The sequence below is a fragment of the Periophthalmus magnuspinnatus genome, chromosome 18 (genome assembly GCF_009829125.3).
Source record: "Periophthalmus magnuspinnatus isolate fPerMag1 chromosome 18, fPerMag1.2.pri, whole genome shotgun sequence".
NCBI classification, from domain to species: Eukaryota; Metazoa; Chordata; class Actinopteri; order Gobiiformes; family Gobiidae; genus Periophthalmus; species Periophthalmus magnuspinnatus.
In genome coordinates this window covers 23,258,912-23,403,090 of record NC_047143.1, presented here as the reverse complement: position 1 = coordinate 23,403,090, position 144,179 = coordinate 23,258,912, and the positions used below count along the sequence as shown (strand labels likewise).

At 39.3% G+C, this 144,179-nt stretch overlaps 2 protein-coding genes across 2 annotated transcripts; one reads left to right on the top strand and one right to left on the bottom strand.

Annotated features, from left to right (window-relative positions):
• Positions 1-48,103: 48,103 nt before the first annotated feature.
• On the bottom strand, positions 48,104-54,220 carry LOC117386093 (cytosolic beta-glucosidase). Its single transcript, XM_033983401.2, has 5 exons — positions 54,070-54,220; positions 52,847-53,071; positions 50,666-51,468; positions 49,280-49,403; positions 48,104-48,294 (listed from the first exon to the last, which is right to left on the bottom strand). The coding sequence occupies exons 1-5, from the start codon at positions 54,122-54,124 to the stop codon at positions 48,104-48,106; spliced, it is 1,398 nt and encodes a 465-aa protein (XP_033839292.2). The 5' UTR covers positions 54,125-54,220.
• A 240-nt stretch (positions 54,221-54,460) lies between these two features.
• On the top strand, positions 54,461-89,861 carry adgra3 (adhesion G protein-coupled receptor A3). The gene is made up of 19 exons (XM_033983274.2): positions 54,461-55,368; positions 65,054-65,125; positions 70,055-70,126; positions 76,373-76,444; positions 77,296-77,367; positions 77,492-77,652; positions 79,980-80,193; positions 81,172-81,336; positions 81,498-81,687; positions 81,778-81,927; positions 82,467-82,625; positions 83,256-83,423; positions 84,495-84,702; positions 85,808-86,016; positions 86,462-86,583; positions 86,697-86,820; positions 87,128-87,273; positions 87,564-87,659; positions 88,158-89,861. Exons 1-19 carry the CDS (start codon positions 55,121-55,123, stop codon positions 89,572-89,574), a joined length of 4,065 nt encoding a protein of 1,354 aa, XP_033839165.1. The 5' UTR covers positions 54,461-55,120; the 3' UTR covers positions 89,575-89,861.
• Positions 89,862-144,179: the final 54,318 nt, after the last annotated feature.

Sequence of the window (144,179 nt, the reverse complement as noted above, 5' to 3'; positions counted from 1 at the left end):
CAAGTTAACATCTACATTTTAGCTTTAGTTCAGTAGAAATTGGCAATGAACTGGCCTGAAATCATTTAAATGATTCTAGTGAAGGTGTGTGGAGTTTAAAAACACAGTGGAGCACTTCCTGTATCACCACATGATGACATCACAAGGTGGAACAGAGTGTTTTCAGTTTGAAAGAAAAACAAAACCCAACTCCAGGTCTGTTTGTGATGAGGAAACAACATTATAACATCAGAAAATAGCATAATATGAACCTTTAAAGACTGACTTATTCGTTAATTAATATCATTTTTACACAATTTTTAAAGTAAACTACACAATTTCGTATGGTTTACAAATGTCTTGCTACTTCAGAGAGTCTTTCAAATCTTTTCCAACAGTAAAAGTTTTGTGTAAATGTGCCCTTCACCTTGCGTTTGCTGTAATTCCCCTTAAACTTAAGTGTGTTTTTCAAATAAAGATGAAAATGTGTGTTTCTTCCAAAGCCGCCCTGAAGCCTGCGTCACTTTTGGGGCCGTAATGAAGCATTGTCCCGGTCGGCGCGCTTTATCATGATCTATGGATCTCTGATTCTGATGCAATAGAAAACCAATCACTGGCAGCAAGTCTCCAGGCAAAACATTAGTCATCATGTCTTTGACACCAAGCCACGAATTGGGTCATTCTTTTAAATTAAAAGCACTCATTTGTAAATATACACTGGGAGACAAAAAGACTCTACCGCTTCTTATTTTGATGTATGAAAGAATAACGTAACAGAGTAGCGCAGGTAAATGAATGCGAGCCCAAAAGTGTTTAGACAGTTCAACGGCGGAGAGGACACTGCATGCAGATGATGGAACGCCCGAGTTTGAAAATGGCATTTGCAAATGACTATCTTTCATTGGGGTTACTGTTTTATTTACCATGTCAAAGCAAACATTTAACAAGCGAACGCCGCCTTCTGCCAATACACTGCCAATATAATCTCTTTCTTCATTGTATTTCCCATTAAACTTACTCAATCACGTATGTGTCTTTGTCGCTACAGACCCTGCAGAGGAGAAACGGTGATGTGTGTGCATAGGTGCTGCTGCAGTCTGATGGGTCCTGACGGATATTGAGCACCCGGGTGTTTTCAATAAAGTTATTTTGTGTCTGCTTTAGTTCAATAAAGAAGCACTTCATGATAGTTTAGCCATGAGAGGAATAACACGCGTAACTGACACTGAAATACAACACGGAGGAGCGCTTTATGTGGCTAGGGTGACGTCGCTGTCCGTTCAGACTTGTTAAAGAACGACTATTTACTGTATAAACAAATACATTTATATATATAGTCTCACTTATAATGATTTGAACTGAGAATATTAATGTGGATTTAAGTAGTTTGACCTCATTAGATTTAAAGAGCCCATATTACGGTATTTTCTGAGCTATGTTATAATGTTATTTCCTCGTCACAAACAGACCTGGAGTTGTGTTTTGTTTCATTCACACATGTTTAACACACAAATCCTGCATATTTAGGGTTCTTCTCTCAAACAGAAAACACCCTGTTCCACCTTGTGATGTCATCATGTGCTAATACAGGAAGTGCCCCACTGTGTTTTTAAACTCCATACGCCTTCATTTCTAAAAATCATTTGGATAATTTAAGCCCTGGAATTGCCAATCTCTACTGAACAAAAGGTAAAAGGTAGCGGTTAACTTTATAACTACCACTTCATGACATCACAAGGTGGAGATGTAACAGACTAATAATAAAGGGTTGCTCAAACATGTGTGAATGAAACAAAACACAACTCCAGGTCTGTTTTTGATGATGATAACATGACTTAAAGCTCACAGGAGTCAATTTTGCGTAATATAGGACCTTTAATTGTTTAAGACAGGCACGCCCAAACTGTGGCCCGGGGGCCAAATGCGGCCCTCAGACCAATTTTTCTTGGTCCTCAAGCTTCCAGGTGAATTGGCCCATATTACTTTAAACAGTACTTTTTACTGTGCATTTCTGAAAATCTACTTTAACAAGCCCATATCAAATATTTAAAGTGTCCCATTGAGGATGTAAGTGTGAATAAAGGTCTAGTGGTTCGGTCTAACTTGTAATAATAACGCAGATTTGAAGTATTCACTGTATTCACCACCAGTCTATGGCCCTCAATCGGCCTCAGCTTTGTCTGTGTTTTTATATGTGGCCCTTAATGAGAAAAGTTTGGACACCCCTGCTTTATTAAAACTTAAAATATTTCACTGTTTTCTTGATAATTCAGCTTTAAAAATAAAAGGAATGGGGGAAAAATGGTGCTTAAACAAAGGATCTATTGAAATAAGTCATACATAGTGAAACAAGTAAATGAATCAGAGGGCCATTAAGTACATTTATCTCAATTGGTCAAAACTATACAAATTCTGTATTCAGGTAATAGTAAGTCACTATATATTCATTTTGCAGCGTTGAGACAGAATAATGAATAAAGTTAATCTACTTCCCAAGATAATAAAGCCTCATTTCTTTAAATGTCACTGGACTGCAAACCTGAATTACTGTGTCAAGCCAAAGGTTGTTTTTTTAATTTCCTTGGCACTTTTTCAGCCCTGCAGCACTCACAACTCCATCTAAAAGTCTTATAGCAGCGATTGAACTTTCAATATCTGCACCAATTCATCTCACTGGCCCATTCTGCAGCTTATCCCTAGTCCCAGACCCAATGAGGAGCTAATCTGGTTATTTCTTCCCCGATCGATGTTGCTGCGCATCCTGGCACCTGTCATTAAGGCTCTTTTTGTGGAGCGCGAGGAAAAGCAGCCAAAAAACTTCACCCAGCTGATGACCAGGGACTTGAGACCTTCGCCGGAGTCTGAACGGACTGTCCCGAAGGATAAACAAACATTCGTAGCATAGCTAAAACTCACAGTAGAGGGGCAATCGTGGAAATATTAAGACCTATTGTGCTTGAATGTGCTTTATAGTTATAATCTATGACACCTGTGGATCATTAAGTTATAATCTGGACATTTTAAATCGCAATACTCATCGAAAACAACTTAATAAAAGGAAACAAGCGCGCTGAGTTCTACGTTAGAAAACTGTGGTGCCCAGTAGGAGCTGATGTCGCCAAATCCTACGCGTATCACCGATTAAGAAAGCAAAACTAGGCAACATTCTCTACATTTGACCCATTCCCTGCCACTGGGGTAACTTGTCACTAGCAGTTGGCGCCACAATTCCACGTGAAGGTTACCAAAGTCGCCCGGGATTAGTTCCACGCATCTTATTCACAATAATCTAGTGCTCAAACGCAGCAGTTGGCGATGTTCCGAGATGGATTTTCGAGAATATCATACGATTTCATCTTGTTGCATAAGGTTTTTTCAATTTAAAACATGCTAGCTAATCCATCCTCGCTAGGTATCCCTGATAAATACCCACTATCCTCTGCAGATGATACATTTCAATCGACACTTCATACTTATACCGTTTGAGCGACTGCGTCTGGAGCTTCCACCCATACCAACCTCTTTAATATATCTCCTCCACGACTTAGAATTTCTTCATTTCTCGAGATTTCTGAGAGAGTTGAAAGGGTGAAAATACTCATTTGAACTCCAATATTTGTGCTCATTACTAACATTAGGCTGGTCTGAAATCTCTATCTGAAAAGTGAAGCTATCGAGAAATGGAAAACGCTGAATTACACGGTATATATGGCGGTTACAGTAGGAAGAGGAAGCCGGGGGAGTTAGCGACAGAATGCTAATCGACCACAGGGGCTCTGAACCACAGCAAATCAACTCCTCAGAGCAGATCACAGCCCGGCCTGACATTAAACCCCCACTACTTCCCTCAAACACACATTTTCATCTTTGCACGGGTGACGGGAGCGTACTTATGACTCCGGATGCGTGCCACATCGCCTAAAAAAAAAAAAAAAACGCCAAGAATCGACTAAAATATCCAGAGAACCAACAGAATAAAGAGACAAGAAACTTTGCAAGGACCTATTACAACGCAATTACCTAATGGCTTTCTCAGTAATTGCTTTGTTCGTTGTCTTCAATTTCTCTTCCCAAAAAGGATTGAGGGGCATTCATTCATTGGAAAACTATTTAGGGAATAGCAGTGGGAGAAACTAAAAATACTAAAGCCTGCGTGTTTCAGGTTGCATTCAAGGTTGATGGGAACAGTTAGTGGATGACTTTGTTTATAATTCAAAATGGTTGTGGATAAAGGGTCTTTTGTAAATTCCAATAAACATTAAAGTGCACGTGTTACGCTATTATCTGATCTATGTTGTGTTTTGTTTTCGTTTAACGCACAAACTTTGCATGTTTAACACTCTGTTCCACCTTGTGATGTCATCATGTGGTAATACAGGAAGTGCTCCACTCTGTTTTTAAACTCCACACACCTTCACTAGAATCATTTGGATCATTTCATTGGATCTTTTTTCCAGATTTGCCAGTCTCTCAGTTGCTGTTGACTTGAAAACTACCACTTCATGACATCACAAGGTGGAACAGAGGATTTTGAGCTTTGGAGATGTAGACAGGCTAATAAACCAGATTTACATGCGTGAATGAAACAAAACACAGCTTCTGGTATGTTTTTGATGAGGTAACCACATTATAATGTGGCTTAAAGCTTCAAATACACCAAAATGGCTCAGTCTTTTTAATCGGTGCATAATTACATTGGTTTGTGTTGATGTATTGACGCTGCTTTTATTATAACTGGTGTCTTCGTGTTGATCTGAAGCTTTTTAGACCACATTTTCTTGGTTTTGTCTTGCTGTGTTCTCGAATTAAACTCTGAACTAAACTTGGACTAGACCAGGACCATGACTAGAATCAGTCTACATCAGGCTAAACCAAAACCAAACCAGGACATGTGATTGTGTCCTCTTTGGTTTACTCCTGGTTTAGTCAAGTCTCCGAACCAGGTTTAGTCCTTTCATAGTCCTGATTTATATATTATTTTGTACAGTTTATATGTGGCCCGGTCTGCTCGGTGGAAGGTAACAAATTACAAGTAGTAAAGTAAGTAGTAAAGTAACTTAAGTCAAATTTTTAGGTATGTGTACTTTACTTAAGTACATTTTACAGTGGATACATATTACTTTTACTTCACTACATTTGAGGGCAGCATCTGTACTTTCTACTCCACTACACTTTTTCACTGGACTGTTGGATTGTAGGATTTGAGTGCTTATTTTTTCCATGTTCGTGGTAACAACCTGACAAAAGTTTTTGAGGTCAAGCTTTAGCTTTGAGCAAAATTGATAAGAAAAGTTAAGAATTTGATATGTATTGCTACTGCCGACCAAAATATGTATCATTTTGAGTCAATATAACTACATTTAACACTTTAACAGTAAAAAGTAAAAGTATTCATTTGTTTAAGTACATTTTTAAAAGGGCACTTAAATACTTTTACTTAAGTAGATTTTTTCATACGATACTTGAGTACTTTTCACCTCTGTATCTGTACTTTTAGTTAAGAAACAAAACTGAGTACTTCATCCACCGCTCCCAAGGTATAACCCTAACAATTTGTCCTTTATCTGTAATTCACTTTCTGAAAATACTGTGTAAAATGTTCCACTGATCTTGTTTAGAAAGTGGGACGTTTCTCGTGCCGTAAAAACACTTGCCAACAAAGTCAATGCCGCACAAATGCAGGAGGTGTTGGGCTCGGCTGGTTGCAGAGAGGTGCTTGCATCAGCGTGCTGAGCCCACAGCATCCCGGCTCACCTGGGACCACTGCAGACCACTCAGGTGTGTTAAGACACTACATGCTCCAGGGCTTCTGTGACCTTTGAGTTATGGCCGTCACAAACACTGCATATATACAGTACAGCGAGTGTGAGGTAAAGGCAAAGGGTCACCGAGAGCCAAGCGCCTAATCTACGCAAAACGGGCACTTTTTGCTACACATTTTTACATTTGTCTTGTTTAAAATGGTCATGTTTTATCCAGTAATGAAGAAGCTAAAAATGTGTGGGATATAATACGAAATTGAAGAAAATAAATGGTTTGAGATGGAGTTAAAGGGGTGATTTTTGTTTGAAAAGACATCCATCTTTAAACAGAAAAGGGGGGCTTAGACATCATTTATCTACTATTTATAACTCCATCCTCAGACCTCACAAATCAAAACAAGGAAAACAATAGTGATATCCAGTATGCTAATAGGTGTGAGAGCAGCCATTAAGGGCCTCAACGGTTATGCAAAATATCACTCAGACACAGTTCACACTTAGTTCAACAGACCGAGCCAACAAAACGAAACTGTAAACAAATAGATGTGTCAGTTTCAGTGTTATTAGCTCCTCCCTTCAGACGGATATAACGTAGTGTCCAGCAGTGGTCTAACCAGAGCTGAAGAAGCGACTTGGACGAGCAGCGAAACGTCTTCACTCAAAAACTTTTGTCCATCTCTGACAGAATTGAATTTTTCTTTCGCCATGGATCACACCTGGACGAAATTCCCTTCACCCCTACGCCTTCATCTCATACTCAACTTCGATTTTTACTTGCGCTGGAACCCATTCAGCTAAGTGTCTATTTACAGTGGAAAGTTTTGCAGGCTAGGCGTTACAAACAAGCGAACCATTTTTATTGCAAATGTGTGTTTTCACCCAGCCCTAATTGCTACATTAATTAGAGGGTTTCAGTGTTATTTTAAGACGCAAGATTTGTTTTTACGTAATAGAACAAATGTATTAAGTCGAACCTTAAGCTATTTTTCCTTTCTTCAATGAGCACGCACCTATTAAAGCGAAATTACCAGAGAATATGTTGTTCCGTTTGGCTAATTTTGCTCAGTATTTTGTAATCACTTTACATTACGATCTGATTAATAACGCACGGTTCATATTATGTGAAAATACATCAAAACGCATACACGAAATATATACTGCAATTGGATTTGAGATAGGCTTGTGTAGGAGAATCCTTGGCCCCACTTGAACTTGGAAGTTTATTGGTTGGTTGCAGTTCAGACACACACAGACGCACTTGTGGTCTCTGTATTTTAATACGATTTCCGTTCGGGCGCATTTTTATTTCTCTGAGCCCATGCACTGAATAGCGTCTTTGTCTAGTCACTTTGCTGGGACTATACGTAAACAAAGTAAATAAATTTTCTCGGCATGGCACCACTGTAACTTTTTGGAAACATGAACCCGTGTTTTCTTCCTTTGAATTTTTTCCTTTTGTTGTTAAGAGGTTGTGTAGTAAGGGCTCCACAGGCTGCCTGAAAATAGTTTGTTTTGTTACTCCCACGCGTGCACATACACACACTCACGCGGCCACCGGCTCCCGCAAGATGGAGAACGGGCTGATATCTGGGCACGGCGGCTTCATTTAAAATATGGTAAGGCTTTGGGAGAGAAGCGCTGTCTGTTGTGGCTGATTGTGAATGTGTGGAGGGATGATGCATAGACTGTGACACTTTGACAGATGAACAGATCTGGAGTGCTCCAAAAGCCGGTTTATTCAATATCGGGTTAGCAGCAGAGTAAGCAGGCTGGTTATTTACTGTATATAAATGAACATCGATCAGGCTTAACATTATGACCAGCCCTTCTGTACTGTTTCTAAGGAGTTTGGTTGTAGGACATACGCCATAGGTTATGTCCCGGTCTCAGCGTTTACAAGATGGATTCCCTGTCTTTTCACGCTTCACCCTCATTTCATGTTGCTCACTCTCCTGTCTACAAAAAGAAATGTAAACAAGAGTAGCTCAGTTGGTAGAACACTTGTCTACTGATCTGAAGGTTAGCAGTTTGGATCTCGATGTAAAGTGTTAGTGCGGCTAAGGAGTTTGGTTGTAGGACGTATGCCATCGTTTCTGAGCCGGTCTCAGCGTTTTTAAGATGGATTCCCTGTACTTTGCTGTCTCTCGCCTCACTCTTAACCCTCATTTCATATTGCTTACTCTTCTGTCCACAATAAGAAACGTAAACGAGAGTAGCGCAGTTGGTTTGTCCACTGATCCGAAGGTTGGCATTTCGAATCCCGCTCTCAACGTAAACATCATCGGTCGAACAGTCAGATCAACTCACTTGCAGAACATATGCCATAGTTTCTCAGCCGTTCTCAGCGTTTTTAAGATGGATTCCCTGCACTTTGCTGTCTCTCGCCTCACTCTTAACCCCCATTTCATTCATTCATGTTGCTCACTCTTCTGTCCACAAAAAGAAAAGCAAAAAATCAACATTACAAATTCTATTCCTCTTAAACTTTTGAACCGAAATTGCACTTTCTTTTGTTACAGTAGCATGTCTTTTAAGTTGAAATACTCTTTGGGAATATGATATAAGCATCAGGTTTGGTGTCTGTCAAACTATTTTTAAGCTTTCTTCTTTGTTATAGTTCAGTTCTAAAACATCCATATTTTCTTACCTCTTTTTTTCCTGTTTTTCATTTAAATTTGCGTGATAGGTCCGGCGGTAGAAGTTTGCAACCTTGAACCACAAAACGTAACCCACAAACCAAAATCAAAACATCAAAAATAGATATGAACACGCACATTTCGTGACTTTGTTGTCCCCAAGCGAACTTCATTGTCTTTCTGCTCCTGAAACTTTTTTAAGGTGAAGTGTGCCTTTTGGAATCTGCCTTACATTATAAATCTTTCTAAATGTCAGCTGGACAACTCCATCCAACTCCTCCACAGTTTGGTGCGTAGGACGTATTTAAATGCATAGCCGCACGCACCAAATCACAACTACTTAGTATTCTGCGGATTAAATTAGCTCAATATCACAAAAACTACCGCAATTTCCTTATGTCCATATTGATAAACATTATTCCCACTTTTTTAACCTGTGGGTGTTGTAAATGGCCTCGTGTCAAAAAGTGCCGAATGCAGACAAAACGCTCACTTTGTCAGCCTAAGCAAATAATTACGCCGATTAATTAGACATGCATGAGGTGGATCGCTGCAGGCAAACGTTCTATTAAAAAGAGCAAAAACAGCAGTGGAAAATAGCTTTAGCGCTTATGAACACACAGGGATGCTACAGTGACCTTCTAAGACAAGCCCGTGGAAAGGTGGAGGAAATATATTGTACAGGATGAGTACGCTAAAACACACCCAAACAAACCTAATGACGAGTAAAGCAAACTACAGAAATAGCACGGCGAACGAGGAGGTGAGGCTGAAGTGAGACTGCTTTATATTCACACTATGTATTATAATGGTCTGATATTTTGTGTTTAGCTCAGAGTTGAGACCTTATTTTTTGGTTCTTGTAACTGCTTTTGTATGTTACGGTCGTTTTCCATGCCGTGAAGGTTCTATTCGTCAGTTACTGGTCTGTTTTGGAGACCGGATCTTCTGTTGTTTGGCTCTTGTTTTGGCGTGGGTGACGACCAACGCTAGCCCTCGTGTTCAGAAAATAAATAACCACAAGGACTTTAGCGTGTTTCCTTGCACCAGAACGCTACATTAACCAAGTGTCACATGCAAAAACAGCGACATTAGTAACAACACATGAACAAGAACAGGTTAGAACAGGGGTCTCAAAATTAGATTATCTGGGGGCCGCAGGAGGAAGAGTGTGGGTGAGGCTGGGCTTATCGGGTATTCCAATCTTCTCAAACGTCATCGCTGTTTTCAACATACATGAGGAAATATGCCAATTCTCATGGATTTTATGGATATATATCGTTATTTGTTGAATCTTTTGCGACGGGAGTACACAGCACGAGTGTTTTGGGGTTCACCGATTTGGCGGAACCTTCTACACGCAACATGGTAACACCACACTAACATTAACCTTTAAATTGTCCTGCGGGCCACAAAATATCTTCTCGCTGGCCGCAATTAGGCCTCGAGCCACGAGTTTGAGACTGCTGGGTTAGAAGAACAACAAAAGGTGTCAAGTCTGAGCTACACGCAAAATATCTGATTATTGCAATTTAACCTACTGCACTAACACATAGGGGTCCTCGAGTGTCTGCAAATTTGCTCTTAGAAAGCAGTTTGGATCAATAACTTGCGGGTTTGCTCTGGTCAGTGGCTCAATATCAATTGGACCACCATTGGGTTGGTACCTCTTGATTATTCTTTGTATTAACACTCAAAAATGCTAACACAAACAAGAAAGTACCGCAAATATATCACAGAGCAATGAAAGTTGTAATCCACCGTAAAAAAAAAACATGATAATCATCTGGTTTATCAGCCCTATTTACGTTATAAAATGAATTTCAGTTTTTCCTATAGAACGTGGTGAAGTAAATTGAAATATACTTCTGATGAATGAAATATTTGCACGTAATGTTAGTCTCCAGGAGCAGCTCTAGTGCCACAGCTCCTGAAGATCTCCCTTGGGCAATAAGCCAGCGCGTGCAAATTGATTTAATAATAGGCAGCGGCTTTTCGTCCGTCCAAACAATCACAGAAACGGTTCATTCTATCTATGGACAGTACCGTGTCAGTATCTGGATTCCACTACTCCCCCTGGTGGATCCAAAGCACAAATATGTGGAAAGGCAAAAAATAGAAGCTTTGTATTAACCATATGACATGTTTGCATTTCCCCACTCTACTGTTTCTACTCCGCTGTGCATATTAGTTTTGGCCTCTTTATAATTCAATATTGCTTAAGTCTGTTGCCAGTTCAGTTCAAAAACTCCACACAAATGATATTCCGTTCTTTTTGTGTGGGCAGATTGGGAAACAGTCCCATTTGGACAAGTGACGGAGGTAATTTCATCTCTAATTTCAAATTGGTTTTTGCTTGTTTCATTTGCCTCATTCCCGAGCTCTGGCTGCTTTGTTGCTGCTTCATTTTCTTATTATTGTTCAACTAAAATGGCATCTCCCACATGTAATAATAAGTGCTATTCATTGATTTTATTTGTGGACTCGGCGCATATGGTGCAACAGAAGGGAGAGAATCTGTAAGTTTTTCAGTTTGCACGCATTAATAGTCTAATGGAGTTGTGTGTTTTGCCACTGTTGGATACACATGGCTGAAGTTATCTTTACGGGGGGTCAGATATTTGATGAGATCTCCAGTCCGGTGGGAGCTCCTGGGCCCCCCCCTCTGGGTCGACTCCATGGGTGGGTGGATAATGTAACCAAATGTATTCGCTCCAGTGAGGTGCTAAGCAAACTGGATATGGTTGTGGCGAACGTAATTTGGAGCTCTAACAGGTATGACAGAGCAAAGAGGGAGGTGAGCGTGTGGCTAAAGGTTAGATGGGCGCGTATAATGAAGCACGGGCTAACTCCTCAATGTGTATAGGTCATCTATTGCATATGATGCCAGTGTAAGTACGTATCTTTGTGCTCATCTAAAGAGACTGAACATAGACGTGGTTTTGTATAGGTTGAGGGAGACTCTATTTGAAGATATTTAGAAGTTTTTACCTGTTCATTCTCTCCACTTCTCGCAGGAAGCAACCCGATAGCATCCATCTATATATTTTTTCTTCTTATTCTTATTTTTCAATTTGGTGGCTGGGAAAGGTCAGGATTAGTTATCGACGTGGCAGAGACGAGGAAACCACGGCGGCTGCAGTGGGTCTCCTGATGCCATTTCCACATTCCCAGCAGTGAGCTAATCTTTCTGTGTCAGTGTGTGTTTCAAAATATGTAGGAGTAGACTACATGTGGCCAGGTATATCTCATTTTGCAGCTGTTTGTATAGTACAATAAAGAGGTTTGAAAGGAACTATGGTTGTGCATCAGAAATAATTAGCTAATGTATTTGGTTGGGGCCATGCAAAATTATCTAGGTTTTTTGCGTAGTCTGTATTTAAAACTATAATTTGGGTTCATGTTTTTTAAATTACTAGCATGATGTGCTAAATGTCTATTGGGAAGCATTAGCAAAAACAAAAGCAAACAAAAACAGAACAATATTTACCACCCTATAGTGTCAGATAAACACTTTTACTATCTGAAAATCTCCAATGGTTATAATCATCAAATGCTCTGAGCTGTGACTATACAATCCCAATCTACACTAATGCACTATTATAAACCGATGGTGCAGCCTTGTTTCTATCAGTCTACCCCAGGGCAGCTGTGGCACCACTGATTATGGAGTGAATAAATAGCTTTGGGTGTTTTGAAAGGTGCTCAACATTTTGTGCAGCTAAAAACATTCTTCCTGAAGATGTGACACAGGCCTCTACTTCGACAATGTTTAAATCCAGGCTCAAAATGGATCTGTTTAGTTGTGCAAATGACTGAAAGTTGTTGTTTTTTCTCTCTTTTATAATGATTATTTATGTTTTGATTTATTTATATTGTGATTTTAATGTCTTTCTTATTCTGTAAAGCACTTTGAACGACTTTTAGTACCAATTGTGCTATACAAATAAACTTGCCTTGCCATCATTATGAGATTCCCCCTGGCATCTGAGTTTCCAGTATCTAAACAAAGCTGCTTACATTCAAGCCTCGAATGTGGGTTTACTTGTAAGCGTTTCCAGCCTTCTGTACATTTTCACTAAAGTAACATTGGATTTTGTCATTGATGGATCACAATATAATGATTAACTTGAAGTTAGTCCCCACCATCAGGGCAGTTGTAAATCAATACAGTAGAATATATTGCGGAATTCCACCTGGCACCTCCTTCGGTCCATTCCCATTTACTCATTTATCCTCAAAGGCTTCTGTGTACAATTGCAATCAGTCAACACACCCTCCTCCATTAGTCAGTAGTTTCCTTAAGTGCCAGTGTCCATTGTACCAGACTGATTGGATTCTGTAGCATCCAACTTTCCCTCGTTCATTCCTGTTGCCGCGGTGATTCCCGGTGAGAGGGGCTGCTGTCTCCAACTTCCAGAGCCGGAAAATGATGATAGAGGAGCACGGGCCACTCACGCATCAGTCTTTATCTGTCTCCCTCCTTCCCCCTACCCCACCACCTCCACCTCCGCCCCACCCCTTCGCGGACGTGCTACCCTGAGCTCCAGTTGTGGTCACTCTTGACGGAGACAGATGTTGCAGTTTGGAGTAGGCACCAGACCCCTGCCCAGAGTCATTTGAGCCGGGGGGCTACGGGTCAAGGGTGGGGGAGTGATGGAAGGGGGTGGGGTGTGGTGAGGTTTAAGGACAGATGACCAAACAGAGAGGAAAATATTGCAGATTGGCTCAACAATATTGACTTTTACGTATATTTAGTTCAAGTATAACTGATACGTTGATGATATTTGAGCCATTTCTAAACAGAGATGAGAGATGGGAGGTAATTGGTTTTGACGAGCCTGGAAAAAAAAAAAAATCAAACACGAGGCTTCCAGTTTCAAAACTAAGCACTTAACATCTGATTTTATACGTTTATCATAACCGTAATTGTTAATCGAGGAACACAAAACAACATGGTGGCTAACTAGTGACGTCTTGCGATAGATTCAAGCGATAAAAATGAAAAATATGAGCTAATCTCCCATTCAATTTGCTGTTTTAAATTCACCACGATTTTAAATTCACATTATTCTTGATTATTCCTGTGATTTTATTGTTTAAGCTGACCGTTTTACATCCCCGCTGCCTTCGCTCCACGCCCGTCTCCAGCTCAGACAGCAGACTTTGCGCCGCTATAGTCTTCCGATTTGTTTCATGTCATCATTTCATTTTGAAGAGTGCGTTGCATTATTTAGACGATGCTTATCTCACGATTTAAAGCCACTATCTCTCCGCGCGTGCCGCCGAATTGCCTCCTCATATCTCTCGTGCTCATCAAGCCGTCTCATTTATTAAGCAAAAAAGGAACTGTGCGTGAGAAGATATGCGCCAACGATTAGACGCTCCGAAATTTGATGCTATCTGTCAGCAATTGGTTTTCCTTCATCTCTCCCTGTGTAGCCATGAGATCTTTAAAAGACATTAGCTACGTAGTGTAAGGAATAAATCAAACAAATGGATTAGGAGAGCTAAATAGTTGTCAGGGGCCTCACATGGCCTTATGAAGACAGATCTTCCTCTTATGGGGGCAATCAGGTATGGAACTTATCATAACAGAAATTAGACGCTAGACCCATTTTTTATCCCACGACCCAAGGCTATATTTCCATAAAAACTAATGGCCAAGTATTTTATTCAACCACACTGACTTATGTGCCGGCTCGTCCAGTATTTTAAATATACATAGATATATAATGTGAAAAAAACTGCCAAGATTAATGTAGGGCTGCATTCGGAGATAAGGTTGGGGCAGTAATTTGAAACAGTGTGTCATTATTGTGCGTTGGCCTTCGATTCCAATTCTCAGACAGGGCAATGCAATTCAAAAAAGTTGGTCTTCAAAAGTAAAAGTACATACAAAATGCTATTCAGTTCATCTTTATTTCGGAAAGCCATACCAGTGTCTCCATATCCTGGACTCATAGCGAATTGCACTGAATCTCATGCTTGTTAGTGACATTATTATTTCATTTTCTGACTTATTTAGTCTGCAAATAAAACTGTACATTAAATTTCTTAGTACAGCATGCAGTGACAAACATCTCAGTCGCACTAGTCCATCGTGGCCTCCTCAAGAGCACCCGTAAAGCGTCACTATAATCCACCTGAGGCCTTTGGAAACTGGCTTTTTTGTAATGAGTCCAGAGTTGGGCAGTGTATGATTTAAATAACATCATCTTTACATCATCAGAACACGAACCAAACGTGAACAAAAGAGTACTAGCTTGACCGTGGAACATTCTGCATTGTCTATAACAGGATGGTGGCTCTCAAAGGGCCAGATGTAACTGTAAGATAAATGTTGCTACGTTTAATCTTGTTAATTAACTGTTTCTATATTTATTGCTTATTCAAGTTACAAATATTGCATATGGATTTGCATAGATATGAAAAAATGGCTGTTTAACTGTGTATCTAATGATGAACTGACATTTTAAGACAGTCATATCTTTTAATTTACTTTCCGCAGTGAAGATACGCCCAAGATATTTAATTTTAGCTGTAACCTTCAACACATTAGACAGGCAAAAATCAGGATATTTCATGTGTTTATCCTCTTTGGTCCTACAGATCATGATCATACTTTTAGTTGCGTTATACTTAATATCATACTCCACACCGTAAGATGAACAGATGTTGAGTAGGTACTGCTCGGACTAAACACAACCAAGTCGTTTGCATACATTAAATGATTCAGGACAAAATTCCCAGCCACACAGCCAGTTTTACATGTTTTGAGCTTTGTTGACAGTTCATCTAGATACGATTTGAACAGAACTAGGGACAAGATTCCTCCCAATAATGTAAACGCGGTATTAATTAACAGCGGGATCATCTTCTGAAACGCGGGCATGGAAAAGTTTTGACGATAAAACCATGCTATTTCTTAAAACGTGCGATAGTCCCGGCTCTTAATGATGATAGATGTGCGTCAGCGTGTCACCGGGATGAATGGTCCATACGTCTAACATGGCCACACAGAGTTGAAGGATAGGGGGTTAAGTGGGGTGAAGTTTATATAGGGGACAAAACGACATACTTCATCACAAAAACATCACTATAAAATACGTATTATTTACTAAAGGACAGAAACGTGCAATGGGACAGTTGTGGGTTCAAACCTTGCTGTCCTTGAGCGAGATTTTTAATCCATAGCATCGATTCTTGTCTTTGCGAGATCGTGCGTTTAGTTGTGATTTCAGAAACCATGGACGCAGGCAGCCATGTCAGCCAGAATTGTTATTTTGAAGGATTTTTATTGGTTGAAATTTTGATTTAGAACAAAGAAAACACGGGATATCGCCTTCTAAAATGTATACGTATATTGTTCTTTTCCCATACCTTGTTGACATTACCATAACCTTAGCATTCACTACTTTATCTTGCATCTCCTGGTCACGTTATAAGAACTTCCTGGCAATTCCGTCTTGCTTTCCTGAGTAGCTAGACTGCTGGCATGTGAAAATGTCTTCAGTGCCAAACTTCTCCCACTTCTGTTAAATGGTGCCAGTAATGGTAGTAGTGAGGGATAGGTTAAGGGGAGTTGTCTGAGGAGTGGGGTGGGGGGCGCAGCAAGCCATAAGGCCATTAAAATCTGCGATCATTTATTTCCACCGGCTCGTCTAATCCATCTCTCTGGAGAATGGTTGTGTCCTTATCCACCCAAGGCTACCAATATATTCTGCTGTCTGTCTTCATGCATCAGAATGAACCAGTAAAACAGCCCTGCTCCGAGTGCCTGCCTTATTACCCCTTTCTTCTACTCAGCCTTTGGATCAACCACCTCTTGCATTATCTCCTGAACAATGGCCACTTCTGTTTGTTGTTTTTCAAAGAAGAGATAGTGGATGGCAGATTACACTTGGAAGAAGTACGTCCACAGTGTGCTGATGATGCCTGAAGGCTTCGATATAGTGCCTTAAAATGTCTATAGCGTTCATTTACATCGCATAATTACACTATTCATTCCTCAGGAGCATTTGGTGGTGATAAACTGTAGTGGACTGATGGAAATGTGGCTTTTCGTATAAGTAGCAACCGCCAGACCACAACCAATCACAGAATACGTTTTTTTTTAATCTACTTTCTATTCGAAGGCTGGTGGTTTGAATCGCGCTTTCGACATAAACACCATTGGTTGGAGCGGTCCGATCCGATGACCCACGGGTTGGCGGTGCGATCCCAGCTCTCACAGATGAATGCTGTCATTGTGTTCTCGGGCAAGACGCTTTAACTCACCTCACCTCTCGTTTCTGCGTACACTAGAGGATGAATGTGTGTGTGAATGGGTGAGTAGTTCCTTGATGTAAAGCGCTTTGTGTCTTGAAAGTGGAAAAGAGATGTATAAAAACGTGACCTTTAACCATTTACATCCAGACAATGAGGAAAAAGTGTTTTGCTCCATGGACAGCAGTTGGAAATGAGCCTTTTTGGTGAATTCTGTGTCAATTTATACTGTTTTTGTTAGTAAACCCATACGACATGGACGACTGGAATCATGGAGCGGGAATCAAACCTGCAACCTTCCAATAACAGGGCAAGCGCTGTGCTACTGGAGTCAGCGTCTCCGTGTCAAGCTATCCATGCTGTACTTGAACGAATATAACTACACAACTCCCACAAAAATGACAAAATGCTACTTTACCAACAAGATTCATTTTACAGTAGGCCAATATTTCTGTAGCTACCGACATCGTGCGTGGTTTTAAACAACTTTCTCCAAAACATAACTCAAAAAAAAAAAAAAAACAGACTGTACTTTAGAAATGTTTAACTAACCTGACTTTCTATTCTCTCTGCCTCTGATTCTGTCAAATACAGTTGGGCATCTCACCACGAGTCTCATTTGTCACAATGTAGTTAAATTTCTCTGTTTGCCGATGCCAAGCGCGCTGTTTATTTTAGCTTTGACGGATTTGTTTTGCTCACAGAATAGATAAAAGTTGAGTGTGTGGGGTCTTTTTTGCCTAACCTTGTATTTTGGGAAGATATGAATGAGCAATCTGAAGCTTCCGCCTCATCAGTCATCCCCTCAGTAAGTCGTGAAAAGCCGGAGAATAGAAGGGTGGTGCCGTGGAAAACCAAGGTCCAATCCCCCATCCCACCCACTCCCAAGGTTAGCCCTGCCATCGCGCTGCCTCGTCAAGGGAAAAACGCAGCCAACTTCCCACAATGCAAAGCGCTAATGACTGAAAAAGAACCCCACTAAAACATTGAGTGAATATTTATAGACTATTAATATCCAAGGTATTAACGCTGGCGTCAAGTGAAAGGAGTAATTTTGATATCATTCATTATCACGTAAAAGTACTCTGGTAGGTGTCTCGCTTCGACAATAGAAGAAAGTGTGTTTTACTGTTCGAATAATGAAAAGTGGTTGTCAAAATTGAGAGAAGAAACGGCTACCAACCTTGGTTACACCACTTGAGCTGCTATTTTGTGGTAGAAACATTTTCAAAAGTAGGACATCTGGTTAATGTTTCCGCTAGTCATTTTCAAATCGAAGGAGCTGAACTGAGAAACGTTTCTATCATGGACGACTCCTGGACAAATTTTGTGCTCAGTTCTGTCTTTAGTAAAATGTTTCACTGTGACATTTTTCTGGTTTAATTACTGAGCCTGGAATTTTTCTCAGTTAGGCATTAAACTTGTGTATCTTGTATTCATTTAATTGCAGGTGTTTAAAATCTTGGAAACCCATTATGCAAAATTGACTTTTCAGAGCTTTTAACCATGTTATAGCTATTTCCCCTTCTCGTTTACCCTCTTGACGTTGTATTTGGAGTAATTCGTGCATGTTTGAACAAACTTTAATCGCTTATTTTCAAGACGACATATTGCCGATCAACCCCCGTTTTCGCCATCACTGGGATACGCCCTCCGTTCTGTACATACTTCATGTAGCACCCTCAAGGATTTAGCATGAGCACGAGGTAGAGAAAACAGGGTTTGTTCTTCCTTTTTACAACCCGTGAGAACTATCACGAAAAAGAAATACAATAAATATTAAAATGAAATTCATACAATACATAAATTCAAATAAAAAGTATACAAACCTCATGAACCGACATCCACGAGGGGTAATTGGTCATCTAGGGCTCTTTCTTCTTATTCTAAACACATTTCATAAAGATGTCAAATGTTGTTTATTATTTCTATATTTGAAAACGTGACTGTGGCAGAGCGATCTAATTAGGGTCAGGCGGAACTTTACTTAAAATCGTTTGTTCTGCGTCTCTCGGCTGTCCTCGGAACGCCTTGGGGTCCCACCGGAGGAGCTGGAGGACGTGTCTGGGGTGAGGGAAGTCTGGGAGTCCCTGCTTAGACTGCTGCCCCTGCGACCCGGCCCCGGATAAGTGGAAGAAAATGGATGGATGTTCTGTGGTCTTCAAGGACAAACATTAATTTAAATACATAAATGTGAGGGACTTCATTCTTCAGTTTTATTTTCTTAATCTGAGTACACGTAGGATTTGGCAGTGTTGCGTAGTCATGTTGAAAAAAAAAATCCACAATTTGGATTTTAGGCGACGTGCAGCTATCCATCGGAGCGGCCAACAACGTCACGGCTCTTTGTTACGATGACGTTTACGGTGACGTCAACTCCTACTGGACATTGCCATTTTCTTACACAGAAGTCAGCGGACTTGCTTCTTTCATTAAGTCATTTTAGGCGAATATTGCGATTTAAAATGTGCAATTTATAACATAACGATCCACGGGTGTCGTAGATTATGACTATATAGCCGAAAATGTCATCTTTAATACATTACAGTGTAGTATTCCAGTTTAATTCTACATTTTCAAGCTATATCTGTTCATGACTAACATTTATGTACAGTATTACAATGGGAAAGACTCAAATTCTCCATCTGTAACGTCGTACCTATAATGTCAAGACCTATCCTGCTATTGGCTTCCAGCTTCCCTCATGCCCGTTTCATACGCACAGGTAATAGTCCTACTTGGATACTTCCTTTATGATGGTTCATCTGCCAAGAATCCCAGACGGAGAGGTCAGCGATCCTGTCCCGTCCAAATTCTAGCGACATAATTGGTGTAATCATGTGGTGAATTGCAGCCATTTATAATTTTTCTTCCCTATCTGCGAGCTTCAGCAGTTTTTGGAACGAAAGGTAAAGCCATAACCGGAGTTGGACAAGTCTTTTTTACATAGTAGGGTTGGGTGTGAATTGGAGCAATGTTAAATGTGTACAACTGGCTACGTAATTAGATAAATAAGGCATACGTGACCGCAAAAGGCAAAGAGTCTGTACTTAAACGTGTATCTGCAGAAAGTTGAAACAGTTTTTATGCTGTACTTTAGGTGCTCATTTGGGTAGCAGACAGGCTCCAATTCCCCTCTTGCTCATCTCTCTGTTCACCAGACTAAAAAAAGAGATGTTCAGTGCCGGTAATAATGAGACAAAACTTGTGAAGCTCTGCAAAAAAGCAAATGAAAGCAGCTCATAAAAAGACGGGCAGGATTACTTAACTCTTGTTAGGACTGCAAGTTTGGTTAAGAGTTTGGATTAATCAGACCAGAAGTTCATAATCAGTTTCAGTTAGGCCTACGTTTTATCAACTGGTATACGGTATTTTGATATTTTGGGCGTAGTTTGTTGTACAGTAGCTGAGGTTGCAATGCCTGTTCTCTATGTTTAGGTCAGGGTTTCTCAAACTGAGGTACACGGGCTGCTTTTGGTGGTATTCATGGGGCGTTTGTTGTTTGGGTATTATAGACAAAGCTATTTTTGTCTTCTTTAGATAAGGCATTATTTAGAACTATACCAAAACCATGGTTGAGTATAATTTTAGACCAGGTTCAGTCGCATTTTGGACGTTCGGGTTCATATGTGTTGATAACAGAGGCAATTTTTTTCTTAGGTGGTACTGAAAACTTTGAGAACCACTGATCTAGGTCCATGGGTTTTCCTCAGCTGCTCCTGTTGCATAAAGTGGTCAGTTAGGTACTATTTTTTGCTGCTTTTGCAAGTTGGATGTTGAGTCGACAGAGCCAAGGTTTAAGTTATTTGCATGTCAGGATTTATTCTTTAAGTATGTTAGCTCGAGATGGTTTTTAACAGTTCTATTGTTGCACGTCGAGGGCAGTTCATGGTCACAACGAGAAGGGCAAGATCGCACCAAAAAGCAAGATCGCAGGTGGCATCTCCTTGGCACTTGTAGCGAGGCATTACTGACACAAACGGCCAGCTGAGACACGTCTGCACCGCCATCCACCGCCATCTACCGCCATCCACCGCCATCCACCGCCATCCACCGCCATCCACCTGGCACTTGCAACACACGCAGGCGTATACAAGCACTGCGACTTCGATTTGAACGAACTGAACTGAAAAACGTTTCTATCATGGACCACTTTTGGACGAATTTCGTGTTCAGTTTTGTCTTTAGTAAAATGTTTTCACTGTGAAACTTTGGCTGGAGGTTGCTACCATGGAGATGCCTGGAATGTTTCACAGTATGGCATTAAACTTGTATATCTTATATTCATTTAACTGCACATGTTCATTGCTAAAAAAAACAAACAAACTTGAAAACATGTACTTTTACTATGAGTGGACTCGCTTAGTGGTAACTTCATCTGCTTGTCTCTACGGGGATAGTTAAGATTAAAGACCTATTATGCAAAATCGACTTTCCAGACCTTTTTTAAACCATGTTATAGTTGTTTCCCCTTCTCATTTACCCTCTCAAAGTTGTATTTGGAGTGATTTGCGCCTGTTTGAGCAATCTTTAATCGCTTATTTTCAAGACGCCATGTTACAGTTTTATTTTCTTCATCTAAGATACTTGTAGGATTCACCGCCATCCACCCGGCACTTGCAACACACGCAGGGACGTAGGAGCACCACGACACCCTAGAAACGATGGCGACGAGGGACAGCAACAAACGTCAAAGGTCAGAGAGCGTACGGCGTGAGTGAAGCGCTTATATTGACTGACAGCTGACATAAACCATTTCCAAAGTTCAACAAGCAGCAACAAAAGCTTTTACTACAGCTTCAGTCAAATTCTTTATTAATTTTTTATGTGTGCGTCTGGTGTAGTGGTAAAGGCTGTCTCCATGTCTCGCCTACTCTTCCAGCTCCAGGGAGGTTAGTCAAATGGAGGCACTATTTTTATACATGCTATCCTAGATTTACACCTACCCATTTTAAATCTTGATTTCTATGGATTTCAGTTATCAGCTTGGCTTGCACCACGATAAATCTTTAGCGCTTTCACATCCAGTTTTGCCTGTTTATTTTTATTGATTTTGCGACTAATCTTTGTCAGCGTAGCGTCAACCCCTTCCATTTCCCGTATTTGCAAAATTTATAGGCTATATGTGTAATTTCTGATCAGAAATATAAAATTATCTTTATATCTCATAGGCGGTCGGTGAATAATGACCCTTTTCACCCCCATTAAACCTGCAAATTGGCTGTAGGCCTTTTTCCTATTCTCCAAACATCATAACTTCTCAGCTCAAGTTTTGTAGCCGCGGAGAGCACTTTTCATAGAAGAACGCACATTTTAATTTCTCCTCTACTGATTTGATAGTGGAAGTTGAAATTGGGGTTATACTGTGGTCACATATATGGGCCCAGCATGAATTGTCTTTTGAAGATATATTTTTTCTTCCACCTCCGCACTCAGCCTGTCTGTGCCCTATAGTGGTGAACGAGCATAATGGGACAAATAGAGCCTTCAAAAACATGAAAGTGGTATATGGGGGCTGCTGCTCCTGAGGGGTTGGCCGTTTCCTTCTTAAATGCAAAACAATGTAAGTTTAAAGCGCATCTGACAGGTTTTCATGTTTTACTAATTATCGCTCGGTTTGGTGGGATAGAAGCTGCGGCAAATATTTATCATAGGTTTACATCAATTAAGCAGCAGTTTGTGGTGAAAAAAGCACAAAAATACATAGTTTAAACATTTATTTAACTGAATTTTAGTCTCCAATCATATTTATTGTGCAGTTTGAACACATTTTGACCCTTGTTAACGTTATGGTTACGTGATTTGACAAAAAAACAAACATAGAAATACAATTGGACAGGACGTAGTGAGGCTAACAGTGACGTTGCCAGGCGCTGTTGTGCACAGAATCTAGTAAAATAATACACCTTACCAAAAATAAGCAAGGTTTGAGCAAAATCTTGGATATAATGACGCTAACTAGACTTAAGTTTTAGTGAAATGAGTAGTCTAAGCTGTCAACGTGCTCAAAATGTGCATGAATAGTCAGTAAATGTGCATTAGAAGCAGTTCGTATTTTGGCACCCTTTTTCTTTTCTGACTGACCTGACATGGATTAATTACAGTAGCACACACTTTACACCCTGCTGGACTGAAGAATGGTGGAAATGCTCGGCCGATGACAGGGCGTTATAATGCTGGATAGCTCCGTGAAGCCTGCGAACCTCTATTGGCTCCGCAGACGCCGCACAAAGGCCCGTCTCAGCGCTCGACTCCCAGCGCCTTGCCAAGTGACAAAGTACCCTCACTTAGATCGAGATAGCCGTCATGTTTTACGGGCTGCATAGGATCTGCTCCATTTTTGTCTCTCGCAGGCTGCCGTACATATAGAAATGACAACATGCCTCTTTGGGTTTTCCGCCGTAGCAGTTTGAGATGTGACAGGGCACAGACATGGCGCATGTGACAGATCCAGACCACAGCGTGAAATATGTGCTTATGAAAGGGACAGCTTATTGGTTCGGCATCGGTATCAGACACTTGAGTGAGCCGGGCGCTGCCAAGGAGGTGTCAGCGGCAACTGGCACCGCGGGGCGTCCTGCCAGCGCTGTACGTTCTGTGTGTGAGTGGTCCTTTTGTCCGAGGTGGCACTGAAGACACTCGAGAGGGCTGCAATTAACACCGCCTAAAATTAGACCACATGACCTTCTGCATCTGTCGTGGAAAATATTCGTGACTATGGTTTTGTTTGCAATTAGCTAATTTAAAGGTGTGCTGCGTAACTTTTCTGGGGAAGGGCCTGATACCCGCTTGTCTCCATTTAGACTTTATTGCTTGGTTTGAAATGTTTCACTGTATGGCATTAAACTTATCCTTATGGAGAAAGAAAAGAAATCAGCTCAAGTTAGAGGTCAGATCTCTGGTTCTTCAGTAATAACATGTTTAGATGTAACTTTGACCAATAAAAATACTCATTGTTGAATAAATGTATGTTTTATAAGTCGAAAACCATACTGTAGAACATTCCATGATGAGAAAAAAAAAGTTACAGAACAGTTACATAGTACACATTTAAATATGGAAATAAAAATGATACATAGAGGGGAGAGAATTGGTAATAACAGTGTGGGGCATTCATATATTGAAGGTCAGTAAACCAAGGGCCAGGGGAGTCTCGGGGACCATTTGGGTTAACTAGGTGAGTGTGAGCAAGACAAGGGAAGCCATCTTGGCTCAAAGTGAGCAGTGGATCAATGCGCTAAAAGGCAGAGACAAAGGTCAGGCCGCTCAGTGGCAGCCCAGGGATGCACTGTGACAGCCACCATGCAGGAGGGAAGGACCACACCAGGATTGGAGTGTTTATACCAAAACATAACTATGATTTACCCAAGAGGCAGGGGGCGCTCAGGCCTGTTCAGTGTTCTGCTTCCACCCAACAGAGACCACAGCATGTTAAAGACTGTACTGGTGATTATTTTGAAGCAGCGTGTATGTTTGTCAAAGTTCTGAAACTGCTTTACAAAACTAATAATACCAGAATGTAGAACCTGAGAAATGATTAGTTGTAAGAAGTATTTATACAACAGACAATATGTTGAAAGATATCAGGCCTCTGTCCATGGATTCAGACTGACCCAGAACTAGAATGTGAAAGATTATGATGATGATGATGCTGATGATTGTATTGTATTATTATATTTGATGAAGCTTTTCCTTACTGTCACTTCACAAAGCTATTGAGGCAAAGCTGTGACTCTTTTGATCTTGGTCATTGTCACTGTGGACAATCCTGACGGTGATTCCATTGGGATTATGTGCAGTCGGTGACAGCACGGTAGAATAGAATTTTAAATATTTATTGAACAACCCTGTCACGTTTCTCCCTGGCTATTATTGAGAGAGGTGCCATTTTTGATCACTGTTTCTATATCAGAAATACTAGCTTCTAGTTTACAAAAAAAAAAAAAAACATTCAAAAGCATTACTCAGACAAAAATCTTGTAGAACAAACTCTTGCTTACCCTTCCTCCATGCATCCTGTTTTTCCTGAGATCACTGGACGCCAAGCAGGCAAGAAAAATGACCGTTACGCCGTCTCCAGTCCCCAGAGAAGAGCGAGCTACACGCAGGGATGTGGCTATTACTTATCATCATCAAAAAGTGCTTGTTTGGTGATAATAAGGGGCCGGGATAGAAATCTCAGCTAAAGGGAGGGAGGGGAACTCTGTGAACTGGCAACCGAGGAATCCTGCCGCTGCTTAGCAAAGCACTTTTGGGGGTAGCTGTAAAACTGAGGCAGGGTTAGCGCAGGAATACATGTAAGGCAAAAGTGTGGATAACTGTGTTCATGACAATGGGATAAAAATGACTGGAGGTTTTCTAGGCTCTTCTCTTTTCAGGGAATACCACCAACTCACCTGCCTCCGTTTTCTTCTGTCCTCTTACTTAATATATCTTTCGGTTCTCCTCTGTTGTCATTTTCTGGGCCTTATGCTTGACAAGGCCCTTTTTGATAATGTAATACTGCTCCTTTGAAAATTCTTTCCTACATCTTCACCATAGATGAAGCATTGACATATAACACAGATTGAACTATAGGTCACTCTATGAACAAATAAATCAGCCAATTTATCTTGTGCTGTGCGTGGTTTATAGAATTATATTGTTATTTCATGCCACTTTTTATTTTATTGAGCCTCCAGGGCCACCATACTAAACACCCTTTGCACTGTGTATACCGTACTGCGTGGTCACATTGCTAACAGCAACATTCGACCCACAGGGAAGTGGGAAGTCACAGCACATAAATTTCTCTGCAGCGTTATTTCTTTTTCTTGTGGGTGGGTCGGAGGAGCGTGCACCAGGGGGAAGTAGGACAGCTCACAATTCAACATGAAACATAACTCATGTCCTGCTGCATGGGGAGAAAGTTCACCTCATACATAAATTTGGGGTCATGTGTTACAGTTGTAGCAGGGGTCACACTTGATAATAGCCCAATTGCGATGCAGGGCCAGTGGGGCCTTATCTGTAACTTTTTTTTTTCTTGACAATTCAGCGCAGCGCTACACAGCTGCTTCTTCTGCAAACTGCGCACGTTTCATGTTTGTTTTATCTATCAGCATTCAGCTATTTGAGTTTGACGCTAAGGTTCATGACCACTTCAATTCACCTCCTGGTATCTGATGATTGGGTCGCTCATATACTTCATTAATGTATTCTGAACAGAGAGCGAGATGTGTTTGGGGAAAAGGCACACGTCCCATCTGATTGCAAGGTCTCCACTGATGAATCGGACATCTCTCTATATCAAAGGCTGCCATTAATCTGAAAGACTTATTGTTAAGCAGAAGTCATGTGATCACGGCGAGGCACAGATACAAGAGTTCATTCTCTGCTCCTGCTGATGAGATCAGACCTTAATGTAACAGGCATAAGCCTATTATCTCACCAAACCCTTTTGTTTGTCTCCTTTAGTAATATTAAGTCAATTAAAGTGAAACTGTCATTTTGATTTGTGTGTACTAAGTGCTAAATTGAAGAAAAGTTTAAAAAACTGAATGAGGTGAAAGACAAAGATCTGTGCTGACAGAAAGGCCTGCCTTGCCACAAGCATTTCTCAGCAGTAAAGCTATACCTTTAGGACAGGAAAGAGGGAGGGGAAGAAAAATTGAGAGATTGAAATAAATATCTATTTAAAAATAGCCTCTCAGCATGGTGAGGAGAGATTTGAAGATATTATCCTCAAAGGCTGCTGTGAGTGAGGCCGGGAGAAGGGAAGGCTGTCTACAGTGAAATATGAAAGGCACACAGCCCCTGACAGCCTATGGCTTTTCCTGATACTGCCAGCACCAGCCACTGGAGTGATCCATAGTCTCTTTGTGGAGACTTGTGATATAAATGCTGAGGGCTAGATGTAGAAGATCCTCTGCTCACTGCACCGCTCCCTCTCTCAGCCTTCGCCACTGCCTGGTCCGCCACATGGGGGGAATTTGTTATGTTCTCCCGCGTACGCCTGCCATAGAAATATCAGGACACAGACAGGGGCAAGTTGACTGACTTGTCCTTGTCCCCTTTCAATTTGACAAGCCAAGCAGCCTTGGGGACTTTCTAGTCTATTTTCAAATTGACCATTTATAATCAGTTTTCTAAAGGAGAAAGAGAGAGGCTGGAGGAGTGGCACTGGCCTGTGTTGTTGTAGACGCACAGGGGGTTGGGACATGATAATACAGCAGCGTGTTGTCAGATGTGTCAGCAGGTACGATGAATGACGCGCAGGGAGAGGGTGCATAAAAGAGAATGCACTGTGGGGTAGTGACCTCTAGTGAAGAGAGAAAAGCAGAGAAACAGGTAAAAGTGTCCTGGAGCTAATAAACATGTACAGGCCTTCAGTGAAGAATGCATTACCTCTGTGTGAACCTAGTATAAGCATTTGTACCTGTGATGGCCAGATAGAGAGAGGAGATGAGGCTGGTGCTGTCCATTTTTGGCATGGCCACGACTGCATACATCAGCACCTGAAGGTCAGAACGACTCGGGTGTGGCAGCTCCTGCAGGCTCGCCCGTAAGGCGTCACAGTGCTCTGTCACAGCCCGCTCCAGCGCCGCTACACCCTGACATTTCCACAAGATGGCTTCTCTGAATTATGCGGCCCAGCGGAAGGCTAAGAAGGGAGCGGGAAGAGAAAAAAAGCTCATTTTCTGGGTGTCTGCTCCTGACCTGAAAGCGCCACTTGTTTTCATCAGTGCATTTGCCGCTTATGCAAAATTGTGCGCTGAGTAATAGGGGAACAATCAAGGCGGCCTGCTGCTCCTGTTCTCTGTCCCATGTCTCTGTGAGGTGGAACGACACTGTGTCACCTCCACACTGGCCCCATCCTCCCCAAATTAATCCCAATTTGGCCATCAAGTGCGGGCCGTCGAAAGGGGCAGCCGGTAAGTAATTGACATTCTCAGGTGCGTGAGTTTTGTTTATGTCGCCACACTGAGCCAAAGCGCTGGAGTGGACGGCAGTGGAGCAGGTTTGCATACGCCGCATGGTTCTGGGGCGCTGCCTGACTGACTGCTCAGCAGCGCGTGGCCCCGTGGCATTTCGGCAGAGGACATTTCACTAAAGATTGCCTCAGGTGTCAAGCGCTTTGGAAGGTGCACGCGGCAGCTGGAGGTCGTTTGTCCCACGAATTGATTCCACCGTGACCCCATCGCTCTCTCTAACTATTGATCCCTCCCCCAAGACCCCTATGCAATGCCCATCCCACACCAGGGAATAAGAGCACAGGAGTCAATGTGTCCCAACCCTTGGACGAAACAATGGCCACATTTCAATAGGACATCACACATCGCTATATGAAAAAAGCAACGCCCACTGGCCACTTGCCTCCGAGGTCACTCCCACATTCAGTCCATTTTGGTTATTGGGATTCGATGAATAAGAGGAGTGGGGAGTTTATAAGCATAAGAGCCTTCTGGGAAAAGGAATGACCGTAAGTCATTATCGGAGGGGACTGTGTGTGTGTTGGTGCTCATACATGGAATACCCTTTCCTAAATGCTTTCCTAGGCAGATCTCCCATGCCTTTTAGCATGTCACCCAAGGCCATGAATCACCATTACAGCGCGTCCAGTTTTACCTGGGCACCTCTAAGGCTTTTTCATTAGAGTAAAAGGGACCCCAGGCAGGCATCAACATGGGTGTCACGGATGGGGGTGCCTGGCTATGTGTTTGTGAAAGGGGTGGTCGTAGATTTGGGTTGGGAGGGTTAATTACAATAACAACGGGGCCGGCCAAAAAAACAAGGCACAATGGCAGGGCTGCGCGGGTCTCATTTGTTTCAATAAGCTAAATTGATTCCTATGTCCTCTGGTGCCATTTGCATTGCTTTCATTTAGCGCGCGCCTCATCCCACCGCACTCCTACTCTCCGTCACCTCCTCCTCTCCTGTCATTCACTTCACGTGCAGAGGGCAAGACAACATCGACGAGGACGCATTGATCTTCCTGGACAGACGGGCCACAACACACACCCCCTCAGCACTGTATGTATTTATATCAATTATAACGAGGTAATTGTGAATATGCAAGCGCACGAGGTGGCTATGAAGACGTTGATGAAGGCTGTCAGATTATTATGTCAACAAAAGCCAGGCCTAGAGTGATAATGATAATCTTTGTTCAAACAGCTTGGTATAAAAGCATGTGAATTTACACTCTGAACAAATGCATATCAATGAAACTTTCACTTAAATGTGCATTATGTAACTTTTCTGGCGGGAGGGTACACCACCTGCTTGTTTCCATGGAGATGCTTTGCGTGGAATGTTTCACAGTACGACATTAAACTTAACTATCTTCTGTTTGTGAGTTATGAGCCTTCAAAAACATGCATTTGTATTGTGCACAGAGTCGATTCTAACCTAGAACTAGGACTATTAGATTAGGTTTAAGTCATACTGTGGAACATTCCAGGCAAAGCAACTCCACGGAGACAAGCAGTGTGTGTGCATAGTGTACACTGATGCAAGTGTAATGTGATATTTTGAAGTTCACATCCTATTATACTAAGCTGTTTGAGGAAAGATTATCATTATCACTTTGGGTTTGGCTTTTCTGGCATCTCCATGGAAACACGCAGGTAGTGTACCCTCAGAAAAGCTACATAGTGCACCTTTAGTCCTGCTTTGGACTTAAAAATCCATGTGTCCGATGCGTACTCAATAGCAATAACAATCAAGTTACCAAAAGCGCTTTTATTAGCATTAACCTTTGACTGAGGTACGGCTGCCAACTACCACCAGTCGCTCCCTCGCACCCCACCCCAGTGTCTTGCCAAAGGACACAATGATGATACGCACTGGTCAGCACTCTACCACCTGAGCCGTTTGGCCAAAGAGTGTGGTAACTATCTCTCTCTCCAGCCGCCACGGACCCCCCTCGCGCGGACACACAAGCTAGCGCTAACGGCCCCCTCACATTCACACACACACGCATTCACGCTTGTACTGCCATCATCAGTCACCGTCGGGGTAGATAGCCGCCGCCGTCAGACACATGAGTGAAGACTGGGCTTGCTCTGAGCGCCTGCATCACAAAAGGCCTGTAGGCTCGGATAGAGACAAGACCTGACACCTGAAGAAGTATTCCAGCAAAGGTATATAGTCGCTGACCATTACTACGTAAAAAATCCCATATTATGTGATTTTCTGATCTGTGTTATAATGTTCTTTCCTCATCACACACAGACCTGGTTCTGTTTAGCTGTATATATGACTGAAAGGTTTTTATTCTGCACTCTTCTCTTTTAATGTTCAGTTTATGATGATTACAGGGGCCTATCCTCACGCACTTATCGTAGGCATACTTCAAAATAACAATATACAAGTCTAAAACACAACGAGAAAACAATTAGGCTGCAGGATCATGATGTACTATAACGCAATTCAGTCTGTCATTTTCAAATTTAAATCGAGAGGTGAGTCACTATAACTTTTATGTTTGTGTTTATTTGTATTAAAGCCTTTGGTGCTGCGTCCTTCTCTGTTCCACACGTCTCGATCAAACGCACTGATCGGCTCATGTTTAAGCAGATCTCATTCATGAGTCACTTTGGATGGATCCTGTAGAACAAAAATTCCCATGCAATCCTTTATAAATGAGGCCCCTGATCAGATTGTTGATGGACACTGCCCTATATTTATCTGAAAGGATGAGCTAACTACACTGAAACTAACACACCTGTTTGTGTTATCCCTCAGTCGTCCAGGTATGTTTCATAGTAAAAGAAAATTCTAATCTGCTCATGATGCTCATCCATGTCACTTCTTCACTTCTGAACTATACATAAACATCCCCTGTCCTTAGACCCTCCTTCTCGGCAAGGAAAAACTCAAAAAACCACGTGGGAAAATGAGAAACCTCGAGGAGAACCACAGTGAAGGAGAGATCCACTCCCATGGACGGACAGGCTGTAGATGTGTCTAGGACTAATGTGCATCCATTTGCAGATCAAGCTCAAATCTGTAGAACCAGAGCCACTCAGGACTAGGGGCAGAGGGGGCTCCAGGAGAGGGTAGGGGTCATCCAGCTGGATATTGCTACATTAATACTGCAGCACGGCTCCGTGTGTGCGTCGTTTCCTAAAATGATCATGTTTAAAGAGCACATGAGTACATAATATCTGACATAAGTCCTACACGTGCAGCTCTACTTACTCATGACACTTTTGCAGGACGTGCAGGTTGCTCCTCAATGAAAAACATACTCCAGTTCTACTACTTCCAATTTTGCCACTATTACTTCCAATAACACTACTATTACTATTGCACCAGTATTACATCCAATGCCAAAACTGCTACTACTTCCAAACCAATACTACGACTACCCAGCTAACAATGTTTGATTCCCAGAACGTTTTGGGAAGGTTATTTTTAGGTTAGCAGAGCGTTCCCTGAAGGTTACTTTTGGGAGTTTTAAGGTTCCCTTAATTTTCTCTGAATATATTTTAACCAGTTTTTTGGTTATCTGGTTATCACCAGTATCATTGAAGGCAGTATACCTCCAATGATACTAGTACTGGAACAGTGTAGTGCAGTAATAGTAGTAGTGTAATTGAAAGTAATGGCGGTACAGTATTATTGGAAGTTCTGGAGTATGTATCTTTTTGCAGCAATAACAGCCCTGGAGCACCTCTAGTTGCAGACGACCCTCTGGTAAAAGAGCATATATGCAATGCTCTGTCTGCTCCTGCAGACCTGGCTCCCAGTGCACCTCTCCACGTGGTCGTCATTATACGACAGCCACCCATCAGGCTCATGGGGACTGTCGGACGTGTCTCGCCCATCAAAGATGTAGTGTCCTATAGGGGCACACACACGGTAATGATGTAGTTAAAGTTTCACTCAAATATTTTACTCATGTTTAGCCATAAATAGTTTTCTGACCATAGTGGGGAGAGAATCCAATGTGGGAAGTGATCCCCACCAAACTGAAACATCCTGCGTCCTGTATAAAGCACAAATGACAGGTTACTAAGAAAGTTCAAAGGTTCCTTCACTATAACTTTGGACAGTGTCCTTACGTCTCTTGATGTCACCACGATGTCTCTGTTCAGATGTACGGCATCACTCACTTTCTCCAGCTCGTATGAGGGCGAATATCTGATTCTCTTCAGGCGGAGAATGAGAACACTGCATAAGGACAAAGTGTAAACAATGGTTAATAAGGAGAAGACAGTCGTTTCATTCAAATAAACTTTTGCTCACTTACTTTGGCAGTGTTGAAAAGGATGTTTGCTGGTGTGAGATTTCAGATCCACATATGCACTTAAACTGCAGCTCTGTGGCCTGTCAAAGGTCAAACATAATGTGATTATTCATTAAAAAAACAGTATCGTATTGAGTACATCAAATACCCAAGAAAAGTTACTTGGACAGATAAATACTTTGATCATACCAAAGCAAACAATTTGAAAAGCTTACTTTTAAATTATCCTCAAGAAGCTCCTGAGTTGTAGCACCGCGGTGCAGAGTCAAAGACAGGCTGTTAAAGATCTGCGTTTGAGACGAGCCTGTTCCACACCTGCATAAACATGAATACAGTATGTGAGGTATATGAACTACATGAAGTTTCTATGAAGTACATGATAATTAAGAGCACTGTGTTTGCTGAGAGCCTGTACCTCTGGCAGGTCCTGGTCCAGTCCATGTTGAAGATCAGATTTTGCACTGGGCAGCTGTAGATCGTGCCCAGGCTGGAGGCAAAGCTCTGCATTGTTGGCCTCAAACTTTGAATTTGTTCCAACAACACGGTAAGAAACTCGTGAGCATCCTGAAACACACACATTAAGTTTAGTTTATCAGAAACAGAAAACTGCTTTCATCTTAAATGCAAATGATTTAGATCCAATATATATCAATATATAAAATATGCAATGATTGGACCAGTTGGTCTTCATGAAATCTTTACAAATATGTTATGACTTAAATTAATTAAAGTAAAGACTAATGCATGACCAAACAGTGGCATAAAACATATTTAAGATCATTATTATTTCAATTCTGAACACAATAATGTTGATTTTTGCCAGAATGGAATATCCCCAAGTCACGGTTAAAGCTACTCACTTTCTGTTGAAACCCTGTGTACTCCAGGGCCTTGGATGCAATGAGGGCCTTCAAAGAGACCACCAGCCTCATCCTCTGGTCCATGTCAGTGGAGTATCTGGCCTCTCGGAGGGCATGAAGATGTCTGTGGAAGAGACATGGGCTCATCAAATAAAGCATTTCACCCTGTATGGTTTACATGACATTTTTCTGTAATTCGCCATCAGTAAAAAAAAACACAAAGTTTTGTATCCTGATAAAAACAAAACTTCAGTGTCTGAGAGAGAAAAGTAGCATAAAAAGTTGTCCTCATATAATGGCCACTGATGGCAGCTTTAAAAGTGATAAAAATGATTAAATTGTATTTACTAAAGGTGCTTAACTCTTTCTTACCTCAACAGACCTGCCTCTGTGTTGTCCCTCCAGAGGTTCTCCTGAGAGCTCATGCTCATCATAAACGGCTCTAAGGTCATGAGACTCTGGACAGTGGCGTTCAGATAACAACTGTTTCCAATGTTGGGCAGTCTGCAAATTAAAACAATATCATCATCTGATCTCTGACCAGTTATTCGTAAAAAGCAGCATCACATTTAAATAAAAAACTTACCCAAAGCATTCCAGGTTGAACTTCATCCCAGGCTTAGAGGGATTGGTGCTATAGAAAGACAAAACAGAGATTACAAAAGTATTCTTAATACTTAAAACTAGTGTGTTTTAACATATGCATCTATAATTACAAATAAAAAAAAACTGTGTAAACAAGTGTATACCTTGTTTGTTCTTTGAATAACGGAACATTGATCTCCAATGGAGGAACTTTTTCTTCCAGACTTTGGTTAGAAACCTTTTTCTCCTGCTTTGTGGCCTGTCCTGGTGTTGGTTCTGGTCCTTGGTTTGGATCTGGAGAAACCTTGTTTCTCCTCTGTTAAAGGAAATAAATAAAATTAAAAAACAGCAAAAAATAAAGTCCTATTTCCATATTGGCTCTTGTATATTGTAATGTGTCTCGGTGCTAATCACGTGTCACATATTTAGATATGAATTGTTCATTTCTGTTGACTGTTGCACTTACTTGCCAGAACCTGAGGAGACTCCCTTTTCTTGATGGAGGTCGGTCCTTTTTCTGTGGAGGAAAACACAAGACTCAAACATCAGATATTATTTTAAACACATATTGCAGTTTAACTGTTAAAGTGAAGAGTATGTGACGTACTGAAGAAAATCCCAGGACACGCCGCAGCCACGAACACCATCTGCGGGGTTTGGAGGGCTCCACATTGTCCAAACTGAAATAAATACGTAAATAAATCAATAAATTAGGTTTCTTGCATCAATTTGTAAGATGTAATACAATATAATCACAAATTGATGTTAAAATCCTAGTGGTCAGTGTTGGTCAGACACTTGGTTTTCATCATTGAGATTCAACATTGCAGTAGCATCTTAGCTTCATATTTTTACATAAAAACATGAGCAGTGACACAGTACACTGCCACACATATTGCTCTGTGTACTGCAGTAAATCACATGTGTAGTTTCAGACTGTTGTTACAAAGATGTGTTTTCATGGCTGTACCTCTTTGGCGCACGTGGCTTGCTCTCTCCTCTCGTATCTGGACTCTGGAGTATTTGTACATCATCCTAAAACACAAAATATGTTTGTGTATATAAGTTATATAAGTGTTGGCAACTACTTCAATCTAAAATTTACTGACACAAGACAAACTACTCCTGACTCAAAACTCTCACAGACTAAACATGATTAACTTGAACCTAAATCACACTAATATTGCCATTAACTACAGATAACTAACCTGTCCACAACATATGAAGTGTCTGAACATCGTTTTTGTTGAGTTGTGAAACTACTTGGAGAGCTCAAAAAAATGTGACTGCTTTCTTCGCGGGAAATTTGGAAATGAACTTTTGTAAACAGAGCGTTACCTATGGTAACTTTCGATGACATCACGGAATAGAACCCCATCGCCATGACATCACGGAATAGAACCCCATCGCCATGACATCACAGCTCTTATGCAAATGAGAATGTCCAGAGAGTTCAACCTAAAATCACATTTAAACATAAACAGGAACAATGTTTACATTTTAAAATCATTCAAATGGATTTGTTTTAATAATCTGACTTTTTACAATGTTTAATTTACACATATTCATGATTCTGATCTGATCGGGTGTGTGTGTGTGTGTGTGTGTGTGGGTGGGGGGGGGGGGTGTGGGTGTGTGTGTGTAGTGTATTTTCATATGTTTCAGCATAATGAAATACAATGTAAGTATGTTCATTTCAGCAGGGGGAAATTTACAGTTTTTTTTCATTCGCTTTGACTCACTTCAAAATTGACATGTGCAAAGCAGCTCACCCAGACTCCTAAACAGACTTACAGTTTTCCTAAACAAAAGTTGATCACAGTAAAATGCAGTTTTACATTCAAAACAATTGGCCTCTAAAAGGACGTTTTACTATGTCTTTGTTGTTAGATTTTAGGGGCTCACAAATTGTAGTGACAGTGACAGAGAAGTTCATCCTTAACCACATGAGAACAGGCCTGCAGCACTGAACACACAGGATGACTTCACTGATCATGTGTTTCTGAATGAGAGCTGCACCAAGTGTTGTGAGAAAAAGCCTGAGAACTTTAAACGAGGCACAAGGACAATATTAATATTTGGTGTTACGATTATCATGGCCAAAATAATTGCAATCAATGATTATATTTAATAGTTTTAAAATGTATGGATGAATGTAATGGATATAAATAATTATAATTTTAATATTAAAACACGACGTGATAAAGGTCTTCACACCCTTACAACCGTGGAAGCTCTTACAGTGTGAGAGCTGCAGACCTTACACGACACGTGAGTCAATATTTACAGTGTAACGTTGGAGACAAATGTTTACGGCCCATTATAACTTTGCAGGGGGCGCTGGAGAGACATTTTTAAAGATAGAATTTTAATTCACACATCATTTTGTCCAAAATACAAAAACACTAAATTGGGTTTCTCTGAATCCAACGATGTTTGCAAAAGTTACAGGAACTTTTATGCGTTCAAAATGTCCGCTTCATTAAGTCTCGTCATGACCACACCCTGACACTTCTGAAAATTATTTGAACAACTTTTGAACCCAAATATGTCCCGATGATGCTGCCTCAGTTTTGAGTCACATTGTTCCCTATTATGTAGAGCCGCTCTGTAAATCACAAATCCACAATAAATAGATTGGCTTTAATGATTTTTTTTATTTTTTATTTTTTTATAAAATTTGAAGAGGGCACCATAGAACCATTTTAGAACCATCTTAATTTGCATGTCATTACATCCAGTTCAGAAATGTGCACGTGCGCTTCATTGGGTCCACTCAAATCCGACAATGTTTGTGAAAGATAGAATTTAAAAAAATTTCCAAAAATGTATGTTTTGTTGAAAAATCACCATGCCCACACCCAATGTTTTATTTAAAATCTTATTACTAACCTTTTATTGCACATGGGTTTTATGTATTTGGTCAAGTTTGAAGTGTTCTTGATGAAAACTGTTGGAGAAAAAGATTATGATGAGTAATTTTGTCAATCTCAGGTCTGATCCAATATGGCCGACTTCCTGTAGGACCATAATATTATTTTTTACATGTCCTGACGTGACCAAATTTTTCTGGAGGTCTTCACACAACATTAGAGCTCACTGAAGTCTATTTTTTATACCACTTACTTGTCTATACATTATTGTTGTTGCAGAATGAAAACCTTTCAAAAAACACTCTTACAGCGTCCACTACTGTTTATATTTAAATCCAAGTAAAAGCACATGATTTAAATAATTCTACAAAAATGTAAAGCGCAGAGAAAAACATACACTTTCCATCAGTGGCTAGAACATCCACTTAAACATGTTCCCATTTCACTTATGTCTGCGTCACAGTTAGCTGCCTGCATGTACATGCTAAAGACACAACATGGCCTTACATATTACTAAACACATCACTATTGGTCTAAGCCAGCGTAATTACTGCACTGCACTGTCACTATGTTTAATGAGAAGACCCGGAACAGCTAAAATGCAGAGTAGTAAAACCAGGGGACTATATATCCATATGTCACCAGCATTAAAGCTTATTAAAATAAAAGCAACCAGCTGACATGATGACTTTATTGTATATGTCTTGTGTGACAGCTCTGCGGGGTCAGCAAAACATCCCCCGCAACTTCCCCCAGTACAACAATGCACACGGGGGGGAATATATATTGTATATGAAAGAAGTGATAACACAAATGTCTACTGGCATCAGCAATGTGTTGAGTGGCACTCGCCTACAATTCATAATAGTCTTGAGTACGATGGTTTAAGCTTAAAATAACAACGTGTGTACAGATATAGATCTCCTGGCAGTTCTAACTTCAGTATCAACTATTATTTAATCATAATCATAATACATCTGACTTACATAGCGCCTTTTAGGACACTGAAAGACACTTTACAAACAATAGGCCCTTTTCACGGAGCTGCCCGGCCAGTTCCAGGTCTCTCAAAAACCGCGGCGCCGCACTTCCTGAGGGTTTTGCAGAGTCTTGCTAAAATAAATCAATATTTAAATATCAGACAACGGACAGCAAGTTACACATGGATGATCACGGACGACACGTTAAGACCTTTACGACAATGTAAGCGCTCAACCCAAGCGTGTCCAAACTGGGGCCCTCGGACCAAATGCGGCCCTCAGAGCAGTTTTTATTGGTCCTCAGACATCCTGCTGAACCGGCCCAATTGATCATAAGCAGTACTTTTAACAGCAAATTCAACTATTTCTACCACTATATCCTCAAACATCACATTGCAGTGTGATACAGACCTAAAATTAATGTGTTTCAAGCCTTGTTAATACACAGCGGCTCTGTCAAAGCTGTGTATAAAACACCGCACTGCACTGATCACCGGTCTGTGGTCCTCCGCTTTGAATATGTTTTGAGATGTGGACCTCGATAAAAAACGTTTGGGTACTTCTGACTTAACCGGAGGAAGCTTCTGTGTTTATAAAAGTAGGTATTTGTGTGTCAGAGCTAATGATAATGCTAACCTAAGCTAAATCTCAGAATAGAACATAAAACAACTTTATGAAAATTCATCTAATGTCAAGTGTGCAAAGTCATTCAGATTGTAGCACTATTTTTAACATCACTAATTCATTTTAATTTCAGTTAGCGTTAGCTTCAAGACACAAATACCTACTTTTTTAAACACAGAAGCTTCCTCCGGTGCAGTATTTACATTGTCTTGACATGCCGTCTCCGATTAGCTATCTGTAATTTGCTGTCCACTGCCTCGTATTTAAATATTGGTTTATTTTAACATGACTACGCTAATTTCCAATACACAAAGAATCGAGCGGGAAGTGCGGCTCTGCAGGTTTTGAGAGAACTGGAACTAGCCAGGTGGCGCCATGAAAAAGGTCAATAAGAAAACAGTAGAAGACGACGGTGGAAATCATGGGGGAATGCCAGATTGAACAGGTGAGTTTTTAGTAGTGATCTGAAGTGCTGCGGTGAGTTCGAAGTTCCTGATGGTTTGTGGGAGTGAGTTCCAGATGGAGGGGACAGAGGCAGCAGCGACGGCTCGGTCCCCCAAGGTTTGGATCTTTGTCCTGATGAGGGGAGCGAGGAGGCTGGTGTCGGCTGACCTGAGGTGGCGGGTGGGACGGCGCTGAAGGAGGAGGTCGGTGAGATAAGGAGGAGCCAAGTTATGGAGAGACTTGTATTGTCTACTTGCGGTATTGCACGAGGAGCCAGTGGAGTTGTTTGAGGACAGGGTGATGTGGTCTCCAATCTGAAGACTTGCTTTGAATGACTGATATCCAAAACATGTGGTACTAACTAAAAGTAGTCCCTCTTATCAATACCTAACCATAAACTTTATAAAGACGTGGACTAAGTGAGTATGACGTCACCCATAGCGTTCGGCTCCAGTCAAATGAAGCTCGTCGAGGCTAATGGTTATAGGGGCCAACTGCAAGTATCGTAGCAACCAAGGAGCCAATCAGTAGCGAGGCTGTTGAAGGTAACGCCCCTTCCCAAAAGAAAAGAAAAGATGATTTGTCTCAGATTTAGCTACAGCTACTTTCCATGTGCAGACCCTGGGCAGAGCACACATTAAAACACACATTTTATCACAATTACATTATAAGACTAACAGCTCATCATTAACATTAGCAGTAAAATACAATAAAATGTCCCCATGTCCAATACGTGATGTTTACTACAGTCCAAACCAATATAAAAAATCATTGCAGGATTTTACAGTGAAACAGAACGGAACAAATTAACCAGACTGATGTGGACACATTTGATTATCTAAAATGTACTTTTTCTAGTAATATCGTTCCATGGCTAATCACATGAGACGTAATTGCCGTATGACTGTGCAAGGGAAAAATTATGTCGTGAGATTTTTTTTTGCCATGTATTTACGGTTTGAATTGGACTAAAAACGTTTACGTGTCAGTGAGTTACATCTCTTATAGCTCCAAAACAGAAGTGCTACAATGGCAACAAAATAATGTGAAAATAATGTGAAGCCAAAATTGAAAACTTAACTGCACAATTTATATAGGAATTATGTTCAAATCTAGTTGTGTCTCGTTCTCGTAGATCCAGTCACATATCTCGTCTCGTCCCACCCCTACAGTTTATACATACATTACCTTTAAATCTACCAAACTTATTAGAACTCATATATTTAGATTAGTTAGTGGAGTCTCGCCTTAAGAATATCTGCTCTTCCTCACACTCCAACAAATTCTCTTCAAAAATCAAATTGCAGGTTATGGGCCAAGATCTTAAACCTTGCGGGTTTACACAAGCAGATGTTGCATTTGTAGCTCACGTTAGCGTAGCGCACACACAAACACACAGTCGGTATATTCGCTGTGCCACAAGATTTATAACAATAAAAGTGTCTCCCCCCAAAAGGCAGTGAAACGCACCAACTGTTCCGCGTGCAGCCTTGAACTCTGGCTGATCTGCTATTTGTTACCTCGAGCGCTTGGCAAAACAAAAACAGCCCTAAAACACTTGAAAAGGGGCTTATTCCTCATGTTGCTCGCAAGTTTAGCTCTAAAAAGAAACCATCATAGACCCGAAATGCCTTCATCCAATTAAAAGCTTAAGTATAAGCGTTTAAATTACCTGCAGGTGGATGTCAAACTACTTCAACCATGCAGACCCCTGTAGAGCAATTATCAAAAGTGAGTGAGCACAATAGAGTAACCCATTGGAGGGAGCCGGAGCTGAATAACTAGTCTAATGTATTTAGGGGAATGGGTAATGCACATCTTGTACTACACATTTGATGGAAACACTGAGGGGCACTATGCACTGCCCCTGTAATAAAAAAGTAAGTGAAAAACCTACGACTAGATAGGTTTCATATACGGTACACGTATGTCTAAGTGGAGTGAAAATTTCAATCCAACATGGCTGACCTCTTGTGCGTCATAGGACAGTGCGCCGATTCAACTATAACTGGAAAAAGAACTGAAAAAATATGTCTTTTTTTACAATCACAGTTACAATATTTGCTGTTTTGGTGTTAATAATTGAGCCGATATATATTTAGTCACCGTGTAGCTCAGTAGGTAGTGTGTTTGTCGACATAAACATGATTTCGAGCTGTCAGATTCATTGACCCACCGGTTGGCAAAGCGATTCAAGCTCCCAGAGATGAATGCTATCATCATTGTGCTCTTGGGCAAGACACTTAAATATCAACTACTAGAGCGTAGTATATTTAAAAGGTCTTAATTAGTTTCATTCCCCTTAAACGTCCTATATTACACAAAACTGACTCTTGTGCGCTTTAAGTCATGTTATAATGCTGTTATCTCCTCAAAAACATACCTGGAGTTGTGTTTTGTTTCATTCACACATCCCTGAGCAAACCTTTATTATTTGTCCAAAGCTCAAAATGCTCTGTTCCACATTGTGATGTCATGAAGTGGTATTTTTCAAGTTAACAGCTACATTTTACCTTTAGTTCAATAGAGATGTGCAATTCCAGGGCTGAAATTATCCAAATGACTCTAGGTAATGTGTATGAAGTTTAAGAACAGTACTTCCTGTTTTACCAGATGAAATCACAAGGTGGAACAAAGTGTTTTCTGTTTGAGAGAAACCTAAATATGGAAGGTTTTTGTGTGTTAAATGCGTGAGTGAAACAAAACACAACTCCAGCTATGTTTTTGATGAGGAAACAACATCATTATAGATCAGAAAACAGTGTAATTTAACTTAAATTATTCTAGATATGAAGCCGTCCTGACCTTATTAACCTTTCTAATCCGCCGCTGTGTTGTCAGGATAAGGGGCTTACGCTTACATTAAAAACACATCTCCACTTTGAGCACTTTAGCAGCGATACCCACCTGTTCCACTACCCTCCATAATATCAACAGAAGCCCCCAAGTCATATGGACAATTAACTGTTGGCCATAGATCAACAGGGCAGAAATTATAGCAGCGTTTGGGGCAGAGGGGGGCGGTCCCAGTGTGGCACGCGTAAGAAAGCCGTTCTGATTGGTATTAAGTGGAGAGATTAAAAAGCCATCTCTCAGGTCGGGTCAGCTGGTCTACATTTGAATTACCAGGGTCCGAGGCTAGATAATTCTCTCATTAGCGCCAGTCAAACCCGCAGTGACAAGGCGGGTGAGAGCGGACCATGTTGTACAACACTTAGCTGTAATTAGTTGGTGCGCTGTTGCTCTGTGGACTCTGCTTCCGCTCTCACCGCTCGCTTCAGATGGAGACGAGGAATACAGCAGAGGTGAAGAGGCGTAAAAGGTCTGCAGTGGACAGGTTGAACGAAGGACAAAGGAGCGCAAGGCATGTGCGTGAAAGTAGATTGAGCATCGAAATGACCAGTGATGATAAGGAACAGTGTGTTTTTCAGCTCTAGAAGGAGAAGCGTCATGAATGAAACAAACTCTGCATGGGTTTTGGTGAAGAAACAAGAATATGACATGGTTAAAAGCTAAAATTTCACCGCTGTACGATCACATAGGTCCTGTGCTCAGGTCTCTGGCTCCTGTGGCTCAGAGAATAGACTTTAAAGCAGCTCTTTGTGTACAAATCTCTCCATGGACCACCACCAAAGTACATCTCCCACATGTTAGTGCCATATGAACCATCTCACACTCCGAGGACCTCAGGGACCGGCCTCCTGCTGGTGCCCAGAGTCAGGACTAAACATGGGGAATCAGCGTTTTAGTTTTCTGCAGTTAAAACCTGAAACAGTCTTCTTAAAGATGTGAGACGGGCCTCTACTTTGACAATAGGGTGGCAGCAGCTCAGTTTGTAGAATGCTTGTCCTCTGATTTGAAGGTCTGCAGTTCGAATCCCACTCCCGACATAAACATCACTCCGTCATAAACATCACTGGTGTATTAATGTGGTGTGTGTGTGAATGTGGTGAATGGTTCCTTGATGTAAAGCAGTTTGATTGTCTTGAAAGGCAAAAAACCTATATAAATGTGACCCAAAAAAACGTTCCAGACTCAAAACAGTTCTGTTCAGCTCTTTCTTAAAATTAATTGCCCAATGATTGTTTTTAGTGACTTTCTTGTACTGCAATTTTAAATCGTTCTTGTTCTGTAAAGCACGTTGAATTATTTTGCGTACGACATTGTGCTCTACAAATAAACCTTCTTTGCTTTGACAAATTTGGTAGCCATTTTACCACCGCCAGATAGAGTCACTGGCTTTAGGTTGTTTGTTCGAGGAAAGTATTACTAGACGATGAAAAAACATGTTTAATGCCTTAAACTTGTACAAAAAACGTATGTGTTTCTATAAATAAACCCTTCCAGCATGAAGCCCTTTCTATGTTTTTATAATTTGCAGACAGGCAGGACCCACAGGTAGACGCCATCTGCCTGGAACGCTCCTACGGACATTCCGAACCAATGCATTTCTGCCTTTGTTGATGACATTGTGTTTGCATATTGGGAGTAAGAGGTTATGTCCACGCCATTAGTCTCTCTGCTTGGATCCCTGTCTGGTAACTGCATTGTCCTTTTCATTCCATCTATTCTTATGGTTTCTATAAATTCTTTTTTTCCCACCCTTTCTCCACACTTCCAGCAACGCTCCCACGAGACGTCCGCCTCATTGGCCATCGCACACACTCGCATCGGGGGGTACTTTTCCTCCACTGTTGGGTTACCACACACATACCGGCCGTGAATACCAATCTCGGCACTGCAAGCCAGCACAAGGGGTTAGCAGAATATTCGAAACGCTTTCAATTTTTCAGGCAGGTCTGTTAGCGCACTCAAGGGAGCAGGCATCTCGACAGTCGTTAGCGGGGTCATCGCCGGTCCCTCGGGAAACCAACTTAAAAGAAAAGATTTGAACTGCCTTCTTTTCATTCCTTGGTTCTCTCATAATTCCACTTCCTGTCTTCAAGGCCTTCGCAATATCCACCCTCCTCAATCTCTTTTCCCCGGCAAAATTCATCAATCAAAGATGAGTCCATTCCGCAGCTCTTTTTATAAGTCCGATGTCACGCTGCTTAGGCCACTGTCAAAAGCAGGGGACAGAAGCTTTGAGAGGAGCTAGTTGTGTTAGCCACGGTAATGCATTTATCCACTTGTATAACGCTCGGGATCAGAAATGTGACCAAAATGACTTCGAGCTGCGAGAAAGAAGAAGAAAAAAAAACGTGATGAAGATGGAGGATTGAGAAAACTGTTCTTCCCAATATAAATTCCCGCTGAAATGTCTGGCTAAGTAGGTCAATGGGATTTAGAAAGTTTGCTATGTTTTTTTTTTTTCCTTTCTTTCTTTCTCGTCAATGGAATATGAGCAATGCGATTAGAAGAGGGGAGCAATTGGGAGATACATAAAGGAAGACAGAAGAGAGGGAACAGTGGTTTGGGGCCTCTCCCGGGTCCCACACCAGCTGACTGAGACACAAAAGAAAAGTTGGAAAGAGAAGTGAGAGAGGAGAGAAAGAGATAGATTTGTATCTTGGCTCTTAGGAGCAGCAGAGTTGACGTGTTTTCATCTTGATGTAGAGGCAACAGTCTAATTATGCCAATACTCCGGGGAAAGCGCATATGAGGGCAATTAGTAAATCGAAAACTGTAATTATTTTCTACAACTTGGTCCCTTCGCACCTGTTACGATACATACGATTTCGTAAAACTGATCTATAATTTATCCAATGTATAGTGACTCAATGAATTCTCTGTTTAATATTTCATAATGCGTGTCAAACTGTAATGAGTTAAGTTGGGTCAAATGGTTTCCCTCTTGATAATTTGCCAGAATGTTCCAGCGGGTAAGTGCGCGTGATTGAGAGTTACAATTAAACGTGCTAATTCATTGTCAAAAGCAACTTATCTATACACTTGACAGATTTGGGACTTAATTGGAAAGCACATTTAGAAACGGTTTCTTAGCGAGTTCCTACATCACGGTCTAATCACAATAAATCCAAGCCACACAGTAATGAATTGAAGTGGAATATTGGTAGTTGGGCTGTTAAAGACTGCTTGAGTAAATTATTCAAATGCTAATTAATGTTTTAAAACTCTCTACCGTGCAGTTGGAACATTATTTCAAAGGTTTCCCACAAGGAGATGCTTTAGACTAGGCACGGGTAGTACGAAATGATTGACGATTTTTTTACCCTAATATTGATCGATCACAATTTTTTGATTTGATTGAATTTTGTCCTTCTAAAACAACTACAATTTCTTCCCACAAAGTCTGAACTGAGCTCCAAACAACATGCTTTTAGTGACATTGCTATGGATTGGCTGTGCCTCTCAATAGGCTCTGTGCCATGGATCTACAGCAGCGTAAACAACTTATTAAAATTCAAATTAATCAAAATAAAGATTACCCGATTGCTTTTAAATGTAGAATACTTCAGTTTGTGATGTTATTTTAATATTTATTATACCTCAGAATTAGCATTAGCGTTGGCATTGAGACACAAACATCTCTCTTTCTAAACATCCATCCATTTTCTTCTGCTTATCCAGGGTTGGGTCAGGGGGGCAGCAGTCTGAGCAGAGACTCCCAGACTTCCCTCGCCCCAGACACCTCCTCCAGCTCCTCCGGTGGGACTCCAAGGTGTTCCCAGGCCAGCCGAGTGTGTCCCGGGTCTTCCTGGGCTCTCCTCCCACTGGGACATGCCCGGAACACTTTCCTAGGGAGCATCCTGAACAGATTCGTACTCGTCCTCGGACGACACCGCTATTGTGGCTTGTGTAAAGGGAAGAGACGAGAGTGAGTACAGGGAGCTCATCACCAGATTCACCTCCTGGAGCAGGGAAAATGGTCTTATGTTGAACACCTCAAAGACCAAGGAGATGATCATTGACTTTGGTAAGAAGCACGCCCACCAACCAGTGATCATTGATGGAGAGAGGATCGAGGTGGTTGACACCTGTAAGTACTTGGGTGTGCACCTTGACCACAAACTGGACTGGTCAGAGCAGGCTCGGGCTCTGTATAGGAAAGGACAGAGTAGGCTGTTTTTCCTAAGAAAGCTTAGGTCCTTTGATGTGTGTGCCGACATGTTGTTCCTCTTTTATCAGTCTGTTGTGGCAAGTGCTGTCTTCTTTGGTGTTGTCTGTTGGTGTGGCAGTATAACTACAAGGGATTGCAATCGTTTGGACAGACTGATTAAGAAGTGTTCATCTGTGATCGGGAGGAGGGTGGACTCTGTGGGAGCTGTGGTTGAGAAGAGGATGAGGGCTTTAATGCAGGGCATCCTGGACAATTCCAGACATCCCTTGCATGACACTATGTCTGCACAGAGAAGCACACGGAGTAACAGGTTCCTCTCACTGAGCTGCAGGACAGTGCGCTTTTCGAGGTCGTTTGTCCCTTCAGCTATCAGGCTGTTTAACAGATCTGCCTGATATGAACTGTAACTTCTATAAGATGAGTACTTTATACTATTGATAGTAATATTTTATTGTTTTTACTGTTATTATTGTGTGTGTTTGTTTTGTGCAAGTGTGTGTTTGCTGCCGGACACCTGAATTTCTCCCTTGGAGATTAATAAAGTTTTTATCTATCTATCTATCTATCTAGATTCCCAAGCCACCTCAGCTGCTCCTCTCGACGTGGATTTTATGTTATCAATGACATCCACGTGCAGCTCTCTGTCCACTGCCTCATCTTCAATTATTTATTCAATTTAGCGTAACTTGACATAAACCCCTTAGAGACCAACTTGGACAGGAAGTAGTGACGCTAACAGTGAGGTTGTGCGCAGAGCCAGTTAAATTTTGATTGATTGCACATTGTCCATTTGTCATTGTCCTACGCTTGGTTCATCTCTTGGTTATATTCAAAGTAGTAGTTGGATCTTTTAAAATATGCTATTGGCTACCTCCAGCTCAGAAGAAATCTATCACTACAATGCTAAAAGAAAACCACTAATGAGATAGACTATTGGCTGGGAATTCATACTCCCACAGCTGTAAAATGATGAATCATGGGAAACACAATTCGGAGCGTTTTTGTCCCCAACACAGGTGGCACATATGTTCTGTAATCCTCAAACCGCAACCTCGCAAACTGCTTGTTGTACGACTTTAGTAAGTGTTTAATGGTTTGCGATTTGTCACTAGCCACCGTGTCAGAAGCCGAGATATTAGATCAACTTCATTAGGGCTGCAAAAGTATGAAATGTGGTTCAGCTTTGCGCTCAGAGCAGCCCAGAGAAGAACGCAAAAGGCAGTGGCATTATTCATGGTTGCACAAAAACTTGTTATTCATCATAAGACAAAGGGGAATCTCACCCGGCGTGACATAGATGGAGGAGGGCCGCGAGGGTATTACTCACATCTGTTGAAAACACTATGCACAGCCAACTGGATGGCACCATACACTGTGCTTATAAATGCAAACAAAGTCTCCAAGCAGCCAATATAAATGACATTTGCCTTCACATCTCAGCATAAATATTAATTGTGCTAAATCTGTGATGAATTGTGGTTAGGCTTGCACCACCGATAGGAGGCGTTTAGGAATCAAAGCAGCGCATCATTTTGCAACACATTAACAGAAGCTGTACAGTGGAGTTGGGTGTAGTTCTCAATTACGCCACAAGATGCCAGTGTAGGCCAACTCTGAGCAGTGTCTATTCATCCACGTTTCAGCCCCATCCTAGCTGGTGTACAAGAAATGTGATGTTTAGTTTTGTTATTGGCCTTTTTAATGTTTTAGATTTTGTTAAATATTTTCCAGATGTTCGCAGCGTAGCAAAACAAACTAATCTTACTTTAAATGTAGCTCTAGGGTGGCTGCTCACTCATTGGCCTCTTTTCTCCAAATAGCCGTTTGCACAGCTGTCCAAGTCACACAAATGGCATTAGCCCGTCTTCCTGTGGAGGGGCATCTGTTGCTTTCTGCCCCCATTTTTTTGCCATCTACAAAATGTGGTTTTCAGAGTCTGGTGTTAAGATGACTATTCCCAATTTGTGTTTTCTTATTTTTTGTGTTTTGCAGCCTATATGTATCCATCTTCTCTATTTGACAGTATTTCTTCAAAGCTGACTCCAAATTTCTTTGTGAATTCCATGTTGAGGTTTATTTAAAAAGAAAATATTCCAACTTAAATGTCCACTATACAACTTTTCTGGAGGATGGATCACTAACTGTTTGCCCCCATTAAGATAACATTGCTTTGCCTTAAATGTTCCACAGTATGACAGTAAACTTACTATCTCTACGGAGACAAGCAGGTCCCGCCATGCCACTTTTAGGCCAGATCGGTGGAGAGGCGAGCCCACCTACAGTAAGAATGCAAGTTGTTAAGGTTGTTTTTGCAATTAAAAACACCTATAATTGAAAAAAAAAAATCAAGATAAGTTTAATAGCGTACTGTGGAACATCCCAGGCAAAGCAATAACAGCTCTATGGAGACAAGCAAGTCGTGAAAAAGATACAGCGCACCTTCGGAATGAAATTATTACAGCTGAAAATAGAACAGGTTGAAAATTGGCTTTATTTTCAGATATGCTCAACAAATTAGCACCCATTTCACATGCACACAGTTAACTCGCTGCTGCTGCCGCCTGATCTGGAAGCATTACAACTACTTTGGGCATATGAGTGAGGAGCCCCACTCTATAAATCTCCAGGGAAAACTCGCTAAGAATCGTGCAGGCTAGAATACTAATTTTACTTCTATTTAGTGGAACTCAAGTTTATCCCTGTCCTTAGATACACTGCTGGAGTTTGGGGAAGGAAGCCTCAAAAAGTAACGCAAACTCAATATTTCTATGCACCCTGAGTTGGATAACATTTATTTATGTATTGATTTGGAAAAATATGTAAGTAGATCAACATGTCAAGAGTTATACCTTTTAATAAGTTTTGCGTATTCTTTCCCAGAGCGGTAAATGGTACGTGGGAGCTTCTCTTCTGAAAAGTCAACGTGAAACAGTCCAAATCTTGCGCTGTATCCGTCGGCCCATTCGAAGTTGTCCATTAGCGACCAGGCGAAGTATCCACGGACATTGACACCATTTTCTGTGATAGCTAAAAGATGGAATCATTTTATTATTATGATGATGACAGCTTGTGTAGAATATTACAGACATGGTATCTACCGGTAATATGTAGTGCTGTTCTGACTAAATTCCTGTAATATCAGAAACAGTTCATTTGAAGCTTTATTAGATTTGAATATCTGCGCAAAATACTTGTACTTTTTAGAATTTTACAGACATGGTATCTAATATGTAGCGCTATTCTGACTAAATTCCTTTATTAGTATTAGGCAGTGGTGGTAACGTAAGAAAGTAAAAGTAGTAGAGTACTGTACTTACTTGTACTGTACAAATAGTTATATTTAGTTGTCTGTACTGTAAGTGGATATGTTTTACTTTTACTTCATTACATTTTTTAACTGGATTGAAAAGTAAAAGTATTTTTTATTATAGTTTAGTATAGTAGTAGAGACGTGCTGAAAAGGCTGAGAGTATTTTTAACATGTTCATAGTTTGAGCAAACAAAAATATACAAATAAAAACAGTCAATTGTTTCTGTTGAATAATATCAGCACAAATCTTTATCAAAAACAGTTAATGTAAGCTTTATTAGATCTGAATATCTGCGCAAAATAATTGTACTTTTTACTGTTTAAGTGCTTTTTTAAATGGGTACTTTAATACTTTTACTTAAGAAGATTTTTCCTGTGATACTTTTACTTTTACTTACTTTTTGCTCCAGTATCTGCACTTTTACTTAACAAAATTGAGTACTGTACTTCTTCCACCAATAGTATTAGGTAATAAATCCCCTGCATCCAGCACATAGCTTTAGAAACTGTTTATCGTGTGGATAACAACTAATCGGTGAATTTGTTGATGATGATTGCAGTAACCAGTTCATTTGATTAGTTGCTGCAGTCCTAATATATTTCTCACGTAGCGTTGATTTATTTTTTCTTCAGTGGCTGTGCTCTAACTCACCATAAGCTCGTTTTCATAATTCTGATTGGGCACTGATTAAACTTCTTTACCTCTCGCCACCTCGCTGATGGTTTGCTTGTAAAACTCGACCCGCTGAACGTCCTCCATCTGTAACGACCCGACCTGAGCGAACCCGTTTTCCGTAATGTAGATGGCCGGATCGCCGAAGTTTTTCTGAAAATAAATCAGTGGGACAAATGTTATCAACAAACAAGGCATATCACCTCACCTGCCACCTCCTACGGAAAGAAAGATTGGTCTACAGTGTGCCATTTAGCTCCGATTCAACGGTGGCGAGCTCGAGGTAATGGGCTGTGACAAGGCACAACAGCAGGAAATTGGTCGTTTGCAAAACACTTTTCAGCAAAGTAACTATTTCATTCAATGTGACAGCACTAATGAAGCATCAGTGTGTTTCTGGGGGTGTTAAAAAGGTGTTTGCCGCATACAAAATCAATGCGCGATGCTAAACAAATGTCAGGTGTTTTGCTCATTTAGCTGAAGGCTATGCATCTTCCTATCGATCAATGTAGTTTAACTGTGGGTGAGAGAGCGACTTTTAAACTGAATGAATTTGTCAAATAAAGTGGTTTTGGGTTGACGTTTTGTTTTAGGCAGTTTCGAACTATCTGTACAACACAATCAGGCAGAACATTATAACACTGGGTGACAGTAGCTCCGCTGGTAGAGTGTTTGTCCGCTGAGCCGAAGTTTGGTGGTTTGAATCCTGCTCGGGACATAAACATCATTGGTTGAGCGGTCAGATCCACTGTCCCACAGGTTGGTGGTGCGATTCAAGCTCCCACAGATGAATGCTGCTGTTGTATCCTTGGGCAAGATGCTTAATGTGTGTGTGAATGGATGAGTGGTTTCTTTTAATGCCTAGAAGGTGGAAAACCCCTATATAAAAATGGGACAATTTATCATTTTTAACATGCTACGATATCTGTATTTGAAAACAAACTTTTTGAGCCTTTTGTTAAATACTGATGCTTGCAGAATAGCCTTTTAGATCAGTTAAAAGTGTCATAAATTCAGTATATTTGTTCTTATTTCGTTTGTAGTTCTCAGTGGTTAAGTTGTATTTATTTAACTGAGCTAGCGTCTTTTACTTCAAGATGTTTCTGCCTTATTTCATTACATTTCTTTGTATTACAAGCTAACAATTTAGTGGCTTGAGCCATTTTACGTAAATCACTGGCAGATTTATTTTCTTAACTCAAACTTAATCATCCTGTCAAAACGCTTTGAAACCAGGGAAATATATTTAGCAATAAGCAGCTAAATCAAAGCAGTTCAAACCTACTCAAATTAAGATCCTGAATTCCAGTCATTTTAACCAGCAATGTACCACAAGACCTGCTGTTTTGGAAATACTCTACCCCAGATGTCAAGCATTTTTCAGTGGCTGTTCAATATTGATGTTTACTGTTCACCTTGACGTAGCTGAGAAGTTTCCTTAACCCATCAGGCACCACTGCAAGCCAGGACACCCCTGAGATCGGCCATGACGGATCCAACACCTCCTGTACATTTTGGTCGCTTTTCATACTCAGTTTATCAAAACGAGCACCCGCTGATGTAACTTTACGTGACGTGTAAAAGTTAAGAGCAAAAAAATCAGCCGTCCCCAAAATTGCAGGTTCGTCTTTTGAGAAAAATGGAAGTCGTGATTCACCAGTGTAACCGTGTTTTTGGCTGTTAGCTTCAATAAACGTTCTCATTACTTCTGGATAGTCCCCGGTCACAAAGACAGGCCACGCGAACCAGCCGAGCGTAAAAGCAATATCGCGTTGTGTAGCGGCGATATCCTCTGCGCAATCTGGATCTAATGGCTCTAACCAATCACTGTTGAGAGCGAGAGACACCAATCCATTCTGCTTTGGCCTGAAGATCTTGTCATAACTGTGCCAAGCCAACGCATGGGCCCTTAGCATGTTGTGGCCCACTAGATAAGCGGCTATCCCGGGTTCTGTCAGTCCTGGAGCGTGAATACCATCTTCATGACCAAGTTTGGCGCACACGTATGGCTCATTGATTGTGATCCAAAGTTTGACACGATCGCCAAATGCCTCGAAGCAGAACTGGGCGTAGCTGTTGAAAAGTGAAGCAATGTTTGGTGATTTCCAGCCTCCTTGATCTTGTAGAGCTTGAGGCAGGTCGAAGTGGTAAAGAGTAACCATTGGTGACACGTGAGCAGCCAGTAAATCGTCTATCACCTTGTTGTAGTACTGCACGCCTAGAGACAGATAAGAAATGGATTATGTTTATTATATGAATCTGAAAAACATAAGGCTGACGTTGCAAAAGGTCAAGGTTAAAGGGCCATTTTACACTATTTTATGATCTATGTTATAATGTTGTTTTCTCATCGCAAACATACTAGGATGTGTTTTGTTTCATTTGCACTAGTTTAACACACAAACCATGTATATTTAAGCTGAGTTCTTCTCTATTCCACCTTGTGATGTCATCTGGTGATACAGGAAGTGCTCCACTGTGTTTTTAAACTCCACCTCACTTGAATCATTTGGATGATTTCAGCTGTGGAATTCCAAATTTCTACTGAATTAAAAGTAAAACGTAGTTGTTAACTTGAAAACTATCACTACATGACATCACAAGGTGGAACAGAGTGTTTTGAGCTTTGGAGATATAGAGAGAGTAATAATAAAGGGTGACTCAGACATGTGTGAATGAAACAAAACACAACTCAAGGTATGTTTTTGAGGAGTTAACAGCATTATAACATGGCTTAAAGCTCAGTCAGGTTGGTGTAATAGAGGATCTTTAGCTTCCAGTATGTGAAATGAGAGGACTGTGAAATATCTCTTAACTTCATGCTAACATTCATACTGTAATACTGTGTAGTTATAGTACTTTTTCTCTATAGTAATGTAAAATCAAATTATCAGTATATATGGGCCAAAACTTAACAGAGAAAGTGCTGTCCCCTTTTGACCATTATTACAGGAAAGCAACATATTTCAGTATTTCCTATTCACAACACTAGTAGATGACATTCCATTGCTGCCAGGAATTACAGTGGTGGAACATAATGAGTTGTAAAGTACAGTACTTAAGTACAAACTTTAGGTATCTGTTCTTTACTTAAGTAGATTTTAAAATGGATACTTTTTACTTCACGACATTTGAGAGAAGGTACTTTCTGCTCCACTTAATTTTTGAACTGAACTGAAAAGTAAAAGGCTTTTTTATTATAGTGTGAGACCTGTTGAAACGGCTGAGCGGTTTATTTTTTATTTAAAAACAAATAAAAACATCAAGGAAAAAAGATAGATTCAATTGTTTCTGCTGAACAAATTTTACCACAAATCTTTATCAAAAACTGTACATTGATCTGAAACTATTAGATCTCAAAATCTGTGCCAAATAATTTCAGTTTTTACATTTGAAGTACATTAGTACAACAGATTCAATTCAATACTTTTACTTAAATAGATTTTTTATGATATTTCCACTTTTAATTGAGGCTCTGGTATTTGTACTTTTACTTAAGTACCAAAAATTGAGTACTTCTTCCACCACTGAAGAATTACGCAGACACAGCACAAAATGACAAAACCATTGAATTGAATGACAGAACTTGGGAATACCTTTCTGATTGACACGCTGCCTGGTCCCATCGGGCAGGAGACGAGCCCACGAGATGGACAGGCGATAATGAGTCAGTCCAAGCTGTAGGATACATTTGAGATCCTCCTCCCAGAGCTCGTAGCTGTTGCAGGCCACATCTCCATTGTGATCCCCAAACACTCTGCCCGTCCCATGACAGAACGTGTCCCAGATACTCGCTCCCCTGCCATCTGCCTGCCAGCCACCTTAACGCACGCAAATTGTTTCATTGAGGAAGATAATTACAAAGAGAAATCAAGCTTACATTTGGGACTTTTAAATGAGTCCCGGGAGTAAATTAATTGACTTTGCACAGCAGTTAAGAAGATTGCACGCAACCTTTTCCAGTTTTCCAGAGACAGACATAGGCTCAGGTGGTAGCATGGTTGTTTTATAGCCAGAAGGTTGGCAGTTGAATCCCACTTACACCAAATTGCCCTTGTGTCCTAGAGCAAGACAGGTTGTTTGAATGTTTGAGAGGCTGTTAGTGCTAAATAGAGTGAAATACAAAAGAGGAGATTCATGGATGAAGACATGAGGTTAGAGAAAGGGAATGCAAACGGTAAAGGGGTAAGATGGAGGCAGATGAGAGTGAACACTACAGCTCAAGTGATATCTTTTCTAAAGCAGAATTAGAAGTAAACAGACTTGTTAATTGTGAAGTATATTTAATTTAGGCCTATTTCTTGTGTATTATTTGTAATCAGCCCTGTAATTGCCTATCATCTCTACTGAAATAGGTAAAAAGGTAGCTGTTAACTTGAAAACTATCACTGCATGACATCACAAGGTGGAACGGAGCATTTTGAGCTTTGAAGATGTACAGACTAATAAGAAAGTGTTACTCAAACATGTGTGAATGGAACAAAACACAACTCCAGGTATGTTTATGATGAGGTAACAGCAGTATAACATGCCATAAAGTTCAGTTTGGTGTCGTATAAGACCTTTAAAGCTGCATTATGTAACTTTTCTGATGAGGGGTTCCCCTGCTTGCCTCCATGGTGATGTGATTAATTTGTATGGAATGTAACCTACTAATTTATTTCACGTGCAATATTTTAAATGCTGCTTGTGCAACTAGAATACTACTTAATACCCTCTTTGGAATTAAATCCCCTACAGCCAAATAAACATAAAAAGGTTAGATAAACTACATTTGGTGTCCCACAAAGAGTTGCAAGACTTTTATTTCTTTACACACCTTCAATCTGATACGCTGCGGTTGCTGCTCCCCACGCAAAATCACGAGGAAACATACTGAGGCCTATAGTTTATTCAGTCGACTCAATATGTTGTAGATTTGTAGTAAAACAGTTGTACAACCCCGGCCATTTAGCCTTCATAAAGCACTACACATGGTACCACATGATGATCAAAACAGGAAGTGGAATAAAGTAAAGTTCCCGCTGTTTGGAAAATTGTTCAAAGTTAATATATTGTACACTGAAATAAACAAAATAATATTGATGAGCTGTTTTTTCTGTACATATTTACATAACCGTGCTTAAAATGCGGTTTATAGTTTTTAAAATGTGGCAAAAATTACGGATGTGCGTTTTTATTCTGAAAGGCAAAGCGGAAGTGGATTTGAAGAATGTGGACTGTTAAAACAACTGGGGGGAGAGTTGCTTCCGAGGACCATAGGGCAGGACTGGGCAGGACCATTGGAAGAGGACAACTCAATGAACACAGAAGAGCTAATGAGTTTGGGGGAAAAAAGCAGCTTAAAACATCAACTTTGGATTAGTTTAGCCTTAAGTTACCTGCGTATTTCGTGCGGTTGCGTCCCGTGTTCCAGCTCTGGACTAGTTTCCTGTTTAGTTTCGTGGAAAGTTGCTGGCGTCGTGTAGCGTTAATAAATCAAACTACCAGGAAAGAAAATGTGTTTTTAAAATGCTACGTGCGTGTATACAGTGTTTTCTGCTAGTATTTCAGATTGCAGACGCGTTTTGTCCAAGAAAAGGCAGGAATCTGGAGCCAACACGCTATTGCCAACAAAGAAGCTCTCTCAACAACTGGACAACTTGATTCAGGACCTGGACTGAGCTCGGATTTCTCTGGATTACTAAAACCAACTGGGAAAAAACGTGTTTCTATAGATGCTTTTGGTGAACAAAGACTAGCATGAGTGTGGACAAAGCTGGAGAAGAATGGAGGACGAAGACACTGGGAATGATCTTGTTTGTTTTTGTGCTGGAGTCTACCTTTTTGGACACGGTGCCAAAGCTAACCACTAGCTTCTCTCAGTGTTAATGTCTCTAAATGCTGTGTGTTGTTTGTTGTCACGTGTGAAAATGAGAGGAGTGGTTGTGTGGCAGTTGTTTGTGGGCTTGCTGCTGCTGCTTGGTGACTCTGCTCTATCATCTGATTGTAAATCATATGATGAACGGTCCAGGAGCAGTGGGAAGAGCCTCCCGTCTGACCGGAAAGTGGTGTGCAGCAACATGGAGCTGCATCAAGTCTTACCCCCGGACTCTTTCCCCAACAGGACAGTCACACTGTGAGTATGAGCTCCAGGAGTGTACTTTTACAAATACTGTGGCAGGCTGCACAAAACCAACCACTGACACTGCTGTTTTTCACAAAGTTTTTCTAAGCACTCTTTCTGTCTGTCTTTTCTTTCCTCCTGTCTTTCTGTCTGTCTTTATTTCTTTCGGTCTTTCTTTTATCCTGTCTTTGTTTCTTTCTGTCTGTCTTTCATTTTTTTCTGTCTTTCTGTCTGTCTTTTATTTCTGTCTTTTCTTTCCTCCTGCCTTTCTGTCTGTCTTTCTTTCTTACTGTCTTTATTTCTTTCTACCTTTCTGTCTTTCTTTTATCCTGTCTTTATTTCTGTCTGTCTGTCTTTCTATCTTTTTTCTGTCTGTCTTTTCATTATGTCTGTTTGTCTGTCTTTCTTTCTATCTTTTCTTTCTGTCTGTCTTTCTTTCTGTCTTTTCTTTTTCTTTCTTTCTTTCTTTCTTAGTCCCTGGGCAGGTGAACACACATTAAACACATTTCATTACAATTACATATCAGTTCATCATTGACATTGGCAGTAAGTCCCCATGTGCAGTACATGATGTTTCCTACAGTCCAAACCAATTTAAAAAATCATTATGTGCAGGTTTTTACACTGAAACAGAACATTACAAATTGCCTAGACTGATGTGAACACATTTGCTTATCTAAAATGTACTTTTTCAAATTTCTAGTAAAATTATTCAAATCTACAGACAATTTCAGACTGTCCCAAAGCTGATTCCACCGTTTGATGGTTTTAAATGAAAAGGCGACTGAGCAAAGGCCGAGGATCTTTTTGGAACTATTCAATTTTGGTTCACAGTGACCGAGTCGGTCAGGTAGTTTGTTCGGAACAAAGTTTAATTCATTTTAGGTGGAGCTGCATTATTAATAATTTTGAATATATTTCTTCGATTTGAATACAAAATTAAATTGTCGTAACTGGACATTTTACTCTCCTTTTGACTCTCTCCTGTTTAGTTTAGTCTTTATTTGAAGGGACAATGTACCGAGACATTAACCTCATAATAATAAGGTTATCACTTCAGCACTTGACCTGTCACGATAACACATTTTGAACCATGATATATCACTACAGAGAAATACTGCGATAAATGATAATATTGAAACTACTTTATACCACTCATTAAGATTTAATCTATGCAAGATAAACCAGTAAACCATTTTTAAATGTACACTAAAAGAGATGAGCGGCAACAAATAAATAGTAGAATGTACCAATAATTAGACATAACAGACTTATTCACCCCTCTACTGCTCAAGTCGTATTACAACAGAACTACCCCAAATCTCCCCACTTTTGCAAAGAAAACATACTCACGATAAATATTGAGGCCCAAAATATACTGTTCCAGCGTTCATATATTGAGCAAGTTGATTTCGTGATTATCATGATAGGCCTATTCAGCACCTGATTATTACAAAAAACACTCAGTAATCAGTAATCGCCTTATAAAATACATATTTGCCTCCTATTTTCTGCATTTCACTATTACATTATTGCATAGCTACATCACATGCCATGATTACGCTGCATACTAAATAGTCCTGTGCGGTGGTGGATGAAGTACTCCATTTTGTTACTTTTTACCTCTGTATCTGTACTTTTACTTAAGTAAAGTATCGCATGAAAAAATCTCCTTAAGTAAAAGTATTTAAGTATCCGTTTTAAAAATGTATTTAAGAGTAAAAAGTATTTTGCACAAGTGGTGTTAAGTGTAAATGTAGTGATATTGATATTGATATTGAAAAAAAGATGCATATTTTGGTCGAAAGTTGCAATACAAATGAATTTCTCATGAATTTTGGGTATTTATTTTTGTTTGCTCTAAGTCGAAGGTGGAACTGAAAAACTTTACTCAGGATGTTAGCTCAAACATGGTAAAAATAACCTCTCAAATCATATGAAAAGTACTCTTTACTTTTCAGTCCAGTTAACAAGTGTAGTAGAATAGAAAGTACAGATACATGCTCTGAAATGCAGGGAAGAAAGGTAAAAAGTATCCACTGTAAAATTTACCTAAGTAAAGTACAGATACCTAAAAATGCTGTTCAAGTACAGCACTTTACTACTTGTACTTTGTTACCTTCCACCACTGGTCCTGGGTAAAAAATTGCATTATCCATCAAATTATACACATACCTGTGTTACACATAGTTTGACATTCGTGTTCTTCCCAGAGCTAAACTTGTGTCAGTGCCTTGACAGCCATCCATCATCCCTCCACAGCTGCACACTGAAACACTGTAAATGTAGACCCTGTGTAACCGTATCCTTCCTGTTGTGGTAGGCTTCACACATAACTAGATATTTTGGTATTTTGTACACTTGCCGAGGTCTGACCCACTTAGAAACAAGTTGTACAATTGCTCACTTTTGGAAGGGTTTTGTTCTTATAGCCAAACATGTCTCAAGACCACCTACCATGTCAGTTTAAAGTCAGCTACTAAAAAGTTACAGACAAATGCCCAACAGAAGTAACCAAAGGAGTTTAACTAAACAAGACAAGATGGTATTGGTGGAGGACTAAGAATAAGACTGGAAGTGGTTTAACTTATTGAACTGAAAGCACTTTTTTAAACCTAATCTTTGGTCCCCCTGAGCCTCGCTGACAGTGATGGATTTAAAATTGATCCAGTTCCCTGTGTTTTTCTCAGTCTTTGTTGCGTGGAGGTCCCCGCAGATTTAAGATGATGTAATTATAGAGAAAAAAAGCTCTTTAGGATTCCTCAGCCTCCACCTTGGCCTTTATCTATTGTGGGATAAAGAGGCAGCCACCCTCAATCACTGGGCCCCTCACTTTCCCCCTGGACATGAACAGCAATGGAACAGCACTTTATGTTACTGGGACAGTTTTGGTGTTAATTTACAGCCTGTAAAATCCCTTAGGAGTCAGAGTTTTATGACATCCTCCTGCTCTGGAGCTGCGTCGACCACGGCCTGGACCTCCCTGAACATGGTGGTCACAGTTTGAGTCATTGAGAAATACAATCAAATGTTGGCCTGTTATGATAATTACTATTTCAGCTGCATTTTCTTTACAATAGTAATACTTTTGTGTTACAGCAAAAAAAAAAAAAAAAAGATTTGAGCTGCAGAGGGTTGAAAAAGTAAATTCTATGGCTAATTATTGGTTAATTTAGCTATTTATTTATTTGTTGGTGCTCAGGCCTTTTAATGTCACTGTATATATAAAAATGTGTTTACTGGTAGTATTTATTGTGGCATAAAACTGTTTTAATATTATCGTTTATCGCAATATTTCACTAGCGACTTTACGTGCTTCAAAATGTGTCATTGTGACAGGCCTAAACAAATGGTTCACTATAATGCATTACTTGTTTTTTTACCGTTGTGAAATTGAGCTTCTGCAAAGTTGGTATACAGGGGGTAAAATGAATACAGTTGGATTTAATTAAAAAGCTTGTAGCGAACTTTTGAATGTTGTTATAATTGTGAGCAGTTTGTACCCTGGAAAATAATTCCATTAACTACTATGATGCATTTATTGATTGTAAAATTTGAACAACTTTTTATCAGGTTACGTTTTCTAAATAGATCCATTTGTTTTGCTCTTCTACCTTTGGTTCATTTCCATGGAACTAATCCATGAACAAGAGCCGTGTGTTGAAAAATACTCCCATTTGCCGAACTTACTGAACCACTAGGATAATTCGCTTTCTTGTTGCCAGATATGAAGCATAACCGCAAATCTCCATTTTCTTGGACCCAATATTGGTTCATCCCAAGTTTCATCATGCCTCATCTTGAGCAATTACACAGAAGAGTGGCTATAATCTTGCAAAATGTTGAATGTATGTCTTGTTTGACCAAGCAGCAGAAAATGGAGTGCATTCCCTGCATTTGTTCTTCCCTAAAGATACTGCATGCCTTAGTAATCTGAGAGGAAATGACACAAATGTGTTTACAGCTGCCCCTGGCCTCCCACTGTAGGAGCTGGATTAACTTGAGTCCTCGCATTAACCTTGATGGCATTTCTATTTAGAACTACGATGTTGTGTTTTCAGTTTGGTTTGTTAGTTTAAACTTTAAAGTGAAAAAGCAGTTGTTGGATTTTAATTGGATCCTGAAAGTTTTAAATGTTTTAGCCATAGGTCCAACATTAAAGGAACAAGAGGTAGTGGGATTTTATACATCGTCAAAATCAACCCATGATTCATGTCTGTTACAAACTGTTACAAGTTTATTCCTATTTACCTGTTCAAGTCCCCTTCCACGTTACCATACAGACAGGAACTGACTGTAGTTAAGCTTTTTGTCCTCCCCGGCTCATGTTTCCGTCAGCGTTTGTTTGGTGTAATCAGGTAGTATTCAGTGGGAGCACCTGGTTTGGACGGTGCAGACAAGAGCACCTGGTTTGGCCTCTGAGAAAGCGACGCAGCTTTAATCTCAGAGAAAGCAGGGATTTCCTTTCTTTTACTCAAGGAAACTTATGTTTACCGTAGTGACACATTGGGTGTGAATGGAATCCGGAACTTTTTATTATCCCTAGCAAGAAAGTTTAATGCTTTTGAATGATTTGTCAGATAATATATTTTAATAATTACACAATGGGTTAAACACCATGCTTTGGGTGTGCATCTGGTTCTAGTTTTCTTTTCGTAATGTTTAATGATGCTATAGGTCAACCTGTCAGACGCGATGACCAACCACAGAGCAGCGAGTGGGGACCTATCTCCAGATCATAAGCTATGTCCATTAGGTTCATGGTCAGGAAACAGCTGGAGGATTAGCCTGCTGTGCTTGTGTTTGGTTGATGGAAACCCACCCTGGCAACCCACCCTGGCACAGGAGGGAGAACATGTAAACTCCACACATAACCTGAGACCTTCTTGCTATGAAACAGAAACCACTCAGCCCCAGTGATGTCCAATTTTGGGGCTGGCAGGGACTCAGTTGTTGGAGCGCTGGCCCACCATCCTGAAGGTTGGAGGATCGATTCCCATTTGGATTAACTTCTGTCGGTGTGTCCTTCTGCAAGATACTTCACTGGCGTTTCCTAGTATGAAAGTTTCTGCGTGAGTTATTGATGCTGGTTGGAGAGCCTGATGGCGTAGATTGGCAGCCGTGTCTTCAATCACTTTACTCCAGGACGGCAATGGCTACAGAACTAGTCTAACACAACCGAGTAGCATCAGTGCGAGGCTTTTTTAATTCACTCAAACCACGCAAACATTTTCAGGTGACATTAAATCCTTGTAGAATGGCAATAATCTCATTTGTTTACTTTCCCTGACCTGCAAGTGTCGTCTCTGAAAGGCTCCTACAAGGAAAACACAGGTGCCTGCTGTCATGCATGTCCACAAGAGGATTTGTTTTTGCTGCTTCCCAAACCGTGGCTCTAAAAGGAATGCCTCCGCGCTTTTCAGAGTAGTTTGGCAGTGTTTGCGGAACAGGGCAACATCCCAAAAGGCAAGCCCCCGGCAGATGTAGAATGAGTCAGTTTACAGCCTTTAATTTAGCAGACCTGTCGGGGTTGCGCTGTGCCCCCCTGAGTCCTGCTTAATCCCAGACATATAGTTTAGTTTTAGAGACATGAGGTAAGACAGTGCAATGTGGTTGAGTAGTGAAATGTTTCTCATCTGTTTTTATCGCACTTGAGGAACTGCTTTGGCATTTTGTGAGAACACCTGTACAGCGTTCCATGGTGCAAGAGTTTGTGGACCAGAGCCGAACATCTGCATAATTTGCTTCTTTGAGTGCATAGTAGATTCTGTTATCAAAGGATGTGACATTTTGGTGGCTATGGTGGCTTAGTAGGGGTGGGACGAGACACGAGATCGGGTCCATGAGAACGAGACAAGATGAGATTTTGAAAAATGTGTAATAAATAAGATGTGTAAAAAAAAATAGTTAGGCTAATTTGTGAACTGGATTGGACAATTTATTCAATACTTTTGTTGTCATTAGTACTGTTTTTTGGAACTACAGCTTCTCAAACAGCTGTAACTCCTGTACGTTTAGCCCTTTTTGTTCCACACAAAAATAAAAATGTACAAGATCATTTTCCTCATGTGTGCACAATTTTGTGGCAATTTTGTCTCATAAGATCTGGTCCCATCCTTAATGGCTACTAATGTCACCAAAAATGTCCAAATTGGTTCTCCAATAGAGTTTGCATCATACAAATATTTGGAAAAGTTGATGCTTGCAATCTGTAGTTTATTATACAACTTTTAAGACATTTTAATGATGGGCAAAAATTAGCTCATGGTAATGGCAAAAAATGGGAAAATGTGTTGAAAGTTTGCCTGGATATTTGGTTTAGCAGGTCATTCTGTTCACCTCTAACTATTACTTGCTAGAGGCGTCCACTGAAAACGAACCATTGTGTCAAATTCCCTGATTTCTTCAAGCTACAGGAAATCTAGGCCATTGCATTTCATATTTGCTACGGCTGCAAGTAGATATTCCGGTTTTACCTGGAGCTTTTCCATAAACGTCTGAGAGATTTATGGCTTGTGTATCAGGAGACAGGATATACAGTAGGATTCCCCCGCAGCTCGCTCCTGGCCTGAACTCAAACAGCTCTTATCTATGCATCAAGATAAGCCCTGGCTACCCCCTTCTTCCCCAGCCTATTCAGGGGTAGCCCCAAGACATTCTGTGGACGCGCTCATTTGGGCTGGAGACGACAGACAGGGGAAGTAGAATACAAATGTCCAGAGGGGAGGAGGTGAATTTGTAATGGTCTCAAACTGAATTTCACCGAATAAGTATTTCCATATTTGGGAGAATTTGCTATTGAGGGATTTGTTTACAGTAGAAGAACTCAGACCATATTGATCTCATCTTGAAATATATTAGATTACAAATTATTTACAAGAAGGGCATCTGTATGAAAACAGTTAGGACTTAGGATGGTGGGAAATGGGCAAAAGAAGGAACTGAAACTGGGGAGGTGTAAATTCTCATGTTGACTGTCCTTGTAGACCTGTGTCACAATGATTACAATATCGACTTATCGTTCAATACAGAAAAGCTGGAAGAATATATTTTGGCGCTCGGGGTACTTTGCGAAAGTGGGGAGATTTTTGTTATTTTTGTTGTAATGCAATGACATTTGAGCTGGAAAAGGTTGAGTACCGGTAAGTCACTTCTTTGGCTATTTATTTGGTTAATCCTGCTATTTTTTGTTGCATCTCATGGCTTTTAATTATACAGTCTATTAAAAAGGGTTTACTGGGATTATCCTGCTTTATTTTAATCTTAAAGTAGTTTCAGTATTATCGTTTATCGCAAAATGTCTCTCGTACTTCTATCATACTTCAAAATGTGTTCTCGTGACAGGCCTATGTCCTTGTATAGTTTTTACATAATAAAGGCACAGTTTAGATCAAATTCTCTAACCACACCACAAAACATTTTTCACATCTTTTTGTGATGCAACAATTTAAAGATGCAAGTAGAAAAGAACTTACTTGAGGTCTCTTTTACCAAATGGAATGAAGTGGACGAATGCATTGATGCTTGAAGAACTCAGACCGTATCCTATTTTGAAGTATTAGATTACCAATTATTTACATTTTTCACATCAAGAAGGACATCTGTAAGAAAACAGTTATGACTTAAGACGGTGTGAAATGGACAAAAGAAGCAACTGAAACAGGGGAGGTGTAAATTTTCAGCATCACTGAAGGGTCTTGGGGGAAAAAGGAAGTTGAAGAATGCAATGAAGTTTGAAATGAGGTTTGAAAAGAGGGCAAGAACTCATGACTCCCTGGAGAATGCCATTAGACACATTTAATTTTATGGCTTTTAGAGTCACAAGTTAAGCTATGCACAGTGCACTTGTTGATCACATCAACTCAATGTCGAACTATGATGGACAGGACTGTGACTGTCTTACCCCAGTAGCATTTATTTAGAGAAGCATAGCATTCTTATGAACCTTTGTGGGAACATTACATGGTTAGATGTGGGTTTTTCATGGTTTGAATTAAGCTTTTATTATCTGTTTTTTTACACTTTCTATAATTAAGTAGGCCAATGTATTTGACTGTTGTCTAGTATGAATAAGCCTGTCATGATAATTACTATATCAAGCTGGAGCTATGTATTTTTGGGGTCAGTATTAATCTTTTAGGAGAACTTTTGGTTATTTTTTGGCTATATAAGATTGAATCCATAAAAGGTTGAATTAATAACTTCTACTATTCATTACAGATGCAAAGTACTAAAGTGGTTCATTCTGCTGTTTATTTATTGAAGATCATAATTTTTGTTAACAATATTTTGTACATTTAGAAATTTTTTAGTGGTTTAAATCTGTTCTTGGGTTGTGTCAGTAGCATAAATTACTTTCAATATTATCGTTTATCGTCTATATTTACTTACATCGAACTTCAAAATTTGTTATCGTGACAAGCCTCAGTACAAATCTTTTTTTCTGTATTGTTTTTGAAAGATTGAGCAGGTTTATAACATGACAAGCCAAATAATTTTCCGTGTAAATCCCCTATTTGTAACCATATATTTTCTGGCAGTGACAGAATCCGCAGCCTGGTACATCGCCGTGGTCGAACATATGGAAACGTGCAAAGTGGTGGCTGCATCACACAGAACTGTTTGCGTGCACTCTCTCCCCGAGCAGCAGGGAGCCAAGTTTCAATTCTCCGCTGTCCAACCCTGTAATAAAGAACTGCTCAACACCCCATAATGACTCCAATGTGGGCCTGGTTTGTGGGTGCCACCAGCATGTATGTCACCCACCACCACATCCCCTCGCTGCCGGCCAACAACAAATGCTAACCACAAGTCACAAGAGTTTTTTCCTGCTGGGATTAAACTGTAGTGTGGATTTCCTACAGCTGTGCAGGGCATAGTCGATTCTAAATATATTTTCGTAGATTTTATGTTTTTACAGTTGTACATAGTTATTATCACACGTTTTTCTAATATTGTGCAATCCCGCTGACGATAATGAACCTTGGTTTGGTTTAACAAGCAAGCATTAAAAGTCAAATTTGGACATAGCCTAATTTGGATTTGCGTTCCCTTCTTACTACAACCAAGCGTTTAAAACCGTTAGCCATATGAACAATATCCTAACTGGTGTTCAGTGCCCAGCGCAGTCTGGCCATGTCATTACTGGCTCAATTTCAACTCCTCTCTTCCTCAGACCTGTCACTATAACAACCCAATTTGAAGCACGATATGTATTTGAAGAAATTATAGGTGATAAATGATAATATTGAAACTAATCTATGCCACTACATTAACCCAAGAGCAGATTTAAACTATAAAAACTATTCTAAATCGACAATGTTGTTAAAACCATGAGCTGCAATAAATAAATAACAGGATGAAACACTTAAGTACTCAGCTTGCATCTGGAATGGGTCATAGAATTTATTAATTCAGCCTTTCCCACTAAAAATGTGTACACGCGATACATACTGTCTCACAAAAATACTGTTCCATCCAACATATATTGAACGATATGTCGATATAGTAATTATGGTGACAGGCCTACTCTTCCCTGTGGCATCACACCCTGAAATCTGTCAAATTGTGGCCAAACAAAGACCTAATGTGATAATCTGCGCTGTTCCACTTCCAAAACCCAAGATATTATTCAGTCTGTTGTCTCTTGCTAAGATTTGTGGATTGAAACATTTAATTTTTTTCTTTGTTTTCACAGAATTTTGAACAACAACAAGATTCAAGAACTCAAAAATGGCTCTTTCTACGGATTGTCCACACTGGAAAAACTGTAAGTATTTCATTTTTATTTTCATTTTTGCATTTTATTTATATTTGTCTCATGTGTACAAATTCATTTTCTTTATTTCACTACACAGCGTTTGACATACAGTAATCCATGACTGGTTTGTAAAATCAACAGCCTCCTGTCATTTTGAGGACTTTTCCCATTTGAAAGATAATCTTAAAAAATGTGTTTTAAATTGTTAATCGCTATTGCAACAGTTCTACATTTTTATCATTCTGAAACCCATGGATAGAGTTTGAGATCGAACATCAAAACCTTTTCATTACATCCATAGACATGCATTATAGCAAAAACAACAAAAGAGCCATGGAACAACCCAAGACAATGGTGGATCATTACTGTTAAAGACGGTTATCACATTTTAGTGTCATAATACTTTTGAATGAACACTAACTTTAGTATTTTTTATCTCCATTGGTTTAACATCAAGCTAGCTGAAAATCCAAGCTCTATACATCTTCCTCTGTGAGACAATTGTGTGACTTCTCCCACTCGTTTAAACTACTACACTATCTATCGCTCCTTTTAAATGATTGCAGTTTGTCTCTTGTACCGGCTGTTTATCTCCTCCTCAGTGGAACATTTAGGTCAAAACACTTCCTAATAGTATTTGGCCTCACTTAGCAAGCTGGAGGAGCACTGAAGATGCAGCGGGAACAGGCTAATTATAGGTGTAGCCTCAGGGGTTATTTTGTTTGTCTGCCTGGTGACATAATCGCAGCAAAGTATTCTGGGATACTATCTGCGTAGGCATTGGTGCGGCGCAACCTCACCGCTTTAGTATAACATGTTATTTCAATATGACACCCGCTTGAGGTTGGGGTTGTCATCACGAGCACTTCCTTCCGACATGAACTTGGTGAGAAGTTGCTTATTGGTTCCACACATGGGCCACGGGATGATTTATCAGGCCCAAAGGATTCAAGCAGATAAAATAACCAGAGCATTAAGGGTGGAGCTTTTCCTCAAGGCTAACGCATGACTGCATCCGTGTGGAATCCTACAGGCAAATTCCCTGTTTTTTCGGCACGGAATAGAATTATAAGGTGAATTATGAAACATGACACAGATTTTTCAAACATACAAAACTCAATATTTGTTGTTCTTGGTGGATCAATTGGAACTCCCCAGTTTGAATGAATTGCTGGGATATTTTTATTATTAATTTATAATCTCTGAATACTGACCTATAGTGAGAAAAAGACTTGTAAAATGGGTCAGATATCAGTGTTGCTCGTTTCACAAGTCTACACAAGGAAGATAAGACAGTGTGCTGAAAATGAGTGAAACGTCAAGCTTTCATCCTTCTACAAAGTGAAGGACAAAAGTATATTACACCGCTACTACCAAGTTTACCTCCAAAAACAGCCCCCTGGACCCTACAAGAGAAGCTGGGTTGTGCTAGACTGCCAGCCTTTGTCATTGTAATGAGTCCAGACCAGGGCCAAGAGGTGTCAAGCCTGTGTTTTTTGGGCTAGTGCCTCACCCTCCCCAAAAACGTCCCCGCTCACCCCTCCCCCTTCTTCAATCACACTACAAAACTCTCCCTCTCTCTGCAAAGTCGAAAATTCTCCACAAGTCTATGCACGGCTCTCCGTCTTGGCTCCGACCCCCCTCTTCCTGTTGCTTTCACCACTCATTCCCTTTTCGAGTCCACAAAGAAAGACTGCCTCATTTAGACTTGCCTATATGCAGGCACAGAGACAGCAGCTGGCCGAGAGTGCATGCCGGAGAAGGGGGTCTCTAGAATCGATTACGCCTATCCAAGAGCGCTGTGTGAAATTGCAAAGTAACTGTGGAGACTGCTGTGTTTTGTCAAGGGCCAAAGGTGTCCCTGCTTGGAAATAAGCCACACAGAATCCCCATTATCTCACTCCCGCTCATAGGAATGGAGAGCCAAGCTAGCCAACTATCACATGCTAATTCCTGGCTAAATCCACTGCTGTGTTGGAATGCTTATTGTGGAAAACAGAGCACGCATAACGACTGTCGTGCCTGCTTTCTCAAGAATGCAAAGTCCAAATCAATAGGGCAATGTGTTAGGAAGAGTTGTATCGCAAGAATATACCCAAGAGTTGAACTAATACAACTTGTTTAGCTTTGGTTCTTGACCTCCATATTTGGAACAATTCCCTTGTAAGTTGTATCTAATTGCGTCTACAGTAAGAGCGACTTGATTTTTTGAACTCGCTGTTAGAATGAGATTTTTTTTTTTTTTTTTTCATTTTATTTATGTATTTAAAACAAGGGCAGTGCACAGAAAACATTAATCTCAAGAGAAAAGATGCTCTGTGCCAGATTTTGGTTGCCAGGCACAGAAGGCATTAAAGAGCTTATTTACATAAAAACACATTTAACAGCAGTATTTGATCCATAGTAATCTCTCCGAAAATAACCACAAACCAAGTCATCTTTAAACATTTAAAACAAAATTCAAAATCAAAATTCCTTAAATTCCTATAAATACAAAGATAACACATTTTAAAGTGTGATATATTGTTGAAGTAAAGATAGACACTAAACGATAGTATTAAAACCAATTTGTTCTACTGACGCCATTAACCTAAAGCAACAATATTCCCCCCCAAAATATATATGTATATGTACAGTAAGTTAGCTGCAATAAATAAATGGCAGATATGAAACACTCTGTAGTTCGTTTGTACCTATAAACGTGTCATAGAAGTTATTCATCCAAAGTTTTTAGCTCCAATATCATCATAGAACAGAAAAATAACACAAATTCTCCCACTAGTACAATGAAAAAGTACCCAGGATAAATATTGACCCCCAGAAATTATTGTCCCAACTATTATAAGTTGATATAGTAATTATCGTGACAGGCTTAGCTAGAGGTATAATAGCTAAATGTTTACAAATAGTTGGAGAATTTGGAAGAGAAACAAATATTTCTAACATTACTGGTGGTGGTAGTCCCGGCAGAACCGCATATTGGCCATTAGAGAGGCCATGGTGTTGTAAAGAGAGATTTTAAATATTTAGTTGCTGTCCGTGCCATTTTAGAGTTAAGGCAAGCAGTCAAACCCGAGCTGTAGAAACATGATCCTCTATTATTGTCTGTGTTTAAAACTTCAAATGTTGGCAATAAAGGGTCAATATTTAGGCTTGAATACACAAACTAACATGATGTACCAAACTCTACAAAGACGACCCTTGTTCTCCTGTCGTACTCCATTCCTGAGACAAACAACAGTACAAACCTAACCTCATTGGCAGAGGGAATAAAAATAGCCCCACGAGCTCCAACCTAAATGTTTGCGCTCCTAATAAACACTCCAAAAGTAGCTCTCACTAGATCTTTTAGGGACAATTTTCTCCGCCCTGCCTTCTCATTTTTCTCTCATCTGGTCTCGCAGATCAAAAGTTCCGAACAGCTATAGATTTTTCTCCCCGCGTTCTTTATAGCCACATTGAGATGACAGCTCGTCCACATCAAACGGGCAGAGTTACCCAGAAGGCTTTGTGTGGGTTCAGGTGGCTGGTAGAAAGCCTCTTGAACTGTAGTGTAATGAGTGACTAGGCAGTGCCAGTGCAGGTGAGCACCACAGGAATCCGGTGACGGCGATCCTTTGAACCTCCGGGGAGAGACTGATCGCGTGTTTGTGTGTCTGTGTGGGCGTGTGTGCATAAATCCTTCTTCAAATAGGCTGCGATATCAAAGGCCACTTTTTTTCAATTGGTTTTGGGTGCATGTAGGGTTGTAGAATGGGGTTTAGTACATTAGAGTGAAATCACTGAGGTGTAACCAGAAACTAAAATATCAGTCTTGATGATAAAAATACAGGTCAGCCACAAGTTTTGATGCAGTACAGTTGCGAAGGAATGTGTCATTTAAAATAGTCAAAAAGTCAATACCCAGAACATATATATATACTCACTTGAACAGTGTACTGAGAAAAAAACAGACAGAATCGGACATTTTGTTAAAGGAGGGTCTAGTGGGGGGTCCACCACCTGCTTGTCTCCATGGAAATGTTATTGATTTGTCTAGAATGTTTCATGTACTATAGATTAAACCTATCACAAGAGAGACAAACAGGTTACATCACTGCACTACATTACAGTTCAGATCTGTGGAGAGTCGCCCCTATTCACAGATGGAATTATTGTATTTTTGAACAATGGAAACACCCATAATGAATAAATGCTAGGTGGATATGTTTAATGTCATACCATGGAACATTCCTGGCAAAGCAATAACATCTCCATGGAGACATGTAGGCAGCGGACCCTCCATCAGAAAAGTTGTGCACTGTACCTTTAAGGTTCAGAATTATGAAAAGAAACAGCACCATTAAATACTTGCATATTTTGTTTTTAAAAGTGCATTACAGTGTCAAAAATAGTCTTTTTATAATTAGTACAGTCAAACAAGGTCGAAACTTGGTATTGGGACAACACATTTTTTTTTTTTTTTTTTATTAGGGATATACAGATATATCGGGCTGACTTTTTAGTGTATCGACTATCGGCCTTAAATCTCCATCATAGGCCGATATTTTGTTTTGGTCAATTTTCTGCCTAAAAATACACACAATGCTTTATATTAGGAGTTTGTAGTACATTTAAATATTTGGGGAACATAATCAAAATGGGCTAATATGTTGGCCAAAAATATCGGCAGAGCTTATCAGCCGTTGGTTTCCTTGTATTCTAAACAATCGTTATCGGCATTGGCCATGAATAAACCCTTATCGGTCAATCTCTATTTGAAATGTGCTTAAAAGTGTGACTTGTGAGTTCAAATACTTTCAGTGGGGAGCTGTTCATATTTCTTCTTTTTTGCCGTTCCCATTTTTTCTTTTTCTTTTCAAATTTCCAAAAAATAAATAAATTTTCCTCCTTATTAAACCCACATGACCTAAACTTTTTCTTCTTTTCTTCTGACAGGGACCTGCGGAGTAACATGATCAGTCACATTGAACCCGGCGCTTTCCTTGGATTGGCATCACTCAAAAGACTGTAAGTATATTAAGGCCTCTACAGCTTAACCAGCTCCCTTAATGTGACTTCTGAAAGTCTTTGTACACTTTGCGTTTGCACGCAAGCTTCACTGGGATTTTTCAAACCTATTTAAAAGATCCAAATTCTTCCAATGCGCTATGTTAAGTATGCACTGTAATTACTGAGAAGTTAATTGCCTGAAATTAAGTGACTAAAGCTGCCACATTTTTAATAGCAGGGTTGCAAATTCAGAAAGATTGTAATTTGTTTCTTGATTCTACTGAGCTGAAAAGTTACTGATTAATGTACTAACATGTGCAATTTTCTTTATTTGTTTATTATCATTATTATAATTATTATTTAATTCACCTGTGGAGTGACAGCTGTTAGTCTTGTATGCATTATGTAAACTTCAGTATCATTAGAAGTATTGGAAGTTCAGTTTAATACAGCTGAAATTGCATTATGTAGTGTTATGTAGAACCATCACGACTGTTTTATACATGAACATAGCCCTAACGCACTAGCCGTCTCATCATAGGCAGCGATCATGGGCGTGTTTCCGGCTCAATCGACTCTAGCTCCAATTCATTTTACATTGGAAAAACTGTCATGTTCCTTCTGTAACTGCTGCAGTTAGCCTCATCATTTTGGTCTTTTAATGTTTGTATTAACCCGCTCTACATGATCCTGGTGTTTTTATTTTGCTGTTTTGTCTGTGAATTAAGATATGAACATTGATAATCGACAAATTAGGTGCTTTCTTTCCCCAAGGTCGCTCCTACTAGCATTAGCAACAGGTGTGATTGACAGCGTTGACTAAGTGCCCGCTCCCTGCTAAACCAGTGGTGCGGGCGGGAAGAGGCATTACCTTCAACAGCCTCGCTCCGGATTAGCTCTAGCTATGATACTTATGGTTGGAATTCCAAATGTGGAACTCGGCTCCAAATTCTCCCCTATAACTGCTAGCCTCAATGAGCTTCATTTGATTGGAGCTGAACGCTATGGGTTACGTCACACTCTTTTACTCCACTTCTTTATACAGTCTGTGACCATTACTTAATATTTAGACTACTTATACTGTAATCTGCATAATCAGTCGTTTTTCATAGAGCTAGCTAAACAGAAACCGTACAAATAGGTGTGTTAGTTTCAGTGTAGTTGGCTCCTCCCTTCAGATTGATATAAGGCAGTGTCCACCAGTAATCTGAACTGAATTTTTGTCTTTTTTACCATCACCTATCATTGCCTTGAATATATGGATGGAAAGACAACTGTTTTAAATACAAGTTCCTGCGCATGACTACACCAGTTCAGTTCATATCCAGTGTCCATAAGGGAGTACAGTCTCACACCAATCTATTTCTACTGCCTTGTTTTGTCTGGACCGGTGCCAGGAACCTCAGCAGACACCATGAAGCCCTATGTACATTCACACACCACTAAAAAATGACGGGACTCTACGGAATAGCTTTATGTGTAGTCTCTGGACATATTTGCGGATCGTTTTGAAAAGAACTTTTTTTAAAACTTGAATCCAGCAGCACGTGGGGGGTCAGAAACTATAGATAATTGTGTGTAAGAGAGTAGGAACATGGTCTGAATTGGGATTACCCAACAGTGCCAACATAAACTGGAGCTTGGCGGCTGCAGTGGAGAGAAAGAGAAACAGTCAGATTTTTGGCTCAAACCTTTACAACCTTCCCCCACATCTTGTATTCAGGCCACACTCAAGTCTGTCTATACATCTGAAGGGGAGGAAGTACTCAAGTTTGTACTGAAGTTCAAGTTGCTGCCAAATTACTGCAAATTCTCTCGAATGCAAGTGCTTACTGCTCACATCTACTTACCAACACTACAATTTAGGGTTATCCATAAAATGCAGTCTGAAAACTAGTTAAATGTTTCAAGAGGTATCAGTGCTGGAAATAAAAATCCCATAAATAAAACAAAAATGCATTATCATTGATGTATTAAAATGGTATTGAGTACAGCTGTTAAAAGTGTCAAAAATCTGATTCAAATTGATACTTGACTAATCTAGTTTTGACTAATATCAAAACTAGATTCTCATTTGACCTTTTGTAGTATCGATACTAAAAAAAGTCACATTCACAGGACCGAAATGAACCTTCCCTGAATATCTTTAGCTGTATCAGAACAAGTATAAGACACATAGACTAGTATACGCCCATGGACCACTAGGGAACCTACCTGAGCCACTGAGGGATTACACAGATACAAGACCGTCTGGAAATATAGAAGAAAGTGCTATGATTTAATTATGAAATCAAGTTTGAAATTTTTGTATCATGAAATTACTACTGCTTACCAACACTACAAGACAGGGAAAACTAGATAAACGTTTGAACAGGCATCACTACTGGAAAAATCTCATAAATTGCACAGAAATATATAAATGGTTAAAATTGGTATTAAGTACAGAGCTTTTGTTTCCTGTCTTTAAATCCAGTTTGAAATCTTCATATCCCGACACTACTGAAAGCACAACATTCGCTATGACTACAATCGGTATTAAGACAATGTCTGTGTAATCCCTCAGTTGTCCAGGTCTGATCCATAGCAAAATCTGAAGTTAAATCTGCCAACTGGACAAAACTTAGGAGTGAAGACATTTTGCTGCTCATCCAAGCCACTTCTTCAGTTAATTCATTCAGAACTGAAAAGCGGCTTGGATAAGAAGTGAAACGTCGTCACTCCTACGAGGTTTTGTCCAGTTGGTAGATTTAACTTTGGATTTTGCAGTAGTATTAAGACAATTACAACTGATAAATGCTGTTTCAAACTACTCTGACTATTAATGCTGATTTAATTCTGATCTTTTATTGCCACAGCAACTATATATTTCAGTAACTACATTTTTCTCTGCTGACTGTTTTTTTTTTTTACTATGTTAAGCCAAAGCTATATGGACCCCTTTGTGTAAATTTCAAAGGTGGGTTGTCTCTTGTCTTGACCATGAAAGGAGTGCAAAGAAAGAGAGGAGCAAAAGAGACAACGAAGGAATCCTGACTGTGGGAATGTAAACAGAACATTTCATCAAACGCCGGCATAGGCAGACTAAACACCAACGTTTGATCTGGCCATGCGTCAGTATTTGGTAACCGTATGAATATTGAAGTGCAATTGAATACGCCCGTCCTCCTTTCAAGGATGGACAAAGATTGAACAACAAGTGATTCACAATAAGCGAACATGCATGCTTACGAATTTTAGAAGTTTAATTATATTTAAGCAGAATTACAAAACATAGCAGCAATATAGGTTAAAAGTTAAAAGTTGAAAGTGTCAGTATCAGAATAGAGTTTTGAATGTTACTATCACTAAGGAATAGACATAATGCTCAATAACGATTGCGATACCATGTCATTTTCAAATTAAAATAGAATTACTTTCTTTTATATTATATATGTTATATCTGTGTAATCCCTCAGTCGTCCAGGTAGATTCCATAGTGGTCCATGGAAGTATACTAGTCTATGTGGTCTTATTCTTGTTCTGATACAGCTCAAGATCATTCCAAAGCTATTGAAGAGAGGCTCATTTCTGTCCTGTAAACTTTTTTAGTATCAGTTTATTGAAGTATTTCAATATTTGTCAACAATATTGAAAATCAGATAGTAATCGATACTAAAACAACAGAAAAAAACCAAGTGGCTGACACGGTTCCACTAAAGGCACTACAAAAGACAATGATTGCATAGATTTCCAACTTTATTACTAACACTCACTAAAAGTAGTTCATGTTAAAAATATCCCACCCTTTTGACTTCCCATTCCCCAAACAGCTGAACAGCTCCTCGCAGGAATCTAATCACATAGGGTTATTTTTGCCCCTGCCCCTCTTACTGTAGACTGGACACTCGGACAACAACTGGAGCTCTGCCCTCTGCACTGTTAATCTGCTGCGTGCCTGTGTCAGCATGGCATGTTTAAGAATGATCTTTCTCAAAGTGTTTAAGTCCACTGGGCTCCAGAGAATAAGCAGATGAAAATATGGGCCGTAATATGTGGGATTATAGAGGTGTTGTTTTAACACGATTTTAGCACAGTGCCTCCAAGTTAGTTAGTTGTTTTTTTTTCCCCCAGTCTTGTCCAGATCCACTGTCGCTTTAACTGTGGTATTTGATTACTGTGAAATAAAAGCAAGACTCATGTAAAGAGGGGGCCTTCGTCTACCCCTCCTCTTCCTTCATTCCTTACACACAACTAGGCCTGTCACGATAATTATTATACAGACTTATCATTCAATATGTGGAAGCTGGAGCAGTATATTTTGAGGGTCTGTGTATAATTTCTTTGCAATAGTGGGGAGATTTGGAGTATTTTGTTTCTAAGATTTGAGCTTCGTATGTTGCAGCTAATGCCTTTTAATGATACAGTCTGTTAAAAATGGTTTAGATTGGTATTGGTATTTTCAATATTATCATTTATTGCAATATTTCTCTGTAGCGATATACAATGCTTAGAAATTCGTTATATTCGGTGACAGGCCTACACACAACGCTAGTGCACATTACAAAACCCCGCAAAACTAGATTTTTTTTTTTCTTCTCATGCAAGTGGAGCTCGTATTCTTACAGTAAACTACTCCAGCTGGTACCTTAAGAACCACTCTCTGGTAATTACACAAAAGCCTGAATGTTAGCATATGCCCACAAGACATTTTCCAGGTGAGGTTTTGTGTAGCCATCTTATTTCTACAGTACCGCAGGATAGCTGAGGTAATGATGTGTCATTCCATACTGCCTCTAGTTTTCCCACTTGGCACTTTGAAGCGATTAGCTCATTCTGAAAAGGCTATCGTTTACAGCTTTTATTAACATATTTTGGCTGCAATGGACACCCTGCGACTTTTAATTAAGTTGAACAATTTTATTAACATCCAGTGTTGTAGTTAGGAAATTAAAATGAGATTATCTGCGACTGAAAACTGCTGATGTGAAAGTGGTGCTACAGATTTGTCCGAGAGCCTACAGTTGATGTTTAAAGCAGACCTATTATGCAATATCGACTTTTCAGAGCTTTGAACCATGTTATAGTTGTTTCCCCTTCTCATTTACCCTCTTGAAGTTGTATTTGGAGTGATTCGTGCATGTTTGGGCAATCTTTAATCGCTTATTTTCAAGACAGATTGCCAACCAATCCTCGTTTGCACCACCACCAGAATACAGACACCGCATTGTACTGACTTAATTCTCTAATTGTATTTTCTTAATCTGTGATACACGTTGGTTTCGGCAGGGTCGCGTAATTATTTTGCTATGTGATGTGCAGATATCCGTAGGAGTGGTCAACAACTACACAACCGCAGTTTTCTAACATGGAACTGAGCTGAGTTGTTTTTTATAAAGTCTTTTTGGATGGATATTGCAATTTAAATTATGCAAATTGTAACATAATGATCCTCGAGTGTCACAGATTATTAACTATAGAGCACAAACAAGGACAATAGGTCTGCTTTAAAACTGTTATTAAATGTTTAGCTCTGGATAAAAGTTGCAGTCTTTTCCATTTAAAGGCTCTGTATCTGAATTTTGCTGTGTTGAAAAACTGAAATAGTTCTGTTTTTCATGTTTTTACTTTCCTAATGCATTCTTAGCATCCTATTTATTCACGGTGACAAGTTTATAAATGCGTTTCACAACTTTCAGAGGCCAAGCATAGTCACTTTAACGCTAACAACAATTGTCATGGTAACAGCGCGCCTTACTTTCTTGTTTGTGGTTTAACTTTGTGGTGTGTGGCCTTATGTTGACCCTAAGAGCTGTTTTTACAGTATATCTGTACATCTGAAAAATACTCGACATCATTTGATCATGACATCAAAGAAAATTGGGTGCAGCCCCTTTAAGGCCTAAGATGTCTGTGATTTTTGATGAAATGTCAAGAGTGTCTCCAGACTTGATCTAATATTTACCAGAAGCATCTTGTCAGGTTTTACAAATAGGAGAAGCACTTAAACGTCTGACAATAAAAAAGAGTGGATTCATCTCTTGTTCTGTTGCACTTGGCTTTGAAGTATAGAATCCCCAGAGGCCCACACATGATCCAAAATCACCTTGAAAGTTGTGGAGCTGTCAGCAGATTTTTACACTCTCGTTCCAACTTGCTTTCACTTCACAAGCCTACAAAGTCTACATGATCTGTTTTCTCATAATATAACGTTTGGCTGGATGTAGACTTAATGGACTTCTTATTTGTATTAAGATTAGTCTTAAAAACCTTTTGTGTGTGTTACAGAGATTTGTCCAACAACAGCATTGGATGTCTAAATGTCGACATTTTTAAAGGGCTCACCAACCTGATAAGACTGTAAGTACCTTTCATTTTCAGATTCTATATACTGTGGACCATAATGTTTTATGATTTAATAAAAAGCAAAAAACTAATTTGACTCAAAAACTCTTAAAACACAATATTTACCAGTATTTTGTTGCTCAATTTAAGTAACTATTATTTGACCTGATTTATCGTTTTTGAACAAAGCTTTGGTATATAATAGCAGTAATGGTAAATGGTCACATTTTTAGCACTTTTCCACCTTCAAGGCACTCAAAGCACTTTAGATCAACGGACCACTCAGCCATTCACATACACACACATTCATACACCAGTGTACGCAGACTCCGGGGGCGAGGGTGGTGTTAAGTGTCTTACCTAAGGATGCAGCAGCAGCATTCATCTGTGGGAGCTGGAAACGCACCGCCAACCTGTGGGTCAGTGGGTCAGTGGATCAGACCGCTCAACCAATGATGTTTATGCCAAGAACAGGTTTTTGAACTGCCAACCTTCGGATCAGTGGGCAGACGCTCTACTCACTGAGCTACTGTCACCCCTACTATTATCTGTTCTGAATAAAATGCTGTTTTATTCTAATTACTTGCAGCCCAGCCTTTTTAGAATGTGCCTTATCCATTTTCATCAAAATCACTGTATTATTTGGTTGGAATAATGAATTTTAATAAACTAACTGAAACATATCACTAGACGGTGTTGACAATTTTTGAATCTGTCATATTTAATTATGTGACATTTTCAAACTTCTCAGATGTGGAGATAATATAAATACATCTCAGAGCAAATAAAGTAGTGAAACAAAGGGGCAAAAATGCATAAAACTGTTCCAATATACAAGTAAAGTCTTGTGTCTTTTCTTTTGACAGGAATCTTTCAGGGAACATGTTTTCATCGCTGGCTCAGGGGACCTTTGACAGCCTGTTGTCTCTAAAGTCTCTGTAAGTTTGATGAGGAGGCTTCCTGCTGAGGGCTGACATCACCGGTGCGGAATGATGAAGTCACCGTTTTCACCTGTGTTTTTCTCGTTTTCTTTTCCTCTCTTCCACATCTGTCTTTTCTCAGGGAGTTTCAGACGCCGTACCTACTGTGCGACTGCAACCTTCTGTGGCTGCTGCGCTGGATCAAGGACCGAAGCATCGTCGTCAAAAATACAAAGTGTTCCTATCCCCAGTCGCTCCAGGGCCAAGTTATTACCTCCATCAGACCGGAGCTTCTGACCTGTGGTAAGGACACAGGACAAAAGTGGATCACATACATGGTGATATCATGTTTTGGGGCTTAATATGAAGTTATAGTTTCATAAGTTCACTAAAGTATGTTTTATCAGACTAATGACATGGCAGTACTCTCAGAAGTGGGGAATTTTTAGAATGGCAGACGCAAAAATGTCCTTATTTTTACAATACATGGTAAAAGCACTTGTTTTTGGTCAATTGTAAAATCAGAAAAAAATTATTACCAATTAATTCTCATGTGTTAGTTTAGGATTTGAGTCAGGATTTTGTCTGCACTATTCATAGACTGTATACATAAATGGGCATAGCTAACCTGCTAGCCACCGCGTTCCAAATAGGAAGTGATCACGGGCGCACTTCTGGCCCCATCGACTCATATTCACTTTCTATCACTGTACCTGCTGCTGTCATTTTGATCTTAAAATGTTCATATTAACCCGCTCTACATGATACTGGTGTTTTTCTTTCTCTATTTTGTCCCTAAATCAAGATATGAACATTAATAACAGACAAATCGGGTACTTTCTTTCCTCGAGGTGGCGCACACACCGCCTGCTAAACCAGTGCGGGTGGGAAGGGGCGTTATCTTCAACAACCTCACTCCAGATTGGCTGTTTAAGTTGCTATATTTGCGTTCGGAATTCCAAATAACGATCTCGGCTCCAAATCCGCCTCTATAACTGCTAGGCTTAATTAGCTGCAGCCGAACGCTATGGGTGACGTCACACTCATTTAGTCCACTTCTTTATACAGTTTATGACACTGTTAAAACTTTCCTCGAGGTTATGAAGCAAGTTACTAGTTAGAAGTGTCCAAATGTTACTTTGTATTGGTCTAACGTTGCCATGTAGTTCAGTTTGAGCTGCTCTGACAGGCTAAAACATGGCACCGTTTAGCCATGACACAGATTGCGCTGTTATAGCCTGTGCTGTCTCTTTAATTTTTCTGCTGGTATCAGTGTGTCTTGTGTTTGGGGAACAGGGGTTTGTGCAATGACACCAGAGATAAGGACAAGGGCCAGAGCAGTCGTGTGTTTATACTTGCTCACGTCTTATCAGCCTGGCACTCATCACACCACAGGATTATGAAACGCAAACAGCAGGGACACGGGCGCGGTAAATGGACCTCAAATAGATAAACCATTTTTAAGTTGTTGTTGCCATATAAATATACATGTTCAGACTAGAGCCGTAAATCGGATAGTAATTGATACGAAAACTACCGGTAATCTTGAGTTGTATCGGAAAAAGTATAAGACCACGTAGACCACTTTACTTGCGGCCCAGCTTTTTTAGAGTGGGACTTATCCATTTTTATCAAAATCATTGTATTATTTGGTTGGGATAATGCATTTTAATGAACTAACTGAAGCATATCACTAGACAGTTTTGACCATTTTTGAATCTGTCCTATTAAATTATGTGACATTTTCAAATTTCTCAGACTTGGACCTAATATAAATACAACTCACAGCAAATAAAGGAGTAAAACAAAAAGAGAAAAATTTATAAAACTGTTCCAATATATACAAGTAAAGTCTTTTCTTTTGACAGGAATCTTTCAGGGGAATCATATACTAATCAATACGAAAATTAGTATATGATTGAGCAAGCATTGATACCAAAAAAAGGCACATTCATAGGATAGAAATTAACCTTTCTGGAATAGCTTCAGAATAATTTTGAGCTGTATCGGAACAAGTATAAGACATATAGACTAGTATACGCCCATGGACCTTTTCAGAACATAGCTGGGGTAATATAAAAGATGTTGATGTCTAAAAAGCTGTCAAGTTTTGAGTCTATACCTTCATAACAAAATCAAGTTTGAAATTTTAGTATTGTGACAACACTAGTCCAGACCATATGTTGATTTTTACAGATAACTTTTATAAATACTTTTATATCACAAAAACAAGGGTTATTGTGAGTAAAACATTACATTTGTGCATTTTGATTCTCAAGATGATTTCTCACTTGTTATTTGAAAATTTTACTGCTATTGTATTTGAATAATGGCTAGTATTTTTATTTTTTTTTGTAAAATCCCTTTATATGTGACCAGGCTTTAGTCAAAAATATTTGTAGACATACCAAAATCAACTAATGCACCACTACGGCCACTACTACCTCTAATACCGCTACTACCACTACCGCCACTACTACCACCGCCAACTTTCCCCAAATTCAGAGCTACTTTCCATCTTGTCTCAAAAATGCACATACCTCGCAGAGCAGCCATTCCACTGTGTCACATAGCTGCTTTAATCACATGTCCAAATATAGTGACCACCACATTCTTTTTGCTCTCCTCAGACGCGCCTCTTGAGCTGCCCTCTTTCCAGCTGACCCCGTCCCAGCGGCAGGTGGTCTTCCAGGGGGACAGTCTGCCCTTCCAGTGCCAGGCCTCGTTTGTAGCCGAGGACATGCAGGTGCAGTGGTACCAGAATGGGCGCATGGTCAAAGCGGACGCCGCCCAGGGCATCTTTATCGAGAAACGCATGGTCCAGAACTGCTCCCTCATCGCAAGGTTGGTCAAGTTCAATGGAAAACCCATAACTCAGAAGCTACTGCACATTTTTAAAACAGTAATGGAAGTAATAACAGTAACTTAAAAAAAAAAGAAAAAAGTTTGATTAAATAACATAGACATCGAAATAGAGATGCACCAACCCCACGCTTTCAGTTCTGGCACTGCTATCGATACAAGTGAAGCGACAGCATTTTTCCTTCTCAAAACACAGTGAACTTATTACACAATTATGTTATGCAACTGTTACTTGTCCTTCAAATCACTACTGAAAAAGCTTTGTATGAATAAAAGTTCATTATGAGACATTCTAGGGCAAGATCAGCCTTTAAATACTCTTATTCCATCCAATTAAAGACCCAACTAGGATATCGGCCTGAACCAGCAAATACCAGTGTCGTTTTGGTGCATCTCCACAACTAAATTGAGTACTTTGATTCCCAGTACCAAATAATCTAAGCAGTGCTGATCGGGCTTTGAAAGATTTACAAACATTTACTAGATATTAAATCAATCTGTTTTTCTCTTAAGTTTTCCAAGTTGTTGTTTGTATTCAAAGTTCAATTCAATTTCATAACCATCCAGAACTTTGTATAAAGACACAAATATGACAAAATATATTTAAGCTGAAACAAGTGAAACAATTAATAGCAAATAATCAGTTAAATTGAAATAATCTGCAACTAATTTAGTAAACGAATAACATACTAGAATAATCACTATCTGGACTGTACACAGATTCCAAAACATGCCATGTGCTGAGAAGAGTTTACATAAAATTAATGTTTGTGATGGAAAAAATCTCTTTAGTTTGTAAATATACTCCATCAGGATTCCCTCAAACGTCACCACTTCAGCTTCACCTCAAATCGGGTCAAATCGAAAGAATAATCCTTAGACTAATCGATTAGCAAAATAATTGTTAATTGTAGCTCTACTGCATCACATTTAATTAACTGACAGTTCTTCCTCCACCAGTGCCTTGACCATTTCAAACATCCAGCCTGGTTTCACTGGGAACTGGGAGTGTCGAGTTTGGACAAGCAGAGGCAACACCACCAGGACTGTGCATATAGTGGTTTTGGAAAGTACAGCTAAATACTGCGCCCCTGAACGCATCTCCAACAACAAGGGGGACTTTAGGTAAGTGAACAATATACTGTTGTTTTGCTGTAATCAAACCAATACTTTTTGCTTGCAGCGTGGTCGACATATCTCCTTTGTAACTACTACCCCCTTGTGGTTGACATGTGTAATTGCATAGTAGTATTTCTAAGAGTTTGTGCTTCTAAATGTTCTTTTAGGTGGCCTCGGACTTTGGCTGGGATCCGAGCGTACCTCCCATGCAGCAGACTGTCTTCAGGCTCTTACAGCAGCTCTGAGGACCAACGAGCCTGGCGTTACTGCAACAGAGATGGGCAGTGGGCGGAGGACGACTACTCCCGATGTCAGTTTCAGAAAGACGTCACAAGATTTTTATATGTCATCAACCAGGTGTGTGATAAAACTAGATCAACGTGCATAAGTAGGGCATATATTTTTACATAATATCTTGTTTTTTGTTTTTATTTTTTTTTATTTTAGATTCCTCTGAATGAAAGCACCGTGGTCCCAAGTGCCCGTCGCCTCCTGGTCTGCACAGTGGAGGCCGCCAACTTTTCAGACAAGATGGACATCATCTTTGTAGCTGAGATGATAGAAAAGATTGGAAAGTTTGTCGAGAAATTCAAAGATGTAAGTGTTTCTCATTAACAGCTTGTCCTTAATACTAGTCATTAATAGCTATAATAAGAAATTTGTGTGTAGTATAATTTTTTTTTACTGGCATTCTTGACTATACACGGTTTGAGTTTTGATGTGCGTTCATGCAAAGTCAGTTTTAGTATTGAAGAGGTGATCAATAGGTTTCATAAGTTAATCATTTATGAATTATACAGTTATATTTTTGGCTTAGAAATTAAAAGTTATAGAAAAAACATCTCAGAAACCGGAGTATAGTTTGCGTGTTGGATCTGAAAACTTCCCAATATTATGTTTTTATTTCTCTATTGTTTGGAAATTTTGGAATCATTAAACTTACTCGGGTTAGTATGCGGTTACACCATAATGACATTGAAAACTTGTGGAGTGGTCTGAAAACTTCCTGATTCCACCATTATATGCAAGTTTAGTTCTTTGCTCTCCGTAGTCTCCAAACACATTTTCCCATTGTTGTCTAGATGATCAGGAAACTTACGGCCCATCGTCTGACCCTCCTTTGCTCTTGTCTTTAGTTGGGAGAGGTGATGTTGAGTATGGCCAGTAACTTGATGCTGGCCGATGAGAAGGTGCTGTGGATGGCCCAGCGTGACGCCCAGGCCTGTTCCCGAATCATCGCCTGCATCCAGAAGATCGCAGTGTACCGCCTGGCTACGGCTCAAGCTTTCTCACTTGTAAGAAACAATTTAACAGTTTAGTTTTTTAAACCTGTTACGATCAGTGGATATGTTTCTTGGTATTTCAGTCTGTAAAAAAATGAAAAATAATGACTTATAAGTAAAACCAGACTACAGTTTTTGTCTCACTCTTAGTTTACTTTTATTAGTACAATGTTTCAATTCCTCTGACCTTCCTCATTTATGCAGCCCCTTCCGCGCCGCTTATATAACTTAAAGTAAAGTAAAGTAATCCATCAGAAAAAATACATTCACAATTAGACCTCAAAGTAACCGCAATTTTGTACATAATTGACTTTGCGCCAGCCTTTCGTCAGTTGCAATACACGGATAATGATTCGGAAAATGTAAAGGTTAGTATCACCGTTAAAAAGGGAACAACTGCATTTCATTATTCTGACATTTTTAGGAAAATAAGTGGTGCATTGACAAGTTTACATGAACCTCCCTCACAGCTCACAGGGAGGACAAACAGATATCTGCTCCTCATTACAACACTACAAATCCTGACAAAATTATTCCTCAACAAGTCAAAAATACTTAAAACCATCAAATCTGACAAAGTAGGAAAGTCCTTTTTGCAGAGTAGAATAAAATGTTAACTTTTTAACTGTAATATTTCTTCAGACTTCTCCAAATATCGCGATGGAGGCTCACGCGGTTCGGCTGAATGAGTGGAACGGCATGACCTGCATGTTGTTCCAGAGGCCAAGCCCAGAACGCACCCCCGGCCAGGACCGCCAGCTCACCTTCAAATGCAACACCACCAGCTCTTTTTCCAGCATCCTCTACAAGGTGAAACACATGTCCTTCACATCTTATTTTAAGTCTATTTATTGGTGTTTGAGTACTTTGAAATTAAATAGGGATGCACCAATACTGAAATGTTGCTGGGTTGGATACTGGTTCCGAGATATCTGTTAAGTCGATATCTCATTTTGGTCTATGGTGTAATAAGCTGATTTACTTACCAATATTGGCCCAAATCACCTTGTAATATTGAACTTGTGTTTTTTAAAAGCTGTTCTGTAAGTACTTTATATGATCAATAAGTTACAAAACACATTTGGATAATTATTCCCATGCTCCGTTTGTGTTTAAAAGAGAATATTTTCAGTCTCTGCCCTGGTATCGGTTGATATCGGGAATCGGTAGATACTTAAAGTCACAGTATTGCAACAGAAAAACCTGAATCGGTGCATCCCTAAAATTTAAAGAAGAATATGTTCATAGGTAGAGCATTATTTAGTTTGAATTTATATTTTTGATTCGTTGTTAACAGCAATATTGATCTAAAATAATGTAATAATAAAAATGGGTCCATGGACTGTTCAGCACTGTCTCTTCATAGTGGCATTTCTTTATAGCACGCTGCAGATTTTCATTTATATATGTTTGTTATTATTCAAAAAATGTAGACTCCAGGGTTCAAACTGTCACAATTTCTAACAATAAACAAGTAGAGAGCAATGAGAGAATCAATCGAAACTACATCTTTGAATAAGCTCATAATGAGGGAACGCCAGTATAACATGGTTAAACAAAAGATGAATTTATTTTAATAGATTCTTTTTTCAGACCAAGGTTTAGTTTGTTTTCGTACCTGACAGTTTCGACTGCTCATTAGCGCTCTTCCTCAGCGTGGTCACGTGATGCTGCTGTGACATGTCCGGTCAGCTGATTTAAACAGGTTTTGGTGCTGTCTTTGTACCGGTGGAGGCAGAACGACAGCAACATCTGCAACTAAACTAAACCTTGGTCTGAAAAAAGAATCTATTAAAACAAATTAACGGTAAATAACCAGAAGAAGCTCATTGAACTATAAGATGAATTTGCATAACATGTCACCTTTAATGTGCTTTACAGAACACTGTCATAGAGGCTTCACTACAGCTTCCTCAGTCTCTTCTTGCTCAGGCCGCTCCCCCGGTGCAGCCAGAGGACACAGTTTATAAACTGTATCTTCTGGGTTTCCGTAACGGCAAATTCTTCCCATCCACTGGAAACTCGTCTCAACTCGCTGACAGCGGGAAGAGGAGGACTGTGACCACTCCTGTCATCATGGCCATGATTGGTGAGCCATTTCTTTTTTCTTCAGCTCTTTCTTCTATGCATTACTGTATATCATTATATTCTTCACTTTCAGTTTGTAGATTAGGCATGATTGATTATTCTGGGAAAAAATTTTCTTGTCAAAACTATTTAGTTTCAAGTTTTGCTGTCTGTGGAAATTTTGTTATTTGAGTTAAAGCTGAGATACCTGATTTTCAAACTGTGAAAGGAGGAAGTAGGTATTTAAATGTGTCCAACTTGTTCCCAGCTCGCACAAACCCTGTGGCACATTTTAAGTTTTCCCCTGCAGGAGTCTTTTTTGGCACATGCAGTTTTAGAACAGCTTTTTCAGATGGAGAAATTAAGCAGTGAGGACTACCAACGCACTGCCATTCAGCTCTCATCTCAAAGCGTCCCATAGTGATGCACACAGCTCTTTCTGAGGGTTTGCAGTTAATTAAATACAGTTCAATGCAGATCAGATTAGGGATGGAACAGTAAATAAAATCGGTTATCATAATAAAAAGGGTCGACAATAATTGTGGTTAGGACATTTTATTTAATCGTGATAATAAACGCCATTATGTCACCAGAATGTGCAGCAAAACTACTTCTCCCTGATGATCTCCCCTGGATCACTGTTGTTTTCACTTATAACAAAGTACAATTCTTTAACAGTTGTTTAAATATGGGACCTATTCATAATATTAAAATTATAATTATTTGTATCCGTAACATTTTTAAACTGTCAGCAACTTAAATCATTATCGTGATATAATCGTTAATTGCAATTATTTTGGACATGATAATTGTGAGGCCAAATTTCAATATCGTCCATGTCTTGATCAGATACTGTTAAAATACAGTGGGGAAAAACTGAATGTACAAGTTTACAAGAGAAATCCTGTGTGCAATCCAGCTTTGAGTGCGATTTTCTTATTCCAGTGACAGATATTTTTGTTCTTAATGATGCAAAAACCATCAACTGAAACATTTGCCATATTGTTTAGTCAAAACAAAGCTATTATTCAAGACAATTTAATATCTACAATAGAACAGCTATTTCTTCTGTGTTCTTTCCTCTGAACAGTACTGTATATACACGTGTTTCCTTTGCTTGTTTCTAGATGGCACGTCACTTCGTAATTTGCGTACTCCCGTGAACATCACCCTGAGGCGTCTGGCCCGCGGATCGGACCCGGTCTCTGCCCAGTGGAACTACAGTCTGGGAGGAGGCCAGGGCGGGTGGCAGAGCGAAGGCTGCAGAATACTAGGGCATCACGACAACTTCACCACCATATCCTGCAACTCCCTTGGCAACTACGGCCTTCTAATGGTAACTTTTATCACCGGCATTCTTGATTATAAGCAGTTTGAATTTTGATGTGTATTCATGCAATGTTTTACTATAGTTGTGATCAGTAGATTTCACAAGATGATCTTTATTAAATCAAACTTTCTTAATTATATAGTAATATTTTTGACGTAGACAGATAAAAGATCAATTAAATGTATTCTAGTTTTGATTTTTAAAACATTTTTTCATTCATTTTGTGGCCAGTGATTCTCTCATTTATCAATTTTAACCCATTCAGTCACCGTTTTAGTCAGAATTGGCTTTTTTATTTCCCTTCCTCCATTCACTTTTCTCACTAGTTTCATCCCTGACTAGTTCCGATATGTTAATTTTGATGTAACGCTTTCTGAAGTCTTAATCTTTCTTAGCTGACATTTCTGGAAGTTTCACTATCACACGCTTAACCGTTCCATGTTTTTTCCAGGACCTTAATAAGATGGATTATTCCACTCCAAGCATCCAGCTGCACCCAGTCAGCTATGCCACATCGGTCATCCTCCTGCTCTGCCTGCTCACCATTATAATCAGCTACGTCTACCACCACAAGTACGAGACATGACCTTTCCCTCCTCTAGTTGCAGAACTTTGGTCCATTTGATTCCTGATTAATATGGGATCGTTTTCATTTCTAAACATTTTAATTACATTTATTTTTCCAGGTCTGTGCGAGTGAGCAAAAAAACTTGGCACATGTTGGTGAACCTCTGCCTGCACATCGCTCTCACCTGCGGCGTCTTCATAGGAGGTGTCAACCAGACGGCCAATCCAAGTGTCTGTCAGGCGGTCAGTATTATGCCCTTAGCTCTAAAGTTCAGCTGAGAAATGAAGTGAGATGTGGAAGGAAAAGTTTGTGGAGTTGCCGTTGGCTAAACTCACTCGTGTAACTTCAGAACATCGGTTAAAGTTTGCATGGGCTGATATTTTGGGTTTCTTTCATGGTTTGCGGCAATGCTGCTCCACTGGGATGTGTTATTAATTACCATCGCCCAACAGTCTTGCATTAAATTGAAACACCAAAGAATTTAGTTTGTTTGTTACAACTGCATTTGCAAAACATTACTAATTATGTGAATGATCAATACTTTTCTAGGTTGGCATCTTGCTTCACTATTCTACACTGGCGACCGCTCTCTGGGTGGGAGTGACTGCACGTAACATCTACAAACAAGTGACTCGTAAAGCCAAGCGCTATGAAGAGCTGGACGAGCCCCCACCTCCTCCAAGACCAATGCTGAGGTATGTCACTGCAGCTCAGTTTATAGTAATTGTATTACTATTCAATATTCCTATAAAAGAGCTTTCAGATATGATGCATTGTTTAAGTGAAATATTGCAGCACTTCAAAAGCTGGAATGGGAATTAAAAATTAATTTAATTGTACATTGATCTAAACATTATACACAGCTTGTTAATATTTTGTTGTAGTACATGGCATAAAATGATGTCTTGTATTAAGATTTTGCTTCCACAAGATGTCAGTGCAGAGCACCCTGCACCGTGTTACAATGTTTTATATTTCTCTGAAGGTTTTATCTCATTGGTGGAGGGATTCCAATCATCGTCTGTGGAATCACTGCAGCAGCCAACATCAAGAACTATGGGAGCCGGACAAATGCCCCTTAGTAAGTACTTAATAGAATGTCATCGTTATTCAGACTGAGGCAGTGAGAAACTGCAGTCTCACATTAAGTCTTTTTTAAGTGTGACAGAATTCACTTGGCAGCTCCAGTAAATAAAACAACATTGATTGTGTAAAAATCTTACCTAAAGTGACATGTCGTCTTTTTTTTTTGCTGCCTATTCTCTGTGGCAGCTGTTTAGATTCTATTGCACTGCTTACTAATTGAGAAATCTGGGTCTGTCTTTTGTGTGGTTTATTTATTTATTTTTTCAAGGATGATGGTAACTATAAATAGCCATGACAAGAGGCCATTTTAGGATGACATACGTCACTATGTAACAAATGCACTGCAGAATCAATGTGTAGTACTAGTATAGACTTTTCTTTTTACTGAAATGACTTTAGTCTGTTTGTATCTGAAATTGCGATTACAATTTGATATACATTTTTAAAACTTCTGTTACATTTTCTATAATTATGTTTCTCCTTTGTCTTGTAGTTGCTGGATGGCCTGGGAGCCGAGCATTGGTGCATTTTACGGTCCCGTGGGGTTTATCATCTTTGTAGACTGTATGTACTTCCTGAGCATCCTTCTGCAGCTGCGCCGTCACCCCGAGCGACGCTACGAGTTCAAAGAGCTGACGGAGGAGCAGCAGCACCTGGAGGCCATCCACACCGACGCCAACCCAGACGGAAGCCCCACCACGCAGCCCCTCACTCTCCAGCTTCAACCCCACGAAGACTCACCCTCCACTGGGCACTCTTCCCACTCTGTGCCCATGTCCGCCCTGGAGAATGAGTACACCTTCGCGGCACAGTTACTGGGCACTGCTGGAGCGTTAGGGTTATACAGCGCTCTTTGGGTGTTCGGAGCGCTTGCGATCTCCCAGGACCACCCGTTTGACTTAGCGTTCACGTGTTTGTATGGGGTGGCTGCGTTGGCGTTAGGGGCTTTTATGATTGCCCACCACTGCGTCAACAGGCAGGACATGAGGCGTTATTGGTCTCAGGCTTGTTGCTCCGGGAGACGCGCCTATTCTGCTCAAGAGGACGCACTTTTGTCCACGCCAGGTGAAACGGCATCGGCAACAGGGGGCGCTGTGAACAAAGCTGATGGGGAGTCTGTCAAATGTGGCCATAGCAGCGCTGACTCATCCCATACAAACAAAACCGCACCCAGTATGCGCAACTCTGGACAAGGAAGCAAGCTAACCAATCTACACGCAGAAGCAGCGCAATGTAAGCTAGCATCCCCGCCTGTAGCCGCTAACGGAGCGGCCATTTTGGACAACAGCCTCACTGAGCACTCCATAGACAATGAGATTAAAATAAACATGCACGTATCGCCAGTCGAAGTGCAATTCCAGCCAATGAACAACATCAACAACCCGACTCCGCCCTCAAACGGACACGCGAGCAGGCATCACAAAAACCGGGCACGTGCGCACAGGGCGAGCAGGCTAACTGTGCTAAGAGAGTATGCCTACGACGTGCCAACCAGCGTGGAGGGTAGTGTACAGAGCGTCCCAAATAAGAGACACTACTACGACATGGCTGCGCGTAACCACCGGCGGGCAGCGTACATGGCGTACAGAGAACGGCACATGCAGCAGGACAGTAGCGACAGTGCCAGCCTCCCTCGTCGCTCACGTTACGCTGATAAAGGAGGGGGGAGCTCTTTGCCCAACGGCTCCATAAAAACTGTGGAGGCTGTCGTGTCTAGCTCCAGTAAAGACTCTACTACTGGCAAACAGAGCAACAGCACAGAACTAGAGAACCAGCCCAAGTCGTACGGGCTGAATCTGGTCACTCAAAACGGTGCCCTCAAAGACAATGGCCAAGCAGTGCCTTTGATAAACACTGAGAATACAGCCAGCATTAAGACTGGACTCTGGAAACATGAAACTACTGTGTAGCTACTGTTTCCCTCCTATGGACTTTTAGAACTGCTTTATCACTGTGAATTTTGAGTTTTAAAAAATATACAATCAAAATCATTACTAAGCAGCTAGCCAAATTACTGCCACTGTTTTGTAGATATGTTTTGTATTGTAAATGGTTTATTTTTATAACTTTTATTCCAACCATTTTGTACAAAGCGAGTTGAACACAGTTGCATGGTTTGAACTTGAAATGGTTTATATAGCTAAGGGACTGTTTTCCATTCTCTAGTTTGTCCCAATATAAAACACATGTTTGTAAAGCGTGTCGAGCTTCTTTTTCTGGAACTTCTATTTTGGGGATGTTTGGAATTCACTTGTGGCACTACCCAGTTTGACTTTCTCTTTTCTTGGTGCACCATATCAAATTTTTATCATCCTTATTATCTCAGAAACATTGCTGACAGTATATGGCAACGCATTTGACCGGCATCGCATATATCAGTTTTAAAGTAGATTTTTTTTTTATCACTCTATAAAAATAGATCCCAAAAAGTAGTTTAGGTGACAGTGTAAGACAAGGCAGTAATTGGGTTTTTGTTGACCTTCTTGTGGCCTCTGGTTCCTTTCCCCACAGTGCAGCTACACTTTAATTGCCACTGGCTCCGACGGTGTTTTCTCTCTGCCTCCCCTCTCCTGGATTTGATGAGTCCCCAGATACAGTAGTACAGGGCTCTGCTGATTTATGATTGACAGCTCAGGATCCTCCATGAGAAAAAAAACACAATGAGGATTGAGACTTGGGAGACTTGAGACTCTGACGTGTTCCCGTAGCGCACACACTTTTAGGGGTTTTCACACTTATAGTTCTATTTACTATTTTTGGAGCTACTAAAGCAAAAATTGAAGCCAAGAAATTTCAAGCCAAGGAATTCCTCTTGTAGATCAATATCTGGGTGGGAGAATGAATGAAATGAAGTACATTTATCATCAAAGGGGACTGGTACAAATAAGAGTTTCTGCAGTGCGAAAAACCCTTGGAAATCATTTTTTATAAATACCGGTATTGACATATTTAGTCTGAATTATTCTCTCAACCAGAAAACACCTGTTCCACCTTGTGATGTCATGTCATAATACAGGAAGTGCTCTACTGTGTTTTTAAACTCCATACACCTTTACTAGAATCATTTGGATGATTTCAGCTCTGGGATTGCTAATTTCTACTGAACAAAAGGTAAAACGTAGCTGTTAATTTGAAAACTACCACAACATGACATCACAAGGTGTAACAGAGTGTTTAGAGCTTTGAGTAATCCTGCTTTGTTAGTCTGTCTACATCTCCAAACATGTGTGAATGAAACAAAACACGACTCTAGGTATGTTTTTGATGACGTAATATCATTATAACATGGCTTAAAGCTCAAAAGAGTCAATTTTGTGTAAAAGGATCTGTAAAATTTGCACCTTGACTTGCTTTCTGTCGCTATGTTATGTCTAAAACCTCATTATACTAAAGATATTGGAGTCATTTTCAAATTTAACCCCAAAGCTCTTATACCGGTCAGGAAAGCTAACACTGCACAGCTTCAGTAGATCCAATTTTTCATTAACGACACATTAATAAAACGCATGTATCACTCCAGCAAAGATGTATTGCCGAACCCTTTCAGATATGACGAATTAAAACAGCACTTCTAAATTATGTAGAGAGCAGTTATGCCTCGATTAGTGGCAGGCTCTGATTCCCCGGAGCGACAAAAGAGCGATCTTCAAATAATCGCGGTGGTTCTGGCCCATCTGTTACAAAGAGCTTTTGAGGTTGTCATTGTCAAGGAAGTCACAACTGTTGGTTTGTTTGGGATAAAGCTCATTAAGGCGAATAATCTGATAAGGTGTATGCTTTACGGTGACGGGGGCACCTTGAGGAGAATCGATAATGAATTAAGACAGTACAGATTGATTTATATTTGTTCAAACTTGTGCAAGGTCCTCATCAGTGGTGGGAGAAGTATTCGGTTTTGTTACTTAAGTAAAAGTACAGATACCGGCGCAAAAAAATACACAAAAGTAAAAGAATCACATGAAAAAATCGAATTAAGTAAAAGTATTAATGTACCTGTTTAACTTTATACTCTTTAAGTACATTTTTAAAGTATTCCACACAGATTTTGAGGTCTTAGAAGGCTTCAAATTTAATAATTTTGCGCTGAATTTTGTTCACCAAAAACAAATCCATTTTTTGTTCTACCTGCTTTTATTTTTTGTATATTTTTGTTTGCTCAAATTATGAACATGTAAAAAAAAAAAAACTGTCAGGCATTTCAGCAGGTCTCACAAAATAATAAAAAATACTTTTCAGTCTAGTTAAAAAATGTAGCGTAGAAAGCCCAAAACCCACTGACAGTTGAAAAAAATTCTTTCTTTTGTTTCTAAATATTTTTATTTTATTTTTTCAGAGCATTTAGATCGACCCTTCTGACATTAATATGAGCAAATACAGCACCGAGGAACGAACCCTCATTGTACAGTGGAACTTTGGGTCACATGGGTCAAATACTGGGTTTAATCCCAGAGATGCCCCGAGCGTAAATGCCATTAAAGGAATAATAAGTGTTTTTCAAAGACAGGGGGCAGTATGTGATCTCCACAGACCTGACTAGTCCTGATTTCTTCCTGTGGGGCGATCTTAAAGAAAAGGTGTTTGTGAATAAACCTCAGACAATAAATGACTTAAAATGTAATATCGAGGATCAAATAAGAGCCATAAGCCCGGAAATGCTTCAAATGTTCTGCAAAGTGTGTTGGATCGGGCTGTTCAGGGCGAAACCAGAAATGGTGGACACTTAAAAGACATTATTTACTTCCCCTAGTTTAAGTAGTGATAAGTTCAAGTGTAAGTGAACAATATAACCGTATATATCACCAAAAATCTCTGAAGGTTCAGTTTATCCAGTGTTAAAATTTGGTGAGTATAATTTAAGAATTATAGGAGCTATTGAAGATTTAAAAGTGTCAAGTGTGCAAATACCTGCTCTAAAATGTAGTGAAGTAAAAGTAACAACTATCCACTTGTTACAGTCCACCATTCTTCCTCATATTCTTATTGTGTTCAGAAAAGTTTGCCCAAATCCCCCAACTGGGTACGTGCAAATTCTAGTCGTAGAGTTTGTTCCTGTTTTCGTCCGTCTTTCAAACCTGCTGCCACTACTACTAACTGCTTGTCTGTATACACAAATTTATAGCAGCTAATTATTACTTTACGCAACACAATAAATCAAGATCACTATCACTATTACAACTCCTGGCGCAATAAACCCAAAGCAAACACAAAAGACAAAACCCTCCAGCTAAGGTATTCCTCACCACGCCTACCTCAAGATGTGGAGATAGTTCCCCAAGCGCTGCATTACGTCACCCACTGCTCCTGACATTTAATGATGGGTCAAATGCAGAGGATAAAGCGTACAGTATCTTAACCATCACCAGTATTCCGCACACCAAAGCGCACTGTTTGTTTTGTTATTCCGATCACACTGTTCCCACTGAGCACATCTCCTTAATTCTTCTGGAGGAGGCCCAGGCATGACCGGCGGACAAGTGATTTGTTGTTTACATTTTCCAAAGACTGCACATGACGCCTGAAGGAAGCATCTGGCTCTGCAGCGCAAACCTGACTCGCAAAATGAGGATTGATACTTTATGGGGAGAGGATCCATTTGAGCGCGCCTTCTAATTAGACAGTTTGTCCAGAATAACAAGGCAAAGTTTATATTTTGACAGTTGAGCCATGGAAAGTCCATGAAGGGCAAAAAAAATAATAATCTGTGTGTCATAGATTTGAAGAATTGCTTTAAAATGTTTTTTTTTTTAGGGTGATCGTTGCCATGGTATTAATATTCCCTAATCTCTAATTTGTCTTACGCCCATGTTTAAATTTTGCATAATTTCCTCACAAATAAAGCGAGAATGTGAATAGGATTTTTAGGATGCGCCTTCATTTTTTATGCTGAAAATGCTCAAGAGGACGTGTTCTGGCAAGTCATTTGTTACAGAAAGTTCCCAAAATATTATGTATATGATTTAAATAGAAATTAGTGCTCATAACTCAAAGTGATGGTGTATGCAGATAGGTCAGCTCGAGGGAATAGTGTCTTGCCCAAGGACACAGCAGCTGCATTCATCTGTGGGAGCTGGAACCGCACCACCAACCTGTGGGTCAATGGATCTGACCACTCAACCGATGATGTTTATGTCAAGAGCAGGATTTGAACCACCAATTTTCAGATTAGAAGACGAATGTTCTACCAGCTGTTGCCCACAACCACATGTGCAAATCCTTCACATTGTCCAAGTCAACGTGAGGGAATAGTGTCTTGCCCAAGGACACAACAGCAGCATTCATTTTTGGGAGCTGGAATTGAACGTTGAGAATGTGATTTAAACTGCCAACCTTTGAATCAGAAGGCTCTACCAACTGAGCTATTGTCTGAGTAACTTCAAAGTTGTGTTTTTTTTTGTATCCTTGGGCAAGACACACTTTGCCTCCAGTGCCTGCGTTTCCCCTTAACCATTGCATTATGTATGTGATTTACATGGAAATTAGTGCTCATAACTCAAACCAATGGCGGACAGGTCGACTTGAAGGAATAACGTCTTGCCCAAGGACACAACAGCAGCATTCATCTGTGGGTACTAGAATTGCACCGTCAACCTGTGGGTCAGTGGATCTGACCACTCAACTAATGATATTTATGTTGAGAATGTGATTTAAACTACCAACCTTTGGATCAGAAGGCAAACGCTCTACCAACTGAGCTACTGAGCTATCACAACGAGATGCACGAATCCTTCACATTGTCTGAGTAACTTCAAAGTTGTAGGTCTTGTGTCCTTGGGCAAGACTCACTTTGCCTTAACCAATGTATTATGTATGTGATTTAATAGAAATTAGAGCTCATAACTCAAACCGATGACATATGCAGATAGGTCAACTTGCAGGAATAGTGTCTTGCGCAAGGACACAACAACAGCATTCATCTGTGGGAGCTGGAATTGCACCGCCAACCTGTGGGTCAGTGGATCAGACCGCTCAACCAATGATAAGAGTGAGATTCGAACCAACATTTTTTGTATCAGTGGCTCTACAAACTGAGCTCCTGTCCCGCGCAACTAGATGCACAATTGTCTAGTAACTTGGAACGCTGTGTTGTTGTGTCCTTGGGCAAAACACACTTTGCCTCCAGTGTCTGCATTTCCATTTATCCTTAAATTCCCGTGCGACTCGGATTTGGTATTCTCGTGACGGATCGGATGTTTGATGTGGAGATGGCGTTGGACTGCAGATGAATGAAGGTGGCTGGATTTCTAATAACACTGTCCTGATTAAATACAGCGTGGAGGCCGTGTGCAAAGCCAAATACATCATGATTAAACTCGCCACGAACGGGAACCCAGAAATAGACGCTCATTTGGAGATCTCAGGAGGGCCGGGATACCATCATTAGATCAAAATCGTGTCCAATGTGCGCGTCGATTGGCTGGTCTTGTCAAACTTTCATTCCCTTATTTATTCTATACAAGGAGATTACTCAATTAGAACTTTTATTCCGACAATATTTTGTACGACCGGTGATGTATGGGTGTGATATCGCAAGTATAAAAGTCACTCAGGCGTTCAGCTGTGGTGTAATGCTGATTTGTGAGCGATGTACGTATAGAAGTAAACAGAACCCGCAGCTGTTGACTGAGCTAAAACCGTAAGGCAAGCTGATGTGCGGCTGCTTGCGTTGGTGACAGATTTGAAAGTATCCAGGTGGGCGAACTGTCTCGGCAACGACTCGATTCAATTCAAGTTTCTTTGTATGAAAACATTTAAAACTTCAGCTGTGTTTCGCATAAAAGTCAACGAAACGGGCGACGGTAGCTCAGTTGGTAGAGTTTGTCCACTGATCACGCTCTCGACATAAAGATCGTTGGTTGAGCGGTCACAATCACTGACCCATAGGTTGGCCGTGCGATTCTGGCCTCCACAGATGAATGGTGTCGTTGTGTCCTTGGGCAAAACGCTTAAAATAATAAAAAAATATTGTTGGGTTCTGTTGTGTTGTATGAAGATCAGGCGAAGAGGCTCAGGAATCGTTCTGTAGATCTTTATTGTACAGTCGGATTAAATTCAGCGTACAGCAAAATCAAAGCAGAATATAATGCAGAGTCTGACAACTGAGATTACACCAGGGTTTTAAAAGAAGGCTATTGAGAAAAAATGTGGCTTTGACCAAAATGTAACTGTTCTGTCTGAGTTTTCTGTGATTATGAGAAATGACAACTGTTATATGGAAAGCAGAACGCGTATATTGTTCACACTAACTCACCCCCAGAGTCCGTGTACGCTGATGTGTGAATGTGTGAATGGTTTGAGTGCCTTGAAGTTGGAAAAGCGCTATGTAAAAACGTGACCAAAACATTTAATGGAATAAATGCAGTGGGTTAGGTTCACATGTGTAACCGGCTCACCCTCTTTGACGTCACTCTGCGTTGTGTTTTGAGAGTGTGGGAAAGATGATCAAGGCTAAGTCCAGGTTCAAAAGGTTTACTGTTTCAAAAATACAAATGGCACAAACTGGTGTGAGTCTGAAGAGTCCAAAGTCACACAACTGTGAGGGCCCAAACAGCAGCAGTGCAGTAACAATCAAAAGTTGTAGTAAAGTTGTCAGTTACTGGTAATTATAACATTTTTATACAGCGCTTTTTCACTGTCAAGGCTCTCAAAGCGTTTTTTTTTATCAAGAAACCACTCACCCATTCACACATCAGAGTACGCAGACCCTGGGAGCAAGGTGGGTTAAGTGTCTTGCCCAAGGACACAATGATAGCATTCATCTCTGGGAGCTGGAATCACACCGCCAACCTGTGGGTCAGTGAATCCAACCGCTCAACCGATGACGTTTATGTCAAGAACGGGATTCAAACTGAAAAATTTTGGATAAGTGGATGAATACTCTACCAACTGAGCTACTGTCACTCTTTACCAGTACTACTAAGGTAAATATTTTGTATAAAAAGTCGCAGTAAAATACTCAATTACTGCTGTTAAGAGCGTTTGTTGTCCATTGATCTGACGGTTGGCAGTTTGAATCCCTCTTTCGACGTAAAAAATCATCATTGGTAGCGCGGTAAGATCAACTGACCCAAGCATTGGTGGAGCGATTCTAGCTTCCACAGATGACTGCTGTCGTTGTGTCCTTGGGCAAGACACTTTACCCACTTCGCCCCCAGTGTCTGCGTCCAGCGGTGTATGAATGAGCGTGTAAATTTGCTCTGAAGGTGGAAAAGTGCTATATGAAAATGTGACCATACGCCTTTTTACCACTCCTGACATCGATACAAAACAGTATGAACATTTTTGAAGCAACGTAAGCTTCAAATACTGTTATACTCACTGGGATTTCAAGTACAAAACTGTGCCAATAGAACTTTTCAGCATAACGAAAATAAACAAATGGAGCATAAAAACCCAATTATACTTTTATATAGTGCACCCGTCGCAGTCTTTCTCCTCTGTTCCATAAACGTGACATCGGGCCATCTGTGGACCTCCTTCCCCATGTGTTGTTGGACCTCATTAATGCCCTCAAATTGCCATCTTGGTGCCATTCCAACTGAGAACATTTTGGCTTCCATTTTCTGTCCAGGTGCAAAGTTATTTATAGCTCGCAACTCAAAATCAGACGTTGTTTTTGGGTGACAGTTTCAGACAGTAGCCCTCCTCCATACCACATGCCAGAGAAATGCCCCTGACATGTCTGACACTTCTTCCCCTGAAGTTACTGAAGTTATACAAAATGTGGAGAAAAAATATGGTTCCGAATCTAGTTTGCCCCTTTCACTCAAAATACAGTGTAACGATGGTGTACGTGACGCAATAGGGCAGAAGGTTTGGTAATCATGAGGTATTGGTTAAAAAAGTAGTGAAAAGAGGAAAAAATCTAAATGAAATATACAAAAACTGCCACCAGGTGTCACTATAAAGGTGTAAATACTTGTATATATTTCAAACCTAATCCTTAATAGACTGGAATATTTACTTTTTCAGTTGGTGGTACTCAGAAAACAGTTACTTTTCTGAATTCAAAGGAACACTTGGTGGAACTTGATCACACAATTTAGGCGTCAAACTGCAAGATATTAGTGCGAAAAACTGAACATTCTGATGTTTTGGTGAGGCATGTGCAGTCTTTCCCTCTCCAATTAGTAATACATAAATAACAAACATAAAGCTGTTTTTAATCCCATGTTGCGTTTTTACACTATAATTTAAATGCAACTCAATGTAAAAGTACTCCAAGTATTCAGAATACAGTACTCTGACACTACAAAATACATTTTAATGCAAGCGTTCTGTAACTAAATACACATTCAAACTATTCTTCCCACCACTGCTTATACTAAAGGTGCACTGTGTAACTTTTCTGGTGCATGATCAGTCATTTACTGTACTTGTCTCTGTAGAATGTTGCTTGCATGTTCCGTTGTGCATGCTCCTTCATGGAAACAAGTTTTTCAAGGTATTTTCTTCGCAGTGAACGGTACAGTATGTTTTTTTCTTTGTTACACTACTTCAGAAGCTTCATGTGATTTCTCATGCAGCTGTCCCCTTTGTCCCAGGACCACGGTTTACCACCCATCGCTGCTCATGTTCCTCCCTGGTAAAGTGGCCCTCCCTCCACATTCGCAAACAAACTCTCTGGTTATTGTTCATTTACAAGACTTGTCCTGCCTCAGCTCACTACTAAACATCCACAGGTCCTAGCTCCAAGTGACTGGAAGCACCTACAGCAGACTTTAAAACAGTTTGTTTTTACCTCTGTGAACTTTTAAAAACTCCATCCATCCATTTTTATTTCACTTCTCCAGGGCTGGTCGTGGGCGCAGCAGTCTAAGCGGGGACTCACAGACTTCCCTCACCCCGGACACATCCTCCAGCTCCTCCCATGGGACCCCAAGGTGTTCCCAGAAGGCGTATTGGCTGTACTCCAAGCTCCTCCCGTGTGACTTAAGTTCCTCATCCTATCTCTAAGGGAGCGCCCAGCCATCCTGCGGAGGAAACACATTTCGGCCACTTGTATTCTCGACCTTGTCCTTTCGATCATTACCCAAAGCTCGTGACCATTTGAGGGTAGAAACGTAGATTGACCAGTAAATCGAGAGTTTTGCCTTTCAACTCAGCTCCAGACCGATACAGCGACCGCTTCACTGCAAAACTCAATCCAGAGTATTGAACAGGATCAGTGCACGAGCTTTTAACACTTCTCTATCTTTAATTTGCAAATGTTTCACTGTCACATGTCACGATTCACTGCTTCACTTTAGGACTGACGTGTATTTGTGAGTGCATTCTACATGTGCTGTTTTATGCTGCCTTTTGACCGCGTTGTTGTCTTTGCAAAGATGTTCTCAATTAACTTACCTGGAAAAATATTGAGTAAATGAAAAGAAATACATTTGTACATGGGCAGTGCACAACAAGACAAGAGAGAGATGCTGTTGTCAGGTTATAGCATGAAAAATCATCCACACCTGTCGTCCCTGGAAATACTGAAAATAAATTGATCATAAATAAATTAAACAGATTATACTGGTCACACTGTTCAAAAACTACTCTAAAAACGACACATAGCCAAACACATAAGGTTGCCCTAACTCGCTTCCCTTAAACCCTTCCACTCTGCATCAACGCCCAAATATACTGCCTGCCCAAAAAAAGGTCACACACTATTATTTGGTTGTTACGCTTTTAGCTTTGATTAAGACTCACATACACTGTTGCATTGTTTCGATTTCGCTTCTGCAATGTCACAATATTTATTTCCATCCAGTGTTGCATTCATTTTCCACCAAGTTCTTGCATTGACGATGGTTGAGTCGCTGCACAAAACCTTCTCCAGCACATCCCAAAGATTCTCAATGGGGTTAAGGTCTGGACTCTGTGGTGGACAATCCATGTGTGAAAATGACGTCTCATGTTCCTGATCGACCCGATGAATCCTGGCATTGTCATCTTGGAATATGCCCATGCCATCAGGGAAAATCCATTGATGGAATAACCTGGTCATTAACCTGGTCGTTATTGTTTTTATAAGCTGTGGTGTGGCTGGGTGTTTTTTTTTTTTGTTTTTTTTTCTAGCAAGGGACAAATGATGAAAATTAGCACTGGCTATAATCCTGCATATTTACAGGTGTGGGATTCGTTCCCCATGCCTCTGTTCTTAATATGCATTGTCCCTTCATTAAATAATAAACAAACAAACATTAATTATATTCAGGTGTCAGCTGACCTCATTCTTTGAGCACAGACTGTTGCTGAACCTAGACCTGACCAACAGCAGCAACCCCAACATATTTGCTTAGTTAAATCCAGGTGGTGACTTTTTTTTTGGCCAGACAGTGTCATTCGTAATCGACTAAATCCGAGGTGAATAAGTTTAATAGCTCACCATGTAACATTCTCGGGAAAGCAACAGCTCCTAGAGAGACAGGTTACATAGTGCACTGTACATATGTTTAGAAATTGTCAACCTTTAACTGTAAAAAAGCTGGCACGCCTCATTACCTTTACATTATCTGAGGTACAGGTCTAAACACTGTAAGTCAGACTAATGAGAACATGCCCTGCGCTTGCATTCATCCACATGTAGCTGAATCTTTAAAGCCACATCACGTGTCATTTCCCAACAGTTTCAGATGTGTTACTCTTGATCATTTGTCAGAAGCGGAGCGCGAACAAGAGCAAACATTCTCTTTGTGGTATTCTTGGGAGACAGAGGAGCACAAGTCGAATACAGTTTTTTAATGTCTCCTCGTGTGCTATGCTGTTTAAAATACATCTTTTAATCTTCAAAATGACAGTGACTCACTAAGAAGCATTTTAATTCTATTTTTGGAATCTATTTTTATCACTGTTGGGTGTTGGAACGTTTTATTGTGCGGTTTGTGAAAATCTGTTCCTGGATTGTGACCATTTGGGCTTGCCGTACAATGCTTTTCCGTGTACACTTTATCTGTTCTGTGGCAATATATTGTAAATGCTGTGTCTTTGTGCTCTTATGTGAAACAGTTTGGACTTTGGGAATTGTCAGAGCTCTTTGTAGATATGCTGCTGTGAATGTGAGAGAAGTTATGTTGAAAATACAAAACTCCAAGTGGTCCCCGAATCCCGCTTCCAGATATTCTTTTCTTCAGAGTTTAATGTTGCCCGTGGCATGCCAATAACCTGCAGTATAATTTTGTTTTTATTTCAGGAGATAAAAGTTTGACAATGTACAAGGAAGATAATCTATAAAGTAATGTTCTGGCTTTGCTGCACTGATTTCTGTTTGTATAAATGTTCTATATGTGAACAGGTTTTGGAAAAGTGTAGTAGCATTTTGCATTAGGCTACAGAAGAACGTGCAAATGCTAAAATCATTGTAAAAGCGGTTTCTGTTAAAGGGCCCATATTAAATTACTTTCTGGTTTATGTTCTAATGTTGTTTCCTCGTCACAAACAGACCTGGAGTTGTGTTTTGTTTCATTCACACATGTTTAACACACACTTTAACACTGTATATTTAGGTTAAGTTCTTCTCTCAAACAGAAAACACTCTGTTCCACGTTGTGATGTCATATGGTACAACAGAAAGTGCTTCAGTCCAGTTTAAGAATAGACTGAAAAGCCACCTCTTCTCCCTGGCATTTAATACTAGCTCGACAGGATATCTTGGTGTTTTATTATTCTTTTCCTATTTATTGCTTTATCTGTTTATTTATTCATTTATTTTTTTATTTTTTTATTGAACTGAAATGGATTGCTTCTTCACCATACGTAATAAGTTAATTATAAGATAGCTTACATATCCCTATGAATGTCAGGTAGGTTTAACAAAATACATAGTAGGCTTAGTGCACTTTAACGTGAATGCCTATGAAGCTCAAATGTGACTGCCCACCCCTCAGTTTTTGGAAGTACGGAAGAAATTTGTCTCATAGACTTTTCCCCATAGACATAGACTTTATATTAAAAGTTTCTGAGCTCAGGGCTCATCAGCTTCGTGGTAACTAATGACCACAAGATCATTTAATTTAAAATCTGTTTCTGAAACTTTACAAACCGCAAAGTTGTTAAAGCATTTCGCAAAATCTTTTGTTTTAACTGTGCTTTTTGGACTTAATCTACCGCATTATGAATATGAGTTACCACATAGCTGGTTAGTCAGTGTCTCTGAACTTATAGTATTTGAAATTTTTGAAAAGTCTATGGGAAAAATGAATGAAAAATTTTACTTCTGGAACTGGAGCAGGAGGTCACTCTTGAGCTCCATATACAACCATAAAAGAAAGTCCAAAACTAATTTTACTCATAATAATACTTCTTATATAGGTTGTAACAATATGCCTGAATATGAAATTGATGCAAGGAGATCACTAGTGCCATCATGGGACTGCCCTTTGGTTTTTTTCTAATATGGAGGAAACTGTTGGACTGTTGGGCTGGTTAAGCTGTGTTGGCTCTCCACAGATCTGACCTATAACCTGGCCAGGTGGTGTCTCCTTGTCTACAAGTTTAATGCCATAGTGTGGAAAATTTTATGGAAAGCAATAACATCCCCATGGAGACGAGCAGATGGTAGACCTTCCACCTGAAAAGCTACATAGTGCACCTTTAATCATGTACCGTACTCATCATTATTTATTTATTTATTTATACCATACCATATCGTTTTGTTCCACTTTATACAGGGACAAGTATTTATTGATTTATTGATTTATTTGCACCACACCATTTTCTTCTGCTTTATCCGGGGCTGGGTATTTTTACTTTTATTTATTTATTTATTTGCACCATACCATTTTCTTTTGCTTTATCTGGAACTGGGCATTTTTTTTTTTAATTTATTTTAATTAATTAATTAATTTATTTATTTGCACCATACCATTTTCCTTTGCTTTATTTGGGGCTGGGTATTTTTATTTTTTGTATTTATTTATTTATTTACTTATTTATTTATTTGTTGTTAGCATGTTGTTGCTTGTCTCAGTTCAACACAAAAAAGTGATAGATATTTGCATTAATTAAAAACACATCGTGTCTGTAAACATCTCCTCTTCCCCAGAGCATGCGCGCTCCCGCTCGTCTCGCTCCGTCCTCGTGCCCGCGCATGGCTCTATCCTCGCCTCACGCGGGGAAACTTGGGAGTTGTGAGCGCGAGCAGCAAGTAGTTAGACGCACGCAGCCGTCTGAATCCCTCCAGCCGGACTCCTGTCATCACTACACCTCTACAAGTCCTTCACGACCGAAACAAACCGACTTTAACCACGAACCATGGACGAGAAGCGCGTGGACACAGTTTCTGCCCGCGTGGACGCAGCCGCCGCCGTGTCTTCTCCCGGTAGGACGTTACGCGCACGTTTCGCGCCTTTTGCTAACTGGAATGAATGTGGAGTTTGCGCTAGCATGAAATAAACAAACTTGTCTCTTGAAAAATGTTTACACTTTAATTTAATTTTGCCTAATTTGATCCTAATACATAAAATATTGAATTAAATGATTTTAGGGTTAGGATATAGTTGTTTTAGAATGACATTTGTAAAAACTATCTACTTTTGAGGTCACAATTACGCTAGCTTAATTAGCTAGTTAGCAAACTTCACACTTATTGTACCTGCCCTTATTAATTTGATATGTTGAAAGTAATTTGTAAGTACTTTGGCTTCAAGCAGGACCTGAAAATGAATTAAAGCTGCACTATGAAACTTTTATGGTGGTGTGGAGCTTGTATATCTAACTTTTGTTTCATTATATCTGCTTTTATTGCTATTTATACAAAGATAATAATCACCTCTCCACACATCTGACCTATAACTCGGCCATTTGGGGCCAATTGCAGTAACATCTCCATGGAGACAAGCAAATAGAAGATCCAACTCCAGAAAAGGTTACATAATGCAGCTTTAATTGAAAAAAAAGTAGACAGTAATGTAGAATATTTGTGACTGATATGATCTGGATCACGATTTAGCTTAAACTTGACCCCGTTTAGCTAACACATTCATTTTATTTAGTTTGTTTAGTTTAGTTTATTATACAGTTTATGTTAAGTTTTGCTCATTGGATTGAAAAGCGGCAAAATTAAATTATCTTATCCGAAGTATGTGTCATTTGGAGCATCTCTGTTGCATGAGGTTTGGCACTGAACAGTTGTCATGTCGTGTATTGAGTCATGTCTGGACTTTTGCCTTTCTCGAAACAAAACAGTACAGTTCTTTTTATGCCAAATGTTTTCATCCAGATCCTGCTATTTTTTTTTCTATACTTTCTACTTGGATGACTTCCTTGACCTACCCAAAACAAACAAAAACGCCAACGATTTAAGAAAGTTGAATCGCCTGTGGAATAGCTGCCTCCACACTTACTAATGAGCCCCCTCTTGCTGTAGTATTACTCTATTAGAACATTTGCATTTGTGTTTTCAGTGAGCCAAAAAACGCGTCTCCTGGATGAAACTACTTGGAGTGTGCTTGGCTGCAGTCCAGAATAATGATAGCCTGCTTATTTCTATAGGATTACTCCCCTGCAGTCTCTTATTGCCACTTAAGGAGCAGGGAAAGGCGGTAAGTGCTCGGGTTAATGTTTGTTTACTCTGCTAATTGACTTATAATTATCTTTTTGTTAAGGATGTGAGTCATACCTTCAAGGATTTAAATGATTTTAGCTGCCGGCTGGTTTCTATGAATCTTAGTGAATCTTCGTCTTTTTCGTGGCTGCACTGGGCTGGTGTATTGAGCTAAATAAATGGGTTAATAGGGAAGTGTTGAAAAGAAATATAATTGGGCTTTGTTAAGAAGTCTGAGAAGTCTGCTGCAGTACAATGATGAAAATATGAGGGCGACAGTAACTCAGTTGGTAGAGTGTTTGTCCACTGATCTGAAGGTTAGAGGTCTGAATCCTGCTCTCAACATAAATATCATTGGTAGAGAAGTCACATCCACTGACCCACAGGTTGGCGGTGCGATCCCAGCTCCCACTGATGAATGTTGTTGTTGTGTCCTTGGGCAGGACACTTAAACCACCTCGCCCTCAACGTCTGCGTACACTGGTGTATGAGTGTGTGAATGGGTGAGTGGTTCCTTGATGTAAAGCGCTTTGAGTGCCTCAAAGGTGGAAAAGCACTATATAAAAATATGACCGTTTACCAAATGCAGTCCTGATTGTGACTCTTTTGCTTTGATGTTTTTTCAGTTGAATTTTATTTTTATATTTAAAGGTGCTCTATGTTTTTGCTTGTCTCATGAGAATGTTATTGTTTTGGCTGAAATGTTCGACCATATGGTGTAAACTTATATTCACTTCATTTATTCAATTTCAGATTTTTATTGTCTGCTTGTTCACCTAAAAGCTAAAGATGCAGAACGTGATCAATAGAAAACAGTTCTTATGTAAGTTCACAAACATTTGAGCTTAAGGGGCCCATATTACACTACTTTCTGATCTGTTATAATCGATCTCCAAAGCTCAACATGCTCTGTTCCCACTTGTGATGTCATGTAGTGGTAGTTTTCAAATTAACAGCTACCCTTTATATTAAGTTCAGTAGAAATGAGCAATTCCAGGACTGAAATTGTACAAGTGATTCTAGTGAAGGTGTATGGAGCTTAAAAAACACAGTGGAGCACTTCCTGTATCACCACATGACATCACAAAGTGGAACAGAGTGTTTTCTGTTTGAGAGAAGAACTCAGCCTAAATATGCAGGATATGTGAATGAAACAAAACACAATTCCAGGTCTGTTTGTGATGAGGAAACAACATTATAGCATTATAGATCTGAAAATAGCACAGTGTGGCACCTTAATGTCAATTGATATAGTAAAAAAACTACAATGAGTTAACTTTGAATGGCTCATACGACCCATCCGACATGCTTCAGCAGGGACCCAGTTCAGTCATGCTTAAAATATCCAATATGATGTAACTGTTATGTATTACTGTGGTCTCTTTCTCCTTTCTCTTGGTCTTAAGTTCTCACAGCCGTACTCACTGCTCTCATCCTCCTCAGAGTTCTAACATAATAAAGCCTAGAGCCACCCATCCATGAGCTGATGATCCCGGGACCACTTCCTCCTTAGAGCCTCGGAGCGCGCTCAGATCAGCCCTGCTCCCTCTGTGCCTCTTATAGTCATGTATTCTGTCTGATGATGGCTGTGTGATGTGGAGAGGAGCAGGGAGAAGAGGCAGTACTGGCCTTGTTGTTTAAGTTTCAGCACCATGGATAGCTCACACTCTTTCGGTGATGAATGGGGTCTTTTACATTGCGTCGGTGGAAATGACCATAACAGATTACAGCATGTCTATGGGCAGAGCCAAACTACATTAAGTAACAAATGACTAAACATTAATGCTTTTGATTATTTTATAGCGGCACAGTCAATGCCTCATTTAAGCCCATTTGTGTCTTATTACTATATGGATTAAACGTCAACATAGTTTCACCCGCAATTTTTTATGCAGTATTTTCAACTTTACCAACTTAAAGGTCCTATATTACACAAAACTGAGGCTTGTGAGGTTTAAGCCTTGTTATAATGTTGTTAATTCATCAAAAACAGACCTGAAGTTGTGTTTTGTTTCACTCACGCATGTTTGAGTAACTCTTTATTATCAGTCTGTCTACATCTCCAAAGCTCAAAATGCTCTGATCCACATTGTGATGTCATGAAGTTCAAGTTAACGGCTATTTTTTATCTTTATTTCATTAGAGATAGGCAATTCCAGAGCTGAAATTAACCAAATGATTGTAATGAATTTGAATAGACTTTAAAAACACCGTGGAGCATTTCCTGTATTGCCACATGAAATCACAAGGTGGAACAGAGCGTTTTCTTTTTGAGAGAAGAACACTCTTTAATGTGTGAATGAAACAAAACACAACTCCCAAGTATGGTTTTGATGAGGAAACACTATTATAACATAGACCAGAAAATAGTGTAATATGAGCCCTTTAATGTGCTTCTGCAGGAAAAAGACAACAGGGGACCAGAGGGGGACATGTTGAGGTGACTCTAGATCTGCAGTCAGAGGTAAACACCACTGGATCAATATTAGCTCTGCGTCAGGTCTTTTTATGCATAATTAAGACCAAAGCGTTTTTTATTTAAAGACCAAATATTTGCTCTAAAATTCTCATTAGTCAGCCAATTAAGTGTAAAAATTCTATTGGCAAAAGCTGGGGGCAACATTTAGCATTAATGATCTGGTAAACATGTACACTTCTTCTGGTGAAGTCTAAATATACAGATACTAGATCTAAGCTCACTTAGTTGTGAATGTAAAAATACTGAGTTATTGCTTTTTGATCTTTTGAGTTTTGGCTCCAGCTTTAGGAAAAAGATCCAAGTTGATTGGCATTTTGTGTCAAAACATGATTTTTGTGGATTTTGGAGAATTTTTCTGCTTTCTTCGGTAAAATACTTGCCTTTGATGTTGACTTGAGCCTGAGTGGGTTTTCAATTTCGATTCTTTGAGTTCAGTAAATGTTGGTGTAGGCACAAATATACATATAAGTTTATTGTCTTTACTAATTTATTCATTCATCAAAAATGGTTGGTTTTGTAAGAAAAAGTCTAGTTTCACCTCGCTGTTGCTAAAGCTGAGATTTGAATGTGTGGAGAAGGTTCCTGAGCAAACGTGGAGAGAGTTTACACAGAGGACAGAGCTCTCAATACGGAATGACTTTATCAACAAGGCCAGCATTTGGGAAACTGTCTGTGGGATCAAGCATTACATTTGTTTCAATATAAAGTCTATATTTAGATTAGAGATCGACTGATACGGGTTTTTTTCATGCCTGATGCCGATACCAGTTGTTTAGAATCCAGAGAAACTGATGGCCAATATGCTCTACGGATATTTATGGGTCGATATGGATTATCCCAAAGTTTATCATTTTAATTTATTATAATCTCACCCACAACCCTGTATAAGAGATTTGAAGTCACATTTTGTGCAGTGTCCTCTTTGGACTAAAGGGCTCAGATGAAGCTTTATACAGATTTTTAGGCATTTTGTGAGCACTGACTACAAACCAAATATCACCCTCAGATTTAAGGCAGATAACTGATACACTAAAAATGCAAATATCTCTAATGTAGATACAAAATAAATAAACAAAGATTACTCGCAAAGAATGACAAAATGAGAACATGAGCATAAATGTTTAGAAGAGCAATGATTTATGATGATTTCTTGTTTTAGGGCTGGGTGTTGTGGTGATAAAAATATATACTTGTATGACCCTGAGACTGAATTCTCAAAAGCAGCAGTGGATGACGTTTTTGCATATCGAGTCTTGCGTTATTTTGTCTGTTGAGGGAAACTGGATAATTTATTTTCCTCGTTATATTTCAGGCTCCAAACTTTTTTCAATTTTACACCATCCCTTGAGAAGTCGAAGATCGATCCGCGGCATTAGAGGCTGGTGCGTTCCCCCTCCGACCTCCTCCGAGCTCCTGGCCTGTCAGAACACACCGCTCTCTGTTCCAAATGAGGATTAATTGCATCAGGTGTGTCTTCCTTGTCCCCCGTAGAGTTCCTTTGCTTTGGGTCTTTGTGTTTGTCCCTCTGAGACGCCGCGTGGGGACATCTGTTGTGGACCATCTGCCTCGGGACACAAGCCAGAAGAACCAGCAGCAGCAGTGAAAGAGAGAGAGAGGTGGAGCTGTTAAGAGTGCAGAGAAGGGACAAATAAAAAAAAGACTTCCACAAGGTTTGTTTATAATGCTGACTCACTTGCGGCAATGTTTTTGATGAGTTTGCCAACTCAGCAGTATCTTTGGCATGACTCACATGTTTTTAATAGAAAAGTCTCGTGGGTTCTGATGTGGTCTTGGCATAATTCTGTTGGATACGGTATTTGATAAAGCTGCAGTGAACGATTAGTTGATTTTTTTCGATTGAACGTCGACGTGTGAAACGATTATTTTATTGTACATTGAGATTGAATACATTTTAACCAAATAAAAGTTGAAATAGGCTGACAGAAGGTTAATGGACTTTTACAAATAGTGTATTACTGATTAATTGTTTTGTTTTTAACTTGTTGCCATGTATTTTTTGTCTGGCAAATTCAGAATGATCTCTGTATTGGTCACTTATCAATTTAGTGCTTTACTCACTGATTCTGCAGAAATCTGTAATCTTTTTCAGCCTCCTGTGATTTTTTTCCTTCATTAATTTCGATACTTGTATTCACCTGTGATCAGACTCACATCTTCCTAAAGTATTGAAGAACTGTGTACTCTGGATCCCAGGCAAATGTGTTTTCGAAATACAAATAGTTAAGTAGACAGAATTATTTTGATTAGTTGCAACCCTAGTATTTTTGGTTGTTTTTATAAATTGGAACTAGCTGTTCCAATTCACCTTTAATTTTCAACCAAGGAACCAGTAGCTTGGTATTTGGCAAGATTAGATGCCAGATGCATGATTGGAACAAACTATGGAAACTATGCTACATTACTGTGACTTGAGTGGAGGTAAAGTCTGTCACAGGGACGTAATAGCAATATTTGTTTAGCCTGGGCTTGAACCGTGTCGCAGAATACTTAAATCATTGCATTTTATAGTGTGTGTAGTAAATCATACTAGTTTACTTTCTGGGAAAGGACAGTCAGGTTTTAGTTGGCATGGTATTCTTTGGCGTTTTATCTATGACTATGAATCATTATTTTCAGATATGGAACAAAGCATTACAATTTTGTCTGACTCATTCTGGCTTGTTCCTTGAGTAAACACCCTTGAAATCTTCCCACAGAAAATCTTCCAGGATGAAACGCTGTCACTGCTCACTTCATACAGAGCATATGTGGGGGCGGCCCGGAGCTGGACCCTCTGCTTGTCTTTTCTACTTGTCCCTGTGGGTAAGTTTAGGCCTATTCCTGGATCCTTCAAATGTCCATGTCCTACCCAGGCCGCTCCATGCCAGCACTGTTTATAGACCCCACCAAACATAACCCCTGTCCCAATGGAAGGCATGCTATGCTCATAGGACGTGTAGTGTGTCTCCTTAATGAGGTTACACTCTGGAAATAACATGCAGTGTCAATAGAGACAGAATAGTAATGATCTGTACATTTATCTCAATGTTATGTCAGCCTCCAAAGTCAAAACGTGACCTGTTCATGTGCTCAGCTGTGCAGGGGGTTAGGGTGACATCTAGTGGACACACAGAGGATGGGCAGTTTAAGATGTGGAATTTGTTTTTTAGATGGCAATACATTTTAAGTGCATTTTTTTTTATCATCATTCCTGTTTATCTATTTTTGATTAAAAAAATATATATATTAACCCAGTTTTAACACTTTTGCAGTCATATACTTTTTTAAATTATTTCACATTGCTTGATTTTAAGGTGCGCTATGTAACTATTCTGGTGGTCTGGTTGTCTCCATGGAGATGTTATCGCTTTGCCTGAAATGTTCCACAGTATGGCATCCAAATAGTAGCTTGCATTTATTTCATTACAAGTGTTTTTATTGCTCAAAAATATCTAGAAAAATATTGCTACTGTGAGCGGAGATGTGCCTCCACGGACCTCACAAGTTGGCTCAGGAAACGTCACCTGCTTGTCTCCAGGTAGCTAAGTTGAATGCTATACTTTGGGACATCGAGACAAGCAAGTGATGGACTCTCCTCCGGTGTTTAATTTTAACTTTAACAGCACATGTTGAAATGCATGTTTTGGTCTCAGCCAGAACCTCTTTTCATTCATCTAAGCTTGGAATTAGCACAGAGAGAATTTAAGAGCATTATAAAAATCTGCATATTTTCAGATTATAATATTCAAATAGGCCGTTTATCTGTTTCTGCGTTTTCCTAAAATGCTTAAACCAGAGCAGCCTTAGTGTGTTGACGTGAGCAGTGTGTCCCAAACGTGGCTCTGACCTTCCACCGCTGTCCTACTGAGAGGCTCTATCTGCACACTGACATGCACCTCTCTCTCGCCCCCTAGTGGTTTGTTCTGCGTGTGTCTACAGCCCGCTGATAAAGAGACCCTGTTATCTTCAGATAGCAGGCGCTTCAGCTGAATCATTTATGGAGCCATTCCAGCACATTGGATCTGAACACGACACACACCTAGGGCACAGAGGTGGGCAGAACTATTATTAGTATGATTATATTTATAGTAATGGTCACAAACCTATGTAGTTTTTAAGTAAGGGGTCTTCATAGGGATTTTATTGATTTCTTAGGAATGTTCTACTGTATGGCATAAAACTTTGCATCTTCAAGACAGTACAAGTACAAGCAAACCAGGCATGTTTTGTCAATTCAAGAGCTTCAGTTTCCTTCAGCCATTTTGAGCACCATTCAAAAGATATAATATTTAGTTTTATGTTATGTTTTTTTTTTATTTTTTATAGCCGATCGACCGTTTAGATTCCAGAGACACCGATGGCAAATCAGCTCTGCCGATGTCTTTGGGCTGATACGTCGGACAGATTTAGATTATTTTCCCCAAATTATGCAATTAAAACGAATCACAAACTCACTCACAACCCTTTTTACCATAAACCTATAAGAGAGCAGTTTAGCCATGTTTTGCGCAGTCATTGCTTTGCGCTTACATATTCAAATGAAGTTGTTATGTCTATTCTTTAAGGAGCAGGTGAGACAAAAAACAAAACATCAGCCTCTGCTTGAGATTTCAAGCCAATAGCTGATCCATTAAAAAGTGTAAATATCTCAATTTTTTTTAACCAAATATTTATTGGTAAAAAATTTGAATTAGGCTGACTGAACACTTTTAGATAGATATCATATTTAATTTACATTTTTTATTACTGTGGCGACTATGCAACTTTGTTATCACCCTGAACCCAATGAACAGAAACAGTAGTTGGCATCGCAATAACATTTTCATGGAGCGTTTTATTGTGTCTCAATAAATACAGACACAACTTCTATCTTATGTGAAGGAGGTGCAAAACTAAAGTGATTTGAATGTCCATACTTTCTCCCCTGTTTTCTTAAGGGCATAAAACCCGTACTCTCAAGATTTGTTTGGGTCAATTGAATTCTTTTACACAAATCATCCAGCCAGTGTTGGAAGGTAACAAAGTGTAAAAGTAAAAGTACAATACTAATTTTTGGGTATCTGTACTTAAGTAAATTTGACAGTGGATACTTTTTACTTTTAGTGCACTACATTTGAGAGCAGGTATCTTTACTTTCTACTCCACTACATTTTAGATGTGGGCTGACAAATAAATAGTACTTTTCTTTACGGTTTGGGTCCTGAAACGTACTTTTAGCACATTTGAGTTCACATCCCAACTTTGAGCAAACCAAATACACAAATACAGAAAAACAAGGGTTAGGATTCTTTTCTAAATTATTTTTCAAAATCACTACATTGGATGCTTTAAAGGTTCTAAAAATCTCTACCAAATACTTTTACTTTTTACTCTTATAGTACTTTTTAAACCGGTATGTTAATACTTAAGTAGATTTTTCATGTATTACTTTTACTTGAGAAACCTTTTGCCCTTGTATTTGTACTTTTACATCAGTTATTTATCTGTTTTTATCACTATTTAAAAAAAAAAAAAATTAAAAATCTTCATCATTTTGTAGTTCACCCTGGTTTCCAATTTGAAACTTTAATCTTTTTTCAAACGGGCTGGTTTTATGGTCGTATTACTTTTTATATAGCTCATTAAACCAGTCGTGAGGAGAGAGAGACCAGACAAATGTGAACTGATGGACCTTCCACACTGTTCACTTTCATTAGACTCAGACACTGCTCCCAAGGGCCCCAGCTCTCTCCTGTTTAAAAAGAGCCGAGTCTTTAGCTACGATTAAAGCATATGAACTCACTGATGATGAGTAAATGTTGATAGATACAACAAATTGGACAATGTTTAAGATGTTTTAAGATGGCAGATGGTTTAAAATGTGATGAATTTACTCTGTTCTTGTTTTGGATTTGAAAAGTGTGTATCTATCTGTTGGTACATTTTCTACATCTCATTTATGTCTCCTTCCTGTGGTCTTCAGGTCCTGCTTACGAGTATAAAATTACCCTTAAAGAGTTGAGGGTATTGATTTCAGGGAAGCATAAGTAAATAAGCGTTCGACCTCCTGTTTCCGCCTGGATGCCGCTATCATGTTTCAGAAAGAGAAGTCAAATGCACTACCACTCAAAAGTTTAGACAAACCCTCTCAGTGTGTGTGTGTTTTTTTTTAAAATTATTTTTACTACTTTCTACATTTTAGATACATACAGAAGACATCAAATATATAAAGAAAGATATGGAATTATGTAACAAATAAAAAAGTTAAATGACTACTAAATATTTTTGACAAAGCAAAGTGTGGCTACTTTGAGGATTTGAATGTAAAATAAGTAAAAGGCATTTTGTAGAGTTTAGTTATTTAATGTTTTTCTTTGATACATAATTCTATCTATCTATCTATCTATCTATCTATCTATCTATCTATCTATCTATCCATCCTCACATATTTATGTCTTCCATTTATGTAAAATGTAGAAAATAAAAAAAAAAACATTCTAGAGATGCAATATATAAATGCAATAATGTGCATTGACTTTTATGGGTATGCACAAACAGGAACTAAAAACAGGAGCTTCACAACACCTACAACATTACAGCAAAAATGAACATAACAGAGTTGGAGTTGCAAAAAGCCAAGGACATGCTCCAAAAGAAAGAGAAAGAGTTGGATAACTTTACCAGTGTACATAACAACATCAGATACCGTTTTCACAGTACACTGAGTGACAAAATAGAGCTTATACAAGAGCTGGCCTGTGCCAAAAGGGCCATGGAAACAGTGAACAGCATATTCAAAGAGCAGGACATTGTAATCGCTGCTCTGAAACCCTAAGACTGGACTGATCCAGAGACCTGCAGCCGAGAAGAGACAGTCCAGGGCACGAGTGGCAAAACCAGGGCCAACGAGCAGAGGTGGGACAACAAAACACCACCAATGATGGACGTTAAAACAAGCGTCAAACAAACATAGGAGATGTCCAAAATGGTGAATGAGCTATCTTCAAAGCTGCAGGCATCTGAGAAGGTGTGCATACTAAAAATGGTGAAGAAGAATCTGGAGTCCGCTCTTAAGAAAAGTGAGGAACAAAGGCCACAGCAATCCATTCAACTGAAAACACGACTGGAAAAGCAGAGGGGGCCCAGGCGTTACCAGCGCAAAGGCGGCTCCAAACATGACCCTTTGCCCTTGCATTAAGACCAAGTAAAACTAAAATAGTTTTAAATCAGTTATTGTTGTTTTATTGTTTTGCAAGTCAAACCTGATTCACATGCCAGCCATACAACTGGTCACTTTTACGCAGGATATTGGTGAAGTGGATTATTTATTGATTGTTGGAAATTAACCAGTCATAATTATTTTACTAGGAATTTATGCTGTTTAAGTCAGCCAGGTTTCTTAGTTATAAGAAGTAGTAGTAAGTAGCATTAATGGCAAAATAGTCAAACATTTACCATGAAGAAAATCAAACCATGTTCTAGTTACTGAGGCCTGGTATTGCAATGATCAACAGCATAGACGATTATTGATTTAATTAAACCAGTCAGGCCATTTTAGAGCTTTTAAAAAGGACGGACACAAAACCAGGCCAAAACTTAATAAAAGTCACAAGCTTTTTAAATGGGTAATCAATTTGGCAAGGTCATTTTGTACCAGTGGTAGAAGTGGAGGTGGAATTCAATTTTGTTAAGTAAAAGTACAGATACTGGAGAAAAAAAAAAAAAAAAAAAAAATCAAGTATAAGTATCACATCGATATAAAGGTATTAAAGTACCCGTTTAGGTGTACTTAAAGAATAACAGTTTTGTTTTTTCAGATTTTGAGATCTTATAACGCTTCAGACGTAGCAACTTTGATACAGATTTGTGCTGAATTTTGTTCAAGAGAAACAATTGAAGTTTTTCTTCTAGCTGGATTTATTTGTATATTTTTGTTTGCTCAAATTATATTTATATTGAGGATATGCTGGTAGTGATGGCAAAACTAGTAGACCCACACCTAACTTAACAGCAGAATAACTTATAATTTATTTGTGTGGACTTGTTTCTGTGTTTACACTTAGCTGTGGGACAAGATCGCCAAAGGGTTGTGGGAAAATTTGTTAGAGACAATGTATGTAGCTCTCACCAACCTTGTGGGTGGTGTTTGTATCTATTATCATGGCATTTTATTAAATAGAATCTCATCATTTAAAATCATCCACCACAAAATCATCATAGTAACAGTTGCATTTTCCCGTAGCATGAATTTGGAAAAAATTAAAATCAAATTGTACTATTATAATTAGATTTGTGAGATATGTTTAAAGACTAGAAAGTAGTGGGTTTTTTTTATTCACAAGGAGATAATTTGCTCTGAGAAGAATAGCATCTGGCAGCCTCGTTGTTAGCGTCACTACTTCCTGTCCAATTTTATCTCTGAGGTTTTAGCCGATTCACGGTGAAATTAATAAATATTGATATATTGGTGGGTGGATGTCACTGACAACATGTTAAACGCCGCACAAAATGAATACTTAACTGGATTTCTGTGTTTACAAAGAGACATGTTTGTTTCTCAATGCTAATGCTAATGCAAATTTTTGGCCATAATAAATATTAAAATAAAAAAATACCACAAACTGAATTATTCTAGATATCAAGATAATGGGGTAATATTTGTTTTAATAATTTTAATTTTAATAGTTTGTTTATTTTATGTTTTCCAATTTTAACAAAAGTGACTGTTATCTTTGAGACATGTTGAGCTAGCTAGCTGTGCATAGAGCCTAGTGCCCCAACTTGGATTTTGATTCGATTACAATATAATGTGCAGGCGTATTTTTCCAGCCCCTCTCAACTGATGTGTTGTCATTTGATACACAGCAGTAAGGAGGGGGGGCGGTCCATTTCAAAACGTTGCACCATGGTCGTTATACGTACAGTTCAAAAGTATGTCTTGGGTTAAGAGAAAAGTGACAGTTAAATTGCTGAGGTGGACTTGGAGTTGGAAAGATGAGGCAATCGTTTTAAAAAGTTACATATTATTTTTAACTTCTTTGCACCTATACCGTACCAGGGATTTGTGCAAAGTAAACGACCAAGTTATCCAATTAAATCTAGAGGCATAGGTTAACCTTCTCAGCTGTCTACGGAAGGCCGCACTCTTCTATCGGTTACACTGTATGTGAATAATGTACGGCTCTGTTCAGACTTGTGTTTAATGAATGTTTTACAAATTACATGTTGGAAAAAGTGCGTCTCATTTGTGTTTGAAGCTATCATTTCCACTATGGCTTTGCTCATGTGCAGTAGACGGTGGATTTTACTGGTAGAGTTCATTGACGAAACATGGAGCTGATGTAATATTGTGCTCTGCTTCTCTTCTGCTCTGGGTAATAGCTTTTTGTAATGGCAAAACTGTTGTAAAAAAAACAACAGGTCTTCACATGATTATACTAGATCATTTTGAAACTAGGAAAAGTCCAGTTTGGTCCTAATTATCAAAACCTTTCAACACTGATTTACTTTTTGTATAAATTTATTATTTGGACATTTTTGTGACAACCTTAGTCACAAGGCGTTGCATCAGTTCTGCACCAGCCTGCGTTTTGTGTCTTCTTTTGGACTAAAACGCATTGAGGACATGGCTCGCCCCCATTATCGACCTATAACACATACAGGCCACTCTTCACCGGTCCCTTCACTCTGTTCTATCCTGTTGGGATCCGGAGTCTCAGGTCCAGTACAGGAGATGCCTCTGCTCATCTCGGGGGATCCAATTACATTTAGCACGGCTGTCTCCCTCCAGCCCGGCCATCTATCACCACACCTCTGTAATTAATGTTATGTGCATTTAGTGTGGGATCAGGGACCGATCTGCTCAAGACGCTGCTAAATTTACAGTACTGCGTCACCACATAAACGCCATGAAAGGAAAGGACCAGGCATACATTTCATATCTGACATATTCAAAGACATTTAATACTTTAGAAGGTCCATAATCAACCATGTTTACTGTGATTTGAAAAGTAGTGTGTCTTATCGCTAGTATTTCTATGGTTAGTTGCTCAGTTGGTAGAGCGTTTGTCTAATCTGAAGGTTGATGGTTCAGATCCCGCTCTCGACATAAACGTCATTGGTGGAACGGTCAGATTCAGTGATCTACAGGTTGGCGGTGCGATTTTAGCGTGATGAAACTTAAACATTTTTGTAAGGTTTTGTATTTGAAGCCAAACATTAAAGCTACTTTCTTAGAGGCTCTCAATTAGGGGTGGAACAATAAACAGTAATCGTTTATTGGGATAAAAAGGGTCGACAATAATAGTTGAGGGGACATTTTATATAATCATGATAAATGTCAACAAAGATAATCACCTTTGTATCACCAGAATGTGCAGAACAAAACTACTTCTCCCTGATGATCTCTTCCATAATATTAAAATGATAATTATGTATAAAATAAATATAATTCTTCATATCCACAACATTTTTAAATCGTCAGCAGCCTTAATAATTATCATGATTTGATCGTTAATCATAATTATTTTGGCCATGATAACTGTGACACCAAATTTCAGTATCGTCCCATGCCTATTCTAGATGAGTGATTGCTCTATTGACTTGCATAAACACGGCATTACTGTGTCATAAGGTAAGCTACAAGTTTGACAATTATTCTGCCATTTAAATATTTTTTTTAAATTTAAATAATATTCTTTGTTTTGGTTAACTTTATTTCACTCGTCCTACACCACCGCTATTGTGCACTGTGTTGCTCTAATTGAATCATAGAAGCAATTTAGTAACAGACCCCATTCCCCAAAAAGTTTCAGCTTTTTCTGCACTATGCGAGAACTACTTTTATGAATTTTGCATATAAAATACAGTGTGTCCTACTAGCAATAACCCCACATATGTCATGTAGCCCCAGCTCCTCTCTCTCTTTCTCTCTCTCTCCCTCCCTCCCTCTCTCTCTCTCTCCTTGTCTCTGTCTTTCTGTCTCTCCTTCTTTTCTCCTCTCCTCCTCCCTCCCTTTCACACTCTGTTGATCAGCTCAGGAAAGGGAAAGTGCTCGCGTGAAACCTGAGGATCACTGGCACTAGCCGCTCGAGGAAGCAGAGAGAGAGGGAGAGAGGGAGATAGAGACGCACACAGCATCGTTCCAGCTGCGAGGTAAGACTCTTCTTCCAGGGACAGTTCAGAGTCATTTGTTTTCTTCACTGGTTTTGTAATTATTAGCATTTTCTAAAACATAGCTCGCTGCATGATATTATTGTTTGTCAAACTTCTGTAGCTGCCTTCAAATGGAGCAGATAAATGTAGTTTGAAGTAACTTGAAAATTGAATTATTTAGTTAAATTAATATTTGTATCAAGCTAAACATCAGCAGGAACAGTGCTTAAAGCTTACCTCTCACAAGATCTGTTTACTATTCTAGCTCTTAAAGGGCACGTGTAAATGTCCTGCATTTCATTTCGGCCATTCATAACTGCAGGCAAACGGCCCTCATTTACATACACATTCAGGTTCATTGGGAGAATCTGTTGCTTTGTATTCTGCTCTGGGTCTACCTATTTATTTGAAAATGACTAACAGTTTTTTCAATCAGTAATAGCCTGTATGGCAGTAGAGACTTCGAGTTTACCGCAGATCAATTTTGAGCCAAAGTTTAAAACAATGCTGTATTTCAGAATGTGTAGTCCGGACAAGAGAAGCCAGTGGAGGGAGGAGCTGCAGCATTTGCGCAAAGAGCACGGTTTCTCCAAAAAAGTCCTACTCAACTGCTGCCTAGTCCGCCGCATCATCACCTGGGCCTCCCCCAAAGCCAAAGGTACAAAGTCAAACTCACTCAGTCGATGTTAACGAAGCTGCAACATTTGTGCTCTTTAGTGTTTTTTTTTCTTTCTTGTTTTGGTAATTTTTATAAACTGCAGGATCAGTTTATCGTAATATTACAAAACCAGTTAATGCTTAAGTCAGATTTCCAGGTATTCGTCTTAAAGATCGCTGTATCAAATCACACTGCGCACGTCAGCTCTGAAATACTACTTCAACAAAAGACAGTTTGGTTACGCTAACTCTACATCAATACTACTGGCTGTCCCACTTCCCCCCCTTTCTTTGTCAATCATTTAAACAAGAATAACATGGAATATATGTGATTATATATTTAATTATTATACCCAATTAATATAAAAATCAAATCAAACTAAAACATTATTTACTCTAAAGTTTTTATTCATGAGAGAAAAGTTGCCTGCAGGTTGGAGCTTATAAATATTCTTAGTAGCCTGTTTTGTGCTAGATATGTCTCCTACTTTCATTTAACCTGTTTGGTGTCTTAATTTTTAGCACTGTGATGCACAAAATATCTCTCTAAATAGTTGTATGAATAATAATAATTTAAATTCTGATCGAAATCATCAGGATTTTTTTTTCTTTCAATATTTGCGCAGCTTTAGCTCAGACCAAACGCTGCTTTTGCTTCCTCACAAATATTAACGTCATTGATCTGCCTCTACACCTCCGGGGAGGACCCAAATTTATGATTTTTGTAGCGTTTCACTACACGTCACAGTTGACAGGTTTACTAAATTAATTCACTTTGGACCAAGATCACTATTGATTCCTTCTTAGGTTATATTTTAACAATGGCCACCCAGTCCTATAAAGCAGGATTTACTGCTCCTTCCTTCTCCAGCTCCAAGGAGTCAGTCTATAAACAGCACAACATGGGCTGTCCTTACTCAAGGTTATGATGCCACTTTTAGACAAGAGTCCTGCTTTATTTATGCTGTATCAAAGACTCGTGATAAATGATATGAGTAGTAGATTACAATCAGTCATGTTTTTATGCTCAATGCAGGCCTGTCACAATAATTACTATATCGATTTATTATTCAAAACGTGAAAGACCTATAATTTTATTTAAAATCTGTTTCTGAAACTTTATAAACCTAAACTTTATTTAAAACGTTTCACAGAGTCGTTAAACAGCCTTCTTGGACTTAAAACAACCGTGTTATGGATTGTAGTCAGCATGCAGCTGGTTAGCACGCGAATGGTTAGCCTCTGCGACGCCTTTGACCTCTTAATATCTGAATTTTTTGAAAGTCTATGAGAAAAATGTATAGAAAATTTACTTCGAGATCCTGAGCAGGCGGTCACTGTTGAGCTCCATAAGATTTGAGCTGTAGAGTGTTGAATAAATTACTTCTCTGGTTACTTTTTGGTTCCTCCAGCTTTTTATTTGTTGAGGTTTATGCCTTTTACAGTATACAGATACAGTGTATTTAAAAATGGGATTACTGGGATTATTTTGCTTTATGTCAGTGGCAAAAAGTAATTTCAATATTATTGTTTATTTCTCTGTAGTGATATATCATGTTTCCAAATGTGTTATTGTGACAGGCCTGCTCAATATATGTATGTAATGTAGTTTTTCATCTTTAAATTTGACTTTGATCATCTTGGCACATCTTTGGACAGTCACCTTGACCCAAACCCTGATTTTGTCGAATAAGGATTTAATGGAAAGTGAAACTACTTTGATTTCAGTTGCTGTATTTTTGTCCTCCTCAGATATACTTTGCACATTGTCACATCATCTGGTATTTTTGTTTCACTGGGAGGCAATACAAGACAGAATGATATGCAAAACAATATCCATCAGTTTTTGTTTGTGTTTTCAAATCTCCCAAAAATCCAGTTTGCTGCCAAAGGGTAATTTTTCTACTTGAGTCAGCACAAGGCAACTTGAGTTGTGACTTTTCAGTTCATACGACATCTAGTGATGAAGTTTGACAGAATTATTACTTCCTTCCAAATGAATTTACTCATCAAGAACAAAGTTATGTAATGACAAATGCTACCACAGACTTTTGGTTAGCATTAGCGTTCTCATATCCCCCTCTGATGGCGTTGTCACGGTGTGGTTTGCGTTTTGTCACTCACTTGCCTCTCCTCATGTGTTTCCATTCTGCCTTTTATTAGTTACAGCTGTTCCTGTTATGATTTTGGTGGAGGGTCGTGTTAAGTCTAACCCTAAAAGCGTAGCCATAATAGAAAGTGAGAAATTGTGTTTTACATTTTCAAAGTTTGCATATTACGAAGACAAATGAGACGGAGGATCATTTAAGATGTCATTACGCAGGATGTGACCGTGGGGATTCCTTTAAGGCATCTCCAATGATGTTTCTGAAGACGATAAACAGCAGAGAGACTCGTAAACAACTGTTCAGTAATGAATAAGGAAACCGGCTTTACATGCACCTACAGTGCCTCATATAAAAGCTTTAGAAAGAAGTTAAGAGTTAATTTAAAGGTCCTATATTACACAAAAATTGCCTCTTGTGAGCTTTTTGCCATGTTATAAGGCTGCTGCCACCTCAAAAACAGACCTGGAGTTGTGTTTTGTTTAATTCACATGTTAATCTTGAATTATTAGGCTGTCTGCATCCCCAAAGCTCAAAATGGTCTGTTCCATCTTGTGATGTGATGAAGTGGTAGTTTTCAAGTTAACAGCTACCTTTTACCTTTAGTTCAGTAGAGTTTGGCAATTACAGAGCTGAAATCATCCAAATGATTCTAATGAAGGTGTATGGAGTTTAAAAACATAGTGGAGCACCCCACAAGGTAGAACAGAGCGTTTTCTGTTTGAGGGATGAATGCAGCGTAAACATGGAGAGTTTATGTGATTGGAACAAAACACAACTCCAGGATTTTGATGAGGAAACAATATTATAACATAGATCAGAAAACAGCATAAAATGGGATTTATTTGTTCTTCACAAAATATTTTACATTTTTTACATTATTATTTTACATTTTTAAGATCCTGTACCCGATTTTCCCCATGTATTTGAACAAAATTTGTCTTGCCCAGATATATTGTATAAGCAGCTCTTGAGGTCAACGTAAGTCTGCTGCATGTTGTCTGCGTCAAACTAGAAAGCATTTTATTGTTTGATAATCAGGAAGTGTGCATTAGCATGCTAGTTGTTGCTAGCTTGTCTCTGGTCTCTGAAAGTTGTGAAAAGCACTTATAAACTCCTGGCGGTAAAAATTATGAGACTCACTTCAATTTTAAGACTGTAAAAATCAGGTACAGTGTCTTTAAGGGAATATGCTTCAGCTCAAGTTCTCTTTAGAATTAAAAAGTGTAAAAAGTACATATTCTTTTTCTAGGTGGTGTTTGTTGCTTTATTATAGGTCCTAAAGGAAATCTGGCCTGATTATTTGAAACAGTAGTGAGAACAGTGACAGTACAGTAAGTAGTAGTATTTTGATTTGATACAGTTCTGTCTGAATTATTGATTCAAAGTTCAAATGTTCAAAAACAAAGTTGCAGTACTACTTACTGTGTTGCAGTTTCTTTTCGCAACCTCGACCTGATTTTGGATGAACTTATTTTTTGCCTCCTGAGATGTTATAAAAGGCATCCCTCTCAAACATGTGAGCAGGTGGAGCTGTAGTGGGGCCCAGGTGTTTCCCACAGTTCAATTATATCAAGCTTTTGTTTAGGTCTCACCTCTGCACTTTCTATGGAAAATATGCTCTGGCTTTCTGAAGTTGATTTATTTACAGTGTTAGCTTTGAAGATTACAGAAGCAAAATTATGACAACTCTATGAATTGTAATATGTAATATATTTGAGTTTGAGTTTTACAGTTACTCATAATTAAGTGAAAAACTTGTTGATAGTTTTTCTCATTTTTTTTGTTCATTCATAAATACGAAAATTATATCAGATAATTAATCAGATATTACATTTATTTAGCACAAAAAGAGCTCTTAGATTCTCCTGTCATGGGCGCTCAGTTAAAATACAGAACAATACAAACCAAAACAAACAAAACAAATAAATGCATAAATAAATTTAAAACATTAAAAACAGGTGCAGAGCTCTCTCATTTATATATATATATATATATTTTTTTTTTTATGTTTATTTTTAGCTTACTTTCTTGGTCCACAGTTGTTTTTACGTCTACTTGACTTTACATGATATATAAAATAACAGTACTAGAATAAAGAATAAGTGTTTAACATGGCTTTATTTGTATGAGCCATCCTTAACTGCTTGTAAAAATGCCCTGTTCTCTGATGGTATGTGGTCATCGCTTGGGGCTTTGTGTTATTCTCCCTCTCACTTAAAATAGATTTCTGCATGTGAATGATGCACTGCTTAGTTCACAGGTGGCCATTTTGCCCTCTGGTTATTTGCAGCACTGTCAGAAATGGCACATCTTCACTAGACCAGGATGAAGCTAGAAACACCTCAGCGTCACCATTGGTCCACACGTCAGGACTGTGCTTTTAAAAACTGTTTTACAAATCCCTGCTGGTCTCTGGGATGCACTGAAGTAGGTCAGCTGCTGTGACCTATGCTTGGGACAGTGTTTACAACAATACTTACTCACAAAGGTAACTAAAATACAGTGTTATCAAGAGACTGAAAATGGGCTTATTTTAACTTTGACCCAAATGTATTTTTAATTAATCAGTCTCTGTGGCTTACCTTCATAGTTGCAATGCAACGTTATAGCCAGCAGAGGGCAGCAAGTGACAAGAATCTCACATGACTGTTTTTTTTTGTTTTTTTTTGCAGCTAGGATAAATATAAATTTCTGTGTACAAAGCAGTTTCTACTCTTATTTTAGTATTTTAACAGTTTAATATTTATAATAATAATAATTTACACATACCACATATTTGTTGATAAAAAATAACCTTGATAGCGTTATGAGCTAATGTGTTTTGTACATAATCAAAATTAGGGATGTCACAATTATTAGAAGAAGAATCAAAATGATTTAAGGATTATTGGTGGTTTTTAGATTCAAGTCATGTCATAATGCCAGATTGGGGGTAAGAGCCATTTTCCCTTTTTATACTGAACTGAATTCCATGAAATATTTGAAAAGTAAATTCACAAACCTGATGTTTTCTATTAATGAATGACTAGACCCTAGAGTTCACTATATTACAACAAATAAAATGGAAATGGTCAATTTTTCACCTTCAAGGCACTCAAAGTGCTTTACATCAAGGAACCACTCACCCATTCACACACTCATTAACACACCAGTGTACGCAGACACCGGGGGCGTGGGGGGTTAGGACACAACAACAGCATTCATCTGTGGGAGATTGAATCAGGCCGCTCAAGCATTTATGCTTATGTCAAGAGCGGGATTCGAACTGCTAACCTCTGGATCAGTGGACAAACTACTAAAGCTACTGTTGCCCCACTGAGCTCCCATCTGTATTAAATATGATCGGTGTAAAATGTTATGATGTGATGTTATTCAAAAACAGAGGTTCACCTGTTTTACCAGTTACTACTTTTTTTTTGACACATTAGTTCATTTTTGGACATGTTTGAGGATAAAAATAACCCAAACAGGCTGCACTCAAAATTCAGTATAAATATTATGTCATATTTTAGTGTTTCAACTTTTATAAGAAGAAACATGACAATATAATGATTATTCATGATGATTGATTAACTGAATAGTGTTGACATCCTCACTCTGATTATCACAAGAGTTTGAGTTTTTCATCAAACCTGTCTGCCTCTCTCCCTCTAGGTTTCTTTTTCTCTTGTAGTTCTTGCTGCACTCCTCTGATGCAGCTGTAAACTGTGAGATTGTCTGCACTGCAGTGGTAAGGTCGTGGTCAGGTTTGCTTCTCAGATGAGAACAAAAGCATGTCTGTGTGCTCATCTCTTAGCACTTACTATTAAACTTTGACAATAATAAAATATAAATGTGCACATGCTCCTCCACTCTTGAGTTTGATGGTAACTTCAGTAGAATGTCATTTGGGGAAATAAACAGTTGTAAAGATACTGGTACTGGTATTGGCAAAAGCTACGATACTGCACATATTTCACGTATCGGTATCGTCAAGTATTCAGAGCAAATCACTGATCTGATACCACTCTGTATTTTCCAGAAGGAGGATCCGTAGATGCGAGCATTGCCGTTGTTGACGTCTGCGGCTGATGCAACCGCTAATGCCCAGAGCAGTTTAAATGCAAACTGTGGAAGCTCTGCAGACACTTAAAAGCATGCTAATAATAACAGAAAAGACATTTGAGTTAGCTCTTTGATACCTTCATTTAGCCTTTAGTGTGTAAACTTAATAAAATAAACGCTAACATGACAACAGCACTAACGCGACAACGCCGCTAACACAACAACAGCGCTAACACGACAACAGCGCTAACACAGACATTGTTTACGCTGTATAATTCATCAAGTGCTTCGAGGATGAGCGTCTTGTTACAGGCTGCACCGCTGTTTTTATCCACGCTGTTTGGTGTGACAAAGTAGAAAAGTCAAAGTGCTTAAATCAGCACAACTCATCATCAAGACCATTAGACATTTATTTTTTGCTCTTGTACTGTAACAAAACAGAGTAGCCTTAGTCTCCTTCACACTATGTGGTATTGAACCGGTATTGACAATTACAATAAGGCCAAGTATTGATATCGAATCGAAAAAAGGTATTGAAACAACACTAGTTGATATCCATAGTCTTATGTTGGAAGCATTATTGAAAAAGATCAGCACATTGTTATTTATTAGAATTAAATGGTACTTTAATGCTTCCAAATGCCATTTTCTTATACATTTATTATAGTGTGTTTCTTATCCATAAGAAGAACAGTTCCACCTTGAAACCGCATGTCCTTTAGGTTTCAAAACGGTGAACATTCTGTCCACATCGGCTGTGATGTGCCCCATTAAAACCTCTGGATTTGTTCTATCATTGAGACGAATAGCACATGTAACATTTTCCTCTTGTCATAAATCCCAATGCTGCTCCGAGCTGATTGGACTTTAATTGGTCTGCATTTTGCTCACAGTGTGACATCTCTACAGTAGTTTGTCACTATGGTACAACTGAGAAACCCTCTTTAACCTTAAGAATAAATGTCCACAATAGCGATGTGCTATTTTTGAGACTTTATTATCCATGGGCAGAATCCTGTGGTGTGCGTCCTTGAAGAGAGCTGGCTTTTTTGTGGTAACAGTAGCAGTTGAAGTAGCAGCCACTTCACTATACTTGTGTAGAAGTACCTTTTTAACTCGTAATAGGACAGTAGTAGTACAGTACAGTTTTTTGCTGTATTTATTGGTACACCGCATAACATTTAGTGTAGAGTCTAACCTTAAAAAACAAAACAAAACTGTAACAGCCACTGCGAGAATCCAGGTCCAATGATTTACACATTATGCTAACTCCAAGCCATCTGTCACAGTAACACATTTACTACAGAGATATATTGCGATTAACGTTAATATTGAAACTACTTTATGCCACTAATAAAGATTTAAATAATGCAAGATAATCCCAGTAAACCATTTTTAAATAGACTGTTTCACTAAAAGACATGAGCTGCAACAAATAAACTAATTATTGGTAGCAGAATGTACCAATAATTACCCACAATTACCCATAAATACCCCTCCATTCACCCCTCAGCTTTTTATAGAAATTTGAACAGTTTTAAAAGCCCTTCCAGGGGCCGCTGTTGCAAATTAGCCTAGGCTATAAAGACTGTGATACCTGCATCTGATTACTGAATTATTAATCTACGTTAGTTGTATCTGTTCCCATTCAAATAAGCAATAAAATAAATAAAATTTACAGCTCAAATCTACAACGAAAGTACCCAAAATTACCCACTTTTGCAAAAAAATAAATAAAAATGTAGACCTTTCATATCTTAAATGATGGGCCATATCAGAAATAAAATACCAAAATGTAAAATGGTACAGTACACACTATGCCGTAGATAATCCATTGTGGTGAACCCGGAAACAAGAAACCAAAAGGAAAGAAGTGTCATTACAAATCTCCTTTTGTGTTTCCCCTCGATGAGTGCATTACAAACCACTTTGAATGTAAAATCTCAAACCGTCTTGTAGCCTGAGGTTGTTGGATGTGTGCTTCGTGAAAAACCACACACTTTTACTTTTAATCTATCTCCCCACATGGTCAAGAGTGCAGCTCTCTGTAGCGCCGCACTGGAAATGGGAAAAGGCAATGATGGATTACAGGGGAGGCAGAGGCAGCATGCAGTCTCCTCTCTGTTTGGAGGCGAAGAGCAGAGGACAGAGCCAGGGGAGCGCTGGCTGTGGGTAGCAGACATGTCCTACTGTTGTCATTCCTTTGATACATACGTGGTAGAAACAGCTGGTAGAGAAAGAGAGGCAAGGATCCAGCAGTGATGTTTCTCCTGGTCATTAATCTTCTCCTCAGCTCAGTAGTTGTGACAGGCCCAGATAATAAACAAGCTGCTGACATCCGAATCCCTAAGAGAGGACAATGATGGTATGATAATTAGATGTTCTATTATCATATTTTACATCTGGGCTTAAGGGAGGCGTAGCATTAGAAAAACAATGTCATGTGCCCAGCGTGGTTTGTTTTGCCCTGGTAGTTTGACAGAATTTTCTTTTTTTTTTTCAAAATTGGTTTATTTTACTTCTACCGAAATTGTACAAAATTTACGATACACCCATAGACTGTAGATATAAATGGACATAGCTAACCTGCTAGCTGCCGCGTTCTAAATATAAAGTGATAATGGGCTGCTCTTCTGGGTCCATCGACTCTGGCCCCAATTCACTTTACATTAGAACGTGTCTCTGTAAATGCCCCTCTCTCTATAAATGCTTCTGTTAGGCTTGTCACTTCTCGCTGTATTTTTATTTCGTTATAGTGTCCGTAACTCAAGATATGAACATTAATAACGGACAAATCAGCTGTCTTCTTTCTCCGTGGTCGATCCCGTGAGCATTAGCAACAGGTTTGATTGACAGCATTGCTATGTGCCTGCCTTCTAAACCAGCGGTGCGGGTGTTAAGGGGTGTTACCTTCCACGGCTTTGCTCCAAATTGGCTCTTTGGTTACTGTGATAGTCACGGTCAGAATTCCAAAGATCGCCCTGTAACCGCTAGCCTCGATGAGCTTCATTTGACTGGAGCTGGACGCTATGGGTGATGTCACACTCATTTAGTCCACTTCTTTATTAAGGTCTATGGTTACATCGTAAATAGTAAGAAAGTAAAAAGTTATTCTGCACAATCTCTCTTTGTAACAAAATGGCACACAGACACTAGAACAAACAAACGACACCACACAACACACTCCATCCAAATGACAAAAAAATAAAATAAAATTACCCATCCTGACCATCTTTATACACCATGTGCCCAGGGAAAAAATAAAATTATATTGAAGTGAGAACCCATGAAACAAAGTGAAGTAGCAGATGGTCATTTATATAAATAACTAGATAAAAGTGGGGAAAGATTATCTTTTTGGTGAACTTACAATCAGTGAAACGCAAATTATCAAGTGGAGCGATAACTAGGCCTATCACAGTAATCGCTATATCGACTTATCGCTCAATATTATTTTAGATGGAACAGTCATTTGTCAGGTAAATATTTATCATCATTTTTTTTTTTTTTTTGGCTATATGATAAGATTTGAGCTGTTTAAGGTTGAATAAATAACTTCTGTCTCATTACAGATGCACACTAAGTACCGATACTAAAGGGTTTCATTCTGCTGTTTATTTAATGTAGCTCAATGTTTTTTAACCATGCTGTGTATTTAGAACAGTTTTGGTGGTATAAATCTGCTCTTGGGTTTTTGTGTCAGTAGCATAGGTTAGTTTTAACATTATATTTTATGGTTTGTATTTACTTCAGCCATATATCGCACTTGAAAATAAGTTATCGTGACAGCTCTATTGATAAGATTAGATTTTAAAATTAGAATCACTCAAAGTTGAATTGGAGTTATTCATCCATGTTTGAGTAATCTTTATACTGTATATGTATGTAAAGAGCAGAGGCTGTGTTTGGTACACAGCCTCTGCTCTTTACTTTCTTGTTCTCTAATTTTCTTAAGTGTGATGCATGTTGGCCATTTTGGAGCAAATGAAAAAAAAAAATCTGCTGCTTGCTCGCGTGATCAGCAAAGTATGACGAAAGTACCATATGTCTTCTTCAAAAATAAATGTGCATTTACTAAGAAACACCCTCTAAACGTCCATATATGGGTGTGATGACATGACGCGTGACATGCATCGTGATTCACAATGACCTTGTTATTGTGAATCATGAGGAGTTATGCCCTAGTACCTCCATTTTAATAGTCTAGGTATCATATTCTTTACACTTTACGATGGCAATAATTTCCTATTTTATTGTGATATTCTCTGCATCTCAAATGTTGTCCCACTGCTCCCGGTCTGCTCACACGTGTCCCTGGCGAGGAGCAGCACTTTCCATTATGTCACACAACAGTGCTCATGGCTGTGCACCCTGCGTTCATGGACGGGGATTAGCCGCGAACAGCTGGGATTAGTTGAAGAATAAGTGACCCCAACCAACCATGTTGTTTGGAGAAAGGACTAAAGTAGTGTGTTGACAGACAATAACACCAACACTCAATTATGTCCAATGGATATAGTTACCTTCACATGTGGCTGCCATTGTTGTGACCCACCCACAAGGCTTTGTCTAAACTTGACAATGTACAGGGCTTTCTACATCATTAATAATTCATCTGTTACAGCATGCAAGTGTTTTTCCATGGTCAAAGTTGTTTGCTCCTGGGAGTAACCATTTAAACCGAGCTGATAAAATGGTGCGCTTTGTTTGAAATAATGAGTTCGGGGCGAGTCCTGTTTAAATATTTCATGAGTTCGGTTGTAACAGTTGTTTTATTAGTTCATAAATTGTAATCTATTTTTGTACAGATGGATACCGTTTTAAGAATTATACCATTTAGCTCATCTCGGTCACAGTTTTAAGTAGTTTTTGTAGAAGTTATGAAAGTCGTTAATCACCAACTCTTTTGCATATTTCTCATCCTTAACCCGACCCGCTTGGAATCCTCAGACGTCCTCCTTCTTTATTGGGGTGTAGGCTGTTGGGACAATAAAATGTGGCTAACCTACTTCAGTCCTGTGTTTGTATTCAAGTGGGCAGCCTGAACGCTCTATAAATAGGCGCTGCTGATTGATTCGGGGGTACAGTGAGACCATGTAAGCCTTCACATGCTGCGGGCTACCAATGACTTTCTTACGTCAGGGCCACAGCGCTTTACACACCTGTCCCCAGTAAAGTGTTTGCGCCACAAGTTTACCTTAAAATCTGAACTTTCTTCTCGTGTTGTACAGCTTTTGAAGTGGCTAGTTTTGGTCAATTCTGTTTTTGACAAATCTCTGCTCTATTCCCATTTTATAAACCTAATAGAGACACTCCACCAACATCTTTAACTTTCAAAATGGTGAAGACGTTGTATCATCTGAGCCTATAAGTGCTCCTGTCGCACTTATAATTGACCATTGACCAGACCATTGACATTGTTTGTGCCAATAGCGACCCCTGTGGCTGAATGTCGTACAACACGTCTCTGAGGGATTACACAGACAATTGAGAACAAACTTGAACAGTCATCATTTATCTCCTATTTATAATTCCATCCTCGGTCCTAAATCAAAGGAAAGGAAATGGCAAAGGAAAACAATAGTGCTAGCCAGTATGCTAATAAATGTGAGAGCACTCATTAGGGGCCTGATGGATTATGCAAAATAAGACTCAGACACAGTTTACACTAGTTCAATTGGCTTAGCTAATAAACAGAAACTGTATACAAACATGTGTATTAGTTTCAGTGTAGTTAGCTCCTCCCTTCAGACAGATATAAGGCAGTGTCCAGCAGAAATCTGACCAGAACTGAAGGATGAGCAGCGGAACGTCTTCACTCAAAACACTTTTAGTCCACTTGACAGAATGGAATTTTTTCTTTTACTTTTGTTCTCTATTCTTAACTTAGATCAATGTTGCAGCTTAAAATGTCCAAAATATAACATAATGATCCACGGGTGTCATAGATTATAACTACATAGCAGACGGAAGCACAGTATGTCTAAGAAACACCCTTTAAACCCCCATATATGGACAGAGCATGTGATGACATGACACATGCATCGTGACTCATAATGAGCCTGTTATTGAGAATCACGAGGTGTTAGGCCATGTTCACTTTAATATTTTTGGTATCGTCACTTATGACTGAAAGGTTTTTATTCTGCACCCTTCTCTTTTAATAATAATTGTATAATGATTATTTATGTTTTTATTTGTTGTATTGTGATTGTAATGTCTTTTTTATTCTGTGAAGCGCTTTGAATTACTTTGTGTACAAATTGCACAATACAAATAAAGTTACCTTGACTTGCCTGTGCCACCTTGTGATGTCATGGGGTAATACAGGAAGTGCTCTACTGTGTTTTTAAACATTTGGATGACTTCGACCCTGGAATTGCCAATATTTACTGAACAAAACGTAGCTGTTAACTTGAAAACTACCACTCCATGATGTCACAAGTTGGAACAGAGCATTTTGAGCTCTGCAGATCGAGATGGACTTGTAATAAAGGATTATACAAACATGTGTAAATGAAAGAAAACACAACTTCAGGCATGTTTTTGACTTGAATCTCACAATAATCTATTTTGTGTAATATAGGACCTTTAATTGTTGACTTGGGATGGACAGTTTTGTAAATATATTGAGTATTTTTTTGATTGTTCAGAGAGTACATTTTAAACTTCAAGTATAGTATCTAACTTTAGAAATATGGACAGCTAAACTTAATCACTTGAACGCATTTCTAGGGGTCTTAAAATTCAAAAGACAAGGTTGATTAATTAATATTGCACCCCTACTGTAGACATTTGTATCTCTCTGTTACTTTGAAGTTGTTTTTCCGAGCTAACCAATTCTGGCAAAAACATTGTACAAGGGACCGTATTCGTATTCCCATGTACATTGTTTTTGCCAGAACTTGCAATAAATGAGTACAAACCTTCTAGATTGTGTTATATTTAGGTGCAAGGAGAAACATCTACATTTGCATACTGATTCATTTATATTTATACATAGATTGGCAGTAATGAAAGACTGCATTGTCACACCTTCTTCAATAAATCCTCGTTTTGCGCATTAATCCTGTTTAGTTGAGTCTATGATTAATGTCTCAATTACTTCATCATTCTAAAATGGCTGCCGCTGTGGATTTACAATACGAAACATATTTGTGCTCCCTCATATTTTGCTCTTTGTACTAAATAATTAAATCTTAACATTGCAACCTTGAGAGAAAGCAATTAACTAGTGCCCCAAATGAATATGAAATGAAAGTGTTGTGACTCACTCATTACCATGTACCTTGCTGTTAGTCCAGAAATAATGACCTTCCTATGGCACATACAGTATATACTTGTGTATTTTGTTTCATTTACACATTTCACACACGTGACATCACAAGGTGAAACAGAGTGTTTTCTGATTGAGAGAAGAATTCAGCCTAAATATGCAGGGTTTGTGTGTTAAACATGTGTGAATATAACAAAACACAACTCCAGGTCTGTTTGGGATGAGGAAACATTATAACATAGATCAGAAAATAGTAAAATGGGCCCTTTAAATAGGAAATGCCCAATGTAGTTGCCAGAAATTCTAGTAATTGTACATTGACAACATCATGCATTTAATTTAGGTACTCAAAAACAGACAGTTATGCCTTAAAATATCTAACCTATAAGAAAGAAAGAGCCAGTCTTTCTATGTGAACCAGTAGTGAATGGGAAGAATATCGCACATTAAAGCAATAGGGAATGAGAAATGATAGAGGGCGGTGTAATTGGCAGGAGAAAAGTTTAAGAGCAGATAAGGGCGGTTCATTTTTAGAAGCTTAGCCAAAAGACAGATCAAGGTTAACTACTGTCTAAAAGTTCTGTATTTGAGCTAACGAGGAAAAGCTGAGTAAAAAGCCGGTCCTTGGAGGCGCAAGCTGGGGATCCTTTACAACTATTGCAGGTTGAGAGAAAGACGAATGAAAATGTAACTGTGACTATAACTACTTAATTAACTTGTATTTTGTGATTGTGACAGGGTTCTGTTCTCGAATAGTAACGATGATGTAGTCAAAAGGATGTTTTTGGTGATTTACTGGCCCAAGTTTGAAGAGTGCTATACAAAGACAGTGAAAGGTATTTACAGGATTACAGAACAGAAAAAAGCTCTCACTGTTACCTTTTTTGTAACAAGCCTGGGCCCACACTGACTGATAGAAGGAGAATGACCCTCTTTTATCCACCAAGGCTCCTCCCACAAGTCGATTAACACAAAAAAATGCTGTTTTTCTACACAAAACTACTCTTAACAACAATAACAAAAATAGATTCTGTCCACAGCTCACCCCACCCGTCTCCCACACGATAATTCTCCATAAATATACAAAAACATGATACAAAACTGTACACAACATTTTGACAAACCTGAGTTTAATTAGCGGGATGCACGCTTGTATGATTGTGTTATGATAGCACTGTGAAGGGGGAGTGACTTAGCACGGAGAGCAAAGGGAGGGGGGACTCAGCAGCCAAAACAAAAGTGAAACTCATAAAACATGTTAATATCTAAACAACAAAGGGTAACATAGTGATCTCAATATGGTATGTGTTAGCAGTTCCATACTTATTAGAAGTAAAATAAAAATTAAACATAGAATGGACACTAGAGTTGTCAAAAACAATACCCAGATAATAAAACTAGTATTGGATCTGGAAACTCACTTGAACTGAAAGAAAAATCACATTAACAAGACCAAACTAGACCTTTCCATAATAGAACAGAATAGTTTTAGTTTAGTTTAATAAAACATTGTATATTATTATCAAGTTAAGGTTGGAATTTGGTTGACAAAGAGAATTTATGTTTCCATCCCTAACTGATGCCTCCTCCTGCACTTTGAAGAATGACATTTCCCTTAAAAGGCTAGTCTTGTTGTGCAGCTGAAACAGGTCCCTTGTTAGTCCCAGGGTAGCATTGACTAAATCCAGGACAGTTTTCAAATGGCACTTTCAGGTTTGCCTAACTTCAAAACCAGGTTGGGAATTTCTCTCCCTCTGTGCAACACATTAAGGGCAACCTCTATATTTGCTGTTTCCGATAATGGCAGCAGTCCCATTTGTTCTCAGTTGAGAGAAGGAAAACAAGACGTATCAGTGCTCCCGCTGGACAGGCCTCATCCTTCTTAAGTAACTATTGTAGCCTGCGCACGTCGGTCCACCCGCACCCCTGTTGAAATTGGGTCAACAAATCACACCACGACTCCAACCAACAAAATGAGGTCATGGAAAGACTAGGACAGAACCTGGCCTGTATAGCCTTTTAGCATGGCACGATATATGCTTTGTTATGACAGCTAACTCTAAGCTAACACTAACATAGTCTCGCTGCTGAGTAAATATCTGGTCGAGCTCTTTTTGTGCGGAGCATGTTTGACAATATGGAGTAAGTGCAAATTTCGAGGCAAACTCTTTGTCACATGTTAAAATAATGTGGCTGCAAGATGAAGTGCACCGAAATCAAAACTCCAATATCAATGCAATCAGCAAATCCCAAAGGCTTTAATTATATCATTAATTATATTGATGTGGATGTGGAGCACTTATATAATGTGATCCACATCCAAGGAAGCAGCAAAATCTAATTGAGCACATAAACACACATCTGATCAAAAGAAACACTGAAAGCTTGCATCATATAGTTTTGATAAACATCTACATTTTTTTTTTTTTTACTCCAGATCAGGGTTGTTTCTATCAAGTTAATCAGTTTGATAAAACATTTGAATAATGATTTGCAAAACACAGCAACATTTGTCCTGATGTAAAAACAAAATGAGAAACAACTATTGTGCCTCTTGGAACAATGTGTCTCGTGTGAAGTGCTGCTGACAGGAGCAGGAAGACGTATACCTTTACAAAAAAATAAAATAAAATAATGAAATATTCTAAACATTCTAAACTGTAAAAAAAAGTCTTTGAACATTTTTGTATTGTTGCTGTTCTTCTAAACATTTGCATTGTGGCCTAAACAACCCAAAATGTGTTGTTCACATATGAGGACGCCAGGTCTCAGGAGGTTAACCTTAATTACAAACATAGTGTTATGATACAGACCTGACATTAATATTCCAAGCCTTTTGGTGTCTGTGTAAATTGCACACTTTTGAAGTATTCACTGAATTGACCACCAGTCTGCGTATTTAATGTTTCAGTATATGACCATGAGTGAGAAAAAGTTTGGACACTGACCAAGAGCTTTGTGCTTTCTGAGTGCTACTTGTTGGCTTCACCCATTGCAAATGATAATATTTTAACCATAAATATTAGTGAAAAAGCCTTTATTACATTCCCTGAAACCGGATCCCCATTCCCCACCCCCCCAGCAGTGGAATGAATGGCACATTTTAGTCCAGATGAGGACATTAACACACCACATAATCCTCTAGTGATACAGTTCTTTCTGCTTACTGGCAATCCACTTCTTCTGATGAATTTCAAACATGATGGCCTTCCAGTAATTACAGTGCTAATGATCATTGTAGAGCTTGGTGGTATAGATGTAATTTGCTCGGTCCCTATGGAAAAAGCTGAGTTGTTTTATTTCTCTGTACCTTATGCAGTCACCAAGTAAATTGCTTTTTGTCAGGCAGAATAGTCGTGTGCACTGCAGGGTCTCTGCAAATTGCTAAATCATCAAATACTAAAAAGTTACTGAAAAAGAATGTTACTTATTAAAAATTACAAATTACCAACATTAGATGAATAATTTCTTTGCAATTTTGTCTTGCAGTAACAAATGATTATGGGATTTTTGTGTTGCAGTAACGAGGCATAATCACGGCTAATCTGAACAAACTGTGAAGCCTTCAGCGAGGGAGAAATTGCTTTTGACTATCAACATGAGACAAGGCACTGTCAATCTAACTTACCAACATCTGTACAATATTGGCTTAAATGTGGTGTAATGGATGATCTGTTTGTAGTTTAATTCTATAGGCGACACAGTGAATTTTGGATTGAGGTTACATTGTCCCCAATTGTAAGACCTACAAATGACAAAGTATAAAACGTTCCAGTTATCCCCCCGTAGGTGTTTGTTGCGAAAAGCTACAATTATACAAATCCCATCAGATAATGCTGGTGGTAACAAAAAGCAATCAACCCTTTTTTCTGATACCAGTTTTATCATTGCATCTGTAGGTGTACACTCCTGTATTCTTGGCTCATCTGTCTGTATGTGGCTCATAATTGTGCTGGGTTGTGGATCTTCCAGCAGTTTGCAGTGAATCTGAAAGATTTATGGTAACTTGTATTTTTTTTCAATCAAACGTCAGGGTTACCGCTGTTTTTTCAGGTAAAGTAGACCTTGGTGGACTGTGCTCACTGAATGATTAACACATAAATTATGCACAGAGCTTGGATTAATGTTCATAGTCAAATACTGGTTAAATTGCTTTGTAGGCTTATGAATACACAATTGTTTATACTAGGCCTGCCATGATAATTACTATATCGTCTTATCGTTCAGTATATGAAAGCTGGAACGGTATATTTTGGGACTCAGTATTTATCGTATGTACAATTTCTTTGCAAAAATTGGGAATTTCTTGCCATTTTTAGGATTATAATCAGATTTGAGCTGTAGAGGGTAGAACAGCTCACTTCTATTGCTAATTATTGGTTCATTCTGCTATTTATTTGTTCCAGCTCAGGCATTTTAATGATACTGTTTATTTAAAAATGTGTTTACTACAATTATCCTGCTTTATTTTAATTGTGTCATGAAGTAGTTTCAGTATTATTGGTTCTTAACAGTAGCTCTTAAACTTTCTATAACCAGAACCACCTGAGAAATACAGTTTATAAGTACGAAGTTTAAAATAAAAATGGAAAGCCAAACCAGTCCAAACAAACACAAAAGTCTCCAACCGAGACTTGACTACACAAAACCATTCAAACCACCGGTGAACCCGAACCACATTTTGAGAACCACAGGCTTAGTACGTTGAAGTAGGCGGGCTTTAGTACTCAAGAGATCAATTGGCACCCACACAAACAGATTAGATGCATACTCATTGAAAACACTTGGAAATATTTCAGACATTTTTTTTGCTAGGCTTGTATAGAAGAAATATTACAGCATCAAAGTGATTTATTGCCGCAAGACTTATTTTGTATTCTGTGGATGTGGCACTCTCATCAAACCTGATACACCCAAAAACCTGTGACTTTTATGAAAGCCTCTGATTCACATCTAATTCCACTTTATCTACAACATGAGCGACAACCTGGAAATGAAAATATTGTGCTAAGCTGCCCCACTGTGGCACTGTGTTTGCCTATCTTTGTAAATGCATTCATTTTCCTGACAGAATCTTCCAACTCCAGGGACAAATTTATATTTCATAAATTGTGGCACTAATAGCAAGGCTCCTGCTGAACAATGTGAGTAAACCATGCTTGGTGAGAAATGACCAAAACATGATTATTGGGCCAACACTGTTCCAGATTTAAAGTGCACTCTATAAAGACATAATTAAGTGCCATCTACTTTTCCCTGGCGATACACCCTGCCCCCTTTTCCCAATTCAGTCATGGTTTAAGATTCATGATTCTTAGATTCTTAGGCCTTCGATGTCCCATCAAAACCTGCATGTCTTAGTGGCTATATAGGCAATACTGTTGGTATTGATGACTCTCTCTCACCCTTCTGTTGGAGGCATAGTGACAGAATGGTTAGCATTCCTAACACGCAGCAGAAAGCTATCTGGTTCTACTCCTGGGACATTTCTTTATGTAGATGGAGTGTTCTCCTTGTTGTGTAGTGCAAGATCTGATGAGCAGGCACTGCACCACTGCCAATGCTCCACTTTGACTTTAAGTCCAGGCTCAAAATGGTTCTGTTTAGCTTTGTATATGACTGAAAGTTGTTTTTTTTTTATTTGTCCCTCTTCTCTTTTAATGTTAATTTTATGATTATTTATGTTTTGATTTGTTTATATTGTGATTTTTAATGCCTTTCTTCCGTAAAGCACTTTTAATTACTTTGTGTACGATTTGTGTTATGCAAATAAACTTGCCTTGCCCTACCTACTGCCCTGACTTAATTTCTGGCAAAGACCACACTGAAACTTTCCTTGACCCATATGAACTGGCATCTTCATGCAGTAGATCTATGCAGGTTTCACTCTATGTGACCCAATGACATAGGGGCAGTGGTGCTTCTGCTCTGTTGGCAGAACATCAGACTAAAGATATATAGGACACTGCTTGGTTGCAGTATAATGAGGTGCTAGACTTCATACAGAGTAGTATTAAGACAACTGCCTGAAGCGTCACTCCATGCTCCTGTCATGACGGGTGAGTTTGAAAGCTTTAGGTTTAAGTGGCTGCTGTGTCACTGAAAACCTCTCAGCCTGTAGGCAAGGATCGAAATTCAACAAAAAACGCTTTCACGGCTTTTTGAAGGTCAGCTTTTCATTACTGATGGGGGAAATATACACAGCAACACAGATATGGATGCTTTGGGTGATAATGTGTCAGTTTCTCCAGGCACCCATATTTAATACCCAAAGATAAAATCAGTTTGACAAATTCTTATCCAAAAAAGGAGGAAAAACATTCAACTCTGAAACGAAAGGAGAGTCTTATCCTGTTTGGGGCTAAGGTTTCGTCCTCTTTTCCATTACAGATCTGCCCTAAAGTCTGTGTGTAAATGGACATACAAAGCCAGTCTCTCTTATCAGTGTCTTGTTAGAAAGCCTTCATCTGCCCAAAATAGCCCAGATACTGAAGCTCAGATAAAGCTGATGTATACAGTGTTGTGTTTTAGCCAAGAAGGAAACAGAGCTGTGGCAGTTCTGCTTTCACCAAGATTGTTTCAACTATCCCATCAGCAGATTTTAAATGGTGAGGGATTGTATCACTTTCCCATAATGACCTTTTCGAAACATGCGTCTGCTAATTCTCCAAGTCTGGTAATGAATGCCATGGCTGCAGTGGCCGTCTCCAATACCATTTGGACAGTTTAGACATTAACCCTGCCTTATGCGGAACAGCATCCATCATTTTATTGTAATTCACTTTTGTTTCTGTCAGAATAAACAGACTGTATCAGAGCGGTTGGTGCATACAAAGTAGACGAAGGAGGACTTGAAGGGGTGGATCCCATATGCTTTTCACTGTTACCCTGAGGGAGGAGTAGTGCTAACATTAGTACTCTGATGTCATAAGCAATTCATTATTGTCTGGCGATATCGACCAGGCTCTTATCCGCAGTGACACCCCGCATTGCCACTACACCCAGTATTCTTACATTCCTGAAAGGCAGTAAACTCTGAGGAGAAACTCAAAATGACTTATTTAAAAAAAACAAAAAAACATACAGAAACAGTGGCAGTTATCTCACTAAAACAGAACTTCACAAGACTCACAATGTCTTTAATTCTGGATTTCACCATTTTGTGGGGAAGTGCGTCTTCAAAGCACTTAATTTCTTATTGCTTGGGGGGTTTAAAGGTTCTGTATTACACAAAATTGATTCTTGTGAGCTTTAAACCATGTTGTTCTGTTACCGTAGTTGTTTTATTTCATTTGCACATATCTGTGTAATCTTTTATCATTAGTCTGTCTACAGCTCCAATGATCAAAATGTTCTGTTGCACCTTGTGATGTAGCTGTATTCGGCTTCTTTTTACCTTTAGTTTTGTAAAGATTGGCTGAAATAATCCAAATGAATCCAGTAAAGGTGTATGGAGTTTAAAAACACAGTGGAGCACTTCCTGTATTACCACATAACCTCACAAAGTTGAACAGAGTGTTTTCATTCTGGATTTCTGTGTTGAACGTGTGAATGAAACACAACTCCAGGTATGCTTCTGATGAGTAAACATTATAACATGCAACAGAAAGTAGTGTAATATACTCACTTTAAAATTCTATAGTATAGTTTCATTTGAAGTGAATTTTTACTTCAACCTCCATAATGAGATGCATAACAATAAGTCAAATTGATCCACTTGGAGTCAGTAAAAGAACTAATGATGCACTTAAAGGGGCGGACTCGTGTCTCATTGGAAAAGCATTTACTCTTTAAGATGAACAGTTCAAGTTAAGGTCTTGCATTAGTGCCTCCATGTTCCTGAATCTACCTCATGTGTACCATACCTCATGCAAATATATGTTTTAAAAATTAGCAGGCTAGCAAAGAGCATTCCCACTATACCAGTAATCTATATTAAACAGCATTACTTCTAAGTATATATGTGGTTTTACTGGAAATCTATTTAGATAAATGTAGCACCTCTATGCACCTCCAGTTGTCATTCTAATTCAATATCTACTTGACCCAGGATAATGATGTCCTGACCTTGGTTGGTATTGGCCAGCGCTTGTCACCACACAGAACGGTTATTGGTTTAATTATTGTTTACGAGCCTTCTATCTATCATTAATTCTCACAACACTAACTTGATCAGCTCATGTAATTATACTAAAAGCATTCATCGTAACTTTCCCCACGGCTATTTATCTTCACTAAGGTCGAGGAAACATGACCCACGCGTTCCTGTCTTTTCATTATGGTTTAACAAATCGACTAACCTTTACTGTAATGACAGCTAAGCAAAATGGATCGAACTTCTTTCTAATGGATTCTCTTTGTCATCTATCTTCCCTGCATTCTCTTTTCTCTTTTAATTTGACTTTTTGTTATGCGTTGATTGACTAAAACTGCAAACTGAAAAGCTCATCAATGCAAAGGTGTAGAATTTTTAAGAGTTTGGGGGCTTGGGATTCTCTTTCTAATGGATTTTCTTTCTCTTTTAATGTGACTTTTTGACTTTTTGTTATACATTGTTGGACCAAAAACTGCAAACTGAAAAACTCATCAATGTAAGGGTATACAATTTCCAATGTCCTAACATAAACGAATGGACATTTGGCCAGTTTAAGTTTGCATTCCTGCCTGCTGTAACGGAGTTGTATTGTGATATTGTTGCTTTAGCACATTCTGTTCATTTTTCCCTATTTCATTTAACATTTTTTGCTGCGCCTGAGTCCTCCACTCAGCCGTGAAAATGTCTCATACCATTTGTCACGTTGGCAGCCATTCACATCACCTCCTTACTTTTTAGAGAAATTTAAATTGTGTTTTGTGTGTGTTCGAGTGGGCAGCAAACCCGTACTCAACTGTTCATTTTGGATCGTATTTCTCAGCCCTAGTGTATAGTAACACTTATTCTCCTACTTTGTAATGCGTACTGCAGTAAAGATGTTTAGGCAGAAAGTCTCTGAGGATTTATTCACTTTATTGAACTGTAAACAGCTGCAACTGCAGTCGTTCCCTCTCAGCATTCTTTTTACTCAGTACCACATCTAGTAAATTTCTGGGTTAGTACACTATGGTTTCTGTTTCTGTCAAAACAATAGTATGACGTTTCTGGTGTCTCAGGTTTGCATTTGAATAAAGTTGCATAGCGTGTCAAGCAACACCATCAGTTGATCATAGTTATATATTGGTCGCCAGGCAAATTCAGAATGATATCTCTACAGATATTTATACAGGTTGATATCAGTATTGTCCCCACGTCCTCCGTTGCATCTCAAGCCCGGTCAGATGTGATCGTCCATAAAATCAAACTTATCTCACCTCAGATTGGCTCATTGATTCTGCAGAAATACGCAGTGTTTTTCAGCCCCCTGTGATATTTTAAGGACGGACCATGTGTGTCCCCGATTGGCTAATCCACCTGTCAATGACTTCCATTTGAAAACAGAGCGATATAGTGGCGCCCAGACTCACATGTTCATAAAGTATTGAAGAAGTGTGTATTCTGGATCCCAGGCTTACATACTGGGCTGTATTGATGAAATGTTAAATGAATGGAAAAGGTTTTTTATGGTTACACAATATAATCAGCTGAAGGCAGATGCAGTCATGAGGTGATGCTTGGTGTACAGAGACGTGAAGTCATTCTGCCATGATGTTATTACCGTTGGCATCTTAATATGTGTCTGCGTATTTTCATTTTTTTCCAATTTGAAATGAACACAGCAGATTTCATACAGTTACATGGTGATGCCGAGGGGAATCTAAATCTGCTGGATGTTTTCCTGTATTTGGCTAACAATGTTTGGCTCTTGTTATGTTGGCTAAAACAGGGCTTATCGGATCTGAAATGGTTTCTGGTATAGCACAGGATATTGCTGGTTTTGTGGAGCTGTTTTTACTGATAGCATTTTTTTCTGCTGTTTGGTCGTGACTCGTGGATGCTTGACTTAAAACAGTCTGCAGTCTCTGCGCCTGAAGCTTTGAAGACTTGCACCTTTTCATCCTTTCTGGTGGATATGAGCTTTCACTACCCAATTTATTTTTTTCATGTCTGTGTGCTGTCTCCCACGACGCTAATAGCTAAAGCATTAGCCTACACAACATTTTATTATTTCTAAAAACATTAATTATATATGCGTAAACACAACTATCTTTCAGCGGTTGGTTATTAAAAGTGAATAATTGATGTGGTCTGTGCTGTAGGTGCACAGTTTGAGGAAAATGCTCATGTTTATCCAAGGCTTTTCTTATGTTACTCAATAAAAACAAAACATTCTTGAGTAGTACAACAGTATGACATAAAACATATCTGCCTTGCATTTATTCAATTAAAGGTGATTTTATATCTCAAAAATACCTAAAAAATGCATTATTTCTGTGAGTGGGGTTGCCTTACCACAGATCTTACTTGTCTTACCTTTAAAGTGGGGAGTCTGGTGAAGTAGTATTTTGAAACTGGTACTTTTAATAAACACATTGAAAATAATTATCTGTACCAAAAAGTCATAAATTCTTGAATGTTTTGTAATTCAATATGTTGCATGTAAATGGGACACTCAAAGTCAAAGTCTTTACTTGATCCCATGACTGATCCTTCCCTATTTCACTTTAAAGATTAAGGTATTGTTTACACTTCCTCTCCAGTTGCTGTTTGTGACATCCTCCTGTGAAGATGTGCTTAGTTTAAATTGTTACCCCCGGGTTTCAAAACAAACATCTTGTGGGCTGTCAAAGCGACAATTGACTCTTATACAGTGCTGAAAAGCTCAGAGTGGTAATGCTGGCACTATCGGATCAATATTTCTGTCAACTTTTCTCTGAGCGCAAGCCATTTTATGTTACAGCTCTTATTGCCGCGGGTGACTCATGAAAAAGCTAATTTTCCTCAAACCTTAAGATAAAGGTTGTGTGAGATTGCAGATGGAAAACTGAACTGAAGTTTCCATTGACAACAACTACGGGTATCCGCAGAGGAAAAACACAGAACTGACACATCATGATGTCAATTTGTAACTTTTCCTTCCTGAAGAAAGTTTGTTTTTGGAATTTTACAGTTTCTTAGGAGAATACTCTTCCAATAAATTAAGATTTAGGTTGCTACTCTTCAAGAACACAGGTGAAGTCAGTCAGCACGTCATCATGTATAAAGTGTTCTTAGTTCTATAGTCAAATCAGGGCCACAACAAGTGCTCACAAAGCTCTAATACCGAGGAGTGCCTGTCTCTTGTTGAAGTCTAATTAGAACTGCACCTGCACAAATTTAGTGCCTTAAATATTCAGATTACTGTGTGTATTTTTGGAAATAATTGATACGCAATTTATATTGAAATTATTGTTTGAAAGCGTTCCTTTTTCTCAACTGCTGTCATCACTTTTCCCTCACTTTTTGATGTATATGCTAGAGCTCTCCAGATCACATCTCCTATACGTCTTTGCCTGGACGACACTTACTTAAACCTGAGTCTTGTCCTGCATTTTTCCAGGCTTTATATGGACATGGAATGCTATTTGCTCCCGTCTTCACACTCTTGACAAACTCAACTTAAAGGCTGTGTCCGAATGTCCACCTTAGTCCCTAACCCCTCATTCACAACATACCGCATTATAACTATACTCTATAATATTTAGTGCACGCATTCACAGAGAGATTCAGACAGCTCATATATAGCTGAAGAAAAGTCTGCTGAACTCTGATAAAACTTGATTTCTGTCATAAATAATGATCAGATAGAACTGGCACACAAGTTTTTATGGACTAATAATAACCATACCAGTTCTTGTCAAGCTGGATCTCATGTAGAGTTTTAAAATTTTTGTCTGAGATGTGGAAATTATCACTCTAACAGCTAAAGCTAAGGTAAGTGGCTAACGCTAGCAACTTTACACAGCAACAGTTTGTTTGTTTTATTCATAATCGGGATCAACAGTGCGATAAACTAGCGCTTCTGCTTGCTTAATTCAGTCGTGTTGTGTCCAGTTAAACACCTGTCGCGGTCCTCTGTTGTTTTTCTGACTCTCACAATGCATTGTGGTCTATATTAACCGGTCTAGTGCCCACCGATGCCCACTACTTTTCAAGATACTTCGTGGGAAATTTTGAGGGCACTACTTTTTTACCCCCCAAAAATGGCGTGACACCCTAAATAGTGCCCCCTGTAGGCAATAGTGTGGACATTCGGACACAGCCAAAGACTTGTTGCCTTCTAGTTTTACCATGTACTATAAGAATGTTTTTGGATCAGTGTTTGCTGTTCGTTCATGTG

What these genes read in the sequence shown, in the direction of transcription:
- LOC117386093 (XM_033983401.2), bottom strand. Translation starts at nt 54,124, where the DNA reads ATGTTTCCTCGTGATTTTGCGTGGGGAGCAGCAACCGCAGCGTATCAG. An exon ending in CGCAGCGTATCAGATTGAAG is followed by an intron (nt 53,072 to 54,069) that starts GTGTGTAAAGAA and finishes GCGTGCGTTAAG; the next exon opens with GTGGCTGGCAGGCAGATGGC. An exon ending in GCAGCGTGTCAATCAGAAAG is followed by an intron (nt 51,469 to 52,846) that starts GTATTCCCAAGT and finishes ATCTGTCTCTAG; the next exon opens with GCGTGCAGTACTACAACAAG.
- adgra3 (XM_033983274.2), top strand. Translation starts at nt 55,121, where the DNA reads ATGTCTCTAAATGCTGTGTGTTGTTTGTTGTCACGTGTGAAAATGAGA. An exon ending in CTGTTGTCTCTAAAGTCTCT is followed by an intron (nt 77,368 to 77,491) that starts GTAAGTTTGATG and finishes GTCTTTTCTCAG; the next exon opens with GGAGTTTCAGACGCCGTACC. An exon ending in AACAACAAGGGGGACTTTAG is followed by an intron (nt 81,337 to 81,497) that starts GTAAGTGAACAA and finishes ATGTTCTTTTAG; the next exon opens with GTGGCCTCGGACTTTGGCTG.